Below are 144,179 nucleotides of genomic sequence, written 5' to 3' on the forward strand. Positions count from 1 at the left end.
AGCAGAGCTCGGTTTCTGTTTTATGACTGAAAAATACATGGTTATATGATATATTATAGTTTGTTTAATCCATTTAATCAGTGGATGGACATTTGAATTGTTTCTGCACTTCATTTATGAATAGTGTTGATATGAACATTAGTGAATAAAATTTTGTGCAGATGTGTTTCATATTTTGTTGGGCATATTCTTATGAGTGAAACTGCTGGATCATATGATAAGTCTATGTTTAACTTTTCAAGGACCTGTCAAATTGTTTTTCAAAGCAGCTGCAGCGTCTTATATTCCTACCACCAAGTCTGAGGGTTCCAATTGTTCGGCATCCTCATCAACACTTGGTATTGTCCACCTTTTTTTATTATAGCCATTTTCAGTTCAGTTCAGTCAGTTCAGTTGCTCAGTCATGTCCGACTCTTTGTGACCCCATGAATCGCAGCACGCCAGGCCTCCCTGTCCATCACCATCTCCCAGAGTTTACTCGACTCACGTCCATCGAGTCCGTGATGCCAACAAGCCATCTCATCCTCTGTCGTTCCCTTCTCCTCCTGCCCCCAATACCTCCCAGCATCAGAGTCTTTCCAATGAGTCAACTCTTTGCATGAGGTGGCCAAAGTACTGGAGTTTCAGCTTTAGCATCATTCCTTCCAAAGAACACCCAGGGTTGATCTCCTTCAGAATGGACTGGTTGGATCTCCTTGCAGTCCAAGGGACTCTCAAGAGTCTTCTCCAACACCACGGTTCAAAGGCACCAGTTCTTCAGCGCTCAGCCTTCTTCACAGGCCAACTCTCACATCCATACGTGACCACAGGAAAAACCATAGCCTTGACTAGACGGACGTTTGTTGGCAAAGTAATGTCTCTGCTTTTGAATATGCTATCTAGGTTGGTCATAACTTTTCTTCCAAGGAGTAAGCGTCTTTTAATTTCATGGCTGCAATCACCATCTGCAGTGATTTTGGAACCCCCAAAAATAAAGTCTGACACTGTTTCCACTGTTTTCCCATCTATTTGTCATGAAGTGATGGGACCAGATGCCATGATCTTCGTTTTCTGAATGTTGAGCTTTAAGCTAACTTTTTCACTCTCATCTTTCACTTTCATCAGGAGGCTTTTTAGTTCCTCTTCACTTTCTGCCATAAGGGTGGTGTCATCTGCATATCTGAGGTTGTTGATATTTCTCCTGACAATCTTGATTCCAGCTTATATTTCTTCCAGTTCAGCGTTTCTCATGATGTACTCTGCATATAAGTTAAATAAGCAGGGTGACAATATACAGCCTTGATGTACTCCTTTTCCTATTTGGAACCAGTCTGTTGTTCCATGTCCAGTTCTAACTGTTGCTTCCTGACCTGCATACAGATTTCTCAAGAGGCAGGTCAGATGGTCTGGTATTCCCATCTCTTTCAGAATTTTCCACAGTTTATTGTGATCCACACAGTCAAAGGCTTTGGTATAGTCAAGAAAGCAGAAATAGATGCTTTTCTGGAACTCTCTTGCTTTTTCCATGATCCAGCGGATGTTGGCAATTTGATCTCTGGTTCCTCTGCCTTTCCTAAAACCAGCTTGAACATCTGGAAGTTCACGGTTCAAGTATTGCTGAGGCCTGGCTTAGAGAATTTTGAGCATTACTTTACTAGCGTGTGAGATGAGTGCAATTGTGCTGTAGTTTGATCATTCTTTGGCATTGCCTTTCTTTGGGATTGGAATGAAAACTGACCTTTTCCAGTCCTGTGGCCACTGCTGAGTTTTCTAAATTTGCTGACATATTGAGTGCAGCACTTTCACAGCATCATCTTTCAGGATTTGAAACAGCTCAACTGGAATTCCATCACCTCCACTAGCTTTGTTCGTAGTGATGCTTTCTAAGGCCCACTTGACTTCACATTCCAGGATGTCTGGCTCTAGATGAGTGACCACAACATTGTGATTATCTGGGTCATGAAGATCTTTTTTGTACAGTTCTTCTGTGTATTCTTGCCACCTCTTCTTAATATCTTCTGCTTCTGTTAGGTCCATACCATTTCTGTCCTTTATCGAGCCCATCTTTGCATGAAATGTGCCCTTGGTGTCTCTAATTTTCTTGAAGAGATCTCTAGTCTTTCCCATTCTGTTCTTTTCCTCTATTTCTTTGCATTGATCGCTGAAGAAGGCTTTCTTATCTCTTCTTGCTATTCTTTGGAACTCTGCATTCAGATGCTTATATCTTTCCTTTTCTCCTTTGCTTTTCACCTCTCTTCTTTTCACAGCTATTTGTAAGGCCTCCCTGGACAGCCATTTTGCTTTTTTGCATTTCTTTTCCATGGGGATGGTCTTGATCCCTGTCTCCTGTACAATGTCACGAACCTCCGTCCATAGTTCATCAGGCACTCTATGTATCAGATCTAGGCCCTTAAATCTATTTCTCACTTCCACTGTATAATCATAAGGGATTTGATTTAGGTCATACTTGAATGGTCTAGTGGTTTTCCCTACTTTCTTCAGTTTGAGTCTGAATTTGGTAATAAGGAGTTCATGATCTGAGCCACAATCAGCTCCTGGTCTTGTTTTTGTTGGCTGTATAGAGCTCCTCCATCTTTGGCTCCAAAGAATATAATCAATCTGATTTCGGTGTTGACCATCTGGTGATGTCCATGTGTAGAGTCTTCTCTTGTGTTGTTGGAAGAGGGTGTTTGCTATGATCAGTGCATTTTCTTGGCAAAACTCTATTAGTCTTTGTCCTGCTTCATTCTGCATTCCAAGGCCAAATTTTCCTGTTACTCCAGGTGTTTGTTGACTTCCTACTTTTGCATTCCAGTCCCCTATAATGAAAAGGACATCTTTTTGGGGTGTTAGTTCTAAAAGGTCTTGTAGGTCTTCATAGAACCATTCAACTTCAGCTTCTTCAGTGTTACTGGTTGATGAAAGAGGAACTCCCCAGGTCAGTAGGTGCCCAATATGCTACTGGAGATCAGTGGAGAAATAACTCCAGAAAGAATGAAGGGATGGAGCCAAAGCATAAACAATACCCAGCTGTGCATGTGACTGGTGATAGAAGCAAGGTCCGATGCCATAAAGAGCAATATTGCATAGGGACCTGGAATGTCAGGTCCATGAATCAAGGCAGATTGGAGGTGGTCAAACAGGAGATGGCAAGAGTGAACATCGACATTCTAGGAATCAGCGAACTAAAATGGACTGGAGTGGGTGAATTTAACTCAGATGACCATTATAGCCATCCTAGTGTGCATGAAATGGTACCTCATTGTAGTATTGGTATCTCATCTAATTTTAAAAGTAATAGTCAAGAGACATCCTGGGATGGGTTTAGGACACATTCAGTTTGACTGTCTGCACTGGAGGGCTCTGACTAGTGTCTCTCAGGAGAGGATGGGTTTCACTTGACATTAGGCGGGGTATGAATTCTCCAGCACTTCACATGTTTTAGAGCTCCCCCCACAACTTATTTAACTTCTGTAGGGGTTCACCCCTTCATGTCACCTGCTTAGCTCCTGTGGGCATGAGTTTGAGATCCCTTCTATACTTGCTATTTCTGCATCTGAACATCTTTATTCTACTGGTTGTTGTTTAGTCTCTAAGTCATGTCTGACTCTTTGTGATGCCATGGACTATAGCCTGCAAGGCTCCTCTGTCCATGGGATTCTCCAGGCAAGAATACTAGAGAGGGTTGCCATTTCCTTCTCTAGGGGAGAAGAGTTTGGTGGGCAGATTCTTTACCACTGATCCATCTGGGAAGACCCTTTATTCTATTACTGCTTAATAACAACTGAATCAGGATATAGTTTAGAAATATTTTGAAATAATGTCTTAGAGATTAAGCTTTCTGAAAGCAAAATTTAAGTTAACCAACATGCTTTTTTTTTTTCTTTCTATTCTATCAGGCCCATAAAAATGCTTCTTCCACAGAAGCATGTTTTGACTCATAACATTTGGGATTGTGAGAAACCACTGACCAAAGACTACCAGGAATACATCTTGCAGATATAGTCCATCTTCCCTGTGTTGCTTCAAATTTGCTAAAAGAATCCACGGTCTGATAGTCTATGAAATGGTCAGAAACAAGGTGAATCTGAAAACACATTAATAAAGCCAAGTCACTCAGGATTAGAGGTCCTTTATAAACTGGGATATTTTGGTTTTGTATCTGTAATAACAGGACTCTAGAATATCAAACAGGTAGTGAAGACTGATTACAGAAAAATGCTTCAAAGGAGATCAATACATTTAATAAGAGATAAGAAAAAATCTGTTTTCAGAGTGAACCAGTGTCTGTCAGAAACCAGACAGTTTTTATTTAGAGAAAATTGTAACCACAGTTTGGAATAAGAGGCTATCTGTACTTAGACTGGAAAGACAATTGAAGTGGAAGAGAAGGCGGGAATCAAACTATTCACAAAGTAAATAATCCTTTAAAAATATGTTATATGAACTACTTAATGCTTGAAATGGGGCTTCCCCGGTGGCTCGGCTGTAAAGCATCTGCCTGTAATGCAGGAGATGCAGGAGACTCGGGTTTGATCCCTGGGTCGGGAAGATACCCTGGAGGAGGGAATGGAAACTCACCCCATTATTCTTGCCTGGAGAATCCCATGGACAGAGGACCCTGGAGGGCTAAAGTCCACGGGTTTGCAAAGAGTAGGACACAACTGAGTATGTATGCATAGCACTGGAAATATTAGCCAAACTGCTTCCCTTTTGCTTTCACTGAGTCCCTACTTGAAATTCAGTATGTGGATAAATCAGAAGTAAAATGTTTGCAAATCCAGATGCTTTATGTATTCTGTGTTTATGAATTTTCAGGTTTCTAATGTTTTAGCGTTTTTTAATTTGTTTGTTTGTTTGTTTTGCCTGCATGTTTAGAATCTTGCAGTCCCATTTCCTGTATGGTAGATTTTGGGGCATTAGAAACCTGTTTCCTAAATTCAATAAAGATAGGTTTTCAGCATCAGACGCACCGCAACAATTGTACAGGGTGTAGCAAAATTTGCTTTTAAGAATTAATAGTATTTCCCAAAGGATATATTTTCCTGTCAAACCTAATCCTCATGATCAACAACTATAGCTCCAAGTAATTTTTTACGATTTCTTTTATTCGCGTTTTTCTAAGCTTATTCTTACATATCCTCCAGGGTAACTTTTATTACAGGAATTGCTGGCTTTTCTGCCAAAAAAAGAAACACGCTTTATATTTAGATGACAAAGTAAGAGAATCAATGTTGGGTTTTTTCCTAGTGGTATTTTAAAAAACATGAGACATTTTTATACTTCTGACTTTTTCCCCAGTTGTAGCCTAAAGCACTGACAGTAGATCATCTCATCTTTTTCAATAACTGGTGACAAATTACACAATTTTAGTCAATACTCTTCTGATGAACTTTCATAAGTAATTTAGCCTATAGCTATACATACTACTAGGGTAATTGTTCCAAATGGGTCTGGGGCAATATATTTTTTATTGAGTTCATTGAAAAAACAGAACCTATTTAGTATTCTTTCTAGTGTTTTGTATGATATAAAATAATGACCATGCACTGGACATTCAGGATTTTTGCTACCAAATGTGTTGATATAAGTGAGCCCAGGTGAATCAGGGAGGACCAAACATTTGACCCAACTGCATTACAATCCACTATGTGGTTCTACAGGATACACTTGGCTCTTCTGTTGAATCTCAACTGATTTCAGAGGGAGACTCAATCAAAAAGCAGGATTATGTCTACGAGTCTGTTTCTGTTCTGTAGAGAGGTTCATGTGTGCCATATTTTAGATTCCACATATAACTGATATCATATGATATTTGTCTCTCTCTTTCTGACTTACTTCACTTAGTACGATAATCTCTGCTGCTGCTGCTGCTGCTAAGTCGCTTCAGTCGTGTCTGACTCTTAGCGACCCCATGGACTGCAGCCCACCAGGCTCCTCCATCCATGGGATTTTCCAGGCAAGAGTATTGGAGTGGGGTGCCATTGCCTTCTCCGATGATAATCTCTAGTTGCAACCATGTTACTGCAGATGGCATTATTTCATTTTTTTTAATGGCTAATGCAAACTATTACATTTCGAATAGATAAATAAGGTCCTAATGTATAATACAAGGAACTGTATTCAATATTCTGGGATAAACCATAGTGGAAAGTGTTCTGTTAGTCACTCACTTATGTCCAATTCTTTGCAACCCCATGGACTGTAGCCCCGCCCAGGATCCTCTCTCCATGGAATTCTCCAGGCATGAATAATGGAGTGGGTAGCCATTCCCTTCTCCAGAGGATCTTCCTGACCCAGTGTTTGAACCCAGGTCTCCCATATTGCAGGCTGATTCTTTAACATCTGAGCCACCAGGGAAGCCCAAACCATAATGGAAAAGAATATAAAAATGAATGCATATATGTGTAAAACTGAGTCACTTTGCTGTATAGCAGAGATTGGCACAACACTGTAAATCAACTATGCTTCATTAAAATAATAAAAAAGGTTTAAAGGAGGATCAGCCTTCTGCCTCCCCTAGCCTGCAATACTCACCCAGAGCACACTCTGGCTTCCCAGCTGGCCTGGTCAGAAGGCCTGCTGGATCCCTTAACCTTATAGCCTGTAGGCAACTTCTTTTGGTACAGATAGCTTGGTGGTTGTGATTCCTTCATTCCCCTTCATGTTTTCCATCCCGTTCCCTGAAACCTTTAAATGCCTCCCATGAAAACATTTCTAAAGTGCATGTTTAATTAAGAATATTAAACAGAAAGATTGGAAAATAAAAGTCACAAGTAGTGTTAACACAACTATATCCATTTTGCTTCAGGGAGTATAGCACATTGAAGTAATACAGGATAATAGTTAAGAGAGGGCCTGCCTATGTTTGAATTTCAAAAATTGCACTTAGTAACTGTGTGACTTTGAACAAGTTACCTAACCTTTCTGTTGTACAAGTTCCTAATTGATAAAATGAAAGTCTTAGAATTGTGAGAATTCAATCAACAAATACACAGGCTGATTTTAGAATGCTGCCTGGCGTAGTATGAGCTGTATAAGCATTTGCTGTTACTCTTAAGCAGTATTTTCTGTTTTTTCCCTACTGCATGACTCTAAAAACACAGCTGAGTAGATAATATGTTTACAATGTGTATGATGCTTGTTTCATTTAAGATCCTAATAATTTCATCCCATGCTGTGTTATTGTTTGTATAATTAAAATTGTAATGACTGCATACCGGTCTATCTAGTACAAGGGTTAACATTAAATTGATTTCACTTTCTTCTTATAAATAATGCCACAGTGACTATGTTTAACTAAATATCATTTTCCTTCATTTTAAATATTAATAAGGTAAAAATGACCAGAAGTGGGAATGCTTTCATATTTCAGAAGTATGTCTTTGAACGGGATGTGCAAATTTCTACCATCAGTAGCAAGAAAACAACTCATCAGTGTTATTGTACACAGAAAAGAATAGCATGCTATAATCAAAATAATGTGCATTTTTCTATTATATTAAAATATTTTCATGTTTGGTTTTATAGTTATATTTACTTTTTTGTAATGTAAAGTAATTCATTTACCCAATTATCTATTGCAGAGTTTTAATATTTTTTCTTGCTAATTACATTGTATTGTAGGACTACAAATATCTTTTGCTATATTTGTTGGGAATATTTTCTTTTACTCATTGTTTTTCTTTGTAGAATTTTATTTATATGGGAATATATGTTTTAGACAGCTGGATCTATTTTTGTGATTTATTTATAATATTTCTAAGTGTTTCAGAGTCCTGGAAAATGATTTAATTTTTAAAGATTTGATGCTGATTATGTAATGAAACTTATTTTATGATTGGTAAGGTAAACTGAAACAGTGTTTACCAGTTAGTATTCTATAACAATTTACTGGCAGATCTTTCTCTTCCCCACTGTTTTGGATGGACTTCTTTTTACCAGATCTTTAATGATTATGTACAATGGGATTGACTTTGGGCTCATATCATCTCCACTAGTGATCTATCCTCTCATAAATAAGCCACTGCTCTAATTCTTTTCTTTCAAATACATTTTGACATCTTGTAGAAGTAGAGACAAACAACTCCTTTCCAGGAGGGCCTTTTAATACCTCACTTTTTGAAAAAGTATGTGTGTATGTATTGCTTTGCTGTTTATTTGGGTATAATTAACACACAGTGAAAATGACCCTTTCTGGGTATACATTACTATAAATCTGCACAAACTTGTGCTGTGTGCTTAGTCGCTCTGTCCATGGGGATTCTCCAGGCAAGAATACTGGAGTGGGTTGTCATGCTCTCCTCCAGGGGATCTTCCCAACCTAGGGATTGAACCTAGGTATCCCACGTTGTAGGTGGATTCTTTACCTTTTGAGCCACCAGGGACATAGTCATATAACTAGTACCATTCCCCAACATTCTCTTGTGTCGTTTTGTAGCCAATTTCTTCCTTCAGTCCTAGGGCACCACTGGTTTGATATCCTTCCCTATAATTTTGTCTTTCTCCAGGATGCCATATAAATGGAATCATTTATTAGGCAAACTTTTCAGTCTTCTTTATCTTAGCATAATGTTATTGAGATTCTTCTGTTTTGTTCCATACATTAGTACTTCACATTTTTTTGTATTAAAGACTAGTATTTACATTATATAGACGTACTGCAATTTGTTTATCCATTCACCAGCTGTTAGATGTTTGGGCTACACACAGCTTTTGGTGATTACAAACCACGTTGAGATAAACATTTGAATGCTAGGTTTTGTGTAGAAAACTGGATTTTCTCTAGTTAAATTTTCAAATAATAATTTTCAGTTCTATAAGAATTCTATCAGAAATTTGATTAGGATTATATCTATAGCTATATGTATATGTATATTAAAGGGGATAAAGGACATTTTTGGCATTTATTGTTCTCAATAAGGGAAAATAAATAATGCATGGCTCTTCTGTTTCTCAAACTCTTATTTTATTGTGTGTGTGTGTAGTTTTCTTCAAATAGGACATACACTAAAAATCTTATTTATTTATTTTTGCCTGCGTCAAACAGAATGCAGTAACTTAGCTCTCAACCTTGGGATCAAACTCATGCCCCCTGCAGTGGAAGTGTGGAATCTTACCACTGGACTGCCAGGCAAGTCCCAGGAACTACATTTTTAACCTAACATTGTTAATGGGTACATCATAATTCTGTGCTAATGTGAGCAAGATATTTTTAAGTGATACTTTCAGATAGCTATTGCCAGATTATAGAAATATCACTGATTTTAATGTTCATCTTGTATTCAGCTACTTATCTAAATTGTATATCATATCAAATGGTTGTTTGCTCGTATCTTTGAATTGTCTATATATACAGTCATGCCACTTTTCTAGTGTATAAAACTGCTATTTCTGTTTAATACCTTTGATTTAACATACTTTGGAAATCTTGTTCAATGCGGTAATGGTGATGATAAAGATTTGTGTTTGCTGTGATTTTCATATTCATAATGCTAGTAGTTCATGATTAAATATAAAATTAACTAGCCAATTTATAATTTTAAGTATTTTTAATATTACTTTTTGGTGCTTTTAGGAAAGGATGGTATTGTTTTATCAAATTCATTTGCTACATCTATTGATGGTCATAAAGATTTTTATATTTAACAGTTTAGGATTATATGTAAATATTTCATTATATTGAACTATCCTTGCATTACTAGAATAAAACCTACTTGGTCATGTTGTATCATTATTTGAACCTGTATTCTCTGAATATATGAAAGAGTCAATCAGAGATGTTATCAGAAGTTTTTCAGCATTGTTTTGAATGAGAGATATTTACTTAATAAAACTCCTAGCTTTTGCAAGATGCCCGCATTTCCTTGTTCCCCTTTGCTCACAACAGCCTGTCTGCTCCTGCATATTTCCTTCCTCAAGAAAGGAAATAAATACTTGAATGAGTATCATCAATTTTGACATTTACTATTTCATTATATTCTTACAACTTCTCGTCAGAAGAGTATTATTATCACTTCTACTTTTAAAATAAGCAAAAAGAAGCTCAGAGAAATTTGGGAATTTCCCAGTATCATACAGCTAACAAATGGCAGCCTACAATTCCAATTCAGGTTGCTTTGTCCATCATACATACATCATTTTGCCTTTATCAATGGAAGTAACCAATAAACAATCTCTAATAGGAAGAGAAGAGTTTTATTCTGCCAAACTGAGGACTAAAACCCAGGAAACACAGATTCAAGAAGCACTTGAATTTGATCCCATCAGACTACATAATGGGGGAGGCTTATATAGGCAAAAACTGCAGAATTACGTAAGTTAATTTGTCAAGAATTATAATTGGAGCCGGCAAGAAGCAAGTTCAGTTCAGTCACTCAGTCATGTCCAATTCTTTGCAGCCACATGGACTTCAGTATACCAGGCTTCCCTGTTTTTCACCAATTCCCGGAGCTTGCTCAAACTCATGTCCATTGAGTCAGTGATGCCACCCAGCCATCTCATCCTCTGTCATCACCTTCTCCTCCCGCCTTCAATCTTTCCCAGCATCAGAGTCTTTTCCAATGAGTCAGTTCTTTGCATCAGGTGGCCAAAGTATTGGAGTTTCAGCTTTAGCATCAGTCCTTCCAATGAATATTCAGGACTGATTTCCTTTAGGATAGACTGGTTGGATCTCCTTGCAGTCCAAGGGACTCCCAAGAGTCTTCTCCAACCCCACAGTTCAAAACTATCAATTCTTTGGGACTCAGCTTTCTTTATAGTGCAACTCTCACATCCATACATGACTACTGGAAAAACCATAGCTTTTACTAGACAGATCTTTGTTGGCAAAGTAATGTCTCTGCTTTGGAATATGCTGTTTAGTTTCGTCAGAGCTTTTCTTCCAAGGAGCAAGCGTCTTTTAATTTCATGGCTGCAATCACCATCTACAGTGATTTTGGAGCCCCCCAAAATAAAGTCTCTCACTGTTTCCATTGTTTCTCCATCTATTTGCCATGAAGTGATGGGACAGATGCCATGATCTTAGTTTTCTGAATGTTGAGCTTTAGGCCAACTTTTTCACACTCCTCTTTCACTTTCATCAAGAGGCTCTTTAGTTCCTCTTCACTTTCTGCCATAAGGCTGGTGTCATCTGCATATCTGAGGTTATTGAGATTTCTCCCAGCAATCTTGATTCCAGCTTGTGTTTCATCCAGCCCAGCATTTCACATGATGTACTCTGCATAGAAGTTAAATAAGCAGGGTGACAATATACAGCCTTGACATACTCTTTTCCCAATTTGGAACCAGTCTGTTGTTCCATGTCCAGTTCTAACCATTGCTTCTTGACCTACATACAGATTTCTCAGAAGGCAGGTCAGGTGGTCTGGTATTCTCATTTCTTAAAGAATTTTCCACAGTTTGTAGTGATCCACACAGTCGAAGACTTTGGCATAGTTAATAAAGCAGAAGTAGATGTTTTTCTGGAACTCTCTTGCTTTTTCGATGATCCAACAGATGTTGGCAGTTTGATCTCTGGTTCCTCTACGTTGTCTAAATCCATCTTGAACATCTTCAAATTCACGGTTCACATACTGTTGAAGCCTGGCTTGGAGAATTTTGAGCATTACTTTACTAGCATGTGAGATGAGTGCAATTGTGCAGTAGTTTGAACATTTTTTGGCATATCCTTTTTAGGGATTGCAATGAAAACTGACCTTTTCCAGTCTTGTGGTTACTGTTGAGCTTTTGCAAGAAGCAAAGATACTTGTTAAAGGAAGATTAGTTGGGGTCTGAAATAGTTGCATATTTATAAGGGGAAAGCTTGAGATCACAAGGCTGCACTTGGCAGCTGCTAGGTGACATTGTTTTGAAAGATATGGTGGTGTCTTTGAGTCTAATGCAGTTCAGAAAAGTCAACTTCTCAGGGATATAAGAACATGTCTGAAAGCACCTCCACAATGGCTGCCCAGCTCCATGTTGGATTCCTGAACCACGAGTTACTCCAGTTTGTTTTTTAAATGCATTCTTTTCTTTAAATGTAGAATGCATGCTTGATAGGCCACAAAACAGGCTGCTCCAGTCAGCACAGGATTTAAGTTAAATCATGTATAAGTTAGGATGACTTCTCCATACCTCAATGTATGCAAATTTTTTCCATAAGGCATGTGGGATTTAAAAGTTTCCCCTTTTACCTTCTTGTTTGGGATTTAAAAGTCTCCCCTTTCATGTATGTAATAATTTATTTTTTCACAGTTTGATTTAACATTGAATCTCTTTTCCCAGAGGTTGCAAAATTTTAAAATTGTTTTTTATGAATGGATAGAGTTGTTAATAATTCTGCATTCTTTAACAAAAGTGCTCAGTATTTCTCTATTGACTGACAGTGTATACTTAACATGCAATGACTGCAGCTAATTTAAAATCATTTTATTATTTATTTTTATATAAAAAAGAAAATGTTCATTTTTCATTAGAATACTGAAGTTTTTTAATCTTTTTGAATATGTTTTCTCACATGTGAAGAGAGGGGGTTGGATTAACTCTGTGCTTGCCTAACTAGTTAACAAATAACTCCTTTTTAAAAATATAATTTTATTTATTTGTTTATTTTTGGCCATGCTGGTTCTGTTGCTTCATGAGCTTTTCTTTAGTTGTGCAAGTAGGGGCTACTCTCTAGCTGTGATACGAGGGGGTTCTCATTGTGGTGGCTTCTTTGGTTGTGGAACATGAGTTCTAGGGCCCAAAGCTTCAGTAGCTGCAGCTCCCAGGCTATAGAGCACAAGCTCAATAGTTGTGGCCCATGGACTTAGTTGCTCTGCAGCGTGTTACCCTCCCAGATTGAAGCTGTGCCTCCCTCAGTAGCAGGCTAATTCCTTACCACCACGGAAGCTCTGCCAATAACAGCTTTTAATAGGTACTTTATCAAAATGAATTTCAAGATCAGATCAGTTTGTGAATGGTTGCATAGGATTTTAGCTCACTAGGTTCATGAATATCCTTCAGTAAAAAGATCTCCTATTTATCCTAGAGTTTCCCAAATTAATTTATATATGCTCACTTATATTCCTTTTTTTGGATAACACATATGGTATTATTATCTGGGGGCATATATACCTTGAGGGCCAAATTTTGGGAAATGATGCATCAGAATTTTTCAGATTCTAAAAATTTTACAATGACACGAGGAAATACATGTTCTAAGAAGTAGATTGTCATACAAAGGGACATAATCCAATAGGACAGAATCATCAAATCCACTTTACTATGATAAAACTAAGAATTGAATTAAAAAAGTGACATAGATTCTGACAAATAAGCCAAATTTAACAAAATAAAACTAGTACAGATTGGTCAAGAAACCAAAGACTTTGCAAGAAGCAGACATCCTTCAGACACCCTTGAGACAATTGAAGTTATGTTGATGAGAAGCTTCTTAAATATGACAAGATAACTAATCAATAAGAGCATAAGTTATTTACTATAGTTTTGAGAGCAATGAGAGGAAGGAACTGCATAGACCAGATTGAACTGTTACTAGCCCACAAGTTCTCTACACAAGAAACTTACAACGATCAGTACAGTTCAGCATACCATAATAATCAACGAAATGTCAGACAGTTGTGCTGGAAAGTCAGTTTAATTGTGAAGTTAGGCATTTAAATGAAAAAGTTTGATTAGCTTAATTGACAACACTTCTTTCAACAAAACCAATTTGATATTTTCCCCCCTCCATAATTTTTTCTATTGTTAAAACATTATTCTACATAGAATTAAATGTAACTATTTCTATTATTTATTCCTATTTTTAAATTTTCAGTTTTGAATATTAATTTTAAAAGGATAATTGTATTATTCATTTATGAAAGTTAAGATTGGGGAAAGTTCCTTTTTAAAAAGTCTTCTGTTACTCCCAAATTCCTAATTTATCCCTCCCCTGAACATTTCCCCTATGGGAATCATAAGTGAGTTTTCTACATTTGCGAGTAACATAAACATACTACTGCATATAAAACAGATAAACAACAAAGATCTCCTGTATGGCACAGGGAACTATACTGAATATTTTGTAATAAGCAACATGAGAAAAGATTCTGAAAAACTATATGTTATGTATATATATGTATCACTTTGCTGTACACCTGGAACTATCACAACATTGTAAACCAATTATACTTCAATAAAAAAATTTAAAGTCCTCTAAAATAAAATGTGGTGATTTTATGTGTCATTTCTGGTTCTAAATGCCAAAACTGTAAATGTGCATGTATTATTTGATCCCTCTATTGTGCTTACAGGAATTTTTCTTAAAGAGATAATCCCATAAGTGAACCAAAATGAATGTACAAGTATGGTCACTGTAGCACTGTGGCACATTTTTTAATAGATAAAAACTGCAAATGACTAAAATTTTTATTAAACTGTGTTAATGTTTATACAATAAAATGTGATAAATCCATTTAAATATAAAGAAGTTGTTCTTTGACATGGGAGGATATTTATGTATATTGCATATATTTTTCAAATAAAAATTGAGATTACAAAGAGTAATGTAAGTACAGTATGATCTTATTTAGATCATATTAGATAAGTGTGTGTTGTATATGTGTGTGCATGCCCACATGCATGTAAGAATAGGGAGACAGAAAGATAGAGATATATAAAGATTTAGAAGGACCGTCACCAAAATATTAACAGAGGGTTATACATCAATTGAAAGATGAGACTTTTGGTGATTTTTGCTTTTCTTATTTCATTTTGTTTATTTATTATTCAAAGTTATTTTTCACTGAGGGAAATAAAAGAGGCAGAAGAGGTGTTAATAAAAGAGAACCAGAAGAAATGGCTGAAAAACCTGGAGGAAATGATATTACGGCAATTAATCAAGAAGGGGAAATTAATGAAGATGTGGCTGGGCCATGGTTGAATAGACGACTCATTTTATCGGCAGTTGTAGTGCTCATTACTTCCAGCTTTATGTATCAACTAATAAAACCCTGGGGCTTCCTGGGTGGCATAGTGGTAAAGAATCTGCCTGACAGTGCGGGAGACATGGATTCAATACCCAAGCTGGGAAGATCCCCTGGAGGAGGAAATGGCAGCTCACTCTAGAATTCCTGTTTGGGAAATCCTATGGACAGAGGAGCCTCTTAGACTCCAGTCTATAGGGTCGCAAAGAGTTGCACATGACTGAGCGTGGACAATGAGACTCGATTTCTCTGACAACCTCAAGTTCAAGTCCCACCTCTTCCTGGTAGAGCTGACTAACCATGCAACTCACCTAGGAAAGTTTTCCTCTTTGAAATTAAGACAAAAATATTCTGTTTCATTAAAATTCAGTAATTGTGTACCTCCTTCATTCCCTCCATGAGTGCTTTCATCTGTCACTTAAACAGTACATCATTAAGCTACCACTTCTGGAGAGCTCTACTATTGCCAGGAACATTCTCAGTGAGTTACAGACTTTTCATTCTTATCATGATCTTATGAGGTCAGATTTATTATCCCATTTTTATACAGTAGACTCAGAAAATCTTGCTGAGGTCAAAGTGTCAGAGCTGGAATTCAAACTCATTAAGTTTCCAAATCTTATGTTTTTAACAGCTATACAGTATTGTATTTGAATGTATCTGTTGTTTTCTTCAATTAGAAATAACAGATTATCTCCTTGAATATATATCTCTACACTGTTCCTAATTCCAAACCAAGTAGTAGACATTTTTTACTTATTATAATATAGTTATTTTTGAAAGGAAAAATTTTTTTCTAAAAAACTTTTTATAAATGATATGTCAAAATTTTTATGACACTGCATATGATATGGAAATGCATGAGGAAAAATAGTTCAATTATTAGTGAGCTACATTTAAACATTTAAACTTTTGTAAAAGTTAACTGTTCATTATATTTGTATCAATAATGCCAATTCATTGGTATGTTTAAGTAACTCAAGCTTTTCATAAATGAATCTCTTTCACTTTCTACTTCACAACAAGGACTCAGGCTTAATCTGATTTATGCCAATATTTAATATCAGATTTTGCTTAAACCAACAGTGATTATCCTTTATAGCATTAAATATAAAAGCAAGATGCCTTAGAATTGGCCTGATCATTTTAGTTTCTGCTGTGGCCTTGGATAATGTTTAATTATTAGCTCTAACATAAAATCTTATTTCAGTGTATAGTATAGAAATATTTATTGCAGTTCAAAGAAAATATGGACCTTGGCTCTGCCTTAGCCAATATTTATTCCCCCAGCTAAACAAATTTTAGTATTTACCTGAGCAGGAGTCAAGATCTATTTACTGTAAGTCTAGGACATCTCACGTAATCCCACACCAGATGGACAAACATTATCCAGTGACTAACAACACATTAGTGCTTCCCAGGTGGTATTAGCAGTAAAGAACCTGCCTGCCAACTTGGGTTCAATCCTTGGATCAGGAAGATCCTCTGAAGTAGAAAATGGCAACCGCTCCAATATTCTTGCCAGGAAAATTTCATGGATAGAAGGGCCTGGCTGGCTACAGTTCATGGTGCTGTAACGAGTCGGATACGACTGAGTGACTGAATACCCTACCTAAAGTATGTGTTGTGCTAAGTATGGGGCTTCCCCAGTGGCTCAACGGTAAAGAATCCACCCGCAATGCAGAGCCACAGGAGACGTGGGTTCAGTCCCTGGGTCGGGAAGATCCCCTGGAGAAGGAAATGGCAACCCACTCCAATATTCTTGCCTGGAGAATCCCATAGACAGAGGAGCCTGGTAGGCTGCCTAAACACCCTACCTAATAACAATAATTCAATCAAATTATTCAATAATTCAATTCACCCTACAAAACACAATAATTCAATCAAAATTGTTAAAATGCTTTCCACTTTAAAAATCCTAACTGTGGGTCAAAATGAATGTGTTCTTCCTCTCTGGGTCTCTCTCTCTCTGTCAAACAAAATCACAACACATCAAACACAGAAAACACAAACACATCAAGCTAGGAGAGTATAAAAAGGGCATTAAAACGTATGTTTAAAGTGTTTCTCTACTGCACATTTCATTTTGTCCAGATTTCAGCTTGATCTCTGACCAAAGAAACAAGAGTGTTTCTCTGCAGGGCAGCAGTGTAATACTTTGCTTCCTGACAGTGAACAAATTTTTACGTTTAGAAGAATTTATTGTTCTGAAAACACTCCTAATATCTGGGGAGAGGAGAGCAGGAGCCCAGGACTGAGGAAGTAGAAGGCAGCTGACTTCATGCAGGATGCAAGGGTGCAGTATCTTGCTTCAGGCAGTGGTTTTTTTTTTTGGATATAAGAGAACACCAAGCTCTTATCCCTGGAAAACCATATTTCCAGCAAATAGTCTGCAGCTCTTTTGCCAGTGTTTCAGTTCAGTTCAGTTCAGTCTCTCAGTCGTGTCTGACTCTTTGTGACCCCATGAATTGCAGCACGCCAGACCTCTCTGTCCATCACCAACTCCCGGAGTTCACTCAGACTCACATCCATCGAGTCAGTGATGCCATCCAGCCATCTCATCCTCTGTCGTCCTCTTCTCCTTCTGCCCCCAATCCCTCCCAGCATCAGAGTCTTTTCCAGTGAGTCAATTCTTCGCATGAGGTGGCCAAAGTACTGGAGCTTCAGCTTTAGCATCTTTCCTTCCAAAGAAATCCCAGGGCTGATCTCCTTCAGAATGGACTGGTTGGCTCTCCTTGCAGTCCAAGGGACTCTCAAGAGTCTTCTCCAACACCACAGTTCAAAGGCATCAGTTCTTCGGCGCTCAGCCTTCTTCACAGTCCAACTCTCACATCCGTACATGACTACTGGAAAAACCATAGCCTTGACTAGACGGACCTTAGTTGGCAGAGTAATGTCCCTCCTTTTGAATATGCTATCTAGGTTGGTCATAACTTTTCTTCCAAGGAGTAAGCTCTTTTAATTTCATGGCTGAAATCACCATCTGCAGTGATTTTGGAGCCCCAAAAAATAAAGTCTGACACTGTTTCCACTGTTTCCCCATCTATTTCCCATGAAGTGATGGGACCGGATGCCATGATCTTTGTTTTCTGAATGTTGAGCTTTAAGCCAACTTTGTCACTCTCCTCTTCCACTTTCATCAAGAGGCTTTTTAGCTCCTCTTCACTTTCTGCCATATCGTATGCATATTCTAGTATTCAGTGCTTAAGGGAAAAAAGCAATACCGTAGAGAAAGTTAGCTGTGCCCGGTTCTCATGTGTGAGCATGCAGCAAAGCAAACAGATGAGTTTGGATAAATGAAAATCAATACACTCGAAAAGGCCTCTTTCATTCAATTGATTCAAGCTCATTGGGTAATAGCACAGCAGAATGTGAAATGGTGTTAACGTGGCTCTGGCATAAATCCCATTTACAGGAAATACAGTAACTACAGTGAATAAAAGCATGAGGGGATTTAATGAACCATAATGAACTCTTTACCTGGACCTTTATAAATGCTTTTACTATGGTCTTATCACCATATCATTTGAACCTTCAATGAGGCAGGATAACCATTTATGGTATGTATGCTATTTTTCAAAATCTAGGAAGTCAGAATAACAAACTGCTATTCTCTTTAATGTTAAGAAACACTGACTGCTAGAGCTGGAAGGATCTTATTTATAGAAGTCAAAATGTAAGTCACCAGAGGCATCATTTATCACTCAGGGTCACACAGCAACTTGATGGCCAACAATTCACCAGAAGTCGGGCAATACCCAGGGCAGTGCACTTTGTCTCTACAAGTGAGCTGGGAGATGAGGCACTGTCAGTGTGCAGACAGTTGCCAACACCTGGGGAGTTTGCGAATAGGAAGCGAGGCTACAAGAGAGCCCAACTGGCTCGTTCCTAGATCAGATTCTCTCAGCACAGTTAAAACTTTTTGGAATTCTGATAAAGAAAAAAAAAAAACTTATTTTACCTCATAAGTCTATTTATAGGAATCCATCTTGCAAAAGCAGTCCCCCATATATACAGACATTGATTTAAATGAGGGTGCTCATTCTGGTATTGTTTATAATAGCAAAACGTATAACACAAAAGACCCTCGAAAGGGTCGGGGCAGGTAAGTGATTCTAGGATGTCCATACAGTTATGAAGCTGCTAACAAACTTGTCAAAGGTGATTTATATGTACAGTCATGGGAAGATGTCTAGGATGCACTTTCAGGTATAAACAACCAGGTATAGTCATAAAATAATATAATACACAGAATGGTGCTACTTATACTGAAATATAAAAACCATTATATGTGTTCCTGTTACGTATCTCACTCTACTCTCGTCTTCTGACTATGTCATACTTCTGAATATGGAGCGAGGGAGGGTTTTGAGGAACAGAGAAATGGAGGATGTTCTTATAAGACTGGGGGAACATATTTTAGTAACTCTATTATTTTTGTTGAAATGATACTTCATTATTATGTAACATAGTGTCTATGAGTATGGTCTTTGGAGTCAGAAAAACAGAATTTTGAATTCTAACTCTGTTTCTCAGTAATGGTGTGATCCTGGGAACATTTCTTTAGCTCCTACCTCTGTTTCCTTTTCTATAATATGATAGTGACGGTTACCTTCTCGAAGTTTGAGTGTAGGAGCTAAATGAATTATTCTATGTCAAACACCAGGCACAGTACTTGACAAATAACCCCAACAAATGGTAACTTCTATAACTGTGGTTATGTTTGCTGTTGTTGTTTCTTAGTGGCTAAGTCATGTCCTACTCTTTGGCAGCCGCTTGGACTGTAGCGCACCAGGCTCTCCTGTCCGTGGGATTTTCCAGGCAGGTATTTTCCAATACTGCAGTGGGTTGCCATTTCCTTCTCCAGGGGATCTTCCTGACTCAGAGATCAAACCTGCATCTCCTGTGCAAAAGATATCTCCTGCATTGCAGGCAGATTCATTACCACAGAGCCAACTGGTTGTGTTTATAAACACTCGAATTAAATAGAAAAGTACCAAGAAGAAAGGACGAATCAACTAAATTCAACCACCAAGTTTCCCTCTGTTATTATTTGATGTGTGCTTTAAAAATAAAACAACATTATTTATTAACTGCTATACAATCTACTCTTTTAATTTATAATATTCTGTAGACTTTCCCCCATGTCTATATAATAAGCTACAGCTATATCATTTTAACAGCATAACTACATTCCATTGGAAAATTGCATGCAGTATAATTTATTAAATCAGTCCTTTATTGGTGCACATTAGAGCTGAATTCAGTTCTTCCCTATCATAGATTTGACCACAATGAACATTCTTGTGGGAACATTTTCTCACACTTGTGCACGTATCTGAAGGAGGGGAATTACAATGGCTGGAAATGCTTGGGTGAGATGGTATTCCTGTTAAAGAAAACAATGTGAACTAGAATTGAGAGGAAGAAAAGTTCCTGAGGGAACATAGAAAAGTTCCTATTCAGTCCAGATCATGGAGTTTGGCATTTCTTTAACAGGGAGTTGCTGAAGGTTTCTGAACCAGGCAATACCATGATCAGAGTCAGGTTTTAGGAAGGTTGATCTGGATGTTGCGGGGAGATTGGATGCAAGGAGGGAGAGAGGAAAGGAGTGGGTGCCCGTTCGGACACCATAGAAGCAGAACAAGAGTGAGTTAACGAGAGCTCAACAGGGTGATGATGGTGGAATGGAAGGTGACAGGTTCCAGTACCCTGCAGTGCACAAGCAATGGAGGGTTTTGCAACATACTGTTGGTCTCTGGCAGGAGGGAAAGAGCCATTCTGCAGTTGATGTCTCTCCATCAGCACAGGAGCCCAGAGGGAGGGTGGGGAGGTTGTTCCCTAGACTGCTAACAGTGGCACCTCTGGGAGTGAAATCTCAAATGGATTCCATATTGCCCTTTATGTTTATCTGCAATTGAACTTTTCTACAGTGAATGTATATTATCTTTATTTGGAAAGTAGTTACATATACTTATTCTATAAACATTTAAAAAATAGAGATAAACATAAAAAAAAGAAAACTAAAAGGATCCTCTCCCTCCCACTTTCTCACCAGCATCTTCCAGTGAATCACACTTAAGAGTCTGCTGTGTTAATTTCTGGACACTTATCTTATATATTTTTATATATGTAAAAATACATATATATTATTTTTACAAATATGGACTCCTTCTAAATATTCATTGTTTGCTACTCTGTTTATTTGAGTGCTTTCTTTTCAATGGCTGCAGTCTATTCCATGGCATGGGCTTGGGTGACTGGGAGAAAGGTAATATTCTCAACAGAGGCAAAGCAATGGAAAAAATAAGTAATAATGGAGGGAAAATGAGCAGTTAGTGGTTGATAAGAGGTTGAATATCCAGGTGGGTATCTGAAAGATGAAGGTATGAAAAAAGCATTTAAAAAAAGGAGAGAGACAGTTTTAAGAGACTTCACAGAATGGGTCCTTGAAGGCAAAGAGAGAATTCCAGTTACGAAGATAAGCTTGTTAACCAAGCTTCATGATGTGCTCAGCAGAGTGCTGACCTCTGACCCCAGAGATCAGTACTTCTGAGTTAGAAGACCTGGCCTGGAACTTTCTGCTGTTCCCAAATGTATATAGCCCTGAAGTTCTATGAACTTCCTCAGGTTGGTCAAATTGCAGAATGTCCATGAAATTCATATTATTATTATTATTCACATTATTAACATGGAGTTCCTTTACCCTCTGTGGAATAATGTCCTACAACTTACTGTTTCAGCATGGTAGAAGACCACTACAGATTGTCTCTCTAGTCTAAACTAGCATGCATGAAGACCCCTTCCCAGTTAGTCTTAGCCAAATGTTCCAATCTTATCTCCAGACACTTTGCCCCATAAACCTTGCTTATAACTCCTAAAAACATAGAGAACAATCATCCCAGTTTTTACAGGACTGAGCAGGTCCTGAGACGTGGGGCTTCTGTTTTGAAATAGATACAGTCTTGGGCAAACTGCATCTGTTTGCCTGGGACTAAGGCAAACTGTGACTTTCCTTGTGGCTCAGATGGTAAAGTGTCTGCCTACAATGCAGGAGACCTGGGTTCGATCCCTGGATTGGGAAGATCCCCTGGAGAAGGAAATGGCAACCCACTCCAGCATTCTTGCCTGGAAAATCCCGCAGACAGAGGATCCTGGTAATCTACAGTCCACAGGGTCGCAAAGAGTCAAACACGACTGAGCATCTTCACTTTCACAGCAAATGGGGACAAGTTGGCCACCCTACCAAATGCAACCGGCCCTCTGTGTCTCCTGTGCACTCATAGACGCTGCTTACTTTGTCTGGACTGTCCCTTGAGTTCTTCTCTACCAAGTGAATATCTATTAATTCTTCAAAGTGAAAAGTGAAGTCTCTCAGTCATGTCTGACTCTGCGACCCCGTGGACTGTAGCCCACCAGGCTCCTCTGTCCATGGGATTCTCCAGGCAAGAATATTGGAGTGGGTTGCCATTTCCTTCTCCAGGGGATCTTCCCGACCCAAGGATCGAACCCAGGTCTCCTGCATTGCAGGCAGATGCTTTAACCTCTGAGCCACCCCACCCTAATTCTTCTTGGGGTTCCTTTTGCTCAGCTTTCCTAGGTGAACTTATTTGATCCTTTTCATATCTTTGTTGGCTATCTCCATCTCTTTGTGTCACTAACATACCTTGATTTTCTTTGGGGGACTTTACATGGTTTGGATGGATATGACTCCACTCATCCTCAGGGGTGGGTGGGTCCTGGTTGGCTTAAGCCAATCCAAAGATTCCATCCTCAGGCACAGCAACTGTTCAAACAAAGGCAAAGGAGAGAGTAAGAATTCTGAAGCTTACAGAGAACTACTAGAAGCTTCCTCTTGCTAGACTTGGATGAAGTAGTAAGAAGTTGTAAAGACGTGAACTGCTGATGGTATATTGTAGCCTCAAGAATGGTGCCAAAAGTTGATGCGGGGCCACCATGATGCCTTAATGATATCTTCTATTAGTTTGCTAGGGTTGCCATAACAAAAGAGGTTTAAGCAATGGAAGTTTCTTTTATCACAATGTGGAGGCTAGAAACACAAGATCAAGTGCGTGCAGAGTTTATTTCTTCTGTGGCCTCTCTTACTTGTAGATGGCTATCTTCTCCTGTGTCTTCATATGGTCTTCTCTCTATATATGTCTGTGTCCTAATCTGCTCTTCTGAAAAGGACACCAGTGAGAATAAACAGGATTCACCCAGATGACCTTACTTTAACTTAACCCCCTCTTTAAAAACCGTGTCTCCAAAAACAGTTACATTCTAGGTACTAGGAGTTAGGATTTCAACATATGAATTTGTGGGAGACATGATTTAGCCCATAACATATCAGCATCATGGAAAGAAGAGCAGAAAAATAAAGAGAAGCCAGAGCCTTCGTCACACCTTGAGCTGCTGAGTCCATTCTCATCTTGGATCAGAAATATCTGTTTTAGTTATATGAGCTGATAGATTTGCTCTTTGGGATACCCTGAGTTTCAGTTTTTCTTTGTGTCATTTGCATTGAAGTATGCCAATGTGATACAGCTTTGTCACATTTTTTGGTTATATGGCACTTTTCACTTAGTATTATAACTTATTCAGAGGTCAACCTACTGTACTTAGCTGTATGTAAACTTTTTCAGGCAAGGGTTATATTATTCATATCTCTTATCTCCAGCCCCATAGCAGGTACTTGGTGATGTCTATCAAATGAATAAAGACAGATTAGCATTTTGAGCAGGAAGCCTGGAAGAGCAAGACTAAGAAATGCTCCTCTCAGCTTTCATTGTATTCATTTTATTAACTTTTTTGATTAGTGTTTTCTGGGCCATAACGTTAAAATGGCTGCAATTAAATCACTGAGCTTTGATCCCAGCATTATAAAACCATTGCTGGGCCCTAGAGACAAAGTACCTGGGAAAGGAGCAATCAGAAGCGCAGGACAACTAAGGTGGTAGAAAATGCAGGAATAGCAAAAATGATTGATACTGTGTTTGCAGAAATAAAAAAATGTGCCTTCACTACATTTTGCATAATAAAAAAAGGAGAGAAGAGAAACTTACAATTATCCTGTTTGAATTGTCAAATATATGTGTAATTTTAGATGCCAAAGTTTAGAACAATGATGAATAATATGCTAATAGAAATCACATACAGGTATCCAATAAAAACACAGAAGTACACATGAATAGGTATGTTAAAGTGCGTTTTTATGAAAAGCTCTTTTTTCATCAGAGCATAATCTCAGGGAAATGCCTGTATTTCCCAGGGAAAAGGTAGCATCCTCAGGATTGTGGTTTTTCATTCCAAAGCCAGATAAAAGAATAGTTTTACTTTTCTCCCTTTCAACTTTCTAGGCCTATGGTTAAAGATTAATTCCCAAATGGCATTTCACCATCATTTATTGTGTTAAAATGTCGTGAACTGTTCTTGTTTGGTGTACAAGTTCTCTGAAGAATTACCTTCCTGTACTTTTCCACTGAAGGTAAGTTTGGCTTCAATCCATGCAACTCTTTTTCTACCTATTACAAGGAGCTATTACCACCATCCCAAACCATTAACTCTTTTTTTAAAGTCAGTTCATCTGTTATGAGACTGAACTAAATGTATAACTTTTGACAATCACCTATGCTGAGTCCGGTTACTCCTTTATTCTTGGCTTCCAGGAGCCTGGGAAGAAAAAAAAGCCCATGGACCTTTCTTGTAATGCCTCCTGTTACCTAGCATGCCTCGTGAGATTGTCTTCCTGGGCTATCCTCCTCTTTTGGCTTGGGGAACAGGTAGCTGAATGCATATTCATGGGCGTGTACTTGGGGGACAGAGGGAGGCCTGGGAAGAAGGTGAAATCTTTCTCAGGAAAGGGATGCATGTGAGGCAGTTTTGACCATCTGTTCCTGAGAAAGGACACCCAATGGGAAGGACAAGAGGGTTGTCACTGGATCAGTGCAAGAGTCACATGGATGCATTTGCATGATAACAACTCATGGTAATTTAATTTTTTTGTTTGTTTGTTTCTTATGGATTATTTATTTAGAACTCTGCATCATGGTAAAGTACTTTAAATTCCCCACAGAGAAGATACCATCAAAAGTTTTATTGTTAAGCCAGTTGTGAGGTTTAAAACATATTTGCCAGCAATTGTTAAACAATGTATTTTTTCCTTTTGACACTGCATATTTTTCTTAATGATATGATTCTGCTGAATCAACATGATACATGATATTTTAAATTATATATTAATCAAATTTAACATTCTCTTTACAGCCTCTTCGCTTTCCTTCATCAAAGGATCTTCCATCAAGACCTTTCTTCCCTTATCCAACCAACTTATACTTGCTTATTAGATTAATTCTCTCAAAGTACACCACCAGTTTTGTAACCTCCCTATCCCTAGAAATTATGTATATGTATGTATATATATATATATAATAGAAATAACACATATGTTATAGAAAACAACAATTACTAAAAATGTGAAGACAGATATTCATCATATTTCTACACCAGGATATCACTTCATACATTTAACATGCATCATTAGCACAACTCACAAATACTTTCTGATTTGTTTATAATGATCTTCAATTAGATAAGCTATTATTCTTGGCAATCTCCTACTTTCAAAAAAGCAGCATTCCCTAATGAGAAAGCTGAGCTAATTACAAGCATGTCAGAACCCATGTCTAGAATTTGTCATCAACTCTTTTCTAAAAATATCATATATTTTTTGATACAAAAGAAATAGTGCCATCTATAAGCTTATTTAGCTTTTGGCAGAAATTCTTATTTCAAAAGCATCCCAAATCATAATTGTATTGAGGGTTTTATTTTGCCACTTTAATTATATAAATTCAGATCAATAAATATATAGTGTGTAAGACAACATTATTTTGCTTTTAACAACCCCTCCTGTTATGGTTATGTACTTCTATAAAACCTTTTATTAGATATCATGATCTTAAAAAATTTTCTACTTTATGTTTATCTACTCATATTCAAAATGACTACATATCATAATATGTTGAGACTTCTAAGACCAGGTCAGAATGACTAACAGGTTTTGGGCAGAAAAGCAAATTAAGAATTTAACAAATTATTTTATGAAGTGGGAGTCTGTTGCTCTTTTAGTCTCTCATCTCATTCTGAATATATATTAATAATTTTCCTAATTAATAATTTTCATGTGCTCTTCTGCCCCCCTCCCCTACCCCTGCCCCAGTAGTGATCTAGATAGTTTATTCATTCATAAGTATATTGATTCATAATTATATAGTTACCTGTTACATGTGAAAAACACAATACGTGAAAGCGCTTTCCACTTTATTTTGTAGCAGGATCTTCTCAGTGTGAATTTTTGGATAGGAAAATAATATAGTGTGCTCACTGGGAAGACTATTTAGGTACCCAGATATACAATGGGTTTCTAAAGCAAGGAACTGGAAAAGGGAGACTAAACAAAAATAAGAGTGAAGAGACCATTAAAATAATCCAGAAGGAGGAAATTTACTGTAACAATAATGATAAAGTTAATTTGCTGAGTATTTATCATGTGCTAGGTCCCCTAACACTTTATATGAATTTACTAGTTTAATATTCTCAACCACCTTATGAGGTATCTCCCATTTCATAGAGAAGGAAACTGAGGCAAAGCAAGGTTAAGTAACTTGACTACAGTCACATAGAGGGTAAATGGCAGAGTCAAATCCCAACACAGAGAGTTGGACACCAGAGTCTGCACTAAAGAAATACTCTGCTTTCACAAACAGAGGATTCATAGAGAGTCTTTCTATTAGCTGCTGTATATAAACATATCGTTTTTATTGTGAACAAAGATTACACTCTTCACAGGAGGGAGAGAATGGAGCTGAGATTTCCTATAAGATCACTTTTCCACAGAGATTTTTCTGGGGCATAAGGCATTTAGTTGGTTATGAGATTGAGCTCATCTTTCCAATTCAGAGTATGAAAACTTCCAGTATCCACACAAATGAAAAGATCAATTTATCTGATTTTCTCTAAAATGAAGTCCATTATTCTATCTTACTGTTCTCTCAACATAGAGAAAAGGCACAGAGACACTTTTACTCTTTATGTTAAACAATTTATTAAAGTCCCAAGATATTCATCCAAGTTAAATAGAGACACAAACCATACGACAACATCATTCAAATCCTGCCGCCAGATAATCCAACAAGCTCTAGTGGAGGGTGGATGAACGAGTGGCAGCAGGGTGTGATCAGTCATCCCAAGCTGGTCCTTAAGACATCTGATCAGAGTGAAAAATCCCATTAAGTTATTTTATTAGGTTGAAGCCATATCTGAGTGGTCATTTCAGAGACAGGGTCAGCTCAGCTGGTACAACCCGGGCAAACAGACAAGCCAGAAATACTCATTAATAATGGCACCACTATCTTGCCTAGAAACAAACCAATGCATCTATGGGTACCTTATTTTTGACAAAGGAGGCAAGAATATACAATGAGGCAAAGACAGCCTCTTCAATAAATGGACCTGGGAAAACTGGACAGCTACATGTAAAAGAATGAAATAACAACACTTCCTACACTTCCTAACACCATTCATAAAGATAAACTCAAAATGGATTAAAGACCTAAATGTAAGACCAGAAACTATAAAACTCTTAGAGGAAAACATAGGTAGAACACTTGATGACATAAATCAAAGCAAGATCCTCTAGGACCCACCTCCTAGAGTAAGGAAATAAAAACAGGAGTAACAGGTGGGACCTGATTAAATTCAAAAGCTTTTGCACAGCAAAGAAAACTTGAAGCAAGATGAAAAGATAATCCTCAGAATGCGAGAAAATAATAGCAAATGAAACAGCTGACAAAGGATTAATTTCCAAAATATACAAGTAGCTCATACAGCTCAATGCCAGAAAAACAAATAACCCAATCAAAAAGTGGGGAAAAGACCTAAACAGACATTTCTCCAAAGGAGACATACAGATGGCTAATAAACACATGAAACGCTGCTCAACATCACTTATTGTTAGAGAAATGCAAATCAGAACTACAAAGAGATATCACCTCACATCGGCCATCATCAAAAAGTCTACAAACAATGAATGCTGGAAAGGGTGTGCAGAAAAGAGAATGCTCTTGCATTGTTGGTGTGAATGTAAATCGATACAGCCACTATGGGAGACAGTATGGAGATTCCTTAAAAAACTAGGAATAAAACCACCATATGACCCAGCAATCCCACTCCTGGGGCATACACCCTGAGGAAATCAAAACTGAAAAAGATACATGTGTCCCATTGTTCATTGCAGCACTATTTACAATAGCTAGAACATGCAAGCAACCTAGATGTCCATAGACAGATGAATGGATAAAGAATTTGTGGTACATATACACAATGGAATATTACTCAGCCATAAAAAGGAACACATTTGAGTCAGTTCTGATGAGGTGGATGAACCTAGAACCTATTATACAGAGTGAAGTGAGTCAGAAAGAGAAAGATAAATATCATATTCTAACACATATATACAGAATCTAGAAGAATGGTACTGAAGAACTTATTTACAGGGCAGCAATGAGAGACAGACATAGAGAATAGACTTATGGAAATGGGGAGAGGGGAAGAGAGCATGACATGTATGGAAAGGGTAACATGGAAACTTACATTATCATATATAAAATAGACAGCCAATGGGAATTTGCTGTAAGGCTCAGGAAACTCAAACAAGGGCTCTCTATCAACCTAGAGGGGTGGGCTGGGGAAGGAGATGGGAGGGAGTCTCAAAAGGGAGGGGATATATGTATACCTATGGCTGATTCATGTTGAGGTTTGACAGAAAACAACAAAATTCTGTAAAGCAAATATCTTTCAATTAAAAAAAAGAAAAAGAAAAAAATGACGGCACATCTGCCCCAGGCTGACTGTAGCCCTAAATGTCTGTCCTCAACTTCCTCCCTACTCATGAGCCCAGAAGTCTCACGGCCCACTCTGCCACTGGAGGTGCTGTTCTTGCCAATCTGGCCTACAGGCCTCTCAGCCCTCACTACCTTTCTTTGCCTTGAGGCCTCTGGGGTGTTATAGAAAAGTAAACTCCATGCGATATGTGAACACTGGTCATTTCATTACCCTTACTCATGTGTCACCTTGACAAGTTACATGGTCTTGCTGAACGTTAGTCTGGGCAGCTAAGAAATGCTTAGCTGCTCAGTCCTCTCTGACATTACAACCCCACAAACTATAGCCCCCCAGGCTCCTTTGTCCATGGGATTTTCCAAGCAAGAATACTGGAGTAGGTTGCCATTTCTGACGCCAGGTAATCTTCCCTGACCCAGGGATCCAACACATGTCTCTTGCCTCTCTTGTATTGGAAGGCAATTTCTTTAGCACTAGCACCGCCTGGGAAGCTAAGAAATGGTTATCTCCAAATCACAGGGCACTAACAAAATGTCTTTTTCTTTTTCTCTTAAAATAGCTCAAGTTGTTTCTATCTATTTTGTGACCCTCGCTTGATTTGTATACTTTTCTAAGATATGGCTAACCAGTTTTTTTAAAGTGTCTTGCAAATTGTAAAGTGCAATGCCAGGCATTATTATTATTGCCTTGTCTGTCTTCCTGTTTAGCCAAGGTCCTCCAGCGAGAGGAGTCTTCTGGAGGCTCACCCATGGCCTTGACACTCACCTACATAGAAATATTAAACATCTGCATTCAGCATCTGACTACAGTTGAGTCCTTAGACCAATACCCTGGGTCTAGGTGAAAAATGCACCACACCCTGCTAATTACACTCCCCCAGAAATCACAGAAGGAAGATAGTAGAAGCTTTTACTAATTTGTGTCCTGCTAAGGGAAAAAAAAAAAAATCCAAGGAAGAAGTCAGATTTATTTAATCTTGTTTCCCCTTAAGTGGAATACACCTGGGCTTTCACCAGTTGAACCTCCACCCTTACTAAAGTATCTTGTCCCATAGTTTTAAAGTGGAGGAAGAATTTAAAATTTATCTGCATTAGTCAGAAATTTTACAAACAGCATAATCTATCATAAGAGAATTTTTTACATAGTTCTTGCCTTCACAGTTTAAATACGTGATTCCCTCTTCAGTAATCTTGCCTGGAGAATCTCATGGACAGAGAAGCCTGGCGGGCTACAGTCCATAAGGTTGCAAAGAGTTGGCCATGACTGAAGTGACAAAGCACGTACTCTTAACAGGATTCTACCTCCAATTTGCTGTATGACCTTGGACTAACCCCTGTCTTCTCTGGGCCTCAGTTTTTACACATTTAAGATGAAACAGTTGGGCTTTGAGGTTCTTGCTGTCTCCATCTCTGATTCCTTATTAAAGATATTGAACATGGGAAAGACCAAGACTTCCTGGGCCCAAAGTGATTCCAAAATTATAAATGTGAAAAAGTAAAAATAAGCTAAAAGCTGACATTTAGGCCCATAAATGGCACCCCACTCCAGTACTCTTGCCTGGGAAATCCCATGGACAGAGGAGCCTGGTGGCTGCAGTCCGTGGGGCCGCTAAGAGTCGGACATGCCTGAGCGACTTCACTTTCACTTTTCACTTTCATGCATTGGAGAAGGAAATGGCAACCCACTCCAGTGTTCTTGCCTGGAGAATCCCAACGACGGGAGCCTGGTGGACTGCTGTCTATGAGGTCACACAGAGTCAGACATGACTGAAGCGACTTAGCAGCAGCAGCAGGCCCATAAAAACGTTATTGTAGCCCACTGTAGGAAATACTTCACCCACTATTTTTAACTATGAAGGTCCCACCCTCTTCCCAAATGACACCAAGCTGGAGACTCAGATTTAGCCTTCCCACCACCATCCTCCTCTTTACTGCTTCTTGAGCCCTAGTGACCCTGCTGCCATTTGAATTGGTCTTCCTGGGATTTGCCATCAGGACTGGTATTTTAAGTGTTGAGCAGGCTGCTTTTAGGACTCACCGGTCATGTATGGATGTGAGAGTTGGACTGTGAAGAAAGCTGAGTGTCGAAGAATTGATGCTTTTGAACTGTGGTGTTGGAGAAGACTCTTGAGAGTCCCTTGGATTTCAAGGAGAGCCAACCAGTCCATTCTGAAGGAGATCAGCCCTGGGATTTCTTTGGAAGGAATGATGCTAAAGCTGAAACTCCAGTACTTTTGCCACATCATGTGAAGAGTTGACTCATTGGAAAAGACTGATGCTGGGAGGGATTGGGGGCAGGAGGAGAAGGGGACGACAGAGGATGAGATGGCTGGATGGCATCACTGACTTGATGGACGTGAGTCTGAGTGAACTCCAGGAGTTGGTGATGGACAAGGAGGCCTGGCGTGCTGCGATTCATGGGGTCGCAAAGAGTCGGACACAACTGAGTGACTGAACTGACTGACTGATGTTGTAATAATAGAGTTTGCCCTCCACAACCAGCAAAGGTAAAAGGTGGTTTGTCACCCACCTCAGTTGCAGTCCAGGTTATAACTCAGCTGGAACAACCTCTAATTTGGTGGTTTTCAACCATGGCTACCTATTAAAAATATAAGTAGCTTTGAAAAATTCTAATGCTCAAACTACTCCAGAGCTCGTATATCAGAATCTTTGGAGATGGGGCCCAGGCATATTTTTTTTCAAGTTGCCCATGTGGTTCCAGTGTGCAGCTAACACTGGGAACCACTGCCTTCTATGAACCTTCCATGCACTAAGCGAGATGAAATGGGTAGAATTCTGAAAGCCAAAGAGGTTATTGGCCAAGAGCAAAGAAGCCTGGAATTGTCAAGACCTGAAAATACTGTGGCCTGGCTGAGCTGAAGGTCAGGGCCATGGAGCACATGTAGCTTGATTCAGAAGTAGGATTCCTGAAATGATGGGCAGGGTAGAGCAGGACACTCCAGAGTAAGGGCATATGCTGGATCAGCACTCAGAGGATAAGAACCAGAGAGGCGAGCAAGGCTTCAAGGGTGAGCAGAGGCTTGAAAGCCTGAAGGTCAGAGTAGGTGATGAGCTAGGGAGCTAGGGAGCTGGCCAGAGGAGCAAGGATCAGGCACTCAATTAAAGGGTCTGGGTTAGGAATGCAGGCTTGGGGCCTCCATATGAGCATAATAATGAATATGTATGGGAAGATTTATGTTTGCAATTTGCTTTCACATCCCTTTATCCTATTTAATTACTCTCTAACATAGGCAAGGCAGACAGAATTATAATGCCCATTTTCTAGATGAGAAAAACAAGGCCTAAAAATATCTAATAGCTTCTTTGAGGTCACAGAGCAAAATGTAAGCAGCAATAAAGATGGCTTTGATGGTAATATAAAAGAACTTTTGCTTCTGTAAGGGAGGTTTCTTGTTTAGGGAAGGAACCAACTACTACTGATGATGATGACATGGATATTTAGGCTGTGTTTTGCAGTTTACAGAGCATTTTCATGTTGTGGCTTACCTCACTGGAAACCCACAACAACCCTGTGAGGTAGGCATAGCATTGTGCAGATGAGAAAATGAGGCTCACAAATGACAGTATTTGTCCAGGGTCGCCGAGTGGGTTGAGAAGCTGAGCCCTGTCTAGGTGCACACTCCCTTCTTGGTCCCATGCTGGCTCCGCTTACAGCTCTCCGAGGTCTGCAAGAAGAATTGGCTGGGAGTGTCTAATTGCAATGTGGAACAAAAGATGGAGGGAAAGCAGCTACTGACTCATAGGTCTTATACTGATGTGACTCAGTTGTAATCTTTGTCCCCAATCTGATTCAGAAGCCAGCTCAGTGTGGCAAGGTTTACAAAGTTAAATAGAGAAAAGCATGTTTTTTAAAGAACACTGAGCTAAATTCTAGCAGTTTAGTTTCTGTCTTCTAATATTTTGGGCTTTTGAGGTAGCTCAGTGGTAAAGAATCCATCTGCCAGTGCAGGAGACGTGGGTTTGATCCCTGGGTCGGGGAGATCCCATGGAGGAGGAAACTCATTGCAATATTTTTGCCTGAGAACTTTGATGGATGGAGGAGCCTGGCAGGCTACAGGCTATAGGGCCACAAAGAGTCCACAAAGAGTCAGACACGACTGAGCAACTGAGCATGCATCTAGTATTTCACTAATTTTCTTTATGCATTTTAAATTTTTCTCTTACATTGGCAAAGGGTCAAATCTGTTACAAGAGATACTTCAATGGGTTTTGTTTTTGTATTTTTTTTAGCCTTATTGTCTTGGTTCAATGAAGTTAGAGCATTTTGGTGACATAATTGTATACAACGCAGACCTTGAACATTTCTTTTTATAATTATCTTCATAATAAGATCAAAAAGGTTGGAATTCTCCTTTCTGGAAGGAGGAAAATGTAAATTTATTTGAAGGTCAAAATCCAATCCCTTTTTCAGTATCCACCTTAATCCCACCTGCTCCTCACATTTCTCTGATATCCACCTATTGATAGGCTCTTCTCAGCTCTCATAGCACTTCTTTTTTCCTTCCAGTACATTCTGATTTATATCACAGGTCTCCCTGTGAATCTTACTTTCCCTTCTAGATTTGAACTCTCTCAGAGCAGACAGTCTTATTTATCTTTGTGTCTTCCATGGAACCAGATTGTTTGGTCAATACACATGTGTTGACTAAGTGCTTGAACTGTTGTGAAGGGATTCAGATGTCAACTAAAAATTCTTGGATGTGAATTTTAAAGAAAATATTGATTTAATATTTTCAGATAAATGCAAAAAAAGTGGTGTAATCTAACTTAGAATGAAGGTCAGTTAAAGCATAGTTAATACCTTTCTCACTGCCTATCTATTTAGTTAAACCTAAAATGACAAAGTAGATATCATTATCAAACATTCACAGTTGCAATGTGTGCTCTTAAGCAGGATACAGATGAAAAGCTGTGATGTGATTTTCATGTGGTTTATCTGCTCTCCCTGTTATTTTGACCATAGTGACTTTGTCTCTTGCCTTTTGATATAATCAGACAAGTATCATCAGGGTTAAGAGGAGTAGGGGGTGTGTAAGCACTAACTTACAAACAAACGACCACCCATGTGTACTATGACATTTATCTTCCAGATAGAGGACAGTGTTCCTCATTGTATGCTTATATCAAAATCTCAGCTTATTATAAAGATTTAATAAAAGAAGTCCAAAATGTCATAGCCATTATAAAAGTACTAAATGTGCAAAGTTAGGCGTTCTGTAAGTTTTCAGATGTAATGATTTTGTTTCAGTAAAAGCTCTAAAATTTTTAGGACAATCTTAGATGAGGCCATCAGATTGCAGGGAGAAAAACCACTTGGCTTGAAGCTGCACTTGCAAAGCAAGCCCCAATCTTCTGCTTTGACTGTATGTCTATTTGAGGAGTTTTGGAAACAGAAGCTGAAAGTGATTATGAGGAGGCATTTTACCACTATAGAAATCCAAAGCTCATGTCTTATAACAGAGGTGTTATCAAAATGTGCTTTTTGTCCTGAATCTGACTTGACTTCCCAAAGCCCTAGTTACCAGGTGAAGTGAAGTGATGTCGCTCAGTCATGTCTGACTCTTTGTGACCCCATGGACTTTAGCCTACCACGCTCCTCCGTCCATGGGATTTTCCAGGCAAGAGTACTGGAGTGGGTTGCCATTTCCTGAGGAATACTAAAAATACTAGCTATAAATGGTATCACTGCTTGTTGGAACTATGCTTTTAGAAGCATATAACTAAAGTTTCCTATCAGCATTAGAAGTGCTTCCAAAGGCATCCTTGAGTTAGAGACACTTTGTTGATCCTTAGATGCGGGCAATAGAATTCACTGATGAAATGCTCATTTCATATGCCTCATAGAACCACTTAATTGTGAATTTATGGTACGAATCCCTTACTGTGATTTTACTGTCAATCAAAAACATGGTCATGGAGAACACTGTTGAACATGGGACAATATTTTAGCACGGGAAGGGTGAAACACTTTTAAATTAAGTAGACCAATTCACTGAACTTGAAACCTTGAAATCTGTTAATTAAAAAATGAGTCTGATCTTGCTGATAAGAAAGATGCAAAAGCTTACTATGAAGAGGCTTTAACTCCTGCAGGTCACTAGACGTAAGCCCTTCCCTCTCTTCCATCTCCTCTCCTTCCCTCCTCTACACTTCCCTTCCTCTTCTTTCTCTCTCTTTGTACTTCCCCTCCACCTTTTCCCCTTCTTTTCTCCTTGCATTCTTGCTTCATGCTTCAAGCTCACTTCAGCATCTCCATTCCACAGACAGCAATTTATTTCCCAGACTAGGAGATGGAAGTTCAACCTGTTTCTTAATGGTCAGGCTGAGAATTCTATTTCTAGTTTGAAATTCACACTCTAAATGGCATTGGACAAGTCGTTTTGAAACAGGGACACTATGGGTACATAGACTTCAGGTTCTACATGAAAATGAAATATTTGGGTTAAGTTTCATTTAGCATTATGTGTTTGGTTCTTATTTCATGATCTGGAAAAATGACATACATGGGCCTTTTCTTCTCCAAATAATGAAAATATCCTGTGAAGTATTATGATATATGACTGAAAAGAATTCCTATTCATGTTATTAGGTTATTTTTCTTCATTATTGCTAATGTCTTTGGTCCTATTGGAATCCTGAGCCTCATTTGCAACAGGGCACAATTAAATCACTATCGATTCCCTTTTTCATATCTTTAATAACAGGGAGGGCAAGGAAATACACTGGTCCTCACCAAGGAGATGTCCTCTCTTCTGCATGTATTACCATGTCTTTTTCCTGAGTTGTCTTTCAAATGGCTTTGATTCGGTCCACAGGCTTACATTCTTATCCAAGATCTACACACCATTTTACAAATGGAATCAAGAGAGGTACATTAGATTAAATATTGATTTAAGTGTAAATCCATTCCTTCTTGCATCTGGGCAATGCAGAAGGGCATTGGGTTAGCTGCAGGTAAGGCCACCTTTATGCTGCTGATTAAAAGCAGGGCACGGCTCTGCAAGCCAAGGGCAGCAGAAATCTGGGAGTACAATCTTGGCAAAAGACATGGGAAGGAATGGTCATGTTTTCATGTTTTTTCTTTATTTCAACCATCCTTTCAGAATTTGAGCTGAAAAAAAATAGATTTAGATAGGGATAGATAGGAAATTGACAGGGTTATACAGGGAATCAGAAAATCCACATCCCATTTTTGGATTGCTCCTCCCAGGAGGAGCAATTTCACCTCACTGAATCATGGATTTCTCTGCTTCAAATGACAGCAATCATCCCCTCCCAGACTATTTCCACTGTGAGGACCACCTGAGTTCATGAGTGTGTAAGGGTGGCTAGGGTGGTAGAGGATGGAGAGGAGAAAGCTTCATTGTAGTACAGGATGACATAGTCACTCTGCAAAATGGTTTTATTTCTTTGTATGACCTCAGTTTTTGTGTTTGTTATCATCAAACATGGTTCCCTGCCCCACCCCAAAAAATTTCTCCTGGTTTCCTGGACAACCTTTAAAACAGGATAGTCTATGGTAAATCTTAAAATTGTACAACTTAATCAACATATAAAATACAGTCTCATCAGATGTATGCCCACCCTATCCATCGACTTCCCACAATTCCCTTATGATTAATTCATAAGAGGAATAGATTGAAAAGTAATGTTAAAATTCTTTCAGTTTGTCAGACCCTTATATAATCATGAGCTTATCTGATTCTCACAGCCACATCTTTAGGTAGAGATGATTATCTTTATTGGGAGCTGAGGAAACTGAAACTCAGAGGTTAGGTTACTCATGTCAATCATCAACAGAGCCAGGAATTGAAGCTCAGATGGTAAAGAATCTGCATGCAATGTGGGAGACTGAGTTTGATCCCTGGGTTGGGAAGATCCCCTGGAGAAGGAAATGGCAACCCAGTCCAGTATTCATACTTGGAGAAATGCATGGAAAAAGGAGCCCGGCAGGCTTTGGTCCATGGGGGTGTAGCAGAGTGTTGGACACAACTGAGCAACTAACACACACACACAAACACACACACACACACACACACACACAAATGCTTGTGCATGCTAAGTCGCTTCAGTCATGTCCAACTCTGTATGATCCTGTGTACTGTAGCTTGCCAGGCTCCACTGTCCGTGGGATTCTCCAGGTAAGAATATTAGAATGTGTTGCTGGCCCCTCCTCCAGGGAAATTTCCTCACCCAGGGATTGGACCTGTGTCTCTTATGTCTAAACTGCATTGGGAGGTAGGTTCTTTACCACTAGCACCATCTGGGAAGCCCCAGTGCGTTAAATAACTCTGTCTATACCCTAGTTTACCCCTGCCTGGATCCCTAAGCTCTTTACTCCAACAGGACACCATGAGACTTTGATTCTCTTAAGAACGGGTAACCTTATAGTTACCTTAAAGGCCCTCATAGTACAAAACTGACACATAGTTGAAAATGAATGAGAAAAGAAAAACGTTTGAATGTGGGTAGTTGGGGGTTAGAGAGTACACATTTATACAATAAATGTGTATAAATGTGTACTCCCTTCACTTATAAATTAATATGGTTTTGCAAATATGTGCAAGGCAAATGTTGTGATGGCCTTATTGAGACTGGAGAACAGGGTGGGCGAGAGAGGGATCAACACGGAAATAATCTCCTGACTTATTATTTTGAGAAGGATTCTGAGAGCTCATTTAGGCTCAGTAAGAAATAGCGATTTGTTGATTTGATGATATCTGCCAGCCGGGTGCATGACAGAAGGTAGCCTGAATAATGGTCCAGAGCAGTGGCCAAAAGACAAGATCCAGGAGACAGAACTTGGCCTGGAGACATGTTTTGCTTGGGGAACCCAATGTTTCAAATATCCTTAAATTAAAGATCTTTATATTCTCCAGGTTTCCCACCATCTGCACACTCCGTTTCTTACCCTTGGCCACTCAAAACTTTTACCTGCTCCTGAAGACATTTTGGTTTATGATCTTGAGCTATAGACTAGATGCCTCGGTCTGACATTAAGACCCTTCTGTAGCCCAATGCCTGCTACTTTTACCTACCTACTTCCCATTGATCCCTAACACAACGCTCTTCTCTGGCTTGACTTTCTCATTGTCCTATTAATATTTATTCTCACAGAAGCCAGGCTCCTGTTCTTCCCTAAATGATGATCTCTCAGATGCTCTTCAAGGCCAAGTTAAGCTCTATGTCCTCCATGAGACATTCTTAACCATTTCCTCTTATAAACAATTACAATATTCACCATTACAGTTTGTCTTTGTTCTTAATCTATACTATCTGGTGAAAGTGAAAGTGTCAGTTGCTTAGTCATGTCCGACTCTTTGTGACTCCATGGACTGTAACCCACCAGTATCTGTCCGTCCATGGGATTCTCAGGCAAGAGTACTGGAATGGGTAGGCGTTCCCTTCTCCAAGGGATCTTCCTGACCCAGGAACTGAACCTGGGTCCCCTGCATTGCGGGCAGATTCGTTATTGTCTGAGCCACCAAGGAAGCTATCTTGTAGCATTGCTTATATGTTTGGCATAATTTATATGTGCATAGTATAATACATACACACTCACACGTATAGTTTGTATTTACATATAGACTGTAAGATACTTAAAGAAATTTTACACTTCTTTCTCCTCTATGCCTAGCATTTATAGTATATACTAAAAAAATGGTTGTAGAATGAGAGATTTTAAGACAAGTTTAGTTCAGTTCAGTTCAGTCGCTTAGTCATATCCAATGCTTTGTGACACCATGGACTGCAGCATGCCAGACCTCCCTGTCCATCACCAACTCCCGGAGTTTACCGGAACTCATTTCCATTGAGTCGGTGATGCCATCCAACCATCTCATCCTCTGTCTTCTCCTTCTCCTCCTGCTTTCAATCTTTCCTTGCATCAGGGTCTTTTCAAATGAGTCAGTTCTTCACATCAGGTGGCCAAAGTATTGAGCTTTCAGCTTCAGCATCAGTCCCTCCAATGAACCATCAGGACTGATTGCCTTTAGGATGGACTTGTCAGATCTCCTTGCAGTCCGAGGGACTCTCAAGAGTCTTCTCAAGAGTCTTCTTTTGAACACCACAGTTCAAAAGCATCAATTCTTTGGCACTCAACTTTCTTTATAGTCCAACTCTCACATCCATACATGACTACTGGAAAAACCATAGTCTTGACTAGATGGATCTCTGTTGGCAAAGTAATGTCTCTGCTTTTTAATATGCTGTCTAGATTGGTCATAAATTTCCTCCCAAGGAGTAAGTGTCTTTTAATTTCACAGCTGCAGTCACCATTTGCAATGATTTTGGAGCCCAAAAATATAAAGTCTGACACTGTTTCCACTGTTTCCCCATCTATTCCCCGTGAAGTCATGGGACCGGGTGCCATGATCTTTGTTTTCTGAATGTTGAACTTTAAGCCAAGCTTTTCACTCTCCGTTTTCACTTTCATCAAGAGGCTCTTTAGTTCTTCTTCACTTTCTGCCATAAGGGTGGTGTCATCTGTATATCTGAAGTTATTGATATTTCTCCCAGCAATCTTGATTCCAGCTTGTGCTTCATCCAGCCCAGAGTTTCTCATAGTGTACTCTGCATAGAAGTTAAACAAGCAGGTGACAATATACAGCCTTGATGTACTCCTTTTCCTATTTGGAACCAGTCTGTTGTTCCATGTCCAGTTCTAACTGTTACTTCCTGACCTGCACACAGATTTCTCAAGAGGCAGGTAAGGTGGTTTGGTATTCCCATCTCTTGAAGAGTCTTCCACAGTTTGTTGTGATCCACACAGTCAAAGGCTTTGGCATAGTCAATAAAGCAGAACTAGACGTTTTTCTGGAACTCTCTTGCTTTTTCGATGATCCAGTGGATGTTGGCAATTTGATCTCTGGTTCTTCTGCCTTTTCTAAAACCAGCTTGAACATCTGGAATTTCATGGTTCACATATTGTTGAAGCCTGGCTTGGAGGATTTTGAGCATTACTTTTACTACCGTGTGAGATGAGTGCAATTGTGCTGTAGTTTGAGCATTCTTTGGCATTGCCTTTCTTTGGGATTGGAATGAAAATACCATGCTCTAGAAAGAGGAATTAAAGCACCATCAGTTCAGTCACTCCATTGTGTCCGACTCTTTGAAATCCCAAGAACCGCAGCAGGCCAAATCTCCCTGTCCATTACCAACTCCCAGAGTCCACCCAAACCCATGTCCATTAAGTCGGTGATGCCATCCAACCATCTCATCCTATGTTGTCCCCTTCTCCTCCTGCCCTCAATCTTTCCCAGCATCAGGGTCTTTTTGATGAGTCAGCTGTTCGCAGCACTGTACGATATATTAATTCTCATAAATTTCAGTCTTATGTGCCAATTAAGAATATATATATATATAGAGAGAGAGAGGTATACCACATTTTCCACAAGAACAACACCCAATTTAACAGATATAAACTAGTGTGACAGAAAGTTTCTTTATATAGACCATAGCTTATTGAAGAAATTCTGCTTTCTCCTAGAATTGCTAGGAGATTTACTTTGAGTGATTTTCAAAATATGTTCCTAAGAAAATATCTAAGATTTCTCATTTATTAAGCTCAACTAAAGGTTAAGAATTTTAACAAATTGTATCATTCAATTCTCAAGACTGCAAAATAGCTCTTTTTATCTCCAGTTTCATAGGTAAGTAAACCGAGACCAAGATGAGTAACTTACTGAGACCTCAGAGTATTATGTGTCTTTCTGATTCAACACACAAGTGGGACCCTTGTGTACAGTTAAAGTTTAGGATATAGTTTTCAAATGCATATTGATAAATGCTGATGTGGAGACTCTAGATTCCTTCTTCTTTATCTATCAGTTCAGTTCAGCCAGTTCAGTCACTCAGTCGTGTCCAACTCTTTGCAACCCCATGAATTGCAGCATGCCAGGCCTCCCTGTTCATCACTATCTCCCGGAGTTCACTCAGACTCATGTCCATCGAGTCCGTGATGCCATCCAGCTATCTCATCCTCTGTCGTCCCTTTCTCCTCCTGCCCCCAATCCCTCCCAGCATCAGAGTTTTTTCCAATGAGTCAACTCTTCGCATGAGGTGGCCAAAGTACTGGAGTTTCAGCTTTAGCATCAGTCCTTCCAAAGAAATCCCAGGGCTGATCTTCAGAATGGACTGGTTGGATCTCCTTGCAGTCCAAGGGACTCTCAAGAGTCTTCTCCAACACCACAGTTCAAAAGCATTAGTTCTTCGGTGCTCAGCCTTCTTCACAGTCCAACTCTCACATCCATACATGACCACAGGAAAACCATAGCCTTGACTAGACAACCTCCTTAGTCGGCAAAGTAATGTCTCTGCTTTTGAATATACTATCTAGGTTGGTCATAAATTTTCTTCCAAGGAGTAAGTGTCTTTTAATTTCATGGCTGCAGTCCCCATCTGCAGTGATTTTGGAGCCCCCAAAAATAAAGTCTGACACTGTTTCTACTGTTTCCCCATCTATTTCCCAGGAAGTGAAGGGACCGGATACCATGATCTTCGTTTTCCGAATGTTCAGCTTGAAGCCAACTTGTTCACTCTCCTCTTTCACTTTCCTCAAGAGGCTTTTTAGCTCCTCTTCACTTTCTGCTGTAAGGATGGTGTCATCTGCACATCTGAGGTTATTGATATTTCTCCTGGCAATCTTGAATCCAGCTTGTGTTTCTTCCAGTCCAGCATTTCTCATGATGTACTCTGCATAGTAGTTAAATAAGCAGGGTGACAATATACAGCCTTGACATACTCCTTTTCCTATTTGGAACCAGTCTGTTGTTCCATGTCCAGCTCTAACTGTTGCTTCCTGACCTGCATACAGATTTCTCAAGAGGCAGGTCAGGTGGTCTGGTATTCCCATCTCTTGAAGAATTTTCCACAGTTTCTTGTGATCCATACAGTCAAAGGCTTTGGCATAGTCAATAAAGCAGAAATAGATGCTTTTCTGGAACTCTCTTGCTTTTTCCATGATCCAGCGGATGTTGGCAATTTGATCTCTGGTTCCTCTGCCTTTCCTAAAACCAGCTTGAACATCAGGGAGTTCACAGTTCACATATTGCTGAAGCCTGGCTTGGAGAATTTTGAGCATTACTTTACTAGCGTGTGAGATGAGTGCAATTGTGTGTTAGTTTGAGCATTCTTTGGCATTGCCTTTCTTTGGGATTGGAATGAAAACTGACCTTTTCTAGTCCTGTGGCCACTGTTGAGTTTTCCAAATTTGCTGGCATATTGAGTGGAGCACTTTCACAGCATCATCTTTCAGGATTTGAAACAGCTCAACTGGAATTGCATCACCTCCACTAGCTTTTTTCGTAGTGATGCTTTCTAAGGCCCACTTGACTTCACATTCCAGGATGTCTGCCTCTAGGTGAGTGATCACATCATCATGATTATCTGGGTTGTGAAGATCTTATTTGTACAGTTCTTCCGTGTATTCTTGCCACCTCTTCTTAATATCTTCTGCTTCTGTTAGGTCCATACCATTTCTGTCCTTTATCGAGCCCATCTTTGCATGAAATGTTCCCTTGATGTCTCTAATTTTCTTGAAGAGATCTCTAGTCTTTCCCATTCTGTTGTTTTCCTCTATTTCTTTGCATTGATCACTGAAGAAGGCTTTCTTATCTCTTCTTGCTATTCTTTGGAACTCTGCATTCAGATGCTTATGTCTTTCCTTTTCTCCTTTGCTTTTCGCCTCTCTTCTTTTCACAGCTATTTGTAAGGCCTCCCCAGACAGCCGTTTTGCTTTTTTGCATTTCTTTTCCATGGGGATGGTCTTGATCCCTGTCTCCTGTACAATGTCTCGAACCTCAGTCCATAGTTCTTCAGGCACTCTATCTATCAGATCTAGTCCCTTAAATCTATTTCTCACTTCCACTGTATAATCATAAGGGATTTGATTTAGGTCATACTTGAATGGTCTAGTGGTTTTCCCTACTTTTTTCAATTTGAGTCTGAATTTGGTAATAAGGAGTTCATGATCTGAGCCACAGTCAGCTCCTGGTCTTGTTTTTGTTGACTGTATAGAGCTCCTCCATCTTTGGCTGCAAAGAATATAATCCGTCTGATTTCGGTGTTGACCATCTGGTGATGTCCATGTGTAGAGTCTTCTCATGTTGTTGGAAGAGGGTGTTTGCTATGACCAGTGCGTTTTCTTGGCAAAACTCTATTAGTCTTTGCCCTGCTTCATCCTGCATTCCAAGGCCAAATTTGCCTGTTACTCCAGGTGTTTCTTGACTTCCTACTGTTGCATTCCAATCCCCTATAATGAAAAGGACATCTTTTTTGGGTGTTAGTTCTAAAAGGTCTTGTAGGTCTTCATAAAACCATTCAACTTCAGGTTCTTCAGCATTACTGGTTGGGGCATAGACTTGGATAACTGTGATATTGAATGGTTTGCTTTGGAGATGCACAGAGATCATTCTGTTGTTTTTGAGACTGCATCCAAGTACTGCATTTCGGACTCTTTTGTTGACCATGATGGCTACTCCATTTCTTCTGAGGGATTCCTGCCCGCAGTAGTAGATATAATGGTCATCTGAGTTAAATTCACCCATTCCACTCCATTCTAGTTAGCTGATTCTTAGAATGTCGACGTTCACCCTTGCCATCTCTTGTTTGACCACTTCCAATTTGCCTTGATTCATGGACCTGACATTCCAGGTTCCTATGCAATATTGCTCTTTATGGCATCAGATCTTGCTTTTATCACCAGTCACATCCACAGCTGGGTATTGTTTTTGGTTTGGCTCTATCCCTTCATTCTTTCTGGAGTTATTTCTCCATTCATCTCCAGCAGCATGTTGGGAAACTAATGACCTGGGGAGTTCCTCTTTTGGTATCCTATCATTTTGCCTTTTTATACTGTACATGGGGTTCTCAAGGCAAGAATACTGAAGTGGCTTGCCATTCCCTTCTCCAGTGGACCACATTCTGTCAGACCTCTCCACCATGACCCGCGCATCTTGGGTTGCCCCGCAGGCATGACTTGGTTTCATTGAGTTAGACAAGGCTGTGGTCCTAGTGTGATTAGATTGACTAGTTTTCTGTGAGTATGGTTTCAGTGTGTCTGCCCTCTGATGCCCTCTTGCAACACCTACCATCTTACTTGGGTTTCTCTTACCTTGGGTGTGGGGTATCTCTTCACGGCTGCTCCAGCAAGGCACAGCCACTGCTCCTTACCTTGGGCGAGGGGTATCTCCTTACCGCCGCCGTTCCTGACCTTCTGTCTCTAATCTCAGAATATCCAATTTAGTTTCCTTTTTTGCCACATGCATAAGTAGCCTGTCAAATGACCTCAACACAGAGTTGTATTACCAGAAAACCCTTCACCCATGAAGACCCATGGAGGACCGAAATCACTGCTCACACTCTTAACAATAAAGTCAAGGGCAGACATGTTACTCTGCTCAGAAAAATTCTGAAATGATTCTCCATTGTCTTAAGATGATCGACAACATTTTGAAGGGATTTCTTGGCACACTTCTAAATATTAAGATTAAGAAAAAAGCATGTGCCCAGTTGAAAGTACTGAGTGGATTCTATCCACTGTCTCTGAACTATTTACTTGATTGTGTTTCACATCTGAGACAGTGGTTGAGCCCTCCCCATTGCATTGTTTGTGTGCTTGTTTATAGACACAAGAGGCAGCATTCTCTCACACTGTGGGAAGCATTGTCTTGTCACTCTGTTCCACCTCTCTCTACTTGTTCTCTGCAAGCTGTACACTGTCCTACACGGTGACACATGACCCACTAGGCTTACCTGAAAGACACCATGATAACAGTATGTATTATGTGTGTATGTGTACATGTGTTTTTAATTTAATAAAAAATATGATAGCATGCCCATAAGGGTTGTTTGCACACATCTGCCTGGTACACCAGTAGCAAAGGCAAAGATCAACATCCTGAGTCTGGTATTTAAAACTCTTCACAATTTGGGCCCAATGTGTTTGTGCTCAGTTGTTCTGTCCTGTCTGACTCTTTGGGATCCCAAGGATCGTAGCCCACCAGGCTCCTCTGTCCACGGGATTCTCCAGGCCAGAATACTGGTATGGGTTGCCATGCCCTTCTCCAGGGGATCTTCCTGACCCAGGGATCTAACCCACGTCTCTTATGTTTCCTGCATTGGTAGGAGGATTCTTTACCACTAGTATCACCTGGGAAGCCCTTGGGCCCAATAAAACTTTCTAATCTTCTTCCAACTGCTCATCTTCACTCCCCCAAGGTCAGGTTAGATTGACTGAATCTTGTTGCTCACTTTTCATCCTCCGTGTCTGTGATGATTCTGTTTCCTCTGCATGGAACGTCCATCCTCCTCACCTCTGAATATAAAAGCCAAGGGTTGCCTTGTCTAAGGAGTCATTTTTTAGTCTTTCTCCTCCTTCCTAGAGATTATCCCTCCTGCCTCTCACTCTCTCTATGTAACTTGTTAAATTTCCCATCACTGTGTCTTTTATATTAGACTTACTTTTAAATACACCCTAATTCCTTTATTAAATTGTCAGTGCTTTCTAGTGTGATCCACGGCTGACTATCTACTCTGCTTCACTCAGAGAAGAAATCAATCTACCTCATTTAACACAATGGGACATTCTTTAAGGATACTCTTTGCTGCATTTTTGGCTTTTTTTTTCAGGCATAGCAATTAATTTTTCCTAGTTCATTTTGTATCAGCTGCTGTTTGCCTCTTCTGGGCCTTCCATGAAGGATGCCTGCCAACAGTTACTGTGCATGCAAACAGTTTCTTGAGAACATTCTCTCTAAGGGCATGCTTGGCCTGCATTGGGAGGGGGTCAGGGGAAGCCTGACCCAAGGTCCTGAGGCTTTAGCATCCGGGAGTGACCTTCAATAAGTGAAAGTAGGTGGATAAATGTCCCAGCTTCCTTCCCTCTTGGCTGGATAGTTCCCAAGTGTGTCCCGAGCAGTCTCTCAGAGGATGCTCTGCAGGAACTGAGCTCCCCCAGTGCACAGCTGTACTGCTCACTAAGTCTCCTGCCACTGCCTTTCTCCTTTCCTACTCACCTTACCAACCTCTCTTGTGTGTGCTCATTTACTAAGTCCTGTCCAACTCTTGGCTACTCCATGGACTGTAACCTGCCAGGCTCCTCTGTCCAGGGGATTTCCCAGGCAAGAATACTGGGGCCAATTGCCATTTCCTCCCCCAGAGGATCTTTCCAACCCAAGGATAGAACCTGTGTCTCCCGTGGCTGCTGCATTGGCAGGTGGATTTTTTTTTTTCTTTTTTACCACTGAGCCACCCAGGAAGCCTCACCAACCCTGTCTTAGTGCTTCTTAAATGAATGAATGGCTTCCAAATTCTTGTCTCAGAGTCTTCAGTTGTGGGGCAGGGGGCAAGGGGAACCATCCAAACTAAGACAATTTCTATCCTCTCCCCACAGTCCTCTGGCAATCAGATTTGGGATTAGAATATGGACCACAGTGAACCTAACTGGTAAAAAAAAACAAAAACAAAAACAAAAAAAAACCCATGTCATTGTCTCTAGCAGGTACTACACAGTAAGGCACAAGAGAGGATAATGGGGTAGAGCTGTTAGAATCTAAGTTCACTGGAACTGCCAGGGCTGGCTGGGCTGTGGCCTAAGCGACTTCTCCTTGAAATTACTGCAGTTTTCAGTGTTGGGAAAAGTGATTGGCTGCACTGAATGCCTTAAAAAATATACCCATTACTGTTTGGATAATAAAATAAAACCAGTTATCATATATTTAGGGGTTCTCAAACATGCTTGCTTTTAACCCAGAGGATTCCAGAGCCAGGCTCTTATCTTAGCTCAAAATCTAATACCTGATCAGGAAGATTAATGCTCTTCACAGTAATGACATTTTTACCATTACAAAAAGAGCAATTTACTTTTCCAACTTCCTCTTCTTCCTAGCCTCGCCTGTCAGAGAAAATCGCAGTCTCACACGTGAAATATTTTCAAACTAGAGGTGGCAGGTTTATGGAAAATTACTCTGAATGTATTTGGGCTCAGACCAACTCTCCCAGCTTTATATTATTCATGATAAGCATGACTTCCAAGCCTTGGCTTTGTCAGATTTTCCTATTAATTGTTAATGTAACAGCTAAGTCTCCCTGGAGTGTGTGTTATTTTCTCATTTGTAAAATCATAAGCCTTGGGATAATCCCTCATTAGATCAATAATATTCTCATCAAATGAATGTAACACTGCCCAAGTGAGGACTATTATAGATAACTGTGGCAGTCGAGTACTATTCCTATCACACTGTGAGCTTGTCTCCTCACCTCTGTTCACCCCCATGCTTGCTCACTCTGAAAGCAGTGATTCTCACCTGGAGCAAAGCAACTAACTGCCTCTTGGGCAGATCAGTGGTCCACTCCCAAACTTCTCCGAACCACCCACCACGTTGTCATGGCGTCCACCTCATGTGACTGCCCTGCTCTGAAATCACTGACAGTATATCAATGAATTAAAAAAAAAAAAAAAACTATCCTGCATTCATTCTGCCCTCCCAGCAGAGCCCCTCTCTTCCTTCTGGCCAAATACTCTCCCCTTTTGTGTGAACAGTTGAAAAGTCCTCCAGAGGCTCTTCCCACTGCCTTTTCCTCTCAGATCCAGGGACGATGAGATGCCTAAGCTTACCAGTTGTGTTTATCCTTCTAGGCTCTGGATCTTCAACATGAGATGGAGGATGGAGACAACAGTTGGAGCTCCTATAACTGACCAGATCCTTCCTGTTGAGGAACCATTCCTGATATTTCTCTCTGCTGGCCCTCTGGAGCTATTGTTCTAAAAGAAATTCCTACCAGTCTCCAAGGCTGGATCGCCAGCCTTCCCATAGTCTCTATCAGCTGCCAGTGTACATCCTGTGAGGTTCAGTTCATTCAGTTCAGTTCAGTTGCTCAGCTGTGTCCAACTCTTTGAAACCCCATGGACTGCAGCACACCAGGCCTCCCTGTCCATCACCAACTCCTGGAGTTCACTCAAACTCATGTCCATTGAGTCAGTGATGCCATCCAACCATCTCATCCTCTGTCTTCCCCTTCTCCTCCTGCCTTCAATCTTTCCCAACATCAGGGTCTTTTCTAGAGCTTAAGTTAACATGGAGTATCTTTCTGTTGCTTCCAAGAGAGGAACTCTGGCTGATATAGCTCACCACTGACTTTAGGATAAAGACACAGAATCTCAGTTCTTGTTTTCACACCATACTTTAGCCTCATCAGTGAATTATCACTCCCTGGACACAACACACAGTAACACAATTATCCATGCTATTTCTTACTGGACCATCCTTCTCCCCTTTGAGAATCCTTACCTACCATTCACTGAAGTCTTACATATTTGGGTTCAAATCCCAGCTCTGACTCCCCAATTTGCTTGGCTTTTTGCAAGTTACTTGAACTTTCTAAATTGACTCACCTACAAAATGGAAATCACAGTATTTACTTTACAAGATGGTTGAGAAGGTAGAACAAAGCCTAGGTTCTCAATAAACTTTTGTTAAAAGAATAATTGAACAGGTTCAAGTTACCTCTAGCATCCTGATAAAAACAAACAATCTAAAATTGAAACATGTAATGAATAGCACATATTCCAAGGAATTATAAATACGTGTGTTTGTGAGTGTGTTGTTTCAAGACTTCTCTTTTGGTTCAGTTCAGTTCAGTTCAGTTGCTCAGTGGTGTCCAACTCTTTGCGACCCCATGAATCGCAGCACGCCAGGCCTCCCTGTCCATCACCATCTCCTGGAGTTCACTCAGACTCACGTCCATCGAGTCCGTGATGCCATCCAGCCATCTCATCCTCGGTCCTCCCCTTCTCCTCCTGCCCACAATCCCTCCCAGCATCAGAGTCTTTTCCAATGAGTCAACTCTTCACATGAAGTGGCCAAAGTACTGGAGTTTCAGCTTTAGCATCATTCCTTCCAAAGAAATCCCAGGGTTGATCTGCTTCAGAATGGACTGGTTGGATCTCCTGGCAGTCCAAGGGACTCTCAAGAGTCTTCTCCAACACCACAGTTCAAAAGCATCAATTCTTCGGTGCTCAGCCTTCTTCACAGTCCAACTCTCACATCCATACATGACCACAGGAAAAACCATAGCCTTGACTAGACGGACCTTAGTCGACGAAGTAATGTCTTTGCTTTTGAATATACTATCTAGATTGGTCATAACTTTTCTTCCAAGGAGTAAGCGTCTTTTAATTTCATGGCTGCAGTAACCATCTGCAGTGATTTTAGAGTCTAGCCAAAAAAAAAAAAAACACCTAATGGAAAACACTGGTTTTCTATAACCACTCCACATGACCTCACATGTAACAAGAAAGCTCAAAGTTCCTACCCTACAACCAGGGTCATTAGGGTTCTCTGGACCAAGCCATACTAAGATAACTCTCTCCTGAGAAAATCGTCTATATAGCACTACAGTGTGCTACTGTGTCAAAGAACTGTGCTGTGAAAAATAGAAATATACTATTTTCTCCATCAAAGTGAACTTAAGTTACTATTAAATAGTAAAGGAAACAGTGAATTGAATGAGGATGCTGCTGCTGCTAAGTCACTTCAGTCATGTCCAACTCTGTGCAACCCCATAGACAGCAGCCCACCAGGCTTCTCTGTCCCTGGGATTCTCCAGGCAAGAATGCTGGAGTGGGTTGCCATTTCCTTCTCTAATGCATGAAAGTGAAAAGTGAAAGTGAAGTCGCTCAGTTGAGTCCGACTGTTCGTGACCCCATGGACTGCAGCCTACCAGGCTCCTCCGTCCATGGGATTTTCCAGGCAAGAGTACTGGAGTGGGCTTCCATTGCCTTCTCCCATAAGGAGGCTATCCTGCTTCAAACAACTTGCTGAGTCAACCAAGTGACCAATAGGGAATCTAGGAAAAGCTGGGTTGGTTTACATGTGTATCTAACTATATAATAAGATAAAATTTCTTGTTTACTTAGTCTGGTTGAATATTGTAGAGGCACAGCCTATCTATTTCAGGGCAATGTGATGAATTAAGGGTAAGGAAGGTTTTAAGATACTGGTAAAAGAAAGAGTAAGTTCCAGTTCTAATTTTACCAAAACAAACATGGCAAATTGCACAATAGAAACATAAGACTCTACGATATAAATCTGAGAGTCTGTAGAAATACACTGTTCCACTGGCAGAGAGCAAGTGGGTATGATTACATCATGAAGCAAACTTTTTGGAGGGCCACTGTGAAATGACTGTAGGAAGGGGAGCAGAACCTGGCTCCTTTTGTCCTAACCATGAGTCCTTTGAAGCTAGGGAGCGCATGTGGATGGAGAGAGCTCTGGATTGAGGACCAGGTGACCTGGTTCCTAAAAGGGTGTCTGCTGCTTGGTTGGGTGCTCCTGTAGGGACTGAGGTTGGGCCCTAACCTTTCTTCCAGAGAACAAGGGGCTTTGGGATGAGATCAGAGTTTCTTAACTAGGTTTCTATGGTCCTAGGTTTCCAAAGAACCTCTCAGGAGTAGGCAGGGAGGAACCCTGGAAATTTGCTCCAGTCTTTTCCCTCATCTGAATAAGACAGCTCTGCATTTATAAGTTGTATATATGGGCTTCCATGTAAGACTGTGCAAAACAAGACTGCAGCTAAATATTTAGGAAAATTCTGGTCTAGATAATTGTGAATGAGAACAAATGCTTCTATATTGCTTATCATGTGCCAGGCTCTTTTCTAAGCACTTTACATACATCAAAGCATTTGATCCTCACAACAACCCCTATAAAATACTGTTATTATCCCCATTTTGTAGTCTGAGAAACTGAGCTATTAATATTAAGCAATTCACCCAAGTTCATAAAGGTTGTAAATGGCAGAGCTGAGATGTGAACCAAGGCAGTCCAGCTCCATGATTGATGTTCTTAATGCCTATGCTATATTACTTCTCCCCAGCATCTTTCTCAAAGATTCCGTGATTCCAGTATCAGAAACTAGGTCTTGTCTTTAAATATAAATCCTCTCTCATAAAACAAATTTTGGTACCCAAAATACTCTGTGCATGCATGCCCAGTCATTTCAGTCATGTCTGACTTTTTGCAACCCTATGGACTGTAGCTCACCAGGCTTCTCTGTCCATGGGATTCTCCAGGCAAGAATACAAGAGTGGTTTGCTATGCTCTCCTCCAGTGGATCTTCCTAACCCAGGGATTGAACCTGAGTCTCCTGAATTGCAGGTGGATTCCTTACTACTGAACCACTGGGGAAGTCCCAAAACATTCTCTACTAAGGGCTTTCTTGGAGCAAGAATTCAGGCTTATAGCCCTTTTAGTTAAGGCTGGGCAAGAGAATCGGAGAAGGCAATGGCAACCCACTCCAGTACTCTTGCCTGGAAATCCCAAGTCGCTAAGAGTCGGACAGGACTGAGTGATTTCACTTTCACTTTTCACTTTCATGCATTGGAGAAGGAAATGGCAACCCACTCCAGTGTTCTTGCCTGGAGAATCCCAGGGACGGGGGAGCCTGGTGGGCTGCCGTCTATGGGGTCACACAGAGTTGGACATGACTGAAGCGACTTAGCAGCAGCAGTAGCCAGGCAGGAGAATGACTTTGGATTCCCTTCACAGGTAGAGTTTTGAAAGACAAATGGGGATTAATTTTTCTTATTCACTCTTTCCTTTCTTTTTTTCACATTTACTGACAATGAGCCACAGGCCAGGAACGAAACAAAACAGTAGAGATAAGGGGATTGAAGTCACAGTTCTTGACACTAAGGACCTCAAAGTCCAGAGCAAAAGGAAAATCTGTAATTCACAGAGTAAGTTCCTGAGACAGCCATCAGCTGGGATAACATGTCAATAAAGAAGAAGATAGGAAAGAATCCTACAGAAGGAACCTTTATATAATTGAGGATGATCGCAGGAAGATTTACCTGGATAGACAAAACAGTAAAGGCTAACTCTGGCTAAAGGTAGAACACAAAGGCAGGCAGATGAGAAAGAACACAGCTTCCTTAGGGCTGTTCAAATAGTTAATGCGACTGGAAGCTATTGGATATCCGGACTATCAATGTTGAAGTTCAGTCACTCAATCATGTCCGATTCTTTGTGACCCCATGGACTGCAATTGCCAGGCTTCCCTGTTCTTCACTATCTCTTGGAGTTTACTCAGACTCATATCTATTGAGTCAATGATGCCATCCAACCATCTCATCCTCTGTCTCCCCTTCTCCTCCTGCCCTTAATCTTGCACAGCATCAGAGTCTTTTCCATGAGTCTATTCTTGGCATCAGGTGGCCAAAGGACTGGAGCTTCAGCTTCAGCATCAGTCCTTCCAATGAATATTCAGCGTTGGTTTCTTTTAGGATTGACTGGTTTGATCTCCTCGCTGTTCAAGGGACTCTCAGGAGTATTCTCCATGAAGATGACTCAAAGGAAGAGCAAAGACCTGGTAAGAGAAGACCTTCTATACTAAGGAGTTTGGACTTTGGAGTCTCATAAATTACAGTATGGACTTAGAAAAAGGCCACAGGAGATAAGGGTGGAAAAGTATGAACAGTATTTCTATTACCATCAATGGACAGTAATTGGATTATATATAATTCAAGGTTAAGAACTGGTGGGAATTGGTCATATTCACCATGGAACATTTTATATCATAGCTCCCTAGCAATGCTTAGAAAACAAATAAATGACCACAGAGTCAGATGGTCCCATGAGACTCCTGACACATGTCTTACGTACTGAGCAGGAGACAAACTGACAAAAAGTCAAAGAAAATCTCATTCCACTGTATCTGGTGCATAAGCGCTCCTGCCCACACAATGAATGTGCCACTTGCTCTCAGTATTTAATTCCCTTTGCAAATACCTTTTAGGTAACCTTGGGTCCCAACCATTCTTTAATGTTCATCATGTGCTCAAAATAGGCTCTACCCTCCAAATTTAAAGCTCAGTAAAATAACTGGAGTGTTCATTGCACATGTGCGTGCTAAGTCGCTTCAGTCATGTGCGACACTTTGTGACCCCATGGACTGTAGCCCTCCAGGCTCCTCTGTCCATGGGATTCTCCAAGCAAGAATACTGGCATGGGTTGCCATTTCCTCCTCCAGGGGATCTTCCCAATTCAGGAACAGAACCCACATCTCTTATGTCTCCCGAATTGGCCACTTCTTTACCTTTAGTGCCACCTGGGAAGTCCATGTTCATTAGTTTTGCCCAAAATTAACTATTTTAGCCATTGACATGTGGAGAAAGAAAGCACAGCCAAGGACAGGTACCAAACTCCCCTAGTTCCATTGACAGGGCAAAGAAGGGAATTGTTATTGATCACTTGTGCTGGAGACAGACTTGTGCTAGATTCTAAGGATTATTTTCCTTAATCCTCAAGGCAACTTGGTGAGGAGCTATTCTTCTCATTTTCTTCTCATTTCTCATATGAGAAAATGGTGGTGCAAAGAAGTAAATATCACTCAAGTGGGTGCTGAAGAGATCTGAGCCCATGTCTGCTTCACTGCAATGTCTGCGCTACTACTCTCCAGAGATAGTTTAACATAAAAGGTTGGAAAAGGGTAAAGAAATTCTGTGCAAGAATATGCGTGGATGTGTGGAAAATTCCAGCACTCTTATTTGGCTACCAGTGCTGATTGAATCACTTGTAACACTGAGGGGTTACTTAAGGTGATCGCACCTCTAGAGCATTTCCAGCAGCTTTTGCTTCTCTATCATTTTCCAGCTGAAGTTTTCAGGTTCGGCTGTCAGAGTCCATCAGTTAAGACACGAGCTTAGGAGGTTTTTCTCATGCAAACAGGACAAATCTTCTCTTCTTCCATTTGGCTTGGCTGTCTGTATCTCCTGCTAGGTGATATGATTCAATAAACTTGACTCTTAAAGAACTTGAGTTAGATTTAGGAAATTATTACACCCTCACCTCCCCTCAAATATCTCCAAGGATTTTTAAGTCTGATTAGGAGAGAAACTTGCACCTGTTTGGTGTATGGAGTGGCGCACACGTAGCTGGGGAGATGCCATTCTGTAAAGTGTGGCATTTCAGTTCATAACTGAACACAACCACAGCCTTCTTATTAGCATATTTCCAATGTTTAGCAAGATCAAGACTATGTTTACATGCATAATGTCTGAAATAATGTACCCTCTGTTATGAGTGTACCTTGAAATTCTGAGGAGCCTAAGGCAAAGTTCTTCACCTGCCTTTCTTGGTTCGCATGTAATCATCTTGAAGATCCCAGAAGCGCATGGGAACATGCTAAAACACGAGCTCACACGCTGGCACCTGTAGCTAGGAAACTGACAACTGTGAGTGCAGCGATCTCCAGGTTCCTCAAGCGGGCTAGCATTTGTCACTAGAGGTGCAGGGGAGTGTTTGAGGCTTGTTTGGAGTGTTCTATTTCTCTGATGTGATTGTCTTCATAGCTGAGTTGTGTAAAGTGGTGATACGCTAACCTATCATGCTGACCTCGGAAAACTAGGGAACCATCTTTAGAACCATCAAACCTCAGACATTCTGTTACTTGAACATATGTGTCTTAAGTTTTAAGTCACAATCTAATACTTGGTGACTTGTGTGGAGTAGGAATCAGTAGATACTATTCCTTGCCTTTTCTTCCTCTCAGTGTCTTGGAAGGGTCCAGAACTCTAGAAAAAGAGACACTAGAGGGTAAACTTCATGAGAGCAAGAACAGCTTCTGTCTTGGTCACTAGCAATGTGCCTGGCACATAGTACGTGCTTAGCAAATATTTGCTGATTAATTTAAATTAATCAAATACTGTCTCCACAAATATTCATTATTCATCCCTTTTATATGCCAGGCACTAAGAGAGATTCAGGTGATAAAGAGATAAATAAGATATGCAGTCCATCCTTAATATGCTAGGGGGAGTTCAAGTTGGGAGGCAGATATGACCCATGGTTAGGATGCAGTGTGAGAAGTGCTGTGACGGAGGATTACTGTATAACTGTTGCCCGCGCATGGGGAAAGGAGTAATTAATCCTGTATTGGGGGCAGGATGAGGGATGAAGGAGTAACCTCTGCTCTAGTTTAAGTCTTGGTGTTCAGTTCAAATAGCAAATATTCATTCAACAGCCACTCTGTGCATGACACTATTCTTTGAAACAATTAATAATCATCCCAGAACTACTGCTTTAGAGTGCTATAGTGCACCAGTCACTGTTTTTTGTGGTGTACATATATTTATATATTTCCTCTTCACAAAAGCCCAGTGAGGTAGGTACTCTTATTTCCTTCATTTTACAGATGGAGAAACTGAGAGAAAGATGAAGTTAATTTACACAGAGAGTAGGTGGCAGGGCCAAAATTGAATCCAGGCTTCTGGCTCTAGAAACCAGTTATTAGCCAGTATTTGTAAGACATACTCACTGTTTTCTAGTTCTGTGTGTGTGTGTGTATGTGTGTGTGTGTGTGTGTGTGTGTGTTAGTCACCTAGTTGTGTCCGACTCTTTGCACCCTCATGGACTGTAGCCTGGCAGGTTCCTCTGTCCCTGGGATTCTCCAGGCAGAAATACTGGAGTGGGTTGCCATTCCCATCTCCAGAGGCTCTTCCTGACCCAGGGATTGAACTCAGGTCTCCTGCATTGCAGGCAGATTCTGTACCATCTGAGCCACCAGGGAAGCCCTTTCTTGATATATTTCCAGTTATCTGAGAAGACTAGAAATGGGCGCTTTCATCCCTGCTCTGGTGTCTGCATTTGATCTGGACGGACGTTTTGCTGGATTTCCTTCCTAGTCAAGAGCATAGCATCAGCCATGCTCTTTTTCCTCCAGCAGTCACCCCTGTCTTGCAGAGCATACAAATAACCTAAACAATGACGACATGATTTCCACCATTATTTCAAACAAACGACCAAGCCTGGAGCCGGGCTGAGAAAGTCATCTCTGTCTGTGGAAAATGAGTTTAAAGACACTTCCCACTAACACATTTTTTTCGAGAAAAGTGAAGTCTAATTATTTAGCTGTTCCAGATATGCTTTTTCAGCTTCTGCTAGACTGAGCTCAACACAAACTGTGCTCATCCTTGCATACACAATGAGTCTCATTAATTCCTTCTTCTTTCCAAGCTCAATGAAGGAACATGGAAACAAAACTGGGGGTACATTCTTCTCTTTTTAATGTATGTTAGAAACTTCACTGCAAACCTGGCTCTTTCCACTCACACAGGGCTGCCCTGCTCTGAGCAGCTGGACAGGCAAGGTCAGGACTTCTAGAAACTCTGTGACCAACAGTACTATTTCTCCTGTGAAATACAACACAAAATGGCACTCACTGAGGAGATCTGCAAATAAATGAAGTAACAAATGGCGCTGTGAATGTGTCCACTCCTTCCCCCATCATCTGTCCATCCCATTATCAACGCAAGTCCTCGCCTGCACTATCTGAGACAGCATAGCATATACTATTCAGTGATATTATCCTCAGAATTACACAAACCTTCTCGGGCCTGCAAAGCGGAATAACATGACACGGTATGTGGGCACTTCATTATTTTTCACAACTAACCAATCTCAGCTCATCAAGAAAGTTAAACATTTCCAATGTGAGATTTCCCCCAACTTCTTAACTGCATCCACCTCAGGTCCTAACTGCCAGTTGTTGTTTAATAACCACAAATTCTTTGATACCCCTTTTTTCAAAATACAGAGACCAATGTCCTTCTCTTTGACTGTGTGCTCTACTTAGGGACTCACTTCCAGGAAACAGAATGTGGTAGACACAGAGGTGTATGAGGTCATTAAAACTTTCTCCTGGTTCTCTCTCTCCCCTAGGTGGCACTAGTGGTAAAGAACCCAACTGCCAATGCAGGAGACCTAAGAGACTTGAGCTGGATCCCTGGGTCGGGAAGGTCCCCTGGAGGAGCAAATGGCAACCCACTCCAGTATTCTTGCCTGGAGAATCCCATGGACAGAGGAGTCTGGAGGGCTACAGTCCATAGGATTGCAAAAAGACACAACTGAAGTGACTTAGCACTCACTCTCTCTCTCTCTGTCTCTGTCTCTCTCCCCCTCTTCCTTCTCTCCCTCCCAGATCACCTGCCCTAGGGAAGCCAGCTGCCAGGTTGCACACTGAAGAGGTCCACTTGGAGCTCCTAAGCCTCCTGCAACAACCATAACTACCTTACCAGTTGAGAGAGTCCGCCACTTGGACCTGGGTCCTCCAGCCCCAGGCAAGCCTTCAGTCCAACACACAGAGACCCTGGATCAGAACCACTCGGCCAAGTAACCCCTGGGTTCCTAATCCACAGATCCCATGTAAGATAGCAAATGTTCCTTGTTTGAATCTACTACTTGTTAGAATAACTTGTTATGCAAAATTAGATAATTAATATACTGCCAGAATGAAAAGGTAGATGGCCTACAAAAGAATGACACCAGACTGAGAGCAGCCTTTTCAGCTGTAGTAATGATGAAAGATAATAAAATATCTTGAAATACTCAATAAAAAGTTAGTGCTTTTGACTACTCTGCGCAATGCTAATCCTCTGCCTAGTTTTTGAATGCAGTCCTTCCTGACTCCTCCTGGGTTTTTGCTCCATCTCTTCCTATCATTTGAATTTCAATGTCTCTTTCCCTCTCTCTGTGACTTCTTGCCTACAAACTTACAAAGATCTCTTTTATCTTAAAATAGCAAAACAACCACAAACAAATGACACCCTTGCTCCGTTTGCCTTCCTCTCATTTTTCCACCTTCTCCTCCTCCTCAGCTACCTCGGCTCTTTCTCAGTCCACTTGCTTTTGAGGTCTAATTCCCACCGCCCCTCAACACCCCACCCCCACCCCGCCCCGGCCTCACATATACTGAAACCACTCTCCCAAGCATCACCAAGATCCTAACTGTCAAACTAAATCTCGTCGCCCACAATCTTCGGTGGACCAAAATTGGAAAACGAGCCCCTGGTTCCAGGGCCCACCATCGCTGCAGCCGCCACGCTCACAGTTGGGTCCTGTTGGCTCTGCCCACCTCACCACCCATGTTCTCCTGCCTCCTTTAGCGGTTCTTCTTCCTCACGCTGTTTCGTTTTGTTTCCTGCATCAAATGTGTTACTCCTTGACTTCTCATTAAGCCTCTCCATAGGAGATGTTCAATACAGACCTCAAATTAGTCTTAAAAGTCTCAGCCCTAAGGTGGATTCTCTCCCTGGGAGACTTCGGCTTTGAATCCCACTTACCATCCCAGCTTTGAGTTCCCTCTTTATTTCCAGAATCTCAGTATATCCTTTGCTTGCTTGGAGCACTGCTTTGTATTTCTGTTAAAGGTATTATTATTTGGAGACACTTCTATATTTTGTAGGGGGATGGGAGCGAAGCCCCTCCTGAGCAGCTCAGTTCACTCAGACTAATTTCTTGGTCTGTCTCATAATGTAGACATAAGACTACCTGACTCATCTCTTCCACTCTATGGAAATTCCCCTAGGGCAGTGCTTTGTTTTATTCTTCTTAGGTAGCTTCTGATACAAGGCTTTCACTCCAGCTGTGCTCAGATGGATAGAAAAAAAAATCAAATATTAAGCATCTTAATTTCTCTTTTGAACAGACTTATCAAGCCTAATAGCCATTTATTTCACCATCTTAATTTTTTTTTTTTCTATTCAAAACCCTAAGGAGCCTCCAGTGCCCTCAATATGCACAAGAAAGTCCCGGGAAACCAGAGCAAACTGCATGCAAAGAACCAGAGCAGAATGTAGCCTCAGGAAGAATTCCTTTTTGTCTGGGTATAATTACTAGTCTGATGACTTTCCTGGCTCCTGATTTTACAAATGTAGGTTGTATCTAAAATTAAAGTAGATTACTCTGTATTTATAAATTACAAACATAAAATGACTGAAAATTTCCACAAGCTTAGGCTTTTTCCTCCTAAAAAATAATAGCTTAAGCTGAATTTGATTTGTGTTAATATCTAGATATAGACAACTAGAACTTACATGAGATTTTATTATTTTTAAAAAAGACAGAAATGTATAACAAAAGGCTCGCTTCTAATCACAGACATGAAAATGAATAGACATCACTTTGTTTTCTATATATTTACATTTAAAAGTTATTTCACCCATACTCTCTTTTCTAACCGATTTAAAATCTTCTCTTCTTGTATTGGGAGGGGGAAAAATACAGAATAACCACATTAATAGCCTTTCTTGGTCCCATGTTAGAAAACATTTAGTGATTTTTTTCCATCTCAGGCTTCTTACACGGCTTTCCCAGGAGCTGTGGCATCATTGCTATTCATGAGCAACCACTGTGACAGTTTAGTAAACAAACCCGACAATAAATTCATCTTTCCTGTCATATGTGACAAAAATTCTTCAGAGGCCTTATTTATGCAATTTAGATCTGCAGGCTTAAAGTATGTGGTAATTTTATTTCACAAAAGCCCCAGGCAGCAAAGTATTTATTTTACACTCCTGGACCTCATCAAGGAAGTGGCATAACCTGTTCTCATGTTTATCTTCTTGCAAATGAGCGACATATTATGGAGATGCCACCTGCTTCATGGTAGGGAGGAATGGTGGGAGAGCAGGAGGAGAAAGGTGGAGGATTAATTAGTTAATATCTATGAAGTACTTTGCAGATGGAGAGTGATATGCAAGTGTGAATTTTAATTACGGTTCCCTGCCCTCCTTGGCAGATACAAATAGGATAATTTCTTGGAACAAGAAGCAATGGTCTAATGTATCATGTTGATGCTTTGATTTCTGGAGAGTGAAATTCTTTGTGGGTTTTGAGGTGACCCAAGCATCTATATCTTGCCCCACCCCTCTATGGAAGAGACACGGAAAGGTGTTGAGAACATGTAATTGAATTCCTCATGGTGACTGCAGTAGGGGGCACTGTTTTGTAGTCCTCTTATGAAATCATCAAGTTGATGGCTATCGCTGGATTCTATTGACTTCACATGTTCTTTTCTCCTTCATGCAGAGGTGTGTCTTCCTTTTCAGAGAATGAACAGTGCAATTCCAGAAAAGCATCAGAACCCCAAATTTCACTCTGAGATATATAACTAACAGAATTACCTACATATTTCCACCATAAGTCCATGCACTAGAATGTGCATGGCAGCATTATTGGCAGGCGTTAGTCTTACTCTAGAAACTGTCCAAATTTTCATCAAGTGTTGGAAATGATACATAAATTGTAGTATATTCACACAATAGATTCCTATAGAGCAGTGAGAATGATCTATAATTAAATTCAATGAAAAAATACTATCAAGGTAAAATAATTGAAAGAAGTCAACACAAAAAATCCATACTATATGATTCCATTTATATAAAGGACAAAAAAACGTGAAGAAGTAATGCATACTGTTACTAACCAGTCAAGATAGTGATTATCCTCAGGAGGTAGGTAGTGACTGGAAGTAATCACAAAGGGGTGCTTCTGAGCTGCTGGCAGTGTTCTCCTTCTGGAGCTGAGTGTTGCTGCACAGGTGTATTCATGTCGTGAAAACTCATTGAGCTGTAAGCTCATGTAAGCTTAAGAGCTTTTTAAGAACAAATTTAAGTAAACATTTAAAAAAGAATAATAATTAAAACATCAGTATTAGGTTAGTTGGATTTCAAAGGACCAGGTGCCCTTTATTTCTGGCTTCTATCTTGTTGAAAATAGCAAAGCATTTGCTAGATGTGTCTGACAAAAATGATTTGAGCTGGGATGTGAGAGTTGGACTGTGAAGAATGCTGAGTGCCAAAGAATTGGTGCTTTTGAACTGTGGTGTTGGAGAAGACTCTTGAGAGTCCCATGGACTGACTGCAAGAAGATCCAATCAGTCCATTCTAAAGGAGATCAGTCCTGGGTGTTCTTTGGAAGGAATGATGCTAAAGCTGAAACTCCAGTACTTTGGCCACCTCATGCGAAGAGTTGACTCATTGGAAATGACTCTGATGCTGGGAGGGATTGGGGGCAGAAGGAGAAGGGGACGACAGAGAATGAGATGGCTGGATGACATCACCAACTCAATGGACATGAGTTTGAGTGAACTCCAGGAGTTGGTGATGGCTAGGGAGGCCTGAGTGAGTGAGTAAAGTCACTCAGTCGTGTCCGACTCTTTGAGACCCCGTGGACTGTAGCCCACCAGGCTCCTCCGTCCATGGGATTCTCCAGGCAAGAATACTGGAGCGGGTTGCCGCCTGGCATGCTGCAATTCACGGGATCACAAAGAGTTCGACACAACTGAGCAACTGAAATGAACTGAACTGAACTGGGAGACCTTTTGTAAAGTTATGAAAGTTTTCCAAAAAGTCTGAGTCAAAGGATAAGCAGGTAACACATTCCCACTCTTCCCATCCCCTAGCTAGTAATCCAATGATGAAATTGAACAAGGCATCTTCACATTTCTGCTTGGCAAGTTACTACCTTGCATGGTAGATGGAGAGCCATACCAGATAAAAGGTCCACAGAACGTTTCAGGGAAGATGCTCAGAATGACCCTGAGAGTTTAAATTCAGCAACTGAATAACAAAACACAACGCATTGCTCACCTAAATATATGGCATGCATTCTCAGAAGTCTACTAGCATTGGAAGAATATTGTCTTCATGAAACTTTCTGTCACAAGTCCCTCCTTGCACTGTCATATGATGATAAAGTTGCAACGTGACTTACACGTGCCCATGAAGAGCTTGAGAGAAACATGCAGTGGACTCAATGTGAACTTAATTTAAGGGGGTTGGTGGTGGTTGGAATTCGTTGTAAAAGCTGAAGTTCAGAAGATGAACTGGTGTAACTAATTTGGTCATTTTGGCAGTATATACAATGTCAATCCCAAACTCCAGCATTTAAGAGCAATAGGCAGAGTCAGTTTTTATAAATAAGAGATATAGGAATACATTCAGGTGTTCTTCTGCCACATTTTCTGAATCAGAACTCCTGCCTGGATCTTTATCAAATGGAGAGACCTGACCTGGTATCACTAGAAATATCCAATGACACATTGTTATTCATGTGTTACTCAATCAATATTCAAAAAAATGTTAAACTTTAGTGATTCTCCTCTTTTGTAGTAGAACATCATAGATTCTTAGACTAAAGAAGCAATGAAGCCGTAGAATAAGATGAGGAACCAATCCCCAGAGTGTGGCAGTCTCTCTACAATATCCCTGACTTTTGTTGCTGAGTTCACTCATCCAAGAAATAGTTATTCAAATACTTGGAATTTTCAGATTTGAGGCACTGTTCTAGATGTTCGCAAAGCAGTAATAGAGCAGACTAAAATCCTAGCCCTTTGGAAGCATATATTCCAAAGGAAAAGTCGGAAAAGACACAATAAACTGTCTTATTGTTCACAATAAGTCAACAAGAAACTTAGCAAACAAATACAAACAAATACATAGCGTTAGAGATGACTAACTCTGCAGGAATAAACGCAGCAGCAAAAGGGTCTAGAGTGTAGGGCTATGGTGGAAAGGGGGGCAGGGTGCAGCTTTTCATAGATTGGTTCAGAGCTCAGTCTCACTGAGAAGGTGAGGTTCATCCTTAATGGACCTTAATGAGGTGAGAATCTCACTTAAATTTATGGGGTCACTTTTTCAGCATGAGGTAGGTTTTGTCTTAAGAAATGCCCTGATCTATTACTTAACAAATAATTGCTTCTATCTTAAAAGTTGTACATTCTGAGGCCAGGATGATATGGGCTTGTATGATCTTCAAAGCAGGTGTTGCCAATTGCCCACCGTGACCATAAACATGTCTCAACAAAGCTTCTTGGTAACCAAGTGAACTGACTTGTTTCCTGGGGTTAACAAATTGAACCAGTTACATTTAAAGGACATCTGCCAAAAAATAATGATCTCTAGTTTTGAGTGGTTGATAATTATGCTATTCTTTCCAGTAATAGAGAACAGGACAAATAGCCTTTTGAGACCTCTTTGAGTTCTGTACGATCAGATCAAATGATCCATGAAGAAGAAATTTCCACCCTATTCTTGATTGTCTAAATGGCAATCTTTCACAAACATTCACATCTTTAACTTAAGAATTAAAAATAAGGAGGGCTACACAATGCAAATTTAAGGTCACACTATCCCTAACTTACTGGCCACACTGCTTCACCTTTCCTTTTACCTGATGCTAAAAGGATGAATATTTAAAGGGACTACTTAAATTTTGTCATGCACTTTGGGGTTTTCCCGTTGTTCCATTGTTCCAGCCATCCCACATGCCAGAGAGATCTCCCTTCTTTCCTAAGTTCTATCCTCATTTTAAAACTTCATGATGATTTTCGTCTTTGTGAGCCTCTGAGCCCTCACCCTCCCAGTCATCTCTTTTCATCTCTTTTCTTTGCCTCTTGAAGCATTTACATAGTGTCTGCTCTATTTCTTGGCACCAGACACAGACTGCTTTGTACAGTTAATTATGTTTTATGTCTGTGTCCTATTTCTCTGGTGATATTGTAAGATATTCAAGGGCTTTGCCTTTCTGGGTCTTAGCCCAGTTTCCTTCACCGGTTAGATGCTTTATAAATGTTGGGTGTAACTGGTGATAACGGTAATAGCACTAGTAGAAATAGCCAGTTTTCAGATGGAAAATAGGAATGCTAGTCCTGCTCCTTAAATGGTCTCTGAAATGAGACACTGACAGGTTTCAGTTGTCCCCTTATGTCACTAAATTCCTCCACGCACAGGTAATGACAATAACATGACTGCCGCCGGGCTGATGGCGTTCACAAAATATCACTGATATTAAGTCACAGAGCACTATTCAGAGATGTGAAATGTAAGGAATGGGCTCCTTAAATCAAATAAAATACTGTAGGAGAAAACCGTGAGGCAAAGTAACGATCACTTAGTTATAGTCATGAAAGTCACACAAATAAATGTACTCAGTACCACCACTGAGTGCCTACACACATAGTGTCCCATGCCCTATGCCAGGTACTTCACACACAGTACTTCTAAGCCTCACACCAGTCCTCAAGGTAGGAACCATATTTCCATTTATAAGAGAGGGAAAAGTGCAAAGAGGTGAATTGACTGCACTCAAGATCATGCAGCCAGTAGGAGGCATGTCAAGCTTTTCAGGTCAGAGAGCATGTGATGCTCTCTCCACTTAATAAAGGCATAAAATACAAGCTCACAGCTAACATCATACTCACCAGTGAAAATCTGTTTCCTCTAAGATAAGGAACAGGACAAGGAACATAGCACTAGTGGAAATAACCACTATCATAGCTTGTTTTCCAATGTAGTTTTGGAAGTCTAGCCACAGCAACCAGATGAGAAAAAATACTACAAGGAATCCAAATTGGAACAGAAAAAGTAAAACTGTCACTGTCTGCAGATGACATGACACTGTACATAGAAAATCCTAAAGGTGCCACCAAACACTATTAGAACTCATCAATGCACTTGGTAAACTTGTAAGAACAAACTATCAGAGAAATTAAGAAAACAATCCCATTTACAATTGCATCAAAAAAGGATAAAATACCTGGGAATATTTTGCTTCCTTTTTACCTAAAGAGATAAAAGCCCTCTACTTGGAAAAGTGTAAGAAACTACTGAAAGGAATTGCAGATAAAACAAAAAGATGGAGAGATATAATGTTGTCTTGTAACAGAAGAATTAATATTGTCAAAGTGACCATAAAATCTGAGGTAATCTACAGGTTCAATGCAATTCCTATCAAAATTTCAATTGCATTTTTCACAGAACTAGAACAAATAATTCTAAAATTTATATGGAAACACAAAACACTCCAAATAGCCCAAACAATCTGAGAAAGAAGAACAAGGCTGGAGGAATCAGACTCTTTTATTTCAAACTATACACAAAGCCACAGTAATCAAAACTGTATGGCATCAGCATAAAGACAGACACAAGATCAATGGAAAAGAATAGAGAACACAGAAACGGACCCACTTACACAGGAAAATAATCTACAGAAAGGGAGGCAAAAACACACAATGAGGAAAAGACAGTCCATCCTATAAACAGTGATGGGAAAACTGGACAGGTACATGCGAAAGAATCAAACTGGACTAGTCTCTCACATCATTGCAAAAAATTGCACAAAAGTCAACTCAAAATGGATTAACCACTTAGATATAAGACTTAAAGCCACAAAACTTCTAGAAGAAGACATAGGCAGTAAGTTTTTTGAATATCAGTCTTAAGTAATATTCTTTGGATGTCTCTTCAGGCAAGGGAAACAAAAGCAAAAATAAACAAATGGGACTACAAACAAACCAAAAAGTTTTTGCACAGTGAAGGCAACTACCAATAAAATAGAAAGGTCACCTATTGAATGGGAGAAGATACTTGCAAGTGATACATATGATAATGGGTTAATATCCAAAATATACAAAGAACTTATATAACTCAATAACAACAACAACAAAACCCCAATCAATTCAGTTTTAAAAATAGGCAGAGGATCTGAATAAACATTCTTCCAAAGAAGACATACAGATAGCCAATGGATACAAGGAAAGATGCACATCATTAATCATCAGGAAATCCAAACAAAACCACAATGAAATATTAGCTCATACAGAATGACTATTATAAAAAATAAAAGTGTCAATGAGGATGTGGGGAAAAGAAAACCCTCGTGCATTGTTGGCATGAATGTAAACTGCTTCATCCACTATGGAAAACAACATGGCAATTCCTCAAAAAGCTAAATATAGAGCTACCATAGCATCCAGCAATTTCACTCCTGGGTATTCATCTGAAGAAAACAAAAACACTAGAATTAGAAGAGATATATGCACCCCATGTTCATTACAGCATTAATTACAATAGCCCATAAATTAAAGCAACCTAAATACCCATCAGTAATAAATAATCAATAAAGAAGATATGGAATATTACTTGGCCATAAAGAAGGATGAAATCGTGCCATTTGTAACAACATAGATGGGCCTTAAGGATATTTTGCTAAGTGAAATAGACAGTGAAAGACACATACTGTATGATTTAAAATGAACAAACATAACAAAACAGAAACAGAGTTATAGATAGAACAAACAGGTGGTTGCCAGAGGGGAGAGTGTTGAAAGGAAGAAAGAAATAAGTGAAGGATTAAGAGTTAAACACTTCAATATTTTAGTAAATTAGTCACATGTATGAAATGTACAGTATGGAGAATACAGTCAATATCTTTGCAATGTGATGTGAAGTTGTGGTGATCATTTTTAAATGTACAGAAATATCAAATCACTATGTTGTATATAACAGGAACTCACACAGTGTTGTAGGTCAACTATACTAAAAAAACCAACAACATACAAACAAAATCATAGAAAAAGAGATCAGATTTGCGATGAGGGCACGTGAGTAGAGGAAGTGGGAAGTGGTAAAAGGAGTCAAAAAGTACAAAGTGCCAGTTATAAGATAAACAAGTACTAGGGATATGAAGTATTGATACAACATGATAAACATAATTAACAATGCTATATGTTGTATACAAAAGCTGTTAGGAGAAGACATCTAAAGAGTTCTCAGTAGAAGGTAAATTTTGTTCTATTTCTTTAATTTCACATGTACATGAGATGATTAATGTTCACTAAACTTATTGTGTTAATCATTTCATGATGTATGTAAGTCAAATCATTATGCTGTATACCTTAAACTAATACAATGCAGTAGGTCATTTATCTCAGTAAAACTGGAAGAGAAAAAAAATGATGGTGTCACAGGCTCAAAAGAACAGCCTCTAATGCACAATTCTGTTTGAAACCACCACTTTTTGAAATCTACTATCATCCCATTGGAATAGGAAATGGCAACCCACTCCAGTAGTCTTACCTGGGAAATCCCATGGAGAGAGGAGCCTGGTGAGCTATACATGGGGTCGCAAAGAGTTGGACAGGAATTAGCAACTAAACAAAAAGAACAATCATCCCAAGTGGCATAGCTGAGCCCAGTGCCAAAAGATAGAAGAGGTCAACTACCCGTAGGAAGAGAACACTGCGAAGCTACAGGAAGGAATGCACTCAACAATCTGAGGAATCGTATTCACTGACTGACTTCATTACTATCCGACTACTTACCTGTTCATTAATATAGACAGCTGTATGTTGATACACAGAAAATTTCTAAAAAGATGCCAAGAAAACTTAGACTATTGGTTTTATCTTGGGAATGTAGGTTTGTAGAGGAAAGTGGAAGAGAACTTTAAATTTATTTCCCAACTTCTAGGATTGTATAATTTGCATGCTTGTCATAAATAAATCCAAAAGTTAATTTTAAAATTTTAAAAATACTTATTTATCGAGGCATCAAAGCATATGAGTTTTCAGAGTAATTGTGTGATTCTTCATAATTGATGACTTTGAACCTCAAGTTCCCTCTGGCAAATCAGTCTCCCATGCTCTGAATGGCCCCTCCAGATTCTTCAAGCCTCAGCTTTGCAGGTGGACCTTCTCTGGTGGAGGAAGAGTACATTACTGAGCAGGATAAATGACCCCAAGACTTCTCCTGAACAAATCCTGCCAAATGATATAGACCAAAGAGATTGAAATAAGACACATGTTAATCAGTGCTGGGCAAGATATCTTGGCCTGAAATCCAGCAGTCGATCTGTCTTCATTTCCAGCCACATACAGCTTAAAGGTGGCCAGAATCATCGCGGAGTTTATATTTCTTAAATGTGAGTGCGTCTGGCTGCAGATTTCTGTCAAGGATCCATACTGGCTTTATGTAAAACTAAAGACTGCTTCCCCTTGAGGGAGCAATGACATTAACCACATCTGAACAGATCATCTTGTCTGATGCAACTCCAGGTGTGTTACTGATATTTTGTGATTGTTAGATAATTAAATGCCCTGCCAAGGAGCCCTACGTTGCCACACCATCTGCATATGTCATTTGCTGACAAGTTGCACGATTAATAGCTTCCTGTTTCACTGGATTTTTCTGCAGTAAAAATACTAAATCAAGATTTTAAATATGGAAATCAATTCAAATGTAAAATTTACTCAGGTATGTTGATGAATCATTGAATGTTAGTGGATACCAGAAATGGAAAAAGGTCCAGTTAAATGAGCAAATAATACTTCCAGATTTTCTTCTAATAGAGTAAAAAAAATACAAGAAATTATAGGCAACAAAATGCAACTTGGCTTATTCATTCATTTAACATGTATTGAAAAACCTGTCATGTTCCAGACACGTGTAGGCTCTAGTAATACCATAGTGGGAATAAAAGGATGCCTGTCCCATAGAATTGACATTTTTCTGAATGAAAACAGGAGTAAACAAGAAACTAAATAAGTAGATAGCTAAAATAATTTCAGTTCAGTTCAGTTCAGTTCAGTCGCTCAGTCGTGTCCGACTCTTTGTGACCCCATGAATCGCAGCATGCCAGGCCTCCCTGTCCATCACCATCTCCCGGAGTTCACTCAGACTCACGCCCATCAAGTCCGTGATGCCATCTAGCCATCTCATCCTCAGTCGTCCCCTTCTCCTCCTGCCCCCAACCCCTCCCAGCATCAGAGTCTTTTCCAATGAGTCAACTCTTCGCATGAGGTGGCCAAAGTACTGGAGTTTCAGCTTTAGCATCATTCCTTCCAAAGAAATCCCAGGGCTGATCTCCTTCAGAATGGACTGGTTGGATCTCCTTGCAGTCCAAGGGACTCTCAAGAGTCTTCTCCAACACCACAGTTCAAAAGCATCAATTCTTCGGTGCTCAGCCTTCTTCGCAGTCCAACTCTCACATCCATACATGACCACTGGAAAAACCATAGCCTTGACTAGATGGACCTTAGTCGGCAAAGTAATATCTCTGCTTTTGAATATGCTATCTAGGTTGGTCATAACTTTTCTTCCAAGAAGTAAGCGTCTTTTAATTGCATGGTTGCAGTCACCATCTGCAGTGATTTTGGAGCCCCCCAAAATAAAGTCTGACACTGTTTCCACTGTTTCCCCATCTATTTCCCATGAAGTGATTTGACCGAATGCTATGATCTTCATTTTCTGAATGTTGAGCTTGAAGCCAACTTCTTCACTCTCCTCTTTCACTTTCATCAGGAGACTTTTTAGTTCCTCTTCACTTTCTGCCATAAGGGTGGTGTCATCTGCATATCTGAGGTTGTTGATATTTCTCCTGGCAATCTTGATTCCAGCTTGTGCTTCTTCCAGTCCAGTGTTTCTCATGATGAACCCTGCATAGAAGTTAAATAAGCAGGGTGACAATATACAGCCTTGACGTACTCCTTTTCCTATTTGGAACCAGTCTGTTGTTCCATGTCCAGTTTTAACTGTTGCTTCCTGACCTGCATACAGATTTCTCAAGAGGCAGGTCAGGTGGTCTGGTATTCCCATCTCTTTCAGAATTTTCCACAGTTTATTGAGATCCACACATTCAAAGGCTTTGGCATATTCAATAAAGCAGAAATAGATATTTTCCTGGAACTCTCTTGCATTTTCCATGAGCCAGTGGATGTTGGCAATTTGATCTCTGGTTCCTGTGCCTTTTCTAAAACTAGCTTGAACATCAGGAAGTTCAGATAATGAGAAATGCTGTGAATAAAATGAGTCAGGGTAACAGAATGGGCAGTGAAGTGTAGGGGTAGGGCCATGATCTGAGATGGGGTTGTCAGAGGAGGCTCTCTGAGAGATTACCTTTGCTCTGAAACCCAAACCATGAAAAAGCACCAGCAATGTGAAGATTCTGGAAAACAGTGAATGGTTGATGGAAAGGTCCTCATGGTCAGAGAATTTGGGGAGCTATGAAGAAGGTCCAAGAATAGTAAATAAGTGGAGAGTGGTAGGAAATAGGGTCAGAGAGACAGGAGGGGGTAACATTGCATGAAATCTTTGAGGACATCAGCTTGACTCTGTTTGCTGCTGGGAGGGTTTTAGCCCATTATAACCCCATCAGCATCTTTCACTGCTGGGAAGGCACGCATAAAACAAAAGAAAAGTAGACTTTGGTATGTGCACTGAAAATATTGTTGTTCTTTTTAATAAGTCTATTAATGAAGTATGTGTTTTATTGAGTTAATAATAAAGTATTTATTGAGTACTTACTATATGCCAGGCATTGTTTTAGGGGTTTTAAGTATTTCAATTTCAACATTTAATTTGTATATTTTTGTTTAATCCTCCAAATATCCTGTAGTGTATATTTATCTTGTTTTCTAGAGGATGGAGTAATGTACTTTGGAGTAATGTACTCAAAGTCACATTGCTATTAAGTGTCCAAACTGGTGTTCAAGTTAAGTCTCTGAATCTTTGGGCTCTGTTCATTTTTCTTCATCATGCTAGTGCCAAATCAACAGTTTCTCATTAATTTGGCCTAATTCTTCTTCTAGTCTCAAAATCAAACTGTCCTCAATCATATAATTTGCCAAATTAGGTAGACATAGGTTATGACCTCTTGTGAAGAGTTAGCAATATTTGAGCCACTCTGCATTTACACATATCTTCACAATTGTGTGGCATACATGCACAAGGCGGGATCAACAGACTGACATTGAAGCCATAACACACAGAAGGCTGGTAGGAACTTGTGACCTGAACCCAACTGGGTTAGCTACTTGCTAATGTTAAAATATCAACGTTCTCCAAAGGAGCTAAATGAGACTCAGAACCTCAAACCATAATGTTCAAAATATTTTAAAATTGTTCAACACACACGCACAAAAACACGCATACATGCAAAATCAGGAAAGTCACAACTCACCTGGGAAAAGACAATAGATGGCAGTAGAAAAGACAAAAGACAGTAGATGCCAATGACAACACAGAAGTCAAAATTATCTGACAAAGACTTAAAGAAATTTCCTTTATTAGGAAAATTTTTATATGTTATTTTATTTTTTTAATATAAATTTATTTATTTTAATTGGAGGCTAGTTACTTTCCAATATTGTATTGGTTTTGCCATACATCACTATGAGGAACCAACAGTTGGAATTCTGGATATATAATTAATTTGGAGTCTTTAAACTGGAGTAAATATATAGGGGTAGCCCAGAAAGAGTGTGGCTCTAGGCTCAAAGTGCATCTCTGCCATTTCTGAGCCACTTCATCGTGAAGGCTACTTCGCCTCTCATCCTTATGTTTCCTTGGTTCTAAAATGGAAGCTAACAGGGCTTGCTGGATAGACTTCTTGTGAGGTTTAGAGGTCATAGTGCTGTGTAGTGCTGATGTGCAGAAAGGGAGGATTAATGTATACTTTCTCTCTCATCTCCCTATATTAACTTGCCAATTGCCAATTGCTGCCAGTCCTGACCTTGAAATTGGTAAGATTTTCACCTTATTCTGGAAAAGGGCCATCACCTTTGGAGTCTACTTTATTTCTGAACCAAAAATAATAAGGAAGACAAAATTTCTCTTTTAACCATGGTGCCCTGCTGCTGCACGATTACTTTGGAGTGTTGGTTTACATAAGGCCCAGAAAGAGCAGGCAAAAATCTCTTCTGATGCCCCTTCCAGTGGTCAGAGGGAAGTTTTATTTCATGTTGGATGCATAACCATGCTTCCCGATATCTCCTCAGTTGATTTATGACCTTTTGATTCATAGTCAGTGTATGGAAAAATGTCAAATCTATTGCTTTGAGATGGATTTAGATTTTTAATATTAAGAATGGAAAAGTTGAGGAAAGAAAGGAAAAGTTAAAGAAATTGCCCTTCACACCAACTTGATGAATATGACAAGGGGTTCATGGGATTTTAGAGCTAGAGGGGATCTGTGGAGGCATCCAGGTCAGTGTCCTCATTTTATACTTGAGGGAACTGATGGATAGAGAGGAGATATAATTTTCATGACTTGGAAAAGGATAGTTTGTATACATACCTTTTTCAAAGTGCCATTTTCCATAAAAGTATGTAAACATACTCAAGAACGAGATCAGGGAATGTGCCATGATCACTGTGACATCTGCAGCTCTGAGAAGACCTCCTAGAACACTCAATCAGCTCATTGTTAAATGAAGGCAGAAATTTTTAGCTCTTGGAGATAAGTTTCCTGTTGATTATAATGGAAATTTTGGATCAAAATAACTAGAAATCCTAACTGATAGTCTCAGACAAAGATGAGGATCCACATCAATGAGACAAACCTGTTAGTTTCTATATTAACCCACTAAAAACGTGAACTCGCGTGAAGATGTGGTTACGTGCGTGCACGTGTGCTAAGTCGCTTCAGTCGTGTCTGACTCTTTGTGACCGTATGGACTGTAGCCTGCCAGGCTCCTCTGTCCATGGGATTTCCCAGGCAAGAATACTGGAGTGGGTTGTCGTTTCCTCCTCCAGGGGATCTTCCCAGCCCAGAGATCAAACACACGTTTCCTGCACTTGCAGGCGGAGTCTTTACCACTGCATCACCTGAAGCCCCACCATCTGATGGTTGAAAAGAATATCCAAGTAAAAGAGCTTAGAAAGTTCCTTTTGCACATCACAAAAAAATTACTATAACAGACTAATATCTGGAAGGAATCTGTACAACTAACGTGAAGGAGGAGACTCCAGCTTGGTTCCGCAGCTTCATTTTGCTCCATTTTCCTCCAGCCCAACTTCTATACCTCCACCTCTACTGCTGGTGGTTCTGCTCTGACATCCCAGTCCAGCCTGGATTCAGGCTGCACATGCAGAAGCTACAGCTATGCCTGTCCCCTGTTTAGCAGAACTACCTTCCTGCTGGGCTAGAGACAGTGGGGAGTTGGCTTTGTAACTGCTGATGGATCCCAGCCTTAAATCACTGACACAAAAGTTCTTGCCTCTGTGAAATTTCATAGTGCAACCTTGCTACACATAGCCCCAAAGCATCACTTTGGACCCATGCAATTGACTGGTCCTTTTCAAAGCCAGAAAATAGATTTTCTCCAGGTGCACAAAAGGTCTGTTAGCACATATATCATAACGATTCCCTGCAGGTGTTTGTGGTATGCCATCTAAACTTGTACTCCCAGCTACAATTACATACTGGCATGTGAATTCTTGCTATATATGAATCATGTCAGGATATGAACTGTTCATCCTGTTTGCCTGTGAAAATCCTGGTGAAAGTCCAATAAAAAAGGGTGCCCACCTTTTACCATAAAAAGTATCTCAGTTTGAACAATAACCCTTAGGTTAAGTCATGCAGTCTGATCTCTGACAGGACAATAGCTGATAGTATATTAAATTTTGAATTTAATGGCTAGTGGTTTAATGGCAGTCATAGAATTGGGTAATGGTTAAAAACATTAGCTTTGGGTTAAAAATCTCACTAGTTAAGTGATCTTGAGTGGAGTTGTGTATCTTTTTTACACCTTGGTTCCTCAGCTATAAACTGGGACTGATAACACCAACTGCCTTATTGGTTTGTTTTGAGATTTTAACAAGATAATATATGCAAAGCAGTTAGCATAATCTCCAATATGTAACAAGCACTTGATAATTGACAGTTGATTTTGATAGCTGTATCCAGTGGTAAGTGGTCTCATTTCTCATCCTCATCTTGCTCTTCTCTTTCATTTCAACGTTGGACTTTCCTCTCTGACTGCACTTAATTTTCCCTGTAATAAAAGGTGTCACAGTCCTGGTCTTCATGCCTCATGAATGGTGTCTGGTTCAAGAACTTGAGCTTTACAAAGTGACTTTGGGGTCTGATGAACACAGACCTCAATTTTAATTGCTGTCACAAGGTTATATGAGAGTAATTCTCAGTGTGTGATCTGTGGCCCGATGCCAAGCCAGGAGGATCCAGATAGTGGCCTGAGACCTGAGATCATGCAGGCGTTTCTTTTTATTGTTGTGAATAAATGACATGTGACTTCATACGCTTCCATTTAATACAGAATTAAGGGTTTCATATTAGCAGTTTTTAAAGGCTATTATTTATTCTGTTTGAGATTAGTTAGTTAATCCTTCAGTGTATACTGGTGCCTCAATACCATTTTTGACCTGTTATTTTTTTAATCGTTACTCTTTGACAAGTGCAAGCTACAGCGCAAGTAGGGGTCATTCATACTCTCATGGGGTAGAATAGACGCATATCTAAAGTATATTTAATGTATAGTTAGAGTATAATTAATCAACTAATACAAAATTATTATGATTTTTGTTTCTGCTGAAACATTTCTTGGTTAGTCCTATGCCCTCTTTGCTCATTAAGGAATGAGCAGAACATGTGGGCCCTGGAATCTTAACTCTTTGTCACTGGGCTTCTTTCATTTTTAGATTCACTGATCCCTTGTCTTTCATGACTCCTCAGTTAGGTACAATATTATCACATGTGCAGGGTCTCTTATAGGAATAAATGTTTGTATAGTCAAGAGATGTTTCTATAAGTAACTCACAGTATGCGCAGAGAGGAGGATTAGAAGAGTATGAGTTTTAGAGTTAAATAGATCTGGATGTGAGCCCTGATTTTAGTACCTGACGTGTGTGTGTGTGAAGTCGCTCAGTCGTGTCCGACTCTTTGCGACCCCATGGACTGTAGCCTACCAGGCTCCTCCCTCCATGGGATTCTCCAGGCAAGAGTACTGGAGTGGGTTGCCATTTCCTACCTGATAGTACCTGTCATCTATGGTAGGTGTGAGGATTAAATCAAGTTATGCATGTACCAGGTATATGACATGAAGGTAAAAAATGGTAGATTTTTATTTATTTCATTGAATAAACAGATGTCATTCGACACTGGTTACATTGAACTACCATAACACTTAGTCTAGATCACTCAAAGGCAGGGCTCATGTATTTTGAACAAATTCTCACCACTAAATGCAGAACTCAGCATATGAAAGAAAGGGGTATTGAAAGTGGATATTTACAGTTCATTCACTTACTTATTTGTATAATATATTAAATATGGAAATATAAGAATGTATATCTTATACTTTAAGCTTTCAGGTTGCTTAAAGTAGCAAGATATCCCAATGTTAGCAGGGGGACAGATGAAAAGCATGTTAAGTAGCGTGGGACTGGAGTGTGCCTGGAATGTTGGGGCCACAACAATGAAGCCAGTGTTGCTGGAGTGGAGTGGGGGTGGGTGGGCACCAGGAAATGAGGTTAGAGCAGCAACAGGTTCTCTGAACTGTGCTGTAGCCTGAAAATGCTGTTCATGATTGTTTGATGATCCTATATATGGCTAAGTTTCAGATAGTATATCTGATCATCTATGAGACATTTCCACCTGGGTGGCCCAAGGTACTCAAGTTCAAGAGGAAGAAAAACTTAATACATTCCCCTGCAAACCTGCCCTTGCTCCAGACTTCTCCGTTCCTGTTAATGGTACATCTACCCAGTCAACCAAACCAGATATCAGGGAATCAAGTCTTTTGCTCCCACCCTACCCCCCTCCACCAAATTCAATCAGTTATTAAGTCCTGACTCTCCTACTCCAAGATACCTTCCAAATCCTTTCACTTCTCTACATTGCCATCATCTCTGAGACCACCACAACCACAGCTGCTGCTTGTTAACTGTTCTTGCCTTCAACAAGGCTACCATTCAACTGCCACAGTTACTCTTCCAAAGTTACTTTTTGAAAAGAGCCAATCAGACATTTAATATCCAAATTAAAACTCCTCCATGACTATCCCTGACCTACCAGAATCTTCACTGTGGCTCTCAAAGCCTTGGCTAACTTGCTCTAATTGTAGAACTCCTTGAAAAGAGTTCTGGCAAAGGCATTTTCTTAAATTTCAGTCATATTTACCTGTCTTTATTAGAACAGTACTTCAGACACTGGCCTAACTGCATTGCTACTAATCTTGCTTTGTTGAGAGCTCAGAAATGATACTGCCTCCTAGAAACCGAAATGAGTTCATGACAGGCTGCTATGAATCTTGGGAACCCAAGACCCAGAAGGTCTTTTGGGATCTGTCTCTTTTTCTTCCAGCAGAACAAAAGCCAATAGGCTGGCCAGGTTATCCTTTACCAGTAATTTGGGAACACATCTTAGAGGCAATCTGGCACAATAAGAAGGCCACTGGCTTTACAGATGAAAGACCTGGATTTGCCATCTGGCTGTCATGCCATTAACTTGCTGTGTAGCAGTATACCGGCCACTTCAAAATTCTAGGCCTCCAAAGTGTAGAAATTGGCTTTAATGGCTCTTAAGATCTAGCTATATTGTTTATAAATCTATGATTCTGGGGTAAGTAAACAAAGAAAGACAAGGAAAGAAAAGAACAATTTACCTTTGCTCTTCCACTGAAGGACTACAGAAATGGATGAATGGATGATGTTTTCAATGAGCTCATTTGTTCAGTAAATATTTGTTATGTATGTACTCTGAGCAAGATCAGAGGCTAGGACCTTGACCCAAGAACTAAACTTAAACAAAAGCACAGTGAGTGCAGAAATGGCTTTTATTCTGATATACACTGCACGACTTAATTGCTTTCAGACAAATGCCCTACTGAGCCTAGATATCTAAAGGTTTTCCTTAGAGAATGTATCATATTTTTAAACTCTAAATGGCTTCAGTATTATGTATTAAAGCCCTGCAATAAAAGAAAAAGGGGCTCCTGAACTGCTGCCTCGAAATCTAACATTTGGATGAAATAATTTTAATTCATGAATTCATCAGGATTGCTATCAAAATGATTGAAGGCAGAAAAAAATTCTAAGAGAACTGGACCTTTAAGAACTGATTTTTTTGTTGGCAGAGGAAACATGTCCACTGTAATGGGACAATTTAAATGCATAACTGTTAAAACAAACTCTTTAAACTATTCCCGGCATGTCCCAACATTCATCATGTTGACTAGCAAGACATCAATTTTTCATAAAATACTGTATAACTGAAAAGGAGACATTTAAAGGAGAGGAAAAAATTGAATTTGCTGTTTCAACTCAGGCTCTGATGATTTTGGCATTTTATAAGGTGATTAACTGATTGTATGAAGGGAAGAAGCAAGTGGTACTTCACAGAGCTCTATAGATTGAGTTCTCTTTTCTCTTTTATTTATTTATTTTTTTCTTCCTTAAGCACCTTGATTTCCCCCACTCCCTGAGGCACTGCACACATAGCAAGAATGAGTTGGCTATATGCATGACAAAGTCTATACAATTGTGCCTTTGCTTCTGCCTCAACAAATGCCAGTTTTGGCAGCCTACATGTGGCAACATGGATTAGAACAGGGCATGATTCTATCTTGTTGAACCTGAATACCACAACGCATTTTATGGTAACAAAAGGGAAAAAGGTTAAGGATAAAATTCAAAAAAATCTTTCAAGAGCTATTTTTTAAATTATCGTTGGAGCTGGGTTTATTTATTTTTTAATGAGTTCACTCCAACTCTTCAATTTTGGGGGATCCACAATCTCCTTCTCCTTTGGCATAAATTTCACACAAAGCTTTTGTGTTGAAAGACTTTTGGATAAGACAATACAGAACCGCCAGAAAATGTTCTCTGGCTCACCTTTTTTTGTGTACAAGAGCTAAATCTCATTGTCCCAATGCAGAGTTCAACAGTATATCCAAATAAAATCTTATTCTTGTCCAGGGCATAATAAAATTTATTTTGATCTTGAATGAGAACAGATGGTTAAAGCCATAGCAAAGATCAGTAAAGAACTTCTTGTCTCATAAAAAGCAATGACTTTAATATTATGCTGACATATAATTTTCAAAAAGGTACAATTCTCTCATGCAAATATAAAATGACTATATATCAAAGATTGTTTTCAACTCATAAATTAATAAGGAAATCACAATAATGTGTTAAGACCAGTTCAAAAGAGAACTTGAAGAACAAACATTATATAGATAGGCAATCAGGAGTGGTGAAATGAATGTGGTAATAGATGCAAAACTGGTTAATATTCCATGGGTCAATTAAATGTAATGTTTGAAGTAATCTTTTCCATAGGCTGGAAATCAATTGCTTTTCTATGGAATATAATTAATTTACATTCTTATAGACAATAATTGGCTTCCCAGATGACTCAGTGGTAAAGATTCTACCTGCCAAGCAGGAGACTGGGGTTCAGTTACTGGGTTGGGAAGATTCCCTGGAGGAGGAAATGGCAACCTACTTCAATATTCTTGCCTGGGAAATCCCATGGACAGAGGAGCCTGGCAGGGCTACAGTCCATGGGGTTACTAAAAGAGTTAGACAGGACTTAATGACTAAACAACAACAACAAAGAATCATTTTGCATTAATATGTATCTTTTACAACTTAACTTCTATTCTTTCAGGGTTACAAAAGAGCTTAGTCAATAGAAATATAAAGGTATATATGTCTTACAGAACCCAATAATCCATACAGTATGCATTCCTTCCCCTATTGAAAGAACACCTAGTAATCTCTTTTGACCATTGCTCAACTCTTGGGCAATTTTTCCAAACAATTTAAGATGAGTCATCACATTTCCCTGCCTTACTCTTGGTCGGTCAGAGTAATGCAACATTCAGATTGTTCCAACTTTTTTTCCTGTAAGAAGCAATATTTCACTGATTATCCTTATGCATGTATTTTAATGCCTATTCACTAGCAATTGTGTTGGAAAGTTTCTCATAAGTTGAATCACTAGGTCAAAAAGTATGACCATTAAAGAGTGATCAAACAGCCAAATTATCCTCCTAAAATGCTGTGCTATTAATAATTTCATTTCAATATAAGTATATGTGTATGGGAGGGAGGGATTCATCACATCCCCAAACACTGCTAACACAATATTATATATCTTTGACTTTACCAGTTTGATAGAGGAAAATGTTCATTTCAACATATCTTCCCATGATGATTAGTAATGTGGGGAAAAATATATCAGAATTGGTGTGCTAATGAAATAAAGTACATAAAACTGTCCTTGCCATTTAATATAACACTCAATACATCTACATTTTCTTCAGAAAAAAATTGCTTAAAAATTCTCATTTATTTTAGGGCCTCTTTCTACACTGGGGATATTAAACTTTTGCCCAATATAAATACTGAGATATTTGACCTAAATGAGTGTGTGTGTGTGTGTGTGTGTGTGTGAGAACACATTCATCTAGGTAAAATATTTCAGTATTTTCCTTCTTGGGCACAGGGATATATGATTTCCTATGAAACACACGTCTCATTCAAAGCTTATGAAAATATTTTTCTAAAGCATCTATAAATTGTTATATATTTAGTGTTTTAGTTCATCTGGAATTTATTTCGTATATGATGTGAGGAGAGGATATGCATTTATATCTCTTTGTTTTCAGATGGATAAATAATTATAAGATAATTTATCAAATAGTTTATCTGTTCCTCACCACTTTGAAATATTACTTATATTGCAAATATCTTTCTGAGTCAACCTTTGAAGTCTAATGTATATCACTGATCTATTGTGAAATTTTTGTCACAACACTGTATTATTACAGCATTATAATAATGGTATAGCATTATAGGAGTTCTAATATTGGGAAAGGCAAGTGCCCCTCAATATTCTTTTTTCCTTCATATTTTGCTTAATTTTTCTTTCACATTTAATCTTCCCACTGAATATTAAAATCACCTTGTCCAGCTCTGAAAAAAGTCTATAGTGGTTCTGAGTGGATTTATGTTGAATTTATAAATATACATGGAGAAAATTCAAAACGCTGTTATTGAGTCTTTTATCCAGAGTTTCCAATCTCCCAATGCGTCCCACCCTTACTGTTTCCCTCTTTGAAGAGCTGCATATTGCAATTAATTTATCTCGGTAGAATCAGCTTTGTTCAAGATATGTCATTTTATGGACTTTTATGATAGAGTTAGATAAGTAACTCTTATGTTCAAAAATCTTTTGTGGAAGTTACTTCTTCCATGCCCAATGATACTAGATTCTGGAGTCTGAAATAGAGCAATTCTCTGACAACTTGGTAGATTCAAATTGCACTTTTGTGCTTTAGTACTTTGCCTTCAGTCTTTTTCTGCTTAAGGAATGAATGAATATTCAGGTAAAAAGGAATAACACAAACTCACTTTCAAAAGAAAGCTACATGTATTTAGAATTTCAGGGGTTTTCTACTGATTTGGAGCATCCCTTCTTGATCACTAAATACTGCTTAGAGACCTTAAGTAAGCTGAAATAGTATTTTAGCAAAATCCTAGGTAAATAGTTAAAATTCTAGAGAGAGTTTGAAGGATACACCCAAACATTAGTTATTCAAGACTATCTCTATTTGGTTACCCCTTGGAATGGATTACCAGAATCCTCTATATCTGAATTACCTGTCTCCTCAATAAAATGGTTTTGATAAAGCTACAAATAGACACAATCCCTTGGCACTTTTATCAAAGACTGATATATGAGATGCTCATAAATAAAACACAGAGCATTTTTTACTAAAAGGGCCAAAGTCTAACACAGTAAAGTGTGATATGGGTAAAAGCTTTTTTTCTCTTAAACTGGTGTGATTTTTTTCTTAGGCAAAGAGAGTTGTTGAAACACTCAGGTTTTGCCTTCATTGTCAAGTAGCTTAGATTTAAGTTGTGATAGCATTATTTATGTTCACCTATATCCTTTTCTACTCTATATCTGATACATAGATTACAAGTTTCTGCTCCTTTGGAGGCAGATATGAATATATGACATAGTATGGACCCCCTCCTTTGAAAAGAGGTGACTAGAAGTTATATGAGTAACTTCTAGGCCAAAGCATTTAATTGCTAAAGGCGAACTCTTCAGACGTGACTGAGCAACTAAGCACAGCACAGCACAGAGTATAGTCCACAGTGAAAGGGTTAAGTCTCTCAGGTGTATCTAACTCTTTGGAAGGCCATTGACTACAGTCCTCCAGGCTTCTCTGTCCATGGAATTCTCCAGGCAAGAATACTGGAGTGGGTTGCCATTTCCTTCTCAAGGAGATATTCTTGACTCAGAGATTGAAATGGGTCTCTTGCCTTGCAAGCGAATTCTTTACCATCTGAGCCACCAGGGAAGCCCTGTGAGTACAGTCAATATGGGCACAAATTTCTAACTATTGGGACAGTTTGGTCAAATTGATTGGCTCAATTTAATAATGTGAAAAAATAAAAAAAAACAAATGTGATTGTAGGCATTGCATGTAAAGTCCATACTAGAGTTTGTTGTTGCTGCTGCTTGCTTTTATGTCTTAGAATTGGTTTACTACAAACAGTGATTCTCTTATTACTGTTTTTATTGATGGTTTCTTAGTAGATATGTGACTACATTTTTGTTGGTATTTCTTTACCTCTTCTGTGCGCCTCTATGATTTTTTGTTAAGGGGTGTTTATAATATCTACTGATACTGGTACTTGTTATTTCATGCTACTGTTGCTTTGAAGAATTGCTGTTACTACAGGCATTAAAAAGTAGAGCTGGGAGCAAACATAAAAATCACTGTTTCTCTTGACCATCATTTAACCTTTGAAGAGCAGCAAGCCCTCCAGGTGTAGAGCCAGAGGTCAGTCCTCTGCATTCTAGAAAAAGCCAAAGGTCTCTTACATTCATTAAATGGCCATTTGGGTCAGAGATCAGGCAATGATTCTCGTGCTACTTTGGTCCAAAATGTTAGTCAAATGCCACCTTTGTCTAATAGGAAATTGTCCACGTGCATAAATATACATTTACAAAATATCTACCAAAAATTGAAATATAAGGTAGAACTATTATTTTCTTTTATTATTCCGGCACCCTACTTTTATTTAATCAACACTCTACAAACATGTATTGTACACCTATTATGTGCCAGCCACTTTTCCAGTTCAGTTCAGTTCAGTCACTCAGTCGTGTCTGACTCTTTGAAATCCCATGAACCGCAGCACACCAGGCCTCCCTGTCCATCACCAACTCCTGAAGTCCACCCAAACCCATGTCCATTGAGTCGGTGATGCCATCCAAGCATCACATCCTCTGTTGTCCCCTTCTCCTCCTGCCCTTAATCTTTTCCAGCGTCAGGGTCTTTTCAAATGAGTCAGCTCTTTGCATCAGTTGGCCAAAGTATTGGAGTTTCAGCTTCAACATCAGTCCTTCCAAAGAGCACCCAGGACTGATCCCCTTTAGGATGGACAGGTTGGATCTCTTTGCAGTCCAAGGGACTCTCAAGAGTCTTCTCCAATACCACAATTCAAAAGCATCAATTCTTTGGCCCTCAGCTTTCTTTATAGTCCAACTCTCACATCCATACATGACCACTGGAAAAACCATAGCCTTGACTAGATGGACCTTTGTTGACAAAGTAATGTCTCTGCTTTCCAATATGCTGTCTAGGTTGGTCATAACTTTCCTTCCAAGGAGTAAGCCACTTTTCTAGCCACTTGAAATAGGTCACCTAGGGAAACAAAGTTCAGTGCTTTCTTATGGCCTACATTCTAGCAGATGAAGTCAGACAATTGGCATAATAAATAAGTTGATAATGGCTCTGTTAAAAAAAGAATAAAAAAGTAATGGCTTCCCTGGTGGTCTAGTGGTTAAGAATCTGCCTGCCAACTCAAGGGACATGGGATCCATCCCCAGTATGGGAAGATTCCACATACTATAAGGCAACTAAGCTCCTGTGCCACAACTACTGAACCTGAACTCTAGAGCCCGTGAGCCACAGCTACTGAGCTCATGTGCTACAACTGCTGAAGCCTGCACGCTACAGCCTGTGCTCCTCAACGAGAGAAGCCACGCAATGAGAGGCCCACACACTGCAACTGGGGAGTAGCCCCCAACTCACTCCAACTAGAGGAAGCCTGCGAGGAGCAACAAAGACCCAATGCAGTCAAAAATAAATAATAAAAAATAAAGTAGATGATAAAAAGAAGTAGTAGAACAGAATAAATTGGCAGGTTACAATGTTAAAGGAGATGGAAAGTTAGCCTCAATGAGAAGGTGACATCTGATCAAAACCTTAAAAGAGGTGAGGTCATTGGTTAGGCAAATCTTTAGGGAACAGTCTTACAGGCAGATGGAGCAAGCAATCAATGTGAGGTCCCAAGGGTGGAATACGTCTGGGTCCTCAAACAACAGCAAGAAGGCCAGGTGACTAAAGTAGGGGAGTAAGAGGTATCATAGGAAATGAGGGCAGAGAAGCATTGAGAGGAAGAAAATCTCATAGCACATCTAGGATTTTGCCCTGAGAGAGATGGGGGAGCCCACACAGGGTTAGAGAAGAGGAATGACTTGCTGATGAAAGTTTTAAGAGAATAATTCTGACTGTTATGTTGAGAACAGACCCTAGGGACTGGGTTGCAGCAATGAAGCTAGTTAGCAGCTTACTACAGAAATCCAGGGCTAGAAATGAATGAAGCAAGAAACTGCAAAAGTGGTAAGATAAGTTCACACTATGAGCTAACAGGGTTTCAGAGAAGGCAATGGCACCCTACTCCAGTAATTTTGCCTGGAGAATCCCATGGGCAAAGAAGCCTGGTAGGCTGCAGTCCATGGGGTAGCTAAGAGTCAGACATGACTGAGTAACTTCACTTTCTCTTTTCACTTTCATGCATTGGAGAAGGAAATGGCAACCCACTCCAGTTTCTTGCCTGGAGAATCCCAGGGACGGGGGAGCCTGGTGGGCTGCCGTCTATGGGGTTGCACAGAGTCGGACATGACTGAAGCGACTTAGCAGCAGCAGCAGCAGCAGCAGCAGCAGCAGCAGGGTTTCTGCATGGAGGATGGGATGTAAGAAAAGGTGTCAAGGATAGCTCTAAATTTGGAGGCCTAAATGAATAAAATTTAAAAATTAGGAAGAAAGCACACCTATAGTAATAAAGTTTAATTCAGATTTTCTAAACAAAGAGCTTTATATTCACTAAAAAGTTGATTTTGTGAAATGCAAAGCAGTGATGTCTGTATCAGGATTACAAAGAGGAATGAGGGCTAAGTTCAGTGGGAAACATGTGTAACGCTCTGTGTCCACTTTGTGCTGGCTGTTTGCTTGAAATTTTTCTTTTTGTCTTTTATTCATCCACCCCTTGGGTAACTGTGAAAATAAATTGCCCTAAATGATTCACCTTGCTCAAGAGCACTCATAAACAATCCATAGTAAATTAAGCATCTCCTTGTAAATACAGTTCATGCGGTAGTTAAAATTTGCCCGCACGAAAGTGATACTTATGAACACTTACCAGCAGTTATGAACTGCTATAGACTGTGCTGTTCTGTGTGTAACACATCTTTTAAGTGTGTGGTCCCTTCCAGGAAAGGGATGTAGCAGAATGTGGTCAAAACTGCCTGGGTTTTGGAGTTAGACCAGACTGTATTTGAAACTTGGCTTTGATAATCATTAACTATGTGGCATTGAAAGATTTGCTAAACCTCTTTGAACTTCACTCACTTTCCTTGCCTTTAGCCTTGGGACAATTTCCATGTTACTTGCTTTAAAGTAATTGTGAGGCTTTAAAACAATGCATATAAAGTCTGGCACATGGCAGGTGCTAAGCATAGAGAGATACTTTCATAATATATAATATAAAATTATTAATGTATGCTATTATATACTGTTATATAAAGTTATATTTTAATTTTTCAGTACTGTATTAATAAGTTCTACACATTAATATAATAATAATATGACAGTGACATCTAAGGCAGATTCAAAGCAGAATTAATTGATGGTATATTTTTTATTAGAAGACACAGGTAAGTTCTAGCTTGATATTTCATATTTAGAGTTTTGGTGCCCTTAATATCACTAGTTGCTTGGAGAAAAGAGATACACAAAATGAAAATGTGTCAGCCTTATAAACAACATCAACAACTGATGGCAAACAAAGCAACCAGAAACTGTTTCCTGATGTTTTGATGAGACCACAGGGGCTGGGAGAAACATTATTCTCTCCAAGGACCACTTGCAAATGGGATCCATGCTGTCAACACCCTCTTGGGATTTTAAGACTGCCTGTCTCTGTCACAGCATTTTTCAATGAAAGAAGTTTGCAAACCTTCTGACACTCAAGAAAACTTGGCATTTCAAACTAGATATCCCCGGTTTTAAAATTTCTGCTTTCTGCCATATTTTCTCTAACATCGATTATTTAGGCTGGCCTTTGAATTCATATTATAAATTAAATCCACATCCTAAGCATCAAATTAGGGTTCTGAAATGCAAGTTTTAATTTGTGAGTCCCTGCTAGAAAATAAAATGATGATATCTGGGGACTTCAGATGAGCCAAAGCACTACTGATTTTTCATACACTTCTGGAAAAGTTGAGGATGAATCAGACCACTCTCTGGCACAGGCTGCAGGTGAGTGAACATAGTCTAGGTATACTGGGCACCTTTTACCAAACCAAAATCTGTCATAGCATCATCATAGCACTGTCATAGCATCATCTCATCAGTCCTGGAACAAGGCAGCTGTTACACTCCCATTTTACAGATGAGTAAACTGATGTTGAGAGAGATTGGGAACAAGCCAAAGTCCACACACCTGGTACTCGGTACACCTAGAATGAGAACAGATCTCTCCCACTTTCCCAGAGAGAAGTCTCTCCCCATATTTCTTCTCATATTTCATTTCATCTTCCCATCCCATCTTTTTCCCAGGATACCAGGCAGCTTTTCTTGTCATCTGTCTAGGATCAACATTGCCATTCTGATGGTCATACTTTGAGTTACAGGACTGAAGTAACCCCTAGTAAAGGCTGAGAAAGACACCTACAGAAATTCTCCAAGTACACAGTGGGATGCAATCACTAATAGGGGACTATATGCACTATTTTGAAGTCAACTTGAGGCTTTCAAATCATATGAAAGCTCTAAATATCTGTGGAGGGAATTAAAGCTAGTTATTTCCAGTAATTACAAATTATATCACTCCATTTTACGCATGGGTAGTTAAAAAGCCACCAAAGGCTATAAAATCATTGGCTAATGAAAAGAACATCCTCAGGTTTTGATTTATTGTCCCTGCTATCAGAGACGACCACAGCCACCGTTACAAATGTGTAAACAACCTCAATGAAGGTTTAATGTGCTTTTATCACAAGCCTCCATTGTTGGTTGCCTGTGAGATGAAGCTTTGTGTTTCTGTGCATTGTGTAATTAAAATCCTTTCACTCAAAAGAGAAGCAGAGACAGTTATCAACTAATTTATGAAAGAAACAGGAAAAATCTTATATTACTAGCAAGAGCTGTGGTAGGAATTTTTATTTCGGTGTGGACGTTATTAATTGCCACTGCGACTTCAGAGGCAGACTCCTCAGATACAAAACCTTCACGAGAGGCTGTGTCGAGGTGATAATAACTGATGATGGTGAACAGATACAGCTTCCAGAGCTGCTTTCAATTACCTGCTTTCCTGCCTGAGAGAGCCCAGAGGTTTCCTGGGAGGGCTGGCCCGGAGCTCAAAGAGTACAGTGTCAGCCGACATAAAAACAAGGTTGTGCTCACAAGCCCCATGACCTGACCCCAATCAGGGCACTCACAAAAGAGAAAGATGCAAATTCACTCCCTCTTTCTCCAAGAGAACACTTGCCTGTGAGATGAGTCAAAAGACATTACAATTCCTAAATATTTTGAAAGTTTCGAAACGAACAAAAACAACCACCCCAGGAGTCAATGATTTGTTTGATATATTAAACCTCCAGGAAAGGTTTCCTGAAAATCAACTACCTCCCTCCAGGAAGAAATATCCTTTTTATCTAAATACCTCTGCTTACCACCTGATTGTGGCTGGAAATGATTGCCTGGTGTGCCAAAGCTCAGCAAATCCCAGCTCTACAGAGTGAATTACCGATGACACACAGACACTGAGATTAACCTTCACTACTACCTGGTCGGCACCCCTAAATACTATAAATTAGGTGATAAGAATGCAGATGTGTGGGGCTGCTGAAGGCAGTTTTCTCAGCTTCAAATCACCCAAGAAAATACTTTGCTTTGAAGAGTTTTCATTGTTAGGGATGGGTTCTGTTTTCAAAGAAAGCATGTCACAGCCATTGATTCTGTCTTCCTATGCCTTGTTGTTTAGTCACTAAGTTGTGTCTGATTCTTATGTGGCCCCATGGACCAGGCTCTTCTGTCCAGGGGCTTTCCCAGGCAAGAACACTGGAGTGGTTTGCCATTTCCTTCTCCAGGGGATCTTCTTGATCCAGGGATTGAACCCGTCCGTGTCTTCAAGCACTGGGAGGCAAGTTCTTTACCACTGAGCCATCAGGGAAGCCCTTCCTAATCTCTTAATCATTCTTAAAACCCAACCCTACTCTGACTCCACAGTCCATCCTACCTGACAGAGCCTTGCAGCCAATTGACCGAAGACAATGACAGATTAAAAGAAGACGCAGCGTATGTTCATCTTTCTCAAATCTGGACAGCCATGGTTACCCATGTCATTTTTCTCCTCCATTGCCTTTGTGGTTCATATAGCCCTTCCTTGGGTTTAGAAACCCTAAGTCAGTGAGATTTCTCCTAGAAAGCAGACTTGTTAGTAACACACTTTTTCAAAAGTGTTTACACACCAGAAGATGATGAGAGCCTAAAAACACAAAATTAACTTTGCTTTATATGGTTTCAGATGAAGAAGCAAAAATTGTTCCAATGTAGATGTCTCCCCTGGAGAGGTATTGTTCTTCAATTACTAAAAAACCAGTCACTTTCTTCCAGTTACTCAGCATCTCAAATGACCACCAAAAAACAGATAACCGACACAGCAACTAACAGCCCGAGCCAGAACAAAGCAATAGGTTCGTCATTGCCTATTCATGCCATTTAACTTTATTTCCCCTGTATTTATAGGGTATAGGTCTGAGGATACAACAAACCATCTGCAAAAGAAAGAAGTGAGCAGGCCCAGTTCCTGACCAAGGTAAACCTATGAAATTCAGAGTCTGAGTATGTAAAAAGCACTTGGAAGAAAGTGCTTCAGCCATACTTCCTTTGCTGAGTGAGGACCAGGGTCAGATACTGGGCTCTTCTGTGAAAGGCTAAAGTTGTCCAGAGTGTCTTGGTTGGAAACCAGAAAAATTAGCAGGCGTATAGAGAAAATGGGCTGTTTGTATCAATGAAAGTTCTTCACTTTCAGAACAATTCATGCTACTTTCTACAATCCAACTGAACAGTTAGTTAATTTACCTCCACCCCCCAGCAATCAAGTCTACTTTCTGGTTCAAAAGAATTAAGGAATCAAAAAAGAATAAAAATGAAAAGTTCAGCCACCTTTGAAAATTCAACTTTGGCATTACAATGGAATAGTTCACCTGTGAAGAATAAGTCTAAGCTCATACAAGTAATCAGATACCACATCGAAAAACTATAATAGTAAGGCTCAAAGACAGTGCTTTCAAAAGCCTGTGCTTTCCTGATTTCTTAAACAGTGTATACTTCTCAGCGAACATTTTCAACACGTCTAAAATTTCAGTTATTGATGCAGAAATAGAGGGTATACAGGTCTATCAACTGTTAGGCACTGGCTAATGGGTGGAACAAGATCAAGAACTGTGGCATGTTCACATGTATAGACAAGTACAGAGAGGGAGACAGATAAGACAGGTCATTGGAGTAGAACGAGCATGGAGAGAAAGAAGATCAAGACAAGAATATGAAGCACAGAACCTCGATAAGATTAAAGAAAATGGCAGGTTCCCATTTATGAGTTGCTGAGGTTCAAAGTAAGGGCTTTTGTAAAGTCTGGTTACCAGACCCAGAGTCCAAGCTCAGAACATTTCTGAAGTGTTTTTTAGTCAAATAATGTGCTAAATTTGAGCTTCCCTGGAGGCTTCCATGGTAAAGAGTTTGCCTGCAATGCAGGACACCCGGGTTCAATCCCTGGGTTAGGAAGATCTCCTGGAGAAGGAAATGGCAACCAGCTCCAGTATTCTTGCCTGGAAAATCCCATGGACAGAAGAGCCTGACGAGTCCCAGTCCATGCAATCACAAGGAGTCAGACACGACTAAGTGACTAACACTTCAATGTGCTAAATTCAGGGTCCTTAAAGTGTTTTCTACTTAGGAAGCAACTGGTCCCAGGATACTGAATAAGCTGAAGCTTTTCTTGGAGAGTCAGACGGTCACAGCTGTTGGCAAAAGAAGGCTCTTCCATCAAGAGTCAAGAGTAGTTTTGCCAGGATGATCATCTCTCAGTACAGAACTGGCCTTGAAAAATGATTTCCTCACAAAGTCCCTGATGTCAGGGTCATTTGTCTCTTTCTTGTGAAGACTGCATAAGTCACCTAAGTTGCAGCGTCTCTTTGACAGTGAAATATTGCTTGCTTTTTGCATAAATAATTAGTGAATTACAACTGAAGGAAGTAGCCTCTATGTAAGTAATTTTTGCATCCTCCAAAACCACTTGCTCTGTTACTTAACAGGGTCTTTTGACTCTTCACCACCTTCCTAGGCAATATTTACATTTTGCAAACCACACAGCAGTACTCTGGACACTGCTTTTCCGGTCGTCTAAGCCATACATTCATTGATTCGTGGATCAACAGAAAAGGAATAATCAATATCATTTCTAGAATTCACATTAAGCTGTTTTGAAGAAGGTTCACTCCAAAGCTTGTAAGTGCCTTTTCAACATTATTGGAAAATAACACATTTTTAGATGTGAGACTGGGGTCAAATTTCCCCAAAACTTGCCTTAACGCCTACTTTCAAAACCCTTCATCAGTGATGCCTGGCTACCTCTCTAGCTTTGCTTCTCTCATTCCCACAAACCCACCCTAGTTTTAAATATATTGTTGCTGTTTAATTGCTAATTCGGGTCCCACTCTTTTGCCATCCCATGGACTGTAACACACCAGGTTCCTCTGTCCATGGGATTTTCCAGGCGAGATTGGAATAGGCTGCCATTTCCTTCTCCAAGGGGGTCTTCCTGACCCAGGGATCAAACCCTGATCTCCTGCATTGGCAGGTGAGTTCTTTAACACTGAGCCATGAGGGAAGGCCAGCTTTAAACATACCAAACTATCAATAGTCTCCCAAACATGATATGTTGGGCTTCCCTCCTGGCTCAGATGGTAAAGAATTCCCCTGCAATGTGTGAGACCTGTGTTTGAACCCTGGGTTGGGGAGATCCCCTGGAGGAGGGCATGGCAACCTACTCCAGTATTCTTCCCTGGAGAATCCCCATGGACAGAGGAGCCTGGTGATCTACAGTCCATGGGCTTGCGAAGAGTCAGACACGACTGAGTGACTAAGCACAAACATGAGATGCTCTTTCAAATGACTGCGCCTTTGCACATGCTGTATTCTTCATTTACCTGGGACGTTCTCCCCTGGCTGAAGTCTCTCTCCTGCTCCTACTGGAAGATTCAGAGCAGCCATCACCAACTGCTGCAGACACCTGTGACCTGCCTGGATGCTACCTGAGCAACTGTATGCATACGCCTCTCACCTGCCATTGCTTGTTTGCTTCTCCGTCTGCCTAAAACCTGAGCTCCCTGAGGGCACTCCTTCTGCCTTCCATTCCAGCGCTGTCCAATGGAAATATCATGGGAGCCGCATATGCAACTTAAAATTTTTTAGTAGCCACATGATAAAAGGGAAAGGGGAACAGGTTAAAGTAATCTTAATAATATTTTATGTAACCCAATAGATCTAAAATATTATTTTTAAAATATGTAGCCAATATAAAGAACTATGAATAAAGACATTCTACATTCTTTTTTTTCCCATGGTGAATCTTCAAAATCTAGCATATTTTTTCCACTTGGAGCACACGTCACAATTGTGTTTGGCCCAGCCGCTGTTGAAGTGCTCAACAGCCAACATACGGCTTATGTCACCATGTTGGACTACATACCTCTATGCCATTGCTCCTAGGGCAGTGTCTGCAACCCATGAGATACTCAAGAAATGTTGCTGACAAATGAGTATCCATCACAAGCAACAATAATTACTGCATCTTTAGTGTCATAAGGTTGAAAATTCCTTGTATGTCATTATGATAAAAATTTTTAGAGTAAATCTTCCTATAATCTCTGGGTTCTTTAAATTACTAGGTGCATGGATTGATTCAGTTAATCATGTCTCATAATAAGTAACAGTATGACCAACAATCTTACTGTGCTTCAGCCTTCTCCTCCATAATGTGTGGAATAACTTAGGAAGAGAACACTTTTTCAAGAGTTAATTGTCTTCTTAGGGCACAGATTCCCACAGGGTCCAGAGATATACAAGCTTCTTTGATTCTAATTTGCTTAATTTTCTTTAAAATGTCTTCTGTCAGATCAGTTGCTTGGGCACAATCCTGTTCACTTCCTGCACCCTTTCTGTTTCTCAGTGATTACTCTGTTTATCAGCTTTCCTAACAAGGCAGAGGTGGGGCCAGTAGCACAAATGGAACCCCATCTACCACATATCTAAATACTTACAAACCATATGAACAAACTGTTAAATAAAGTACATTCATCCTTCACTGTTAAATAAAATACATGCACCCTTCACCACTGACAAACATATACCAAAAATACAAAAATTCAAAATATTCATGTAAGGTTATAATTTTTTTTATGTTCTATTAATGGGCCAGTATTGACTCATTGGAAAAGACTTTGATGCTGGGAGGGATTGGGGGCAGGAGGAGAAGGGGATGACCGAGGATGAGACGGCTGGATGGCATCATGGACTCGATGGACGTGAGTCTGAGTGAACTCTGGGAGTTGGTGATGGACAGGGAGGCCTGGCGTGCTGTGATTCATGGGGTTGCAAAAAGTCGGACATGACTGAGCGACTGAACTGAACTGAACTGAATGGGCCAGTGATATTTAGAAGAGTAATGAACATAAAAATGTATGATTGATAATTGTTCACTTAAAATATAAAAGTTATTTTTCCTGAAGATATACTGTGTTATTATAATTAGGGTTTTCATATAATTTGTGTTCTACAGAAGGGACTGATTGAAGGCAGGAATCAGCAAACGTTTTCCGCAAGAGACAAACAGTCAATATTTTCAGCATCGTGGGCCACATGGTCTGTTGCCACCACTCAGCTCTGCTGTTGTCATGGGAAAGCAGTTATAAGCAGCACATAAACTGTGACTGGGTCCCAATTAAGCTTCACTGATAGACATTACAGACAGAATTTCATATGATTATTTTATACCACAGATATTACTGTTCTTTCGATTTTTTTCCAACTATTTAAAATGTAGATACATCCTTAACATGCAGACTACAAAAACAGGTACACATTTGGTCTGCAAAGGATAGTCTGCTAAACTCTGATATAAATAATTGAAAAACAAAATGCAGTTGATTTCAAAGTGTGCAAAGTTTGAGTCTAGTATAGAAAAATGTAAATTAAAATAAACATAAAAATACAAAAATAAATAATTTCTCATGCTTTCAAAAAAGTTATTTTTATTTTAAAATATTAAAATTGACTACTAAAAGGCAAATATACATTTCAATCACTCAATATAAAATTTTAAATTAAAATTATTTAAATATTTCAGAAATTCTCAATTTCCATTTCAGTCCCCATAATTCTTAGTTTTTTTAATGCCAGTGCCAAATATAGTCCATTTTCAGCTTTTATTTGAAATGGAAGGTCTTTATTTTAAGCCCCTTCTGTTCACTTCCCAATTCTAATTAACAATTTGTACACTTGAGAAATACAGCATGGTTTATTTTAAGACTAATTTTTTTCAGTGTCCTACTTAATTTGTACTCAGCCTGAGATATTACAGATAACAGCTTTTAATTACTGAAAAACAGATCTACAAAATGCTTAGGCATGCCGTTCATATATCCTTTGACAGATATTCTTTGACCAATATGAATACCTCAATTTATCATCTATTTCAGTAAAACTCAAACGTATATGATTGTCTTTTGCATAAAGTTGTGTCTTGGACATTCTGGGAGATGACGCCAGTGGGAAAAGAAAAATTACCAAAGGTAGATAATGATAATACATTCTATTATTGCATTAGTTTGCAAAGCACTTCCATATACACTATTTCTTTTAATTTTTAAAAATTCGTGATGTCAGAAGTGCCCCTATACTTGACTTCGTTCTCCCTGTAGTACTTCTGGCTACACTTCTCAGCTTGAAATTCCCTTCCTCCATGAAACCATCCCCAGTTTTATAAAAGTCCAACCTCTATGTGACCAATGCTCCGTGTATCTCATTAAACTAACCGAGCTGTTTGGCAAGAGCTGGGTCACATCTGCAGACTGTGACCTTCCTAAGGGTTAGGACTGCAATTTTATTCATATTTGGATCTCAGCAGCCAGCATGATGCACAGCAAGGTACACGTGCTCAGGAAATAAATGACCAGTTCATGTGTTCATTTAACAAATATTTGTTAAATGCCTTTTATGTTCCAGCTAAGGTTCTTTCTAGGTGCTGGAGATACAACAGTGAAACAAAAGAGATAAAACCCCTGCTCTTGTGGAGCTGTCATTCTAAGAGGGAAGACAATCAATGAAACAGATCAGGAAAATATACAGTATGTTTGATAATTGTAAGCACCATGGAGAAAAATTGAGCGGGGAGGGGCATAATGAGTGTTGTTGAGACTGGGTTACCTCATTGAGAATGTGACATTTAAGTAAAGACTTAAGGAAAGAAGGAAACAAACCACACAGATACCTGGGGGAAAGAGAGCGGGGAGGATGCTTGGTCTGTCAAGGCCAGAGTGACTGGTACCAGGTGAATGAATGAGAATCAGTCAGGGTAGAGGTCAGGGGAGAGACAGGCATTCAGATCCACAGTCTCGAAGATTACTGCAAAGACTGAAATCCATTGGAGGGTTTTGAGCAGAGTAGTGACATATTCGATTGAGGTTTTAGCAAGATTACATTCATTAAAAGAATGTACATGTGGAGAAGCTGATGCATAAAGAAAGCATTTTGCCTGAACACACATTAACACTTAGAAAATGTGGGATGAGAATTTAGGCTTCCTAACCTGTCTGATAGTTCTCATGAGTGTGAATATGGTTGAAAAGAATGATTTTTGTTTCCCTGTAAATTGTTCATTGATTATGTTAGGGCCAGTTGATTACTCACAGGAAAAAGAAATCAATCAATTCTGATATTTTAACTGGATAATCCCAACTTTCTACATATGTTGAATATTTAAAATTGTGCTTTTTTTTTTTTTTTTTGGCATTGTCCAGACAACATATTTGGAAGTGAGATAAGCTGTTCATTTTCATTTAGCTACCCTTGGGTTATTTATGTACCAAATTGGTCTCTTCAATTTTATTTATGTTCATGACAAGTATCACTTGGGGGCAGTTAGCTATGAATTTGAAAGTTATATGACATTCATTTCTAAAAATAATTCTACATATATTTATACATAAGTATCATAATATCAAACGAATTTGTTTTATTTTCCCCTACCCTCCTCCCAACATCTGAATCCTTAGGTACAGATTGTCAACCTGATATTTAGGTCATATAGACATAACATTGATCACTTATCTCCCTGAAATATTATCTCTGTTCTTGAAAGGAGAAAGAATATTCACTTAAACAGCTGACAAATGGTATTAAACATGAGATATTATCAGTATTACAATACTGCTAAATTGCCATTATTGAAATAAAACTTCTGAATAGTACATTTTTATTATTTAACACTTCACTGGCAAAAGGATATCATGGATGATGGTTAAATAAATTATTGAGATAAATAAAAGTGATGACTCAACAGGGATTTAAACAGAGTAGGAGCTACAAATATTTAATGAATTTTCATTAAAGACAATGGACTGAGAAAGAACCCTGAAAATTGTCATCAATTTCATTAAACTTTTTAAAATTTCAACCTTATTGATGTATAATTGACATATAAAACAGTAAAATATTTAAAGTGCACATTGTGATGATTTGATATAAATATATATACATATTGTGAAAGGATTCCCCTCCATCTAGTTAGCTAATACATCTATCACATCACATATTATTTTATTTTAGTAAGAACATTTAGTTCTATTATCTTAGTAAATTTCAGTTATAAAATAGAGTGCTATCAACTATAGTCACCATATTTTACATTTGATCCTGAGATTTTATTCATCTCATAGCTGGAAATATGTACCCTTTCACCAACCTCTCCCTATTTCCTGCAAACTTCAGCCCTTGGCAACCATCTTTCTACTCTTTGTTTCTATGAGGTTGATCTTTTCAGATTTCACACTGAAGTGATAACCACACATTATTTGTCTTTGCCTGATTTATTTCATTCAACACAATACCCTCGAGTTTCATCCTCATTGTTGCAAGTGGCAGAGTTTTCTTCTTCCTTATGAGTGAATAATATTAAATATATATCTAGATACATACCCAGTAGTAAGATTGCTGAATCACATGGTAGTTGCATTTTTAATTTTTTGAGGACCCTTCATAGTTTTCCATAGTGAAAGTGAAAGTGAAGTCACTCGGTCGAGTCCGACTCTTTGCGACCCCATAGACTGTAGCCTACCACGTTCTCTGTCCATGGGATTTTCCAGGCAAAAGTACTGAAGTGGGTTGCCATTTCCTTCTGCAGAGTATCTTCCAGATTCAGGGATCAAACCTGGGTCTCCCGCAGTGTGACCAGATGCTTTACCGTCTGAGCCACCAGGGAAGTCCTTTCCATAGTGGCTGTACCATTTGCATTTACTACCAACAGAGGAGGAAGGTTCCCTTTCTTCCACATTCTCAACAACACTTATCTCCTCTCTTTTTGGTGACAGCTATTTTAACAGGTGTGAGGTAACAGATTTTTGTTTTAGTTTTCATTTCCCTGATGACTGGTAATATTGAGCCCCTTCTCATGTATCTGTTGACCATCTGTATGACTTTTTTTGAAAAATGTCTGTTCCGTACCTCTGCCTAATTTTTTTTTTATCAGGTTTTGTTTTGTTTTGTTTTTTGGCTATTCAGTTGTATGAATTCCTTATATATTTTGGATATTAACTCCTTATAAGCTATATGCTTTGCAAATATTTTATCCATTCCATAGCTTAACTTTTCATTTTGTTTATGATTTTCTTTGCTATATAGAAGCTTTTTATGATGTAGTCCATTTGTTTCTTTTAACTTTTGTTGTCTTTGCTTTCGGTATTGTATCCTGAAAGTCATCATCAAGACTAATAAAGGAGCCTATCCCTGTGTTTTCTTCTAGGAGCTTTATGGTTTCAGGCCTTCAGTTAGTTCAGTTCAGCCACTCAGGCATGTCTGACCCTTTATGACCCCATAGACTACAGCATGCCAGGCATCCCTGTTCATCATCAACTCCTGGAGTTTACCCAAACTCATCTCTATTGAGTTGATGATGCCATCTAACCATCTCATCCTCTGTTGTCCCCTTCTCCTCCTGCTTTCAATTTTTCCCAGCTTCAGGATCTTTTCAAATGAGACAGTTCTTCACATCAGGTGGCCAAATTATTGGAGTTTCAGCTTCAGCATCAGTCCTTCCAATGAATATTCAGGAATGATTTCCTTTAGGATTGACTGCTTGGATCTCCTTACAGTCCAAGACTCTCAAGAGTCTTCTCCAACACCACAGTTCAAAAGCATCAATTCTTCGGCCCTCAGCTTTCTTTATAGTCCAACTCTCACATCCATACATGACCACTGGAAAAACCATAGCCTTGATTAGATGGACCTTTGTTGGCAAAGTAATGTCTCTGCTTTCGAATATGCTATCTAGGTTGGTCATACTTTCCTTCCAAGGAGTAAGTGTCTTTTAATTTCATGGCTGCAATCACCATCTGCAGTGATTTTAGAGCCCCCCAAAATAGTCAGCCATTGTTTCCACTGTTTCTCCATCTATTTCCCATGAAGTGATGGGACCAGATGCCATGATCTTCGTTTTCTGAATGTTGAGTTTTAAGCCAACTTTTTCACTCTCCTCTTTCACTTTCATCAAGAGACTCTTTAGTTCTTCTTCACTTTCTTCCATAAGGGTGGTGTCATCTGCATATCTGAGGTTATTGATATTTCTCCCAGCAATATTGAATCCAGCCATGTTCATCCAGCCCAGTATTTCTCATGATGGACTCTGCACAGAAGTTAACTAAGCAGGGTGACAATATACAGTCTTGGCATACTCCTTTTCCTATTTGGAACCAGTCTGTTGTTCCATGACCAGTTCTAACTGTTGCTTCCTGACCTGCATTCAGATTTCTCAAAAGGTAGATCAGGTGGTCTGGTATTCCCATCTATTTCAGAATTTTCCACAGTTTATTGTGATCCACACAGTCAAAAGCTTTGGCATAGTCATTACATTCACATCTTTAATCCATTTGAGCTGATTTTTGTGCGTGTTGTAAGGTGGGGTCCAGCTTCATTCTTTTGCAGGTGGCTGTCCAGTTTTCCCTAACCATATATTGAAGAGACTAATACTCTTGCCTCCAATGTATATTCTTGCCTCCTTTGTCATAAATTAATCAACCATCTGTGTATGGGTTTATTTCTTGGCTCTCTATTTTGTTCTCTCTATTCTTATGGAAAAACCCAAATGAACTTTTTAGCCAATCCAATAATTGGTAGCTTGTGTCTAGACATACCTCTCTGGGCTTAATCACTCACTGACTCTCCAAACACATCTCTCTCAGGCCCCACTGGATTTAAAGTTAAGCATCATCTGATAAAAGCTAAGCTGCATTGTTACCCTGCCCACATCTCTCACCCCACTTGCTAACCTAGGCGTTGTCAGACCCGTGGATTGCATGGATCAGTGATGTTTTAGAAGACACTTTTTACTGTTGTTGTTAGGGACAAAGGCTACTTCATGGGTTGCCTTACTTTTATTTCACTAAGTTACAACAATTTTAAAGTACCAATTTCTAGAATTCCCATTTTACTCCGTGTTTTTTCCTGGCCCAGTGACTTGTTCAAAGTTAGTTACTAGGGCTCTTCATTACTTAAGACTTGGTCTTCTGATCCAAGGTCAGTGTTAACTGCAATTTCATTCTAAAAAAACCACAGGTCTGCTAACCAAAAATCATGATTAGATATCTGAAACAGAGGGAAAATGTGGTGGGGAGAGAAGTTAGAAAATGGGCTCGAACAGGTGCATGAAAATGGAAGAAAAAAGAGGCAACATCCCTACGGTAGCACAAACCAGTTAGAAAATGATGATTAGATAAGTAATAATTGGGATTCTGTGAAAAATGATACAGGTTATGACAATCAGATGATACTTGATGAAAATCACTCTATTGGTGCATTTAGAAAGTGAAAAGTCTTAATCAAAGGAGTTGGAAGGACTTAAGTAAAGAGGAGATGCTGGAGATGACAGTTAGAAAGATTGTGGATAAGGTCAGGAATTAGACAAGAATCAGAAAGTTGGAACAGAAATATAGAGAGGTATCTGAAAAAAAAGTAGTGAAGGCAGCAATGTGCTATTTTACAAATAAGTTAGAACAAACATTCAAAGCCATCAGTGAGCGCTCACTAATTCTGGGCTACTGAGGCATAGATTTTCAATACCATTAATTTGGCAATTAATCATATGCTGTCTTGTGACATTCTTTATATTGTTTGAGCAGTTATTACATCTTGCATTACTGAGTATATCTGATTATACCATCTCTTCAGGATGTTCTGGGACTGAGGACATTTCGGGTGAAGCTAGCTGGTGGGAGTGAAGTCTCAATTCTATGTGAGATGGAAAAAATTCTGGTTTTTGAACAAATTTTGTCTGGAAGATGGTCTATACGCCCCAATTCTATGTAGATTATGCAAGCAAAGTGTCTAGTATGTAGGCTTGTATCTATTATTTGATGGTAGTGAGGAGATACTCAAGTGAACTAAAGTAAATTACAACATACAGGTCATAAGGTTTCAAATGGGATTAACATTTCTGACAGATGGTAGGAGAATATTGAAGGGAGGCTACAGAATCGTCCCTAGAAGATTTCAAAGTATCTTGAGATAGTTTGGAACATAATAAGATGGGATTTCAAATGCCAGACTGACACCCAGTGCTTTTCTGTACAAAATTTTCACCAGTCTCCAGTGAAATGAGAAAAACAAACAAACAGAAAGGCAGCACAATAGGTAAGGATGCAAACTCATAGATGGCACAGTACAGATACAGTCGCTAGATGCTCTTTTTGGAGAAGGACTATTCATTCCATACTGCAAGATTTTATCCTTTCTAGATTTGGCAGGGGCGGGGGCGGGGGACGTGGATTAAAATACTTTTAGTAAAATCATGGAGATAGGAGAAACTAGTATTTTCTAAAGGTCATTAATTATTAAATAAAAATTATCATTCTTATAATATAAACTTTTTTCCCTATCAAAAAAATGTCTTTTAAAATATTTGTTGTCCCATGCAAACTACAGGTGGGCAACGCCTAGGGTATTGGTCATGGAGGGAGATATGGGTGAGGAGACAGGCAGCTCTGCTTTTGCCAGACGATTCTTAACTTTAAAATGAGTGGGGCCTATGACAGATGGGTCCAGAGAGTCAGCAGATGTATCAGCCTGGGGAAGTACATCTAGACACAAATTGCCAGTAATATCAAGAGGCAATGGTTATTAAAGGATAACTCTATGTCACTATGTGAAATGAATATTATCACTAACTCATTTTTACAGATAAGGAAACTGAGAGGTAAGGAAGATTAAGTAACTTGTCCAAGGGCACAAACTGGCAAGTGCTGATAGCAGGATTTGAACCCATATTTGCACAAATTAAATGCTTGAGTTCTTGTTTACTGTGCTATTCCAACTTCCATTAAGTTTAAGTGGTTGTTAGAATCCCTCAGTACAGAAAAGCCTGCCAAGAGGACCAGTGTGGAAAGAAATTTGAAAACCAAGAGAGAGTGGTCCTTGGCTAAAGGCAAGAGTGATAGTGAGACAAGATGGTAATTCACTCTGTCCAGTGTAAGAGGGAGCTAAAGCACAGAAGCTATTGGTTTTGGCCAACATGAGGCCACCTGAGGCCAACCTGAGGTCACATCAGGGAATGGAATGAGCTATTTATAGAGTTATTTAGCTAAAAGCAATATCACAAAGAAAAGAGGCAACTGATTCAACCAAACCACACATCCCGATAGATGGTTTTAGATCAGAGCAACCAGCTAAATAATTCAAAAGAGTGCACAGAGAAAGCATGAGAGCAAAGAAATCCATGGTCAGATTTAGAATTATCACAGAATACATTGTTTATTAGTTCAACAAATATTTTAAGTGTTTATCCTATGTCAGGATTTAAACACCAGGGTGCATTGGTAAACAGGCAGACAAATTGCCTGCCCTCATGGACCTTACATTCTAGTGTGAGCAAGGGACGATAAAAAATAAATATATAAAATATGAGAAAGTGATCAAGACAAAGGGACAAAGAGTAGCAGAGTGGGTGCGATTTTAGACACTTAGTAGTGATATGCATCATACACCCCAGCACTCTACAACCACTCTCAAAAACTTTAGCACATCTCAAAATACTACCCTCTAACATATTTAACTTATATGCAGAGTACATCATGAGAAACGCTGGGCTGGAAGAAGCACAAGCTGGAATCAAGATTGCTGGGAGAAATATCAATAACCTCAGATATGCAGATGACACCACCCTTATGGCAGAAAGCGAAGAGGAACTAAAAAGCCTCTTGATGAAAGTGAAAGAGGAGAGTGAAAAAGTTGGCTTAAAGCTCAACATTCAGAAAACGAAGATCATGGCATCTGGTCCCATCACTGCTTGGGAAATAGATGGGGAAACAGTGGAAACAGTGTCACACTGTTTTGGGGGCTCCAAAATCACTGCAGATGGTGATTGCAACCATGAAATTAAAAGACGCTTACTCCTTGGAAGAAAAGCTATGACCAACCTAGATAGCATATTCAAAAGCAGAGACATTACTTTGCCAACAAAGGTCCATCTAGTCCGCTATGGTTTTTCCAGTGGTCATGTATGGATGTGAGAGCTGGACTGTGAAGAAAGCTGAGAGCCAATGAATTGATGCTTTTGAACTGTGGTGTTGGAGAAGACTCTTGAGAGTCCCTTGGACTGCAAGGAGATCCAACCAGTCCATTCTGAAGGAGATCAGCCCTGGGATTTCTTTGGAAGGAATGATGCTAAAGCTGAAACTCCAGTACTTTGGCCACCTCATGCGAAGAGCTGACTCATTGGAAAAGACTCTGATACTGGGAGGGATTGGGGGCAGGAGGAGAACGGGACGACAGAGGATGAGATGGCTGGATGGCATCACCAACTCAATGGACGTGAGTGAACTCTGGGAGTTGGTGATGGACAGGGAGGCCTGGCGTGCTGCGATTCATGGGGTCGCAAAGAGTCGGACATAACTGAGTGACTGGACTGAACTGAACTGAACAGAGTAACATATGTAACAACATGTAACATATAGCTTCTGTTAGAGAATATTTTAAAAGCAAAATATTGGTCAATAGGACAATATCACAAGAGACAGACCAAGATGATTATACTTTATATTAGAAGACAGTCCTGTCAAGACTCATCTCTTGAGTTGGGTACCTGCCTATATCCTTCGCCCTTCAGGGTGTGTAGATGGTAATGAATTCAGTACAATATAGGCATCACTCCACAACATCACTGCCAGGTTCAATTCTTGACATAAGACTAAATACCAGATTAAGAGCCAGAATATATAGGATACTTTACTCTGAGCCTATGAAGTGTTTCATTTTGCACTGAAATGGTTTTGAAACATTATGAACAAACCAGGATGTTTAAGACAATGAATGGACTTATACCCCCATCCTGTACGCAAATCTATATTAGCTATAATGTATCCAATGACTATGACTTTGAAAAGCATTATCTAGATCCAACCAGTCCATCCTAAAGGAGATCAGTCCTGGGTGTTCATTGGAAGGACTGATGTTGAAGCTGAAACTTTAATACTTTGACCACCTGATGCAAAGAGCTGACTCATTGGAAAAGACCCTGATGCTGGGAAAGATTGAGGGCAGGAGGAGAAGGGGACAACAGAGGATGAGATGGTTGGATGGCATCACTGACTCAATGGATATGGGTTTGGGTGGACTCCGAGAGTTGGTGATGGACAGGGAGGCCTGGCGTGCTGTGGTTCATGGGGTCGCAAAGAGTCGGACACGACTGAGCGACTTAACTGAACTGAACTGAACTAGAGAGAAAGGGCCACATAAACCCTTGAATGATGGGTGGATTAATTAGTCAAGTGGAGGATCTGCGATGAATTTTGAACTCATGAGTCACTTCCACGTTGCTCTGTCTGACTCTCTGCACTAGCTGTAGCTCTCATTTCTGCCTCCCAAATTGTAGAGGTGCCATTCTGTTTCTTTCCATTACAAACTGCAGAACAATTTTAAATCTCTAGCAGTAGAGCTGAGTAAATATTATCTCTGGGAAAGCCACAGGGAGTATATTATAAATATTTTCTGTTATAGATTCATTGAAGAAATGTTCATGGAGTACCTACTAGGTGCTAGACACAGAGTCCTACAACTTCTCTTTTGCAGTGAAAGGAACAAGAACAAAGATTTCTTTCTCTGTGAGTTCCGTTTATTATATGCTGTTTTAATTCCTATACCAATAGTTCTAGGAAATCCATTTCCTTTAGACCACAGGGTCCTTCACAACAAATCAGGAAGTACTTTTGAGTGTCTACTATGTCCTCAACTTATAATAATAACATTTTTATAGATTATGTTTACTGACCATTTAGAAGGCTACATCAAACTACAAATCCCTGTTTCCTAGCTTTGCTAATATGCAATTCTTATTTTGAGATCAATGAAAAGTAGAGTGATGACAGCAAGATGTGCTAACAACAGAGAACAGTAAAAAGTGTCCCTTCTTTGGAAAGTTCCCAAATTCTGTATTAAACTATTACTGAAACCAGCAACATGCAAAATAATTATTTAGCATTCTGAGAAAAAGCAAGAGATAAAGTTGGCTGTTTTAGAACTAGCTTGTCTAAAGGAATTCAGTTTTCATTAAACAAAAGTTGAAGAGTTTCCACCTATTCTCCTACTTGGATTTAGGTATTTTCTTTTTTATTCTTCTCCAGGTACCTAGTAAAAATAGAACCCATTATCAATATTAAAAACTATACCTTTATGTTTTCTGTCAGAATAGGGCTTTTTTGTTGCTAAGTCATGTCCGACTTTGCGACCCCATGGACTATAGCCCACCAGGCTCCTCTGTCCATGGGATTTCCTAGGCAAGCATACTGGAGTGGGTTACCGTTTCCTTCTCCAGGGGATTTTCCCAACCCAGGAACTGAATCTGAATCTCCTGCATAGCAGGTGGGCTCTTTGCCACTGAGTCACCAGGAAACCCCAGAATAGGGCTAAATAACACCAAACAAACAACCTCCAATGAGACAATGTCAATGTGCAATCCCGAATACCACCCTTGAAATGAGCTGACCAAATGTTAGCAGAGATACCAGGTAATTGTCCTGTTTTTATATGAAAATAGTTGTTGGGGGGGGTGATTGGGCTGGTGAATGTTTTGTTAGGGGTCTCACAGAAATTCAGATAATGAAGTATGACAATTTCATCTACCAAATCCTGCCAGATGGCCACTTGCACAGATGTGTATTTGTCTGGTGGGGAGGAACAATTGCTGTGGTATTTACTCAATATTTCATTATTGGACAACCTGCAAGGGCCCATCATCCTTTGGGCTCATTACTATCACATTACTAGCTTTCGAGCCAACACAGCAGCTGTTGTGCTCATTTATCTTCTCTCTATCTATGCTTCACTCTGCTCCTTATGGAAGAGGAAATTGTGCTTACTATCAAAAGACAAGGTCCTTGATTATTTTTTACTTTATTTTTTTTTAATGTCTTACATCTACATTAAAAAGACTATTATTTATTAAAGTGATTTACTTATTTATTATGTCAATCTTCTTTTTAAAATCTTTTCAATCTACTCCTTTCACTTTTTAATGAACTTAATCTTATGGCGGCTCTTTATTTTCCTTGTCAACCTTCCCTAAGCCAGACCTTGGTCATGACCAAGTTAATACACTTAAACTAAGAAGAGTAATATGAGTTTAATTTCAGGAAAGTTATAATTGAGAACATTCAGAAGAAGGAAATTGAGATGGCGGAGAGGGAAATGGGGTAAGAAGTGAGTGTTAAATGGAGGCTTTTTGAACTAGGCTTCTGTCTGTGCAGTTTTCTGCAGAAGGACCCATTCATCCTGGTACAGGAGAAGGTGATAAGCATCAGTGATGGTGAGGGAGGAAGAAGCAGCGAGGCAAAAGTTCTGTGGAGGGATCAGCCCACAGTGATGCAGAGAAAGTGATCTGGAGAGAGGCCACGAGCAGGGCAAGAGAGGAGGGTAAAGGTCCCCCTGACCAATATTTATACATGTTCTTGCCAGGGATGACAGGCTCATGGTCAGATGTGCAAATGCTGGGCTCTGTTCTATGGGCAGGAGATCCTGGGCCTCCCTGGTGTTCCTGTGGGCACCCAGTGAAGTAGAGAGGAACAGGACAATGCATACAGCAACACTTTCCACACGATTCCGATTCCCAGCTCATCTATGAGATTGGTTGTGGTGTCAGGGGGAGAAAAAGCAGTTCTTGGTAAAATGTAGCTAATCAAATATTACATTATGAAAAGCCTGCCTTATTGCTGAATCTTGACCTTATTGGGTAACTTTAAAAGTCCAGACACTTGAGGATTTGAAAGTGAAACAGAAGTAAACAACTGTCTGCTGTACAAAGTTCTTTAGTAAAACTCACTGGCTGCCTTCTCTTTCACAGCAAACATTCTTCATCACCCTTTTCAATGAAATTTGAAAGTGGGAAAACACATTACTCAGCCACTAAAAAGAATGAAATAATGGATTTGCAGCAACGTGGATGGACCTAGAGATTGTCATATTGAATGAAGTAAGTCAGAGAATGAGAAATATCATATGACATCGCTTTTATGTGGAACCTTTAAAAAATGATGTATATGAACTTATTTACAAAACAGAAACAGATGCAAAGACTTAGAGAATGAACATAGGGTTACCAGGGGTTAAGGGAAGGGAGACAGGATAGTTAAGGATTTGGGATTGACATGTACACACAGCTATATTTAAAATTGATAACCAACAAATGACCTACTGTTTAGCACAGGGAACTCGACACAATATTCTGTAACAACCTAATCGGGAAAAGAACTGAAAAAGAGTAGATACATGTATATGCATAACTGAATCACTTCATTGTACACATGAAACTGTGTTAATCAACTATACTCCAATATAAAACAGATAAATAAAACTGTCCATTTTATCCCCTTGGTTCTTTAGATATATAAATAATCAAAATTCATTTCATTGTTAACTAATTTTTATATATACATATATATGGATAAGTTACTTGTCAGTCACTACATATATATGTGTATACATATATGCGTGTGTGTGTGTATATATTACATTGTGAAAATAAGAAGTGGGATTATATGATCATATATGACTATATGATCATTAGTATAAAAAAATCTTCCCCTTCCCTCTTTCCTCTTCTCTCTGTTTCTCTTCCTTTTCTTTAAATGGAGGAGGTTGGTGACGCTGATGATAAGAAGTCACAGCGGAAGGAAGAAGGGAGGGAGGGGGAACTGCTAGCCAGAAAAACCCAGAGCAAACTATAAGAGACATTGAATTTCTGAGAGGAGGTTTTCCTATCTTGTTTCAAGCTTCTATTTCAGTTTAGCTATTAAACCCAAGACAGGAAGATGATCTGATACTTACTCTGTGTGATCTAGTCATATAACTAGAAATGACATCACTACACCAGGAATTCTCAAATGTACATCTCTAACTCATACTTCTCTACCAGATCTGCAAAGATATCTAATATCTATCTTAACATTCAATATGCGCTGAAGTGTAATATGTGTAATATTATATTCATGCCTTGTCCTTAATCACTTGATGGGAATTCCAACCTTTCAGTTCCTCAGGCCCAAAATAAATGGAGTCATTTGTGAACAGTCTTTATAAAAATCCGAACTCACATCCAAACTCTTAGAGAATCATTTTGGATGTGCCTTAAAAATATACCCCAAATTCAACTTTTCTGACCTCCACTGCTAGTAACCATTGTCCTTACAGCCTCATTTCTCTCCAGGAACACCACAGTAGATTCCCACTGCTTCCCACAATCTATTTTCAAAACACTTTCTGGAGAGATCCTTATAAAATGTGAGTCAGGTGAAGCAAGTCCTCCTCTTAAAACCCTGCAAAGGTTCCTAAGGCCTTCAGAGTGAAAACTAGACACTTTGTAATGGTCGACTTGGTCCCACATGCTCTCATTACCCAGCCCTCAATTAATTCTATGATCTCATCTCCTACCCCCGTGCTCTGTTACCTCCAGCCAGTCTGTCCTTCTTCCTCTTCCTTTGACACTCTGGGTGTGCTCCTTCCTCAGGCCTTTTGCACTAGAAATGCCTTCTGCCTGGAATGCTCTTTCACTGGATAACTTTATGACTAATCCTCTAACCTTTATCAAGGAAATGCTACCTTTTCTTAAAATGAATCATTTAAATAGCAATTTTACCTTCCCCGAGCACTCCATTATTTCATTTCACTTTCTTTTTTCCCATAGCATTCTTCACTTTCCAACACAGCACTTAGTTTACTTACTTATTATACTAATGTTTTATTAATTTGAAAAATGTTTTACTCATTTGAAAAGACCCTGATGCAGGGAAAGATTGAAGGCAGGAGGAGAAGGGGATGACAGAGAATGAGATGATTGGATGGCATCACCAACTCAATGAACATGAGTTTGAGTAAACTCCGGAAGTTGGTGATAGACAGGGAAGCCTGGCGTGCTGCAGTCCATGGGGTCACACAGAGTTGGACACAACTGAGCAGCTGAACTGAACTGAGTGTTTTATTATTTGTTTCCACCAGTTGGACTATAAATTCCAGTAACATAGGAGGTTTTTTTTTAAAGACAGGTTTTTCTTTATTTGCTCACTATTTTATTCCAAATGTCACGAAAGGTGCCTGGCATATAACACGTGCTCAAATGTTAAATATATAAAAGTGAAAATAAGCCAGATATTGTTAGAAAAGAATTGAGAATTCCATAGCACACACCTGACACCAGGGAGCAGTCGATGGAGAATTTCTTGCCTCTTGATAGCAGAGACCAAGGTCTCTCAGCTCTGAATCACCAGCACTGTATACATCTCATCCTGATTTGAAAACAAGTGGTCAGTAAAAGACTGCAGAATAATGTCCCCATGACAGAAGCTACTGACGCCCTAGAGAAGAAAAACCCAATGCAAAAAAGCATTTATGAAAATATAAATCCTGTCAGCCTGATGCAGCAAAGAACGAAGAGGGAGGCACAGGGCTCACTAAAACCAGCCCCACCTCCAACTGAATCTGAGCTTAGCTTTCTTTCGATGCCCTGGTCTAGGGGCATTTTTATAATAACTTGTCATAGCTCAAAACCTAAACCAGCAAGAAACTGCATGCTGAATAACTCCATTTAGGTGACATTCTGAAAAATGGCAACATTATAGAAATGGAGGACAGATCAGAGATGACCAGGGATTAGGGATGGGGAGGACTTTGACTACAAAAGATATTGAAACGGGTCTGTTTCCCTGTTTGTCATGGTGGTCATGAGATCTCTGCATTTGTTAAAAAAACTCATAGACCTATGCATTAGAAAAAGTGAATATCACTGTATGCAAATTTTTAAACTGACATTTCCCCCTTTACAAGATACTGCTGATGCTCTGCTAAAATCTAAGCTGTAAGGCTACGTGCTCATAAATTTTAAAGAAAGTAGAAAAAGCTTAATGGTCCCAGGGGTTCCTTATGATGTTTGCATTGAACATCTTTAGACGAGCAGGGAGGGCTCCTTTGGGTCCAGTTATTTACATTTGTCCAGTCATGCATTATTTGGCAGTGAAAATTTCTGGGTATGTGTTTGCTCCAAGGTGTCATTTATTAAACCCGCCCTGGCCTGTCACCTCCGCATGTGTATTGTCAGCTAGCAAATAAATTGTTGTTCAGTTGCTCAGTTGTGTCCGACTCTTTGCAACCAGGAAGGTACACAAAAGTCACACCTGTGGGTCTTCGTTTTTTACAACAGGCTTGCCATTCACAATGACTGCATGAGATGAGATCAGCTTTCACTTTATAAGAGCTACCTACTTATGCATCAGATGACTTGTTCTTTTAAAGGACAGATTTTCTTAGAGAAGCATACAGTCCTTTGATTATTGCTTTAAGGAACAAGCTTCTTTCTGACTGATCAGCCATTTTCCTCCCTGACACTGCATCTTTATTATTCTAATTTCCAGTTGGGTTTCCCTGGTGACTCAGTGGTGGAGAACCTGGCTGCCAATGCAGGAGACTTGGGTTAGGTCCCTGGGTTGGGAAGATACCCTGGAGAAGGAAATGGCAACTCACTCCAGTATTCTTGCCTGGGAGATCCCATGGACAGAGGAGGCTGGTGGACCACAGTCCATGGGGCCTGTGTGTGTGTGTAGGGGGGATTGACAACTTGCATACAATAAGTGTTTTTTTTGCCTTCCATATGCTATTTTTATTCTTGATTAATTGTAAAAATCCTTCAATAAATCATATTTATTTATCTGTTTTTAAAACATTTAGAGAAAAAAAAAAGAGATGGACCTAACTGAACGACTAAATAATAACAACAATTTCCCGTTATTTTGCTTAGACTCTATATTTACTATGTATCCTACAGTTTACTATAGATGTTATCTGTTATGGATGGCATCTTTTAATTTTCACACTAACTGATTAAGTGGAGAGACAGCTAGTATCGTTGCCATTACAAAAATAAAAGACATAGAGGTTCACGATGGTTAAGTAACTTTCTCAAGGCCACATGACCCATCAGAGGCAGGGCAAGGGCTAGATTCATTCCTGTTACATGTAAGGGATCAGTAATCCTCATTTCTTTTATGAAAAATGAAATCTCACACCATTTTATGCGACTCTGAAACCTATTAGCATATAATCATGTTCTTTTCAGTCTCGTCCTTTAAAAGATTGATGAGTACTAAGCTATATAGACATTTGACTCGAATACCATATGAAAGTCCACGCACACTTCAGCTCACAATGCTTGCATTTTTATTTCCCCTACCAAGGGACTCTTTCATAAATGTGCCTTAATATCTCTTAGTCACCTACCTATTTTCTAGGCTGCCTTGTGGATTTTATGCAGATTACACTATTTTAAGCCTGCATGATGTGATGTACCAAGAGGAGTTCTGTCCAATTGTTTAAGCACCTGTTTTTGGCAATGACTTTGACACTCTGTGAAGTATTTGCTTGGGAAGCTTAAAAGTCAACAGCAAAGTTCTGCTGAAGCAGTTTCATCAATAGCAGGGTGGCTCGTTTTGAGAAGCGCAGACTGTTAAGACCTTCAGTCTCTCACTGCCCCCTGGGAGCCCCTGCCATGCTCTGGGGGGAGAGGGGGGTTGATTCCTGTCACAGGGCTTCCAGTAGGTAGGGCTATGGCGCTGTACCTCAGGCCCATGCTTCACACTCAAGTTACCACTACTGCTTGCAGTTTCCCTGGTTATGCTGCAAAGTTTTGCCTTTGAGAGGCTGTTTGCTCTGCCTGGATTGCCTGTTTCTCCCACCATTCCTGAGAACTTGTAACCAGACACCTCCAACCACCTTTATGGGGGTCCTCAGATAGATGCTGAGTATAATAAAAGATTATAGGCATGTCCAACAATTTCCCATCTGACTGCCCCACCCTTCTTTCCTCCTTCCCCTTAGGCTCTGTGTTTGCCTCCATGACAGCCATTGATGGCTCCTGGTTCTGTGCTAAATCAAGCCCCTACTTACTTTGTCTTTCGGTTGCTATTCATGCAACCAGCGGTTCCCAGGTACCAAGTCTCATCCTCCAAAGTTTGGTTTAGATACCACCACTCCCCTCCTCCCACCAATGGAAGCCTTCCCCTGTGCTTATCCCATGGAGGCAGAGTTGGTTGTTCTTAACCTGACCTTCGATGGCCATCTACACATGGCTCCCACAGGACCCTCACATTATTCCTCAGTTCATTATATCCTGTGGCCCTCCTGGAAGGTATGATTCCAAGGGTAGTGACTGTGTTTGTTTGTTTGGTTTTTTTAATCCATGCTTTCATTACATATGGAAGATAGTGCCTGGTGCTCAGTATTTTTTCGATATATGTTTCTTGCTTCAATAAAGAAATAGATACTATTTACTCATTCTTAAGAGGATTTTATACATATTAATATAATAGGGAAACACTTCAATGAAATAAAAATGTTGATTCCAAAATCAAGATAAATGCAACACTTTTAGCAGATCCCACACTAAAATTCATTCATAAACTTTGGTTAGATGTATGAGCCATTCTAGTCTATGTAGTAGGGGCTTCCCTGGTGGCTCAGATGGTAAAGAATCCGCCTGTATTGCAGGAGACCTGGGTTTGATCCCTGTGTTGGGAAGATCCCCTGGAAAAGGAAACTGCAACCCACTCTAGCATTCTTGCCTGGAGAATTACATGGACAAAGGAGCCTGGCGGGCTACAGTCCACAGAGTCACAAAGAGTCAGACACAACTGAGCAACTAAGCACATTGCACAGTCTATGTGGCAATTCTCCCCTAGAAACATATGTTCCAAAGGGCAACAGTTCCTGCTCTCTCATGGATAAAATGCACCTGAGGCCGACTTGACTGGTTGTCCAGCTAGTATGTGTGTTTGTGTGTGTGTCCACGCAGATTTTGTGCCAAGTCTGAAAAATATACCTCTCCCTAGAATTTCAATTATTCTCAGTAATCTTGAAATGCATAAGAAAAAAGCACGTTATTCTTAGTCTGCGCTAAGTTTTTTCATGTGGGCATCTGATAACATCTTACTATGTTCTGTGATGGCTCACTCCTAAACTCAGATTTTCTCAGCTTTATTTTCATAACAAAAGCCACCATTGCTAGGCAGGGAAACATTATGAATACAAGTGATATTCAAATATAAGTAAGCTATCTCTCCATCTCAAAACAGCCTCCTTTTCTCTCTTTTCAAAACTCATTCTACAAATTTGTGTTAAGCTGTCTTATCTTAAATTTGATCTAACTCAGTTCAAATAATGAGAATGCAGTGAAATTATGGAAAAGGAACACACAAAACTAAGTTGGTTGTTTGAATTTATTTTCGGATATCCAATTTGGTTTAAAAGAATTGAATCCATTTGCCATGTTCTCTTTGGGAAGCATTGTGAGAAGTATAATTTAGAACTGCGCTCTCTTTAGCGTGGCCTCTGTCAGACATAAAGGGTGCTCGCAATGCATGTTTCGGCTCTAATGAAGGCTCTGTTCCGTCTGTCTGCCTCCGTGTGAACTGCTCCTTCAGACAGAAAGTTAAAAACTATAATGAGTCAAAATTCTCCCAGGCCCCAAACTACTCTTAGGGAGTAAATTCGGCATCTCTGGATTCTTAATTCTTTCAGACCCGAAGGTGTATTGTTTTTTTTTTCAAAAGTTAGTGCTGGTTCAAGAAACTTGATTCTAATTAGCTAATGAGGTGTAGTTAAGCTCACGATCTCCTCACACTGTCTTTTTCCATCTTAAAATGCTTAGTTCAAACTCTAGCAAAAAAAAAAATCAAGATAACAGTAGCAACGGAAGCTAAATAGAAGACCACTTCCAAAACAGCTGAGCACAGCACCATGGGAGTCCAAAACACAGCAAAAAATAATCCCACCAAAGCCTGAGTGTGGATCTACCCACCATTTGGAAGGAATTTAACTATGGCTTCATTACAAAGAGAAGATAATCTGGCATGGCCAAAGGCACATGGTATTGTAGGTCCTTGGGGACTTTTCATGGCCTACAAGAATACATTCCAAGTATAGCATAGGGCTAAACAATAGAAAACTCAACCCTAAGAGAAATTTCTTCAGTGTAGACATTGTGTGTGTGAGTGCTCAGCCACTCAGTAGTGTCTGACTCTTTGTGACCCCATAGACTGCTCCCCGCCAGGCTCCTCTGTCCGTGGGATTCTCCAGGCAAGAATACTAGAATGGGTTGCCATTTTTTTTTTTCCAAAGGATCTTCCTGACCCAGGGATCAAACTCCTGCATTGCAGGAAGTTTATTTACCGCTGAGTCACCAGGAAAGCTCAATGAGCAGAACTGGCCTTCAATAAAGAATTTCACATCAAATTACTAACCTCAGTTTCTAAAATCAAGTAGCAGGGAAAATGACTTCATGAAGCACAGTAAAAGGAGTAGTATCCTAAGTCACTATGGTTTGTAATCTCCCTGGAGAAATTCTAATTTAAATTGTCCAGGTCAACTTTATCCTCATCAGGAAAAATATGGTAAGGTGGGAAATGGCAGAGATTTGGTAATGAGGATGAGTGGCAGATGAGGGTATTAGGGGCTGGGTTGGAGGGTTGCAGGGAGGAGGGTTCAGGAAGGATCAGGCTTATTATGACTAGGGAGTGGAGAAACTCTTCAAGAAAGTGAATTTAATTTTGAGTCCATGATAAATACTGAATACTAGAAATGCAATAGATGCTTATCAAGTTTCTATTTCATGCATCTGAAGAAATTGATTTTCAGATTTCTGAATACATAGCAATCCGATCTTATATAATGTCACCTTCCTGTGCACTAATGACTAAGATAAATGTCCTCAGCCCCGGCTGTTTTGATCTAGTCATTTCCTTGTTTTTGCTCTGACACAGTAATGGTGTTGGAGGGTTCAATGCAAGAGAGATGCTGCATTGGGATGAGTGTCATTGATTTATGCCTCCTGACAGATTTCTAGGGAGTAAATTATTAGGTGGCTTTTCATCCTTTTAGAGGACTTGCTCAGTTTCTTTAAACTCTTCCCCAGCAAATTTGAGGGTATGTGTGTGTGTGTGCAGGCGTGTCTCTGTGTGTGTGTATAAAAGCGTCGAGTCCATCCTTCCCGCCTGTTTTGTTGTAATGTCTTCAGGGTAGGACAACCTCAGAAAACTGTTGATGTGACCCAAAGCCACCCTTTATCTGTAAACTGGGCACAACCTGGCAGGTCTAGTGGACTTGCAAATGCTTTGTCAATAAACACAGCCAGAAGTTCAACCCATCCTTGGGAGGAAATGGATTCAGACTTGCCAATCTGGTTATGTTTAGCATATTAATTAGCAGGATAGAAAAAGCAAGAAATTCTTCCAGTAGAACCCATTTCTCTCTGTGGCTCCTTTAAATATTATGATGAAGTGTCAAACTAGAATTGTACTTGCATTTTCCTTCCTAACACAGTTCTGGTACTGGATGTGGAATAAATGCTACAAGTTTTTTCTTATACATAGCTATTGCATTTAGCATTTAAAAATGCTAACCCTACTAGTACTCTTAGTAAAGTTTTTCCCTTTACCTCCACCAGATTTTAAAGTGAGAGTTACCCTGGAATCAATAGTCCTTCTATTTAGTGAGAAATCACCATTTAAGCTATCCTCACTGTACTTTTTCCTCTGGAGAATAATCACTTCCCATTCTTCAAATTTCCAATAAGAAGAATGTTATAGAAGTCTGGTTTATAAAATTTAGAACATGAAATGAAGGTTTTTTTTTTTTTCTTTCCTTAAATAGCCATTGAGAAACTCCAGACACATTTTTCTGAAAGAAAATATGCACTGGGTGTCTTCATAATATTCAGGGGAAAACTTCTATGAATTAATGCAGTGATAAATATTACAGATATAGCCTCTGGATATATAGTAACATGGTGCTTCTAATTAGGATGCAGGAAGACTCTCAAATACAAAATTGTTATTTTATATTAAGAGCCAGAATTAGAATAGCTTGTGTTAAAGATTACACTAACTGTAGCACCACCCCATTTCTGCTGTGTATTTTCAGTAAAAGCTGTCTAAGTTAATTTTTTAAGAAAGAGTACTGAAATTGTGGAGGGACTCTAGTTCAAATCAAAGATTAGATTTGTTCTTAATGTTGTAAGTCAGTGAGTAAGAGGAATTTTTCATTCAATTTCATTGTCATTTAGAAGTCCATGGGAAATGAAAACACAAATAAAAATTTAAAATATCTCTAGTGGTAATAGTTTTCATAAAATTCAAATTTTATAAATTTGAATTTTATTCACTAGGATATGAAACAATTTGTAACTTTAAGATTCGCTGTCAAAACTAGTAAAAAGTTATTCTAAATTAAATCAATGCAGTAGACAACAAATATTTATTGAAAGGCTACTTTGTGTACAGGAGGGTAGGAAGTAGTGTTTAATGGAATTGATGTTGTATTTCTTCTGGATGAAAACTCAATGTAGAGTCCCTGTTGTGGTTGTAGTTTAACAGATAGATAAATAGATACATTGGGGGTAGAGATTCTATTCTAATTAATACAAAGGCTACAATACTAAATACAGTACTATTTTCTTGATGAAGAAAACAGTAAAATATCTGAACTTAAGCTTTCTTTTTAAACTATTTCCTTTGTTATTACACCTACAGAAAGAATAAAACAGACAATCAGAATGCCTTCCACTCACATGATCATATATATTTTCAGCCCTGCTTCTTCCTCCCCCTTTTTGCATATGAAGATACAAATAATTTTTGCAGATTTATGCAAACTCCTCTCCTTAGCCCTTATGTTAGAATATGCCCAGGTATGCTAATTTCTACCTTATTTTTTTCCCTTTGATTCTTTAAGAACTGAGTATGAATTACAAGTGGAAAAACCAAACTCTGTCTAACAAAACTTCAGAAGTTTAGACTCTGTTTGCCACATGGTAATTTCTGTTCTATTCATAGAGAATCAGCCAGAGTATATCTGAGCTATCTTGTACTTAATCACTAACGTTTGCTCAAATGTATGGGGATAATTAGCTGAATTTGCAACTGAGCCCTGGAAACTGGATTAGAGGTAGTGGCTTGGGATGCCCAGCTCACATTTAAGGGTAACCTTTAGAATTACCCTTAAAGGGATGAACAGACGGTTTCCCTCCATTCAATCTACTTCTTCTATCTGGCTTAAATGTTTTGTTTCCTAACACCTCACCCATCACCTCTACAATTTTTCTTATAGCTATGCATCATTGGAATTATTGCTTACTCAATATGTTTCTTTAAACTGACTCTTTTACAAAACTCAAGTACCTAAGTTACCTTCATCCTAAGCAATATCTCTGAAATCGATGATTATAAAGTAATAATTTTCTTTAGAAGCTTAACAGGTAAAGAATCTGCCTGCTATACAGGAGATCCTGGTTCAGTTCCTGGGTCGGGAAGAACCCCTGGAGAAAGGATAATCTACCCACTCCAGTATTCTTGGGCTTCTGGGTGGCTCAGATGGTAAAGAATCTGCCTGCAATGTGGGAGACCTGGGTTTGATCCCTGAGTTGGGATGATACCCTGGAGGAGAGGATGGCAACCTACTCCAATATTCTTGCCTGGAGAATCCCATGGACAAAGGTGCGTGGTGGGCTGCAGTCCATGGGGTTGCAAAGAGCTCGACACAACTGAGTGACTAAGTACAGCACATTTCCCCAATATATGTTAAAGTAAGAATCGAACTATTAGAAATGTTCACCTCTTAACAAAGATATTTAGTGAGGGGACAGATTAGTGACTGCCAGGGCTTAGGGAAGGAGGAAGAGAGAGTGTGGCCATGGCTCTAAACAGTAATATGAATCCTCATGATGGAACTGGTATTTATCTTGATTGTGGTTGGTGCATAAATCTACACTTTGTAAAAGTGCATAGACTATACACACACACACACACACACACACACACACATACACACACTGTTTGTAAAACTGGTGAAATTTGAATAAAATCATTGGATCATATCATTGTCAGTTTCTTAGTTGTGCTATTATACTATAGTTATACCTGATATTACCATTGGGAGAAGCTGGATGAAGAGTATACAGGATGTCTGTATTATTTCTTACAATTGCTTATCAGTCTACACTTATGTAAAAAAAATTAATACAGGGTGCACCACTAAATGTGAATTTCAGGTAAGCAACAGGTAATTTTTTAGTATAAGCTTTGCTGTGCAATATTTGGAAGATATTTATCCAAAAGAGACATTTGCTGCTTATCTGAGATATGAGTTTTGCTGGGCATCTTATATTTTGTCTGGCAACCCTACATTTAACATCAGACCTAAATTTGAAAGAAGATTCTAGCTAAGTAGACTGAGGAATACAAGTATCACAGGCAGAGGGAACTGCATGTACAAAAGGCCTGGTGTAATTAAGGGGCCTGGTATAATTAAGAAGCTGAATGTATCCATGTGAGGAAGGTGGGAAATAGAACAAAATGAGGGCTTGTGAGAATCTGGGTTTCTGTGGTACAGCGCCAAACAGGGTAGAGATGCGATTACTGTCAGGTCTGCTGCAGATCCAAAGTCCCTTAATGATGAAGCATGAAGGCTGTTCAGACTTAAATGGGACAGTTCAGTCAGTTCAGTTTAGTCTCTCAGTCGTGTCCGACTCTTTGCAACCCCATGAACCACAGCACGACAGGTCTCTCTGTCCATCACCAACTCCCGGAGTCCACCCAAACCCATGTCCATCGAGTCGGTGATGCCATGCAACCATCTCATCCTCTGTCATCCCCTTCTCCTCCTGCCTTCAATCTTTCCCAGCATCAGGGTCTTTTCCAATGAGTCAGCTCTTTGCATCAGGTGGTCAAAATATTGAAGTTCCAGATTCAACACCAGTCCTTCCAATGAATACCCAGGACTGATCTCCTTTAGAATGGACTGGTTGGATCCCCTTGCAGTCCAAGGGATTCTCAAGAGTCTTCTCCAACACCACAGTTCAAAAGCATCAATTCTTCGGTGCTCAGCTTTCTTTATAGTCCAACTCTCACATCCATACATGATTACTGGGAAAATCCATAGCCTTGACTAGATGGACTTTTGTTGACAAAGTAATGTCTGTCTCTGCTTTTTAATATGCTGTCTAGGTTGGTCATAACTTTCTTTCCAAGGAGTAAGAATTGAACAGGCTTGGACAACTCCTGGGAAAATATTTTTTATTCTTCTACATCTTTTCAACAGTGAGAATAAAAACACAAATAAACATATCAATACATTTTTTAAAATTCTCATCTCAGTAGCTCTCAAATTTATCCACTGCACCAGTGGTAGTCTTGTCTCCCACAGTGTTGGTTTCACTCTGCCCTGGAAAAGTTGTGTTATCTGTAGCCCCGCCCTTCATGGCTAAGGCTTCAGTTTCCCCCTTCTGTACAGTAAGGGGTTTGACAAACGCTAAGGTTCCTTCTGTGGCCTTCCCTGGGGGCTCAGGGGCTTAAGAATCAATCTGCCAATGCAAGAGACAAGGTTCTATCCCTGGGTCAACAAGATCCCCTGGGGAAGGAAATGGCAAGAATACTGGAGTATTCTTGCCTAAGAAATCCCATGGATAGAGGAGCCTGGCAGGCTATACAGTCCGTGGGGTTGCAAAAGAGTCAGACACAACTTAGTGATTAAACAACAAGGTTCCTTCTAGATCTGATGGTCTATGATTTCTCTACCCATTTTGCTGTGCACTTAATGTACCATACACTGGGGTTAAGCCAGTGAATATATTAGAACACAACTGATGCAAAAATTCTTTCACTCTCATCTCCTACTCACTAGTGTATACCATGCTGCTGCTGCTGTTGCTAAGTCACCTCAGTCGTGTCTGACTCTGTGTGACTCCATAGATAGCAGCCTACCAGGATCCCCTGTCCCTGGGATTCTCTAGGCAAGAACACTGGAGTGGGTTGCCATTTCCTTCTCCAATGCGTGAAAGTGAAAAGTGAAAGGGAAGTAGCTCAGTCGTGTCCGACTCTTAGCGATCCCATGGACTGCAGCCTACCAGGCTCCTTCATCCATGGGATTTTCCAGGCAAGAGTACTGGAGTGGGTTGCCACTGCCTTCTCCATCTTTCTAATGAAAATAACCTTAAACACATTTATCAATTTTTCCCAACTATTATTCTTTGAACATAAATGTTTAAAGTACCAAGTTTATTTTACGGAAACATCAATCTCCTCCAATTGCTTTTTCCCCATCACTATTTTTAATTAAGAGTGAAAAAAAAAATCAAAGCAGACTATCAAGTTTAATAGTCACAGTTTTACACTTCAGGATAAATAATTACAATACAACCAAATGTTTTTTACTATAAAATTTCTGACTTTAAACATGAAAACTTTCCACCAAAAATCTCATAAATTTATTTATAGAAAAAAGCATGCAGCTTATACCATATGAGATATCGTGTTGTGACAAAACAAGTGTGGGTTTTGAGGCCAAAAGAGCTAGGTTTTAACTTCAATTTTCCCACTTTCTTGTTTCTCTGAGTTTCAGTTTCTTAACCTTGCAGTTATTGTGAGGTTAAAACGGGATGAGATTAAATCCACTGATACACACATATAAAGCATCTGGGAGCCACATACAAAGTGCTTAATAAATAACAGCTATTAACTGACAGTGAGGTGTGATCAAGAGTCTGGACTTTAGAATCTGGAAGAACTTTATTTGGATACAGTACTTACCACATAGGGCTTCTGTGGTAGCTCCCCTGGTAAAGAATCTGCTTGCAATGCAGGAGACCTGGGTTCACTCCCTAGGTTGGGAAGATCCCCTGGAGAAGGAAAAGGCTACGCATTCCAGTATTCTTGCCTGCAGAATTCCATGGACTGCATAGTCCATGGGATTGCAAAGAGTCAGGTATGACTGAGCAGCTTTCACTTTCACTTACTACACGAACAATTTTAGACAAGTCAGTTTAGCCTTCAGAGCTTCTTTGATTTGTTGTAAAACAGAATAATAATATTTGCATAACTCTGAATATTTTTAAGCAATTATAACATACAATGAACATCTTCTTTAAGCCTGACACACAGTGTGACCCTGCTATAATTCTTTTTATCCACTCTGCTGTTGATGGGCATTTGGGTCAACGACATTTTGAGGATATTACAAAAAGTGCTTTTTCACACTGACATATATACACTATCATGGGTAAAATAGATAACTAGTGGGAAGCTGCTGTGAAACACAGGGAGCCCAGTCTGGTGCTCTGTGACAGCCTAGAGGGGTGGAATGGGATGGGGGAGAGAGGCTCAAAAGGGAGGGTATATAAATACTAATATAATTATAACTGATTTGCATTGTAAGGCAGAAACTAAGACAATATTATAAAGCACTTATCCTCCAATTAAAACATTAAAAATAGAAAAAGTTGCAACTACAAATATTTTCAAATACGTCTTTATATATATGTGTGTGAGTGTATGTGTGTGTATTTCTGCCAAGTATATACCTAGGAATAAAAGTGCTGGGTCCTGTGGTATGGGCAGCACAGTGGTGGGCATGTACTAGATGATGATGAAGTGATAGCTAGTAATATAGTTTGACAGGGGTGTTCAGATCTCCATGGTTGACAAAAGAGCAAAACACTTCACAAAAAAGTGAGTATATGAGTGGAGGCAGAGGATGACTGTATCAGACTCATGTGCATGCAACATTACCATTCTAAAGCTTAGGCTATGACTAACAATTCAAAACAACAAATAGCAAGTAAGTAAATACAGAAATACTATAGGCTCCAGTCCCCCAGACCCACCTCTCATTCTGATACAAGTATTCTTTTTGGAGGACATGTGAGCTTTAGACTATACTGCGCCCATCACAAACACTGAACATCCACTGGCGCACTGTGAAGGAAGTTTAAGTTATTTAGCTTTTTTTTTTTTTGGCTATATAGCCATGAATGGAACTGATGGATTGTATGGTAATTCTATTTTTAGTTTTTTTGAGCAATCACCATACTGTTTTCCATAGTGGCTACACCAACTTACATTCCCACTAACAGTGTGAAGGGTTCCCATTTCTCCACATCCTTGCCAACATTTGTTATTTGTCTTCTCTTTGATAATAGCCATTCTGAGATATGAGGTGATATCTTACTGTGGTTTTGGTTCACATTTCCCTGATGCTTACGATATTGAGTATCTTTTTATGCGCCTGATGGCCATCTGGATTTCTTTAGAAAATACATAGTCAGTTCTTCAGCTTGTTTTTTTTTTTTTTTGATGTTGATTTATAAGAGCTATTTATATATGTTGGATATACATAATCCAATCCTTTACCAGTCATATCATTTGCCAATATTTTCTCCCATTCACTAAGTTATCTTTTCATGACTACCATCTTTAAACCTAACCTTCTGTTCATATAAGGAAAATGAGGTTCAGAGATGTAAATTACTGACCCAAAGACCCTAATAAGTAATAGATCTGAGACCAGAGCCCTGAATCCCAGGCTGTTGCTTTCCCTAAAAAATCACATATAAATCTTTCAATGTACATGGAAATGTATATCATATGTATATGCATGTATATCATATATATACGCAAGTAATCATTCAGTAAAGTTTGGACAGATGGGTAATAACAACTATGATAATAAAACAAGAATAGTTTTAATATACCTCAGAGTTTTTCAGCTTTTACCTATGCAAGGCATTGGAGTGAAAACTTGACATACATTATCTTCCTTAACTTATAAAACAATCCCAGTGAATGGCATTACTGTTATACTATTTTCAAGATGAGCAAAAGAATTAAAGGATTTTAAGGAACCTGCCCAAGGTCACAAAATCAATAAAGGGCAGAGCCAAACTGATACTCACTTCTTTCTGACTCTGCAGAGGGACTCAGCCATCAATAATGTATAATGATACTTGCAGAATTATATTATTAAATAAAGTAGCGTAGAAAGTACATCTCCTATCCCTATAGCCTGATTTACACTTGAATATGTGAACATTCCTTTCACAATATTGAACACAGGTGCTCTCTGCTATTACTGGTAAAAACTCAGTGAGGGTCTGGAAATTTGGTTAGCACACCAATCATCACCAATCCTGAAAAACGTAGCTCTGAAGATGAATGTTATCTTTCCACTAAAAAAACTGGCATTCATTTAAATAAAATAGAAAGTTCTTGCTCTATAATGTCCCAATTCCACTACAGTCACCTGTCATTAACTCAACACATAATTCTTTCATTCTGGCTGAATAATGTTCTGGAAAAGGCAGCTAGACTACTCAAACATTCATACTTATTTTGGGTAGGAATTCATTTTTCAACCACTGAATACTCATTCCTTATGGACAAAAAAGGTAAGATATGAGTGAAATATGTATTGAAGGAGGAACTGTTTCCCTAGGACAGTTGAAAATAGGTGGAAAGCACTCTAGTAATTTCTTTGCAATTGCATAGTTCCTTTGCTTATTAAATTTTGAAAAGGTTATCAATTTGGAATATAACTTAAAGAGTTTATGTTTCATAATTTTACTTTATTGCTGAAATATTTATGCAGATATTCAGTGTAGGAAGATGCTGCCAGATGGAAATGCAATAGTTGTGGAATTCTTCCTGGCATTTCCGACAGACTATATAATACTGAATCGCTTTATGCTAATGTTTTGCAGTGGAATACATATTTTATAGCTACTTTGAAATGCAAATTTAAAAGATCTGAACTCTTTAGAAATCATACCAATGCAAAATAAATTAATATAAAAAGTAGGAGTTAGATAGATAAATTATAGCAGTGTCATATCAATTGCATTTTGGTAAAAGTAATGAGCCACGTCTTTATAGCCTTTGTATATATAAACTTTAATATTTAGAAGTAAACTGTGTTTTGGCAAGATTAATGTTAACTAACCTCAAGATAAATGTGACATCTGTCAAATATCTAACTTCTAAGAGGTACATTCAAGGATACTTAACTTCTTTACTCCATTTTCTCACACCAATTATCATCATTGATAAATTCTATGATTTGGGTACATGGTATCTTTACTACAGTCAGAAAATTTGAGGTACACACACTAAAAGTGAATTTGAATTACAAGAGGATTAGTTTTTTTAATTATTGAAGATCTTCAAGTCTGAAATTTAAGTTTCTACAACTTATCAATCAATTATATCTCACTACATTATAATAACTTGTAAGAATCAATATAATATTCTGACCCTGTCATTTCTCAAAACTGTGGTCAGAAACTCAGTGTTTAAACACTAAAACATCTTTTTTAAAGACACCAGAAAGGTCATTCATCTCACTGAGTCCACTGAACGATTTCTTCTTTTCAAATTAGGGTCAATTTCATCCCAGGATTTTGAACTAAATGGCATCTTATTTTGAAAGGCATGGTTATTTCTGACAATGCCTTTAATTTGCATTCTCATTTCTAGAGCTATTTTAACACCAATCGTGACTCAGGAATTGAATCCGAGCAAGAAAAAGGAAACTGAGTTTCTCATGAGTGATTAAAATTATAAGCCTCAAAGCTTTATTTAAAATAGCTATTTTGGTTCATTTAAGGTCCAAAGATACCTGGAGCATTTTCTCTTTTATTCCTTCTTATTCTTAAGAGAGACTATTAAGAAACAAACAGCAAACAACAGTACCGATAGTCTCTTTTGTATACAGTATGATATTCAAATCCAAGAAAAAGTGTTGTTGAATTCACTATTAATATTTTACTATTTGACCATACAAAATGCTTTAATAGTCATTATCACATTCATTCCTTGCAGTTGCTCTAGCAGGCAGGTATTATTATTTCTTTTTGACAGTTGGGGAAATAGAGATGTTAACTGATTCGTCCAAGTCACATATGGAAGGGATGTTACTGCTGGGCTCTTAAATTTAGTGCTTTAACTTTGATAATTTAGGTTTGGCTTAACTTTATGCTGTAATCAAGTCTTAGAATGCTCCAATGTTAGTTTCGCTCTGCCCCTCTTGAGTTGTTGTTTTAGTTGTTCAGTTGTGCCCGACTCTTTTGAGACTCCATGGCTCCTTCTGTTCATGGGATTTCCCAGGCAAGAACACTGGAGTGGGTTGCCATTTCCTTCTCCAGGGGATCTTCCTGACCCAGGGATCGAGCCCACATCCCCTGCATTGGCAGGGAGGAGCCACCCAGAAAGCCCTTCTGCCCCTCTCATCAGGGACAAATTCTTTAGAATAACTGTTACCTTCTTCTTCTGCTGCTGCTGCTGCTGCTGCTGTTGCTAAGTCGCTTCAGTCGTGTCCGACTCTGTGCGACCCCATAGACAGCAGCCCACCAGGCTCCCCCATCCCTGGGACTCTCCAGGCAAGAACACTGGAGTGGGTTGCCATTTCCTTCTCCAATGCGTGAAAGTGAAAAGTGAAAGTGAAGTTGCTCAGTCGTGTCCGGCTCTTAGCGACCCCATGGACTGCAGCCTTCCAGGCTCCTCTGTCCATGGGATCTTCCAGGCAAGAGTCCTGGAGTGGGGTGCCATTGCCTTCTCCATTGCCTTCTAGTCACCTTCTTTTACTCACGACAGTCTCAAGACATGGAACTATACTTAGCATAGTTCTAGTACACAGTATTCTACAGAAAGTACTATTGTATAGTATATACTATATATGCTTACTATGGTCTATAGACTGGGAACATGTGAGGTATATGTATTTGTAGGGCAAAGAGCTTGTAAGGAATTTAGATTTGGTAATGAAGCCAATGAGATATGAAACTATAGGGGAAAAAAAATTTGGAAGAACAGTCATTTTCCTCCCATCCAGCTTCATTGGAAGTCCTGACCACGACTGCAAGTGGACCCCTGTCCAGAGGTATTTTTTGGCTCTGAGACCTGGCACTCAAATGTGGTCCTACCCTTGCAAATTTGAATCTGATATTGCAGGAGTTAACAAAAGTGCTACTGCACACATGGATTTTTACACAGAAATGTCATTCATGGCATTAGAATTCCTGGGTGAATAGCTGTAAAACACGCCCACTAAGGCAGGTGACCATGCCTACCCACGCCTACTTACCTCACTTAGCAGGGGTGCTGTAGATGGTTATTTTTCATAATAAAATTACTATTCTCTACAACGTACAAACCCCAAGCTAATCAAAAATGAATCATGTGGCTCCCAACACATTTGAGGTAAATTAGGAATCACCATCTGGCAGAGAGTTTCTCTTCTTAAAATTGCTCTCTCCTTTTTTAATTAAAATGTGTTTTAATTAAAAATAGACATGTCAAGAAGCACTGTATATCAATTCCATGACTGACAATATGCTTTCGTTTTTTTTTTTTTCCTGAAACATGTGAACCAGAAATGGGATGTCAAGGTTGCTCTCCAGAGAAACAGTAAAATATAAAGCAGAGAGAGGACTGCTACTGGACGCCATTTCAGCTTTATCAAAATCCAACCATATCTTTTCTTGAATGTTTTATTGCATTGTTTAAAAAATTGAGAGCATAATTACTCTTATTTTTTGATGCATTTAATGGAGTTTTGCCTTTATTCTGTACAGTCAATAGTTTAAGAAGGGTTCTCAGATGTTCTTAGCCAGCCTCCTACTAGTGACCCTAGGATGTTCCAAGACACTCCCCCCACCCCCACCCCCCTACACACACTGCCAGTCATTTGTCTTAACCCTTTCCTGTCCATGTTCATCTCTTTCTGAGAAGCACAAGGTAATAATAGTGTTTATGTGTATGTGTGTGTGTGTGTGTGTGTGTGTGTGTGTGTGTGTGTGTGTGTGTATAACCAGGAGGGCTAAGGGTGAAGGGTTCAGGAGGGTATCAGAAACCACAGGGTGGATGGATGGTACCCCACATACAGTGTCTATGTGTGAGAAAGAGAGAGAGAGAATTCTGTCAAACCAACAAGACTTTCATTCCTAAAGACTGGCATGTGACACTTCTTTGCTTTTTCTTGACTTCCCTGGTGGCTCAGATGGTAAAGAATTTGCCTGCAATGCGGGAGACCTGGGTTTGATCCCTGGGTTGGGAAAATTCATTGGAGGAGGGCATGGCATGCTTTGTCTTAGGCAGTCCCAGGGCAATGCTTTCAGAATACCCAGCTTTAAATGTTTAAAGATCAAATATTAATGAGACATATTCAGCAAGAGTTACTGAAAAGTTTTTAGCTTTGACTGGGTTTTTGCAACTGCCACAATTATTTAGTATCACTAAATTTCCTTCTTGAAACTTTTTTCTGGTATTTGTTTTTTTCTTTTAATTAGTTTTTACTGTATTTCTTTCCCCTATATCATTGCAATTTAATATTTGTCTTAAAGAAACTTGTTTTAGATAGTTTTATATTTACATAAAAACTGTGAAGATAGTACAGAGTTCCTATTCACCTCACACCCAGTTTCCCTCCTATTAGCATCTTACATTAGTATGGTGTATTTGTCACAATTAATAAACCTGTGTTTATTAATAAATACTGTGTTAAGTCACTTAGTCATGTCCGACTCTTTACAACCCCATGGACTATAGCCCGCCAGACTCCTCTGTCCATGGAATTCTCCAGGCAAGAACACTGAAGTGGGTTGCCATTTCCTACTCCAGGGCATCTTCTCAATCCAGGGATTAAACCCAGGCAGACTGCAGGCAGGTTCTTAACTGACTGAGCCACCAGAAAAGCCCTGATAAATCCATATGGATACACTGTTATCAGCTAACATGCTCAGTTACTCAGTCCTGTCTGACTCTTTGTGACCCCAAGGACTATAGCCCTCCAGGCTCCTCTATCCACGGGATTTCCCAGGCAAGAATACTGGAGTGGGTTGCCATTTCTTTCTGCAGCGAATCTTCCTGACCCAGGAATTGAACCTGTATCCCTTGCATCTCCTGCATTGGCAAGCAGATTCTTTATCCTGAGACATCTGGGAAGCCCATTATCAGCTAAAGTCTATCCTTTATTCAAATTTTCTTAGTTTTAACCTAATGTGCATTTTCCCACCCCAGGACTCTATCTATGATGCCACATTACATTAGACATTGTGTCTCCTTAGGCTGCTCTTGATTGTGACAATTTCTCAGACTTTCTTTATTTTTTAATTACTGGCAATTTTGAGATATATTGGATAGGTATTTTCTCAAATGTCTCTCAACTGAGATTTTTTAAATGTTTTTCTATGTTGTGTATTTTGGGAGGAAAACCATAGACATAAACTGCAGTGGTAAGTCAGTCACATCAACCTGACTTATCACTGCTGAAGTTAATCCTGACAGCCTGCTAGAGGTAGTGTTTGTCAAGTTTCTCCAAGTAAAGTTACTCTTTTCCCCCACTTTTTCATACTTTTTCCTTTTATTGGAAAATGCTATTAGAAACCAAGATGCAATTTAATTTTAATTTATGCATATGTGTTTTTTAAAATAGCCAATCTTGTCTCAAAATACTTTTTAAGGTTTATTAGTTTTATTTTTCCAAATAGCAGCAGATTTTTTATTTTAAAAAGTAAAGAATTGGTATAAAGAAAGAAGCTGCACTTGATAATTTATAATATGTTTCTGTTTCTATTCTGTGTAGCATCTGTGATATACATATACCTTCAGTTCATAGACCTATCATGTACAATGTTGACTGTAACAAAAGAAAGCATTCAACCCACAGCACTATACAAGCAATATGTGATAGATTGACTTTGTGTTAGAAATATTCTCTTTCTTAGGAAAGAAATATATATTCCCATGGGGTGTGGCATATTTTTCTGTCCCACTGACTTGGAACCTGGACTTGTGATTTCTTTTGGCCCATGGACTGTGAGCAGATGTGATACAAGGAGAAACCTAAAATCTGCTTGTGTGGTTTGGATTATACCCTTGCACGACTGTGCTTTGCCATAAGACAAACATGCCTTAGGGAGCTCCTGGCCCAAGGAGAATATGATGACACTTAGAGCAGATATAGACCCAATTCTAAGGCTGAAGCTAAGCCCAGCTGACCAACTGCTTGAAGCAGTCCTCCTGGCTACGCTACACTCATGGGATCAAAAAACAACAGATCCTGATTATCAGAAGCACTCAGTTTGGAGTGTTCTATTACATGGCATCATTGCAGAAATCACTAATTAAAACAAAGCTTATGTATGTCAAGAATAAGATTTGATACTTGGTGTCTTCAGTTCAGTCACTCAGTCATGTCCTACACTTTGTGACCCTATGCATTGCAGCACACCAGGCTTCCCTGTCCTTCACCAAATCCCAGAACTTGCTCAAAATCATGTCCATCAAGTCGGTTATGCCATCCCACCATCTCATCCTCTGTCAACCTCTTCTCCTCCTGCCTGCAATCTTTCCCAGCATCGGGGTCTTTTCTAATGAGTCAGCTCTTTGCATCAGGTGGCCAAAGTATTCAGCTTCAGCATCGTTTCTTCCAATGAATATTCAGGATTGATTTCCTTTAGGATGGACTGGTTGAATCTCCTTGCAGTCCAAGAGACTCTCAAGAGTCTTCTCCAACATCACAGTTGTAATGCATCAATTCTTTAGTCCTCAGCTTTCTTTATTGTCCAACTCTCACATCCATACATGACTACTGGAAAAACCATGCCTTTACTAGACAGACCTTTGTTGGTAAAATAATATCTCTGCTTTTTAATATTTTGTCTAAGTTTGTCATAGCTTTTCTTTCAAGGAGCAAGCATCTTTTAATTTCATGGCTGCAGTCACCATCTGCAGTGATTCTTAGAGCCCAAGAAAATAAAGTCTGTCACTGTTTCCGTTGTTTCCCCATCTATTTGCTAAGAAGTTACAGGACAAGATGCCATCTTAGTTTTTTGAATGCTGAGTTTTAAGCCAGCTTTCTCACTCTCCTCTTTCACCTTCATCAAGAGGCTCTTTAGTTCCTCTTAGCTTTCTGTCATAAGGGTGATGTCATCTGCATATCTGAGGTTATTGATATTTCTCCCTGCAATCTTGATTCCAGCTTGTGCTTCTTCCAGCCCAGCATTTCTCATGATGTACTCTGCATATAAGTTAAATAAGCAGGGTGACAATATACAGCATTGTCGTACTCCATTCTCAATTTGGAACCAGTCTGTTATTCCACTTGGTATCTTAGAATATGACTATTCAGCACGTGGGCCTCCAAGGTGGTGCCAGTGGTAAAGAATCTGACTGCCAGTTCAGGAGACACAAGAGATGCAAGTTCCGTCTCTGTGTTGGGAAGATCCCCTGGAATAGGAAATGGCAATGTGCTCCAGTATTCTTGCCTAGAAAATTCCATGGATAGAGGAGGCTGGCAGACTACAGCCCATGGGGCCACAAAGAGCATGACTGAGTGGCTGAGCACAGCTGCACACACACATTTAGCACATAAATACACTGGAAAATAGTATGGTCAAGGGTATTGTTTTGAGACAGATCTGGGTTCAAATGCTTGCTATGCCACTTACTGGTTATTGCTTAGACAAACTATCTGACCCACTAAGCTTGGCTTCTTCATTTCCAGGATAGAGACAGTAATACTTATTTCATAGGATGCTATAAGAGTCAAATGAGATCATCCCTGTAAAAAGCTTGGCACAGGGCCTGGCATAGAATGAATGTTAGTTGCTATCGTTAGTTATCAAGTGAAAGTCACAAAATATCAATGACTTAAGATTTACTGCATTCAAAACCTTATGCACTACAATGAAATATTCTAATTAAAGGAAGAGCATCCTGACTTACTGAGAAGTGTGAAGTTTGGGGCTGCTTTTACATTGTTAGATAGATACACAAAAGGAAAACCACAGCTCTTCAGCTTTCAGGGAACTTACTTTAGGTCAAAATATAAGACTGACATACAGTCAGCATTTTAATTGTTTGGTTACCTCAAGTGTTTGAGGATTTAAAACTATTTCATTTAATTTTTAGTTAATTATGATTACACAGTTAACTTACATTAAAAGGACTGATATTAAGCAAGCTTCATTCTATTTTATGTCCAGATAATTATAAGTCTTGAATTGATAGAGACTGAAAAAAATACCTTTTTGCACTGTGGACTATCTAATTATTGACACCATAAGAAGCACTCCACAAACAACAACAAACAAACAATGCAACCAAAATTTACATACAAATAATTTTGCTGAATTGTTTTTAGTTATCAAATGGCTAAGTCTGCAACCTATGAAAAAGAGATTACCATTCTTTTCTTCAAATATGAGTTAAAATAAACAATTTTTTAATCTTTTAAATCTGACTGGATTCAATGCCAAAGTGAATCTTATATAATGAAAACTTAGGTTTTAAAGAAGGAAATTAAATCTATACATGATATACTAAAAAAACACAAAATCTGTTTCCTGTAATATATGTTGAATAGTGTTTATTTTGGAGCAGACTGTTTAAAATTGCTGACTTGGTAAAAAAAAGTCTGTTATAACAATTTAAAATATATTTTCCAGGAACAATTCTAAAATGTATTACATTTGAGATAGAAATGAAAATTTATTTTATCTGAATCAAGGATGTTTAAAAATTATATATCTTTGAGATGAAAATTATAAAATTCATAATGATAGCTTTTAAAATCTCTTCTTTGAAAGAGTTCTAGGCTGCTCCAAATGTCTTCAATTTCCATCTAGAGAGAGATTGGCAAGGCTTTGACCTCATTCCATTACAGCCTACAGAAAGAGGATTAGAGCCAAGCCTAGAGAACCCACAGCCTAAAGCAAAACTGGGCCAGTCAAACAACTCCTATGATCAGGAGAGAATAAAAAAGATCACCTTTATTATTATGGCTGAGATCAATCATGTACTACCTCCAAAAAAATATTAAGAATTATGTATTCCCTTACATTTTTAAAGTTGACATCTAAAACTTTTCATTATAAGTTTAAATAGTTCTGAAGGATGTGCTTCTTGGAATACTGTATAAATTTAATCTTTTCAAATCGAGTTGAAACATCACTTAGAATGAAACTAATGGGATCTAAATACTGAATAATATCCACTGTTCTCAGGTTTAATATATATTTGAATAGAACTTCTGGTATGTATATAGAAAGTCACAATAGATCATTGCCCCTGACTTAACAAATAAAAATCTTAAATTAAAAAAATAAAATAAGCTGCAGAAAAAAAAATAGATAAGCTGTAAAGATACATAAATAACAGAAATTCAGAAAATGATAAGCTTTTCCCGGGAGAGAAGAAATCTATGGCTTCCCCCATAGATAGGTAGGTATAAGAACTGAAGCCAGTCAAACATTAAACCAATATTGAATAGCCATATTGTGATGACATGACGGAGGACATGCCTAGGAACTCCAATCAACTCTGTGAATATGTACCTACCTACCAACTTTTACTCACAGATTTTTAATGGGTATAGAAAGTAATATGCCCAAAGAAGAGGCTGAGGGCAGGAAAGCTGAGAAACATTTCTCTTTGAGGCTCACAAAGACTCTCTCCAATGCAAAGCTCCCACCTCCCAAAAAGTGGAGAGTGATGGGGGACATGGGAAGAGAGCTGAGGGAAATGCATCGAAGCACTCCAAACTTTCAGCTACCAAAGATTAAAAGCTGGTAAGAGAAGCTTTTCCAGGACATTCCTGGTCTTCGTAGTGCATGATGGCAGCACTCCAAAAGTGAAGGAAGTTTCAATCAGGCTGAAGGTTCAGTCTCCATAGGCGCAGACAACAGGGGCAGAACCAGTAAGTGGAGAAAACTGCCCAGTAACTCAAAAGCATGTCAACTGGGCTATAAGCAAGGAAATATCACCCATTGTTTTGAACTCCAAAGCACAGGAAGGGTTCTGGAATCTTTCCAATGCTATCTTGTTGGAAGCAAAGTTTGGATCATGCCCTCAAAATATCTGAAATCAATGGTGGTGAACCAAATCAGACTACTGGTGCAAAAAGCTTCAAGTCTGTTCAAATACAGTTCAAACTGAATAAGTTTCCACTGTAGTGACCTGATAGGAAATAAATGTTTACCTTTTTGAAGATGTCATTTTTTTCAGTCTATATTTAACCCTCATACAAACTGTTCTTCCTAAGAAAAAGTATAATGTGCAAAAAATGCAAGAAAATATGATTCATGGTCAAGAGAAGAAATAATCAACAGAAACAGATTTAGAGGTGGCTCAGAAGTTAGAACTTTCAGGGTCAGAGGTGAAAACAATTATGAAAAAATGCTAAAAGATCTACAGGAAAAGGTGGCCATAATAATGAGCAGATGAGGAATTTGACATTTTGTTTCACCTACAGAACTTTATCTAAATTTAATATAAATTATATGCTTAAAAGTCTTTTGATTTTCCCTCATAGCTCAGTCAGAAAAGAATCTGCCTGAAATGCAGGAGACTCAGCTTCGATCCCTGGGTTAGGAAGATCCCCTGAGAAGGAAATGGCAACCCACTCCAGTATTCTTGCCTGGAGAATCCCATGGACAGAGAAACCTGACAGGCTAGAGTCCATGGGGTCACAAGAGTCAGACACAACTTAGCAACTAAACCATCACCACCATAGAACTTTATCTAAATTTAATATAAATTATATGCTTAAAAGTCTCTTGATTGATTACTCAATCTTATTTCTCTGCATAAAATGTGAATGCATTGTTAGAATTTATTTCCTATGGCTGTAAGGCTTTAAGCATTTAAAATTTATTCTAGTTTTAATTATAATTATTAGTAGTACATAATTTACCAAAACAACATAAATATATTACAAATTTTGATAGATAATTAACAAAGGAAAAATTATTTTTATTGGGATTGCATCATTTAATGAGATGAATTAAGCCATTTTTCTATTGGTTCATCTATCTTTGAATAAGTATTGCTTTCTGGGAGAATGAGAGAGGGTTTTGCATCATTTCTATTTATCATCTTTAGAGATGTAAGCCTGAGAAGGCTTATTTATATGAATAGATAAACAAGAATAAAAGTTTCAGTTCTATAAATGTTGCTTAAGTCTCTAAACTCTTTGTAAGTCATATTCTTAAAATTGTAGTGCCTTTCATCAAACATTGTATTTAATGATCTATCAGCTGAAAACTGAATTAGATCCTCCTTCAACTTCATTAAAAACTATCTGACTTGCAAAACACCTGACTTGCAAAACAATTTACTACCTAGTCATTGGAATCAATCCCTTTCTGAAAATCAGGGTTAGTATTTTCTGTCTTGGACATTGTAACACCTTGGGCAATGCTGCATATTAAATTTTTGGTGGGTGAGATATATTTTCTCTTTTTTATGTGGAAGAAGTGCTTATAAAGAAAAAGAAGGAAAGGAAAAAAATAACCTGAAGTATGTTCTCATGTAGCTCAGGTCTAGATAAATTTTAATAGAAAATTGAAATTATGAAAGCATTTGTCCATTAAAAAGAATTCATGCCGTCATACTGCTTGGAAAATCTATGTAGATCCCTAATTTGAATACTATGGGCTTAACATATCCATATAGCAAATCAATACATGAATGCATACTTCTTTAACAAGTTGGTGGCAACGAGGACTTTGTTCTTTTCAAAGATAAGAGAAACTGCTACCTGAAATGCAATTTCATGTTTCAAGATGTTTAGTAGAAGACAAGAAAACATTTATGTATGTAGAAAAACTTCATATTCTCTTCCCACTTCACAAATGAAACTTCTTGGAAAAGTAGCTCTGAAGAGGGAGGTGATGCTTGTGACCCTGGACAGATTTCTTTCAAATCTGTTGGCAAAGACTAACACCAGTACTTGCTGATGTGGAAGCAAGGCTTTTTTTTTTCCTCACCAAAATATCCAAAAAAGATGTGTGATCTAACATCATAGTGTTACTTTCTGAATAGAAAATACTAAGATTTGTTTTCTAATCACATTTTATTTAGCAAAGACAATTTTCATCATTTTTAATATGTCAGAGGCATTTGTAATTTTTGAAAGGGTCTCACAATATAGTAACTCTTTGAGGTAATAGGCATGCACAGAAGAGATGAAATCCTTGAGGGAGCTTTACTGGATTGTTTAAACTGGCTGCCTCTGAGCAGCTATGGAATCTGCCAGTATCTCCATAATCAGCTACAAAATGTAAGAGAAATGTCCTCAGTACTGGAGATGGATTGTATTATCTGACTGAGGTACTACACTTAAGCTGTAGACTGTAAATGCAGCATTTTCCTGAGCACATGGATTCAAAGTTCTATGATTGGTATAGCTGTAGCTTCTGCTTGGAATTGCAATATGCATTATATTGATTCTTCAAGCACACCCCTATGTATTTGATGAAATCCAAACACTGGTAATATGCCAGCATATTAAAAATGAGTTTTTCTTTACCCTAAAAGTAGGAGTAGCATAAAATGTATTATTAGAATGCTCAGATAAAATTTATTCCTTCAGCTTGGTTGGCTTTATGGTCACCCTTGTCCCAGCCACCGTCATCTCTAGCCTGGATCAGTCTCTAAACTGGCCTTCCTGCTTCCACTCTTGGCCCCAGGTCTATATTGTACACAAAAGTTATAAAGTCCCATCACATCATTTCTCTGCTAAAAATCTTCCAGTGGTTTCCCATCTTGAGTAAAAGCAAAAATCATTATAGTGGTTTACAAGGTCCCACATAGTATGGTCCACGGTTACCTCTCTGACCTCATCTTGTCAACCAGCCACCTAGGCTCTTTGCTGCTCTCTGATCATGCCTTGAAGCCCATGCCCTTGCTTCCTCTGCCTGTGACATGGTTTCAGAGATAGCTACAGGGTTTTCTCTCTCCTCACTCTAGTTTTCACTCAAACATCACCTTCTCACTGAACCTCTTCATATCTTCTCTGTTTAAGATTGCAAACTCCTTCCTTGCTTTATTTTTAAAATTTTTATCAAAGTTAAGTTGATTCACAGTTTCTGCTGTACAGCAAAGTCAACCAGTGATACAAATATACATACACCCATTCTTTTTTATTTGTTCTTTCTCCAATTGCTTTTTGTTTATTTGAGATTTTTCTTGTTTCCTGAGGTAAGACTGTATGGCTATAACCTTCCCTCTTAGAACTACTTTTGCTGCATCCCATAAGTTTTAGATCACTGTGCTTTCATTGTCATTTGCCTCTAGGTATTTTCCTTTTCAGTTTCTTCAGCAAATCTATTGGCTTCTAGCAGCATATTGTTTAGCCTCCACATGTTTGTGTTTTTCACAGTTTTCCTGTAACTGATTTCTAATCTCATAGTGTTGTGGTCAGAAAAGATGCTAGATATGAATTCAATTTTCTTAAATTGACCAAGGCTTGATTTTGACCCAAGATGTGACCTATCCTCGGGAATCTTCCACATGCATTTGAGAAGAAAAATTTTCTGCTGCTTTTGAGTGGAATGTCTTATAAATATCAATTAGATCTATCAGGTTTAATGTGTCATTTAAGGCTTGTGTTTCCTTATTGATGACCTATCCATTGGTGCAAGTGAGGGTGTAAAGTCCTTCACTGCTGGAAAGAAATAAAAAAGATCGGTTCAAAAATAAATGAAATAAAGACAAACAAAACAATAGTAAAGATGAAAGAAACTAAAATCTGGTTCTTTGAGAAGATATACAAAATTGATAAACATTTAGTCAGACTCATCAAGGAAAAAAGGGAGAAAATTCCAATCAATAAAATTAGAAGTGAAAAAGGAGAAATTACAACTGACACCACAGAAATACAAAAGATCATAAGAGACTACTATAACCAACTATACGCCAGTAAAATGGGTACTCTAGAAAAAATGGACAAATTCTTAGAAAGGTACAATCTTCAAAGACTGAATTAAGAAGAAATAGAAAATATGAACAGACCAATCATAAGTAATGAAATAGAAACTGTGATTTTAAAACTCCCAACAAACAAAAAGTCCAGGATTAGATGGCATCACAGGTAAATTCTGTCAAACATTTAGATAAGAGTTAAAACCTACCTTTTGAAACTCTTCTAAAACATTGCAGAGGAGGAGCATGCCCAGGCTCATTCTACAAGAATACCATCACTCTGATATCAAAACCAGACAAAGATATCACACACACACAAAGAAAATTACAGGCCAATATCACTGACGAACACAGACACAAAAATCTTCAACAAAATAACTACTAAACTAAACCCAACAACAGAAGGATTATACACCATGATGACATGGGATTTACCCCAAGAATGCAAGGATTCTTCAGCATATCAAACCAGTCAATATGATATACCATGTTTAACAAACTGAAGAAAAGAATGTTTAACAAACTGAAGAATAAAAACCACATGATCACCTCAATAGATGCAGAAAATGATTCTGACAAAATTCAACACTCATTTATGGTAAAAAAACTCTCCCAGAAAGTAGGCAAAGAGGGAACCTACCTCAAAATAATTAAAGGCCATATACAATAAATCCACAGGAAACATTTTCAATGGTGAAAAACTGAAAGCATTTCCTCTAAGTTCAGGAGCAAGACAAGGATGTCCACTCTAAGCACCTTTATTCAACATGATTTGGGAAGTCCCAGCCATGGCAATCAGAAAAGAAAAAGAAATAAAAGAAACCCAAACTGGAAAATAAGTAATAAACTGTCACTGTTTGCAGATGACACGATACTACAAAAAATCCTAAAGATGCTTCCAGAAACAACTAGAGCTCATCAGTTAATTTGACAGTGTAGCAGAATATGAAATAAATATACAGAAATCTCTTGCACTCCTATACACTAACATCAAAAGATCAGAAAGAGAAATTAAGGAAACAAGGCCATTTACCATTGCAACAAGAAGAATAAAATACCTAGGAATAAACCTTCCAAAGGAGGCTAAAGACCTGTATATAGAAAACTATAAGATACTGATGAAAGAAATCAAAGATGACACAAACTGATGCAGAGATATACCATGTTCTTGGGTTGGAACACTTTTCATGTAGAATATTATTTAACTAAACTGTTTATTTTCTATTGTCCGATCTGCTCTAAAAATTTTAGCATTGTTAGGTCAAGTTTTATTCACTGCTGTACCCTAAGCACCTGGAAAACTTCCTGGCACAAAGAGGGAACTCAATAGATGTTTGTTGAAAGCAAGTTTCTAAAGAGGAAGAAAGGAGGCTTCTGCTTCATTAATGTTAACTTCATGTTAATGAAGTTAAAAGCAAAGGATATATAAAGTTTTGTTGAGTGTTCTTTGACATTTGTCAATTTAAATACATAAGCCAGGCCCAAAGTAAGCAAAAACGAGTGCTCATCTACATAATTGCAATATATGTTTAATTACTGATAATGAGAAAGTATTCTAGTTGGCAGAGGACGGAGATGATAATGACTTCATAAGGCTTGACAATATTCAGAAGTATCTCATGTCATGATGCATTTCAGGATTGAAATGAAGCCACTATATTAAATTAGAGAATGTGTCTCAAGGTTTCTTGACAGAACAATATGTGGTACCAGAGGGTCCCTGAAGATATGAAGAATAGAATTCTAACAATTATAAGACAAAAAGGCTATTAGAATGGCTAAAACAAACAAACAAAAGACTGATCACATCAAGTGCTCATAAGGATGTAGAAGACTTGGATTTCTCACACAGTGCTGGTAGAATGCAAAATGGTACAGCCACTCTGGAAAATACTTCAGCAGAGTCTTATAAACCTAGGCAGATTCTTATAAACCTGAGCGTATATCATTTGGCTCAGCAATCCTACACTTGGTTATTTACCCAAGCAGAATGGAAAAGAAATACATTAACAACAAAAACGCCCATACATGAATGTTTATAGCAGCATTATGCATAGTAGTGAAAAACTGGAAACAAGCGAAACAGTTTTCAATGGGAGAATGGATAAACAAATAAGGTACAGCCGCATAATGGAATACTATTCAGCAATATCTTTATATTTTTATCTTTATCTTTATCAATATCTTTATAGCTGAACAAACTGCTGATATAGAACATGAATGACTTTCAAAAGCATTATATCAAGTAAAAACAGCCAGTTTCAAAAGATCACATATTGAATAATACCATGTGTATGGTATTCCAGAGAAGACATAGGAATGGAGAACAGATCAGTGGTTAACTGGGGTTAGGAGTTGTGGGAAAGTAAAAAGAAGTAGGATGAGGGTTTCAAAGAGGCAGAGAAACCAGAGATCAAATTGCCAATGTTTGTTGGATTATGGACAAAGCAAAGGAGTTCCAGAAAAACATCTACTTTTGCTTCATTGACTATGCTAACGCCTTTAACTGTGTGGATCACAACACTGTGGAAAATTCTTAAAGATATGGGAATACTAGACCACCTTACCTGTCTCCTGAGAAACTATTATGTGGGTCAAGAAGCAAGAGTTAGAACCCGACATAGAACAACTGACTGGTTCAAAATAGTTAAAGAAGTACAACAAGGCTATTATCACCACATTCATTTAAATTCTATGCAGAATCAGTCAGTTCAGTTCAGTTCAGTTGCTCAGTCGTTTCCAGCTCTTTGCACGAATCACAGCATGGCAGGCCTTCCTGTCCATCACCAACTCCCGGAGTTCACTCAAACTCACATCCATTGAGTCGGTGATGTAATCCAGCCATCTTATCCTCTGTCGCCCCCTTCTCCTCCTGCCCCAAATCCCTCCCAGCACCAGAGTCTTTTCCAATGAGTCAACTCTTCGCATGAGGTGGCCAAAGTACTGGAGTTTCAGCTTTAGCATCATTCCTTCCAAAGAAATCCCAGGACTGATCTTCCGAATGGACTGGTTGGATCTCCTTGCAGTCCAAGGGACTCTCAAGAGTCTTCTCCAACACCACAGTTCAAAAGCATCAATTCTTTGGCACTCAGCTTTCTTCACAGTCCAACTCTCACATCCATACATGACCACTGGAAAAACCATAGTCTTGACTAGATGGACCTTTGTTGGCAAAGTAATGTCTCTGCTTTTCAATATGCTGTCTAGCATGGTCATAACTTTTCTTCCAAGGAGTAAGCATCCTTTAATTTCATGGCTGCAGTCACCATATGCATGTGAAATGATGGGCTGTATGAATCACAAGCTGGAATCAAGATTGCTGGGAGAAATATCAACAACCTCAGGTATGAAGATGATACCATTAGTAGCATAAGGTGAAGAGGAACTAAAGAGTCTCTTGATGAGGGTGAAAAAAAAGAGTGAAAGAGCTGTCTTGAAACTCAACATTATAAATCCTAGTATCATGGAATCCAGTCCCATCTTCATGGCAAATACAAGGGGGAAAAGTGGAAGCAGTGAAAGGTTTTCTTTCTTGGGCTCCAAAATCACTGCAGATGGTGACCACAGTCACAAAATTAAAAGATACTTGATCATTGGAAGGAAAGTTTTGACAAACCTAGACAGTGTATTTAAAAGCAGAGACATCACTTTACCGACAAAGGTCCATATAGTCAAAGCTATGGTGTTTCCAGTGGTCATGTATGGATTTGAGAGTTGGACCATAAAGAAGGCCAAGCACCAAAGAACTGATGCTTTCAAACTGTGGTGCTAGAGAAGACTCTTGCGAGTCCCTTGGACTGCAAGGAGATCAAACCAGTCATTCCTAAAGGAAATCAACCCTGAATATTCATTGGAAGAACTGATGCTGAAGCTGAAGCTCCAATACTTTGGCCACCTGATGCAAAGAGCTGACTCATTGGAAAGGACCCAATACTGGGAAAGATAGAAGGCAAAAGAAGGAGGTGGCAGATGAGATGGTTAGACAGCATCACTGGCTCAATGGACATGAATGCGAGCAAATTCTGGGGGATGGTAGAGGACGGAGGAGCCTGGCATGCTGTAGTCCATGAGGTTGCAAAGAGTCGGACATGACTTAGTGATTGAACAACAACAACAACAACAGATCATTTGTGTCTGCTGTGTTCTTTGAGGATGGAATTGTGAGAACCTTATAGATCATAAATCTAACTTTAGCCTCATAGGAAGAGTCAGCGGTGTGTATATGTGTGTCTAATATTGGCATCACAAAATAAAATCTCATGCAGTGATTGTGCTTCCTATAGCAATATTAATGATAATTGGAGCAAGCATAAATTGTTTGCCTTATTCCATGTACTATATTAACTGTTTTATATTAATTTTCTCATTTATTCTAAGTTCTCAAAGAATGCTTAAAATTTTCAAGTCTCACATTTTGCATTAGGAATCCAACTGACCCAGAGCTTGCGCTGGGTGTGCTGTGCTTAGTTGCGTCCAACTCTTTGCAAGCCCATAGACTATATCCCATAGGCCCCTCTGTCCATGGGGTTTTCCAGGCAAGAATGCTAAAGTGGGTTGCCATTTCCTCCTCCAGGGGATTTTCCCAACCCAGGAATCAAACCTACATTTCCTGCATTGGTGGGCAGAGTCTTTACCACTGCACCTCCTGGGAAGCCCTGATCCAAGAGCTTAAATGGATGTTAAGGAAACATACTTGTGCAACTTCGGATTTGTGGAAAATTCTCAAAGAGATACCAGACCACCTGACCTGCCTCTTAAGAAATCTGTATGCAGGTCAGGAAACAACAGTTAGAACTGGACATGGAACAACAGACTGGTTCCAAATAGGAAAAGGAGTACGTCAAGGCTGTATATTGTCACCCTGCTTATTTAACTTCTATGCAGAGTACATCATGAGAAACGCTAGGCTAGAAGAAGCACAAGCTGGAATCAAGATTGCTGGGAGAAATATCAATAACCTCAGATATGCAGATGACACCACCCTTATGGCAGAAAGTGAAGAAGAATCAGAGTCTCTTGATGAAAGTGAAAGAGGAGAGTGAAAAAATTGGCTTAAAGCTCAACATTCAGAAAACTAAGATCATGGCATCTGGTCCCATCACTTCATGGCAAATAGATGAGGAAACAGTGGAAACAGTGGGTGACTTTATTTTGGGGGGCTCCAAAATCACTGCAGATGGTGACTGCAGCCATGAAATTAAAGGATGCTTACTCCTTGGAAGAAAAGTTATGACCAACCTAGATAGCATATTCAAAAGCAGAGACAGTACTTTGCCAACAAAGGTCTGTCTAGTCAAGGCTATGGTTTTTCCAGTGGTCATGTATGGATGTGACAGTTGGACTCTAAAGAAAGCTGATCGCTGAAGAATTGATGCTTTTGAACTGTGATGTTGGAGAAGACTCTTGAGAATCCCTTGGACTGCAAGGAGATCCAACCAGTCCATCCTAAAGGAGATCAATCCTGGATGTTCATTGGAAGGACTGAGGTCAAAGCTTAAACTTCAATACTTTGGCTACCTGATGCAAAGAACTGACTCACTGGAAAAGACCCTGATGCTGGGAATGATTGAAGGTGGGAGGAGAAGGGGACAACCGAGAATGAGATGGTTGGATGGCATCACTGACTCAATAGACATGAGTTTGAGTAAACTCTGGGATTTGGTGATGGATAGGGAAGCCTGGCATGCTGCAATCCATGGGGTCACAAAAAGTCAGACACAAATGAGTGACTGAACTGAAGTGACTAATAGCTTTTACAGATAATTTTGTCTTTTAAGTTTCACAACATAAAAAAAAAAGTACTCCTGTTAGGTGACCTAATTTTATCTTTGGAAATTATTTACTTATAATTACCAAGGTACATGCTTTATTTCAAAAGTGGCATTCTTTCAATACATTTCCTTCCTTTTCATTGCTTACTTATTTCTAAATCCAATGACAACTGTGTATTGCCAGCATATACTGAAACTGATGCTGACTGTCAAGCATGGACTGTGGTGTATAAGCAGCTCTTGCAGGAGACTTGGATACATAAATAGTGCAGTAAAAACCAGAAACAGATCCATTTAACTGCTTTGTAATTGATGGATAATCATTTCACTTCCACAATCAGTGATGTATGAAAATTTACTGCTTATATTTCCAAATCTTCTCACCCTACCCACCCCACAGGCCCCCACATATATCCTCTTCGCTGTCAAACTGACTGATGCTTATTTAAATTTCACGAGCTCAGAGGCATCACAATCTAACCATGGATATTCATTACCATGATCTAACCCCCACACATTAAAGTTCCAGTACAAGATTCACAGGCTACTCTCAGCAAGCTCTACACCGAAACTTGTAGGTCTTTATATTGCTGATGGCTGAATATTTTGTTTCTAGAAGAAGTTAACATGAACACATTCATTTCTGGAAAATTAAAAAAATTCTGATCATTTTAAATTCATAAAGAGTGAAACAGAGGAAATTTGTACTGTTTTAGCAATACGTGAACCATGAACTTCCAGATGTTCAAGCTGGTTTTAGAAAAGGCAGAGGAACCAGAGATCAAATTGTCAACATCTGCTGGATCATGGAAAAAGCAAGAGAGTTCCAGAAAAATATCTATTTCTTCTTTATTGACTATGCCAAAGCCTTTGACTGTGTGGATCACAATAAACTGTGGAAAATTCTGAAAGAGATGGGAATACCAGACCACCTGACCTGCCTCTTGAGAAATCTGTATGCAGGTCAGGAAACAACAGTTAGAACTGGACATGGAACAACAGACGGGTTCCAAATAGGAAAAGGAGTACATCAAGGCTGTATATTGTCACCCTGCTTATTTAACTTCTATGCAGAGTACATCATGAGAAATGCTAGGCTAGAAGAAGCACAAGCTGGAATCTAGATTGCCGGGAGAAATCTCAATAACATCAGATATGCAGATGACACCACCCTTATAGCAGAAAGTGAAGAAGAACTAAAGAGCCTCTTGATGAAAGTGGAAGAGGAGAGTGAAAAAGTTGGCTTAAAGCTCAACATTCAGAAAACGAAGATCATGGCCTCTGGTCCCACTGCTTCATGGGAAATAGATGGAAAAACAGTGGAAACAGTGGGTGACTTTATTTTGGGGGGCTCCAAAATCACTGCAGATGGTGACTGCAGCCATGAAATTAAAAGACACTTACTCCTTGGAAGGAAAGTTATGACCAACCTAGATAGCATATTCAAAAGCAGAGACATTACTTTGCCAACAAAGGTCCTTCTAGTCAAGGCTATGGTTTTCCCAGTGGTGGATGTGAGAGTTGGACTGTGAAGGATGTGTGGATGTGAGAGTTGAACTGTGAAGAAAGCTGAGTGCCGATGAATTGATGCTTTTGAACTGTGGTGTTGGAGAAGACTCTTGAGAGTCCCTTGGACTGCAAGGAGATCCAACCAGTCCATTTGAAGGAGATCAGTATTGGGTGTTCTTTGGAAGGAATGATGCTAAAGCTGAAACTCCAGTACTTGGCCACCTCATGTGAAGAGCTGACTCATTGGAAAAGACTCTGATGCTGGGAGGGATTGATGGCAGGAGGAGAAGGGGATGACAGAGGATGAGATGGCTGGATGGCATCACCGACTTGATGGATGTGAGTTTGAGTGAACTCCGGGAGTTGGTGATGGACATGGAGGCCTGGCGTGTTGCAGTTCATGGGGTTGCAAAGAGTTGGACACGTCTGAGTGACTGAACTGAACTGAACTGATGATGCTAAAAATCAATGCTCCTTAATAGTAAATAGAAGGAAGACAGAATTCAGAGGCAGGTTTGAATTCAAATTCTGGTTTGATCATTTGTTAGATCTGTGATCTTGAGTAAGGTGTTTAGTTTACTTGACCTCAACATTTTTATCTGTAAAGATAATAATACAATTCTATAGAATTGCTTTGAGGAGAAAAGAAAAGAATTTTGGCGTGTTAGTTAATTCATCAAATATCTATTGAACACCCACGGGAGCAGGTACTCTGCTAGTAGCCAGATGCTGAGACTAATAAAGAGCCTCTGCCCTTGGAGCACTTGGAGCTGAGTGAGGACAAGGGCAAATAAGTGGCCAGTAACACTGAAACGTTAAGGAATGCGAGCAGGCACAGCCCCGTCAGGTGAGCAGTCAGGAGGAGGCATCCTTAGGAGGGGAGACTTCAGGTTGAGCTGCCCCAGTAGGGCTTGCGCTGAGGCTGCAGCAGCTCGGTGTGGCCTGAGTATGTGGTGAGGTGGGGAGGTGACCTGGGATGAGAACGGTGATACCATGAAGGGCCTTGGGAGCACAGCCAGGAGTTTACACTCCACTCCACCCGGGACAGTCATTAACGATGTTAAGCAGAGAAGGTACATAGTCAGAGCTACATTTTGGAATTGGAAGGAGAAAGGCAGGTAGACAGGTGTAACTGGTGGAGAGACAGTCAGGGGCTAATGTAGGGCAGTGTGGGGAAAATGATGAGGGTCTAAAGTACTACTGAGAGAAAAATGTAGGCAGAGTCAGGGTCTACTGAGGAGAAAAATTGGTAAGATTCTGTCCCCGAGAAAGCCAGAGGGGGGTTGGTTCCTGGCTGGATCTAGGAGTAAATTGTAGCATATTCTTCAGGGTATGGAGGAAAAAAACAAGTTTGGGGAGCCAGGTTTGGATATGCAGAGTTGGATGGATCCACGTGCGATTTGGTGGAATGGGCGGTCCCAGCGCTGTGGTGTGCTGCCCACACCCCTCTGTACAGGTGCCGGTCTCCTCCCACCCAAGTGCTTCCTGTTCCCCCACATTCATGGGCATCCAAATCAACGCACTGGGGGCTAGTCCCTGAAGCAGCCTGCTGGCAATGACCGAGGGGTTGAAGGATACACACTCCAGCTCCCCCAGCCCTCTAGGGAGGGTAAATCTAATGTATCTTCTGTGCTGTCTCCCAGGTTCTCCAACCCCAACGGGACTGAACCCCAGCTGCACACAAGTGGCATTCTGCCTTGTGGTAAACCCTTGGCTCCTGTGTCACTTCCTCACTTCTCCTGCTGGAGCATTCTGGGAAACCCTCCCAAATTAACTACTCACACTCAAAGCCTGGTCTCGGGGTCTATCTGTAAGGGAAGATGCCACCTAAGCCATGCCCAGTGGGCTTCAGAGCCTGCGGATTTGTGCAGTGAAAGATATCTAGGTAGGAGATCTAAATTTAGAAGCTATCTGAATTTAGGAGATCCTGGAAGCCAGAGGAGGAAATAAGCTCATTCTGAGGAAGGGATAAGAGGGGAGATACTAGGACATAAAGTTAAAAATGAAAACTACTCAAGCGTAGTCTGTGAAACCAGGTAGATTTAGACAGTACCACTTTCTTTCCAGTGATCGAGGGCAGAGAACTTTTCAAACAAAGTTATCTGGAAATACTGGACTAATTATTTTACAGTTATGTAATCAATTTAATTTATAGCTCTTCTGCCGTACCTTGAAAATTGAGTATTTACTGGTTCTTTATGAGCTGTAACATTTTATGGCCTGTCAGAGCATTGATTGATATGGTACACTGAAAAATAATCATATAAGATTACCTTAAAATACGTATCAGTATCTGTCATTTTGACAGTGGAACTGCAATACTATAAATCTACAAAGATTAAAAATTTTAAGTGGAATGTTCTAAGTTGAATATTTATTAAAATAGCACAACTGCACCAAAAGAAGAATCAGAAACAAACCACTAGTTTAACTTGAAGAAAATTTAGCCCTTGAATTCTAAGACTACACCAGATCTCAGACATTGATGGTCCTTAGAGTGGTCTGCCATTCTTACTACATGTGTTATGACAAATTATTTCTTGCAACAAATCAGAGTAAATGATTACTGTGCAATCTGATAGGACGCATGGCTCCAGTTACACGTCTAAACACATAGAGAAACAGGCATTCTTGCTCTATGCATGCTTTGATAATAGTCTACTCCAAAAATCAGAATAAAATATATAAAATTGTGATCAACCTTCAACAATCTTAATGAAAAGATAACATGACTGGATTTACCTTTCCATGTACAACAGTCTTGCTTCAGGCCAGTAATTCCTGGCTATTGACCTCCTAATGTCTCTTTAACGTCCATCCATGTGTCAGGTATTTTGAAAGATTTCATGCATCATACTGGACATCCTGATAATTAATTTTCCATTGCTTTATTAATCAGAGGTAAATCCACTCAGAGCTTTCAATGGATAAAAC

Source organism: Capra hircus, chromosome 1 (genome assembly GCF_001704415.2).
Source record: "Capra hircus breed San Clemente chromosome 1, ASM170441v1, whole genome shotgun sequence".
Lineage (NCBI taxonomy): Eukaryota > Metazoa > Chordata > Mammalia > Artiodactyla > Bovidae > Capra > Capra hircus.